Source organism: Callospermophilus lateralis, chromosome 7 (assembly GCF_048772815.1).
Source record: "Callospermophilus lateralis isolate mCalLat2 chromosome 7, mCalLat2.hap1, whole genome shotgun sequence".
Taxonomy (NCBI): Eukaryota; Metazoa; Chordata; class Mammalia; order Rodentia; family Sciuridae; genus Callospermophilus; species Callospermophilus lateralis.
This window is the reverse complement of record NC_135311.1, coordinates 21,933,300-22,077,478: the sequence shown is the minus strand read 5'-3', so window position 1 is coordinate 22,077,478 and position 144,179 is coordinate 21,933,300. Positions and strand designations below refer to the sequence as shown.

Below are 144,179 nucleotides of genomic sequence, written 5' to 3'. Positions count from 1 at the left end.
CTAATCATGTTTTAGAGTTGTTATTTGATTTTCCTGTGGTGTGTGATGATTTCCTAAGAGATGCTATGATGTATGTGGGGTCCCTGCCTTCTCCAGATAATGTATAAAACTGCTGCAAACCCTGGCCTCGGGGCCTCTCAGGGTCACCAGTTGCTGTGTGTGCTCACAGAGGACCAAGCTAGCTGGCAATAAACACCTCTTTGCTGTTTAAATCGATCTTGGTCTCTGGTGGTCTTCTGGGGGTCCCGAATTCGCGCATAACAAAGGCCCTTGACAAAGGAGACCCTGTCTATAAATAAAATACAAAAAAAGAGTTGGGGTTTTGGCTCAATGGTAGAGCACTCGCCTGGCATGTGTGAGGCACTGGTTTCAATTCTCAGCACACATATAAATAATTAAAATAAAGGTCCATTGACAACTTAAAAATATATTTTAAAAACATGGGAGTTGAGGAGACTGAGGTTGTGGCTCAGCAGTAGAGCGCTCGCCTAGCATGTGGGAGGCCCTGGGTTCGATCCTTAGCACCACATAAAGTAAAATAAAGACATCGTGTCCACCTATAACTAAAAAATAAATATTAAAAAAATTGGGGCTGGGGATATATATAGCTCAGTTGGTAGAGCGCTTGCCTAGCATGCCCAAGGCCCTGGGTTCAATCCTCAGCACCACCAAAAAAAAAAAAAAAGACCAGTATTTCATGAGGCTCATAGAAAATCGAACTTGAGTGTGAAAGAATCAGTGTCAGGTCTGAGCTGCAAAGTGAGCCCAAGGTCCTCCGTCTTTATAATCTTCAAAGTTAGGATACATTATCGAGAATGTGGGGTCCAGAAACCCCCATTTGAAGGTCTATACCTGGGCTGCAAATCAAGGCCCCTTGTCTGTGTCCAAACAAGAGGGGGGTGTTTCATTCTTACTGATGAAATTTCTGATTCCATGACTTTAGAGAACAAAGCTCCTCAGTGAGGAGAGAACAATACTCACTCAAAGGAGGAACTGTGATAGTTACATACAGTGGCAGCGTGTCCTTAGGGAAAATGGTGCTTCCTATAAACTTCACAGCTCACTTTATGTGTGTTGTGTTCCAGCATGATCCATGCCTGCCTCACACCCAAGAAGCAACCTCAGGTCTGCCCAGGCCATCTTTACAGGCAGGGTCCCAACTCCAGCACCAGGTGTCCTTGAATTGTGCTTCTCTAAGGAGCTCCTTGGGGCCTCCCTTCTGCAAGGTCCATTTTACATGGAAATGGGAGGCCCAGCTCCAGAGCTTCCGAAAGTCCTTCTTACATTCTGCCCTGCTCAGGTTGAGAACATTACACCTTCTCCATCACTGGCTCCCTGTTTCCTTCTACCTTTCCATGTTGAAGTCCATGTCCAAGAATATAGGATAAGGGCTGGGGATGTGGCTCAAGTGGTAGCGCGCTTGCCTGGCATGCATGCGGCCCGGGTTCGATTCTCAGCACCACGTACAAAGATGTTGTGTCCACTGATAACTAAAAAATAAATATCAAAAAATTCTCTCTCTCTCTCTCCTCTCTCACTCTCTCTTTAAAAAAAAAAAAAAAAAAGAAAAAAGAATATAGGATAAGTGCGATGACCAAAAAAAAAAAAAAATCTAAAACCACAGGGTTAAAAGAAACAGAAGTTTCTTGTCTCTCAGGTAACAGCCCAGAGGTGGACGGGCGAGCCAGGGCTGGTGTGTGGATCTCAGCACGTGATCTTCAGTTTCAAATCCAAATAGTCAATGCAATTCCTGCAGTGTCCCAGCCAGCGGACAGGAAGCCCACACTCTGTCCTTTTAATCACAGGAATAGGAACTAGATGTCTTATTTCAGCTTACATCTTGTTGCCAGGATTGGCTCTCAGACAAGAGAGGCTGGGGAAGGTCCTAGGCTCATTGGTCACACGACCGCGAGTAGACAACTGCCTACCTCCCATCCCACCACTTAGAGACACTGTCCTTCCTGTTGTCTAGCCTCTTCCTCCAGCAGGTGAACTTTCCCTTTTTATCTTGTCTTAGTCTCCAGAGGAACCAGGGATTTTAACACTCAAGCCTCCCTGCACCCAGACAAATGGAGAGGGTCTGCAGCTCCCAGGCAGGGGTCTTGCCCACCTGTGTCACTGGTACTTGATTTCAGATGCCTGCCCACCTCTTCTTCTCTCCAAAGGGACCCCAGGAGCACTGGAGCATCCTGAGGTCACTTGAACCTCCGGGGTTTTTTCCAGTCTCCTCCAAACCGGTTGTTCTCTTCTGCTTCCCACAGGACCAGGTGGGTGTGGAGGACACTGAGGATGTATGGGCCATCGTGCCCAGACCTCTTCCTGGCCACCCACCTGAGGAGATGTCTTGGCTCAGTGACAGACAGGGTGGGTGACTTTCCTCAGTGCAGAGCAGAGTAGCAGAAGACAGGGGAGAGTCCCAGGCTCTGCAAGCACAAGCCCACGTGTCCTAGCCACCACAAACCTCAGGCATACACTACCCCAGGCAATCCCCAAGGCTGCAGCCACAGGCTGACCGGCTGAGGCACAGGGCATAGAGTCTCTGGCCCCCAACAGACGATGGGGCCTTGATGGGATAGACACTATCCTTAACTCATGTCAGATCCAGAGAAGTGGAAACTGATGACCCAGATGATTGGATCACCCCCACCCACACACCCACACAAGATTGTACCCCCTCACCCGGATACATGTTCTTAAATTGCTGTGGAGGATGTCCAGAGAAATGAATCCGTGCCAGAGTAATAGTGACATGGTGTGCCAACAGGCAGGGTGGTAGAGCAGTTAAGCACATAGACTGGAAGCCAGGTTAACTGAATTTAAATCCAAGATTGGTTACTTACCCAGCAACTGGAGCCTTAAGCGAATTATTATTATCGTTTTGTTTTGTTTTTGGTACCAGGGATTGAACTCAGGGGCACTCAACCACTGAGCCACATCCCCAACCCTATTTTGTATTTTATTTAGAGACAGGGTCTCACTGAGTTGCTTAGTGCTTCACTCTTGCTGAGGCTGGCTTTGAATTTCAAATCCTCCTGCCTCAGCCTCCAGAGCAGCTGGGATTACAGGCCTGTGCCACTGCATCAGGCTGTAAATGTTTTAAAATTCTAATTTGTTATATTATGACAGCAGAATGCATTACTATTCATATTATATAGAAAGAGTACAATTTTTCATATCTCTGGTTGTACACAAAGTATGTAAATTATTATTTTTTTAAATATGTTTTAGTTGTAGATGGACACAATACCCTTTATTTTATTTTTTTATTGTTATGTGGTGCTGAGAATCCAACCCAGGCCTCATAAGTTCCAGGCAAGCACTCTAGTACTGAGCCACAACCCCAGGCCTTAAGTAAATTATTTAACCCCTTGGTAGGTCGGTTCCTTTAATTTGCAAAATGGTGTTAATAACCCATTTCAGGGCTGGGGATATAGCTCAGCTGGTAGAGAACTTGCCTCACATGTATAATGCCCTGAGTTCAATCCCCAGCACCTCAAAATAAATAAATAAATAAAGAGCCCATTGCATACTTGTCAGAGAGGATTGGAAGAATTGCTCTGCTGAAAGTGCTTAAAATAATACCTCGCACAAAGTAAGCACTGAATAAATGTCAGCTATTGTCATCCTTCTAGAATGGAGGATGTCATTTTAGGAGGCTAGGAAAGCGGGGGCTGCCCGTAAAGGACTGTCCCAGGGAGATTGTGAAGTCAGGGAAACTAGGTCACAATCAGTCTGACTGTTCCTAACACATCAGGTGCAGGCAAGCTGCAGACCCGAGGCACCTGGGCCTCCTGTGGAAAGTCCAGGTCACTCCCTTAGCACTACTCCACAGCAACAGGAGGGGTTGTAAATCTTAGATTAGGGAAAATGAGACAGATTCATTGAATAAGTATGCAAGGACATTCAACACCTCGCCATGCATGAGGTCAGGAAAATCAGAATCAATCGTTTCTTCTTATAGCAGTGACCCCAAATTCATTCCATAGCAGCAGCTGTTCTTGGGAAGAGCCCTGGGGTGGGAGTCCCAGTAAGATCACGAGCTTCTTGAGGTGGCAGTGGCTCTGACTCACTGTGTGGCACATAGGTGACACCCAGCAAATGTTCACTGGATGCAGTCAAGAAACCATGTTCCAGGCTCCAGAAGTTAACTAACCAGTACAGTCATCTGGTCCATGATATCTCTCACAGGGCTCCGTTTACCTCTCTACCTCTGGACTTCATGTGTGACATTCCAGTGAGGAACAAGATTCTGTCTGTTCCCCACCTGGAGGCTTGCAAACCACCAAAATAGATCTGTCTTGGGGGAAGACCCTCTGGTCTCACTCTCCTTGACAGTGAGGAGAATAAGGAGTTGGAGTGGCGTGCATGTAAAAAAGCAGAGTTCCGTGCTTGTTTCCTTTTGACTGCCTTGCAGGAGGAATGAGTGGGGACAGGGGCTGGTTAAGGAATTGAGATAACACCTGCAGGAGGCTGGGCAGATAGCTCAGTTGGTAGAGTGCTTGCCTTACATGCACAAGGCCCTGGGTTCAATCCCCAGCACCACACACACACACACACACACACACACACACACACACACACCACACAATTCTGGCAGGAGAGGAGATGCAAAGAAAGTTTGGGCAGCAGCTCCCCAGGGAGAAGCTGAGAGGTGGTAGGGTTTGCAGGGAACCAGAAGTGATGGGAGAGGGTCCCAGCAGCAGTGGCAGGGTGGTCTGGGAAGAGCAGATGGGACTGGCAGTTGGGAGCTGAGAGGCCAGCCTGGGCAGGCAAGTGGACAGCTTTTCTCAAGAGGCAACTCTGCTGAGCAGCCAAAGGGAGAGGGGCAAGGCTAAGCTACCAACCCCCACCATAAGCCCTTCCCTAGAGCCTTTCTAGGAGACCTGGTGGGTAGGGGGAGTCTAGGACTGGGAAGTTGGGGTTACATCCCACAATTAATGATAGAATTTTAATTAGAGATCGGTAACTTAATTAGATGAGATTTCTTCTCATCTGAGTTGGGAAGAATACATTAAGTAGCTTCTTCTTCTTTTTTTTTTTTTTGATGTTTATAGCAGCTTTATTCATAACTGCCAAAACTTGGAAGCAACCAAGGTGTCTTTCGGTAGCTGAATAAATACATGAAAAAAAAGGGGGGGGGCTGGGGATGTGGCTCAAGCGGCAGCGCGCTCACCTGGCATGCGTGCGGCCCGGGTTCGATCCTCAGCACCACATACAAGCAAAGATGTTCTGTCCGCGAAATACTAAAAAATAAATATTAAAATTCTCTAAAAAAAAAAAAATGAATACATGAACTGTGGTATATCTTGAGAATGGATATACTCAGCACTAAAAAAATAATCCATGAAGACATAAAGAGACCTTAAGTACATATTTCAGACTATTTTAAAATACATGTGTATGATTCTAAATATAAAGCATCCTAAAAAGGGCAAAGTTACAATATCAGTAAAGAGATCTGATTTATAGAGGCTTGGCGGGAGGAAAAAACAGGTAGAACTGAGGAATGGAGCATTAGGGCCTAGATAATTATGAATTATCATGCAGAATGTTGGATACACGTCAAACCTTAGTCAGTGGCCATAAAATACAAAAATAGGGCTGGGGATGTGGCTTAGTGGTTGAGTGCCCCCGAGTTCAATCCCTGGTACCCCACCCACCACCAAAATTAATAATATACCAATATTGACTCATCAATTAAGGAAATGTACAACACTAATAGGACATGTTAATATTAAAGCCAGGTGAGATAATGCACACCTATATCTCAACTACTTAGGAGGCTGAGACAGGATTGCAAGATCAAGGGCAGTCTCAGCAATTTAGTGAGACCCTTAGCGACCTTGGAAGAACTTGTCTCAAGTTAAAAGGGCTGGGGATGTGATTCAGTGGTTAAATTCCCAGTACCAAAAAATAAACAAACAAAAAAAAAGAGGCAGGGGGTTAGGGTTATAGCCCCGTGGTAGAGTGTCCCTGGGTTCAATCTTAGTACACACAAAAAAATTAACATTAAAGAGAAGCATAAAAGAACTCTTTTGCTCAGTTTCCCCATAAACCTAGCAGCTCTGCTTAAGTCTGACACAAATGATCAGGAGACACTGAAAATGAAAGAGGGTCAGAAACCAGCCCAGCATTCATCAGGCTGTGTGATGATCTACCTATGGGCTCTCCACCACTTGTCCTGGGAGGGAAGAAGAATATTTGAAAATTTATGTCCTGTTTTGGGGCCAATAGTGGGAAAGCAGAAAACTTTTTGTCTGTTTCTTCTCAATTGCCTTCAGATCAAAATAGTACTTCAACATTGCTTAAGGTGGCACCTTTTGGTCTCCTACAGTGCATTGCTTTTTTTCTCTTGTTATCATTAATCCTTTCATCATCTTCTTATTCCTTTTTACACATTCAGGGCATAACATATTATTCTCTAGTCCCGAGGGTGGAAAAATACAGGCAGGTAACAGGAAGAGGGAAATCATCCTCCTGGGAGTGGCAGGGACCCAAGTCTGACCGGCATGGAACTGCAGGCGAACCCAGCCTGCTGTTTCTGCAGAAAGAAATTGGCCATGGACCACACACCACCTGACACCAGAGGTTTGCAGCAAAAAGGCCTCCACAGAAGTAGGGATGGGACACGAATTCACAGCCTTGCGCTGATTGGCTCTGGCAGCGATCCTTGCCCAAGATGCCAATATGGACTCCTGAGCTGAATTTACCACTTCAATCATGTTAGTCTCTTCCTCTCTTTTAACCTTATTATGACTTTCCTGAAGCCCTGCTGCATTGGCCGCTGCCTTCCATTTCCTGGAAACTGGCTTCAATCTGGCCTCCTGAGATGTTTCAGGAATATCATATTTTTGTTTGGGGTATGCATGCTTCTGTAGCCTCAAATAAACCTCTATTGTCTGGCCATCAGTACTCAAATTAAATTGTTGGCACCAGTTTCGCAAAGTATCCCGAGAAACCTTATTAATTGGAGGCAAAATGGTCGGCAAGGGAAGGGATCGTATTTTACAATTAGGTTTTGTTTCAGGAAAGCAGACTTCCTGTTTGATGTCTGCAGTTGAAGAAACACTTGTTTCTATTGGATATTCTTGTTCCTCTGTAACTGGGACCAGAGCTAAAATCACATTTTCCTCATCGAATTGCTCCTCAAGGGAAGTTCTTCTCAGTGACCCTGTCATTTGCGCCTGACATTTCCAGGAACACCGGGAGACAGCAAAGGCAGCAGGGCTCAGGACAGCTATGCTGTGTGCTCCTCATCATTAAGTAGCTTCTGAGCGAAGGCCCTCACTGGGATGGTGAGATCTGCTCTGGCCTGGACGGGAAGCTCAGGCTAGGAGGAAAGCAGGCAGGGCCTCAGTTTCCCCACAGTCACAGGAGGGAAAGCTTCCCACCACGTGAGCCAGTGTGTATGAAGCCAGCTTGACTTATAGATCCCTACCCGCAAGCCCTTCTTCTGTCTCCTCCTCTTTATCCTAAATGATAGGACACAGATCACCATGTCTGCCCTACAGACGGTTCCTCTGCTGCCTTAGTGCTACTGGAGGGTGGGAGCAGAAGGTGCAGGTCCTGGATGGCCAGGAAGGTGGTTAGTCACCAAGTCACGGCCACAGAGAGCTTTGCTTTTCCCTGCTGGCATCACAGACCTCAACAGAGCCAATCCCTGCAAGATTCAGTGCCAACTTGGGAGGCTGAGGATCGAAAGTTCAAGGCCAGTCTGGACAAGTTACTGAGACCCTGTCTCAAAATAAAAAATAACAAGGATTAGGGATGTAGCACAGTGGTACAGTGCCCCTGGGCAAGGCACACGTGGCCCCGTGGGCAGGTGAGGCCTAGTGCTTCCGTGCCCTTCACAGCACCTACAACTCTTGAATCCGTGAGTAGACTAAGCTTCTCTGGGTAGGTAACTTGCTGCAGTGTGGACTAAGGTACCCCAGCACCTAGTAGGTCTCAGTCGTCATCGCTGAATGAGGCAGGCTGGTAGGAGGGCGTGGGGGTGGGGACTGAACATTCTTGCTTCTTGAGTCATTCAGCAAATCTAGAGACTTGTCCTGGGTATGGGGGCCCTGCCATCTAAGGACAAATGAGTTCCTGTAGAGACTGGGTTGCAGAAAGGCTGTAGCCACTCCAGCCCACTAGGAAATCCTCCCGAGGGTGGGTATCTTTTGTCCTAAGCTTAGTGGAATTTGGTGAGAAGAAATGAGAAGGGTGCTCCAGACTGAAGTAGCCATTGTGAGCAAGGCATGGTGGAGAAGGGTGTCCTGTGGGACTGAAAGAAACAAAGCCTTGTGAGGGGAACAGGGCAAGGGATGTAGCTGGGGGGTAGGGGTGTTTGGTGTTTAGAATTTACTTTCAGGCAGGTATCTAGCATCATAGAGTGGCATGTGCTAAGTAATCTAAGATTTAGACTTCATGCTTCAACATTCAGCCAAGGAAAAAGCTGCTAGGGGATTAGGCAAGGTTTCTTGGAGAAAAGCCTTTATCTGGATAGGAAGAAGTCAGACATGCAGATGTAGCAAGGGACGGGGGTTGTGATGTTAATTTCAGGTTTGAAATCTTTATGCTCTCCTCCCCCATTTCTAGTGGGCAGCCAGGTTTTCTAAATTCTTGTTAAATATTTAATTAAATTTATTTATCTTGGTACATTTGGTACAGAGGACTTACCAGGCACACTTTACCACTGAGCTACATCCCCAGCCCTTTTAATTTTTTTTTTTTTTTTTTTTAATTTTTAAATTTTGAGACATGGTCTCACTAAGTTGCTTAGGGCCTTGCTAAATTGCTGAGGCTGATCTCAAACTCTTGATTCTCTGGAGTCACTGGGATTACAAGCATGTGCCACAGTGTCTGGTCCTAATGTGTTCTCTTTTATCAATTTTCTTCACTCATCATTTCAATTTGTCCTATATTCCTGGCAATTAAAAGTGCCTCAAAATTTTTCCCCAGTTACAATTGTTTTATTAGTAGCATCTGTTTTCATTGTCAATTTCAGTACTTTTCAAATTACTTGTTTGGACCCTGTTTAGTTCTTTAAATTTCTATCAATAAAAGACTGATATGTTGTAAAACAAAATTATGAATTTTTTTTAAGTGGCCCAGGTATGATATTATTCAATAACCATCCTCCAGAGAGAGAGAGAGAGAGAGAGAGAGAGAGAGAGAGAGAGAGAAAGAAACTGTTCATCAAGAAGCCAATACTCACAGCCCCTGGGCTAAATTCAGTGGATACACCAGAGCTGATATTTGGCCAGTACATACCACATTCACGACGTGTGTGTGTGTGTCTGTGTCTGTGTGTATTCTTCCAGCTACAAGGAAGTTTATTGCAATATAACAAAAAAGCTTTTTTAAAAAGTTTTTCTTTTTTTAATATTTTATTTTTTATTTGTTCTAATTAGTTATACATGACAGTAGAATGCATTTTGACACATTGTACACAAATGGAGCACAACTTCATGGTTAAAATATTGAAATATTTCCATGGTAATTTCAGGAAATGTTAGCGAATAATGTAAAAATAAAAAATATATAAAACCAATTTAATGCCAGAAAAATTCCAGACTGTCAAGCTCCTGGATGGATCACACACTGTATACCACTGTCAAGGCTTATTTAATGATCTTGAGAACCACAACCAGCTTTCATCACTCAAGGCTTTACCTAATTGCCAAGCAAGATCTTTCTTTGGAAGACAATGGAGAAGAAGGTGTCACTTTTTAATTAAGCAGCCACTTCAACAGGAACAGGAATTTCAGTTAGCCAAGCAGTAACAGGGTTCTCCTACTACCAAAAATCAGCATACAGACTTCATGCAAGACTGGCTCCTGTTGCAGTCTCATGCCCAGGGATGTGCCTGTCATCCACGAGGGTCCTGGTACCCAAAAGAATGGAAAATGCCAAGAGGCAAGAAATTAACTTCAAAGGCAAGATTCTACTGTTTATTTAAATGTAGGCAGAAGTTTATTCAGTAGATTGAAAAAAAAAAAAAATCTTCCAGAGACTCCACAGTTAGGAAATCTCTTGTACAAATTAGCACACAAATAGTCATGTATTGACAGACACCATGTAGTCAGGAAGATTATGCATATGGAAGCAGAAGGAGGGCAACACATCTGTGATGAAGGACTGAAGGATAAGGGATGGAGACAGGATGAAAAGGTCATGAGCATAGGGAGATCATCAAAGAATGAAAAATCTAACCCCAACCCTTTGGTTGGGTTTTCTAATCTTGGGGAGGAAAATTGAATAGAAAAGAAGTTGGTAAGCATTTCCTTTTTTAGTTTCTTTAAAAGGGATTTCATAAAGTAAGCATTATTTCTTCTTCATATGATTAGTAGAATTAGTAGAATGGGCGTGGTAGTGTGCCTGTGGTCCCATCTACCGTGGAGGATAACACAGGAAGATCACTTAAGCCCACGGGTTTGACGCCAGCCTGGATAACATAGGGAGACCCATCTTAAAAAAAAAAAGTAAAATAAAAAAACCCCGAAGACATTTATCCTCAGAGTTTTCTCCAGTGGATGATTAATTATGGATCTAATTTCTTTAAATTCACATCAGTTTGATTTTGATTTTTTTTTTTTTTTTTTTGGTGGTGCTGGGGTTTGAACCCAGGGCCTTCTTCATGCAAGACAAGCACTCTCCCAATTGAGCTATATCCCCAGCCCCAGTTTGATTTTTGTTTTTAGGAATTTGTTAATTTCATCTAAATTTTCAAGTTTATTGGCATAAAGTTGTTCAAATCTGTTTTTATAACTCATTTAAATCTTTTAATTGTGGGCTGGGGCTGTAGCTCAGTGGCAGAGCACTTGCCTAGCTTGCGTGAGGCACTGGGTTCAATCCTTAGCACCACATAAAAATAAACAAATAAAATTTTCTGTCCATCTACAACTACAAAAAATATTTTAAAAATCTTTTTAATTGTAAAAATAAGACATATACAGAAAAATAATACAAATGTATAATTTAGCATATTTTTATAGGGTTGACATCCCTTGTAACTACAAATCAGATCAAGAGATCAAACTCCGATAGCCATCCCAGAAAGCACACGGGATGCCACATTCCCATCAGCCCACTGCCTCCCTCTGAAAGTAACCAGCATCCTAACCTATACTCATGATTTCTTTAAGGATTTTTTTTGGGTGCGGTAGGGTGGGGAGAGTTGTTTATTTGCTTGGTACTGGGGATTGAACCTAGGGTGCTTTACCACTATTATATCCCCAGTTCTAAAAATGTCACTAAAATGGTGAAATTTTTCACTTCATTTTATAGTTCTATCAGTCCTTCTCTGTTTTGAATTTATGTTTTTAGGTGGTTACAGTTTATTATAGTTATATATTCCTGGCAAAATGACCCTTTTATCATCATGTAGTGAATTTATTAGGATGCTTAGTATTTTTCTTTTGGGGTGGCCTTACTGAGGATTGAACCCAGGGGCACTTTATCACTGAGCCACAAGCTTGGCCTTTTTAAAAAAAATTTTATTTTGAAACAGGGTCTCCCTAAATTGCTGAGGCTGACCTTAAATTTGCACTCCTCCTGCCTCAGCCCCTAGAGTTAATGGAATTATAGGTGTGCACCACCACGTCCGGTAGCTATATGGATTTTTAAATGCAGTTCTTTTTTACATTTCTATTCATTAACATTTGAACCTATTTTTATATTATTGTTGCTTTCTTTTTTTGTTAAAAAACAGGAGAGTGAGAGAGGGAGAAAGAGAGAACTTTTTTAATATTTATTTTTTTTTTAGTTCTGGGCAGACACAACATCTTTGTTTGTATGTGGTGCTGAGGATCGAATCCGGGCCAAACGCATGCCAGGTGAGCGTGCTACCGCTTGAGCCACATCCCCAGCCCTGTTGTTGCTTTCTATTCATCATGTTTACTGCACCACTACTCCTTCCTTCGTTCAGATTTTCTCATTTTTCCTTTTATGTATATTACACACTCTATTTCTATTATTTTTTTAAGAGTTACATTTTTTTTTGTTTGTTTGTTTTTAATTTCTTTTAGTTGTTGATGGAACTTTATTTTTATTTATTTATATGTGGTGCTGAGGATCCAACCCAGTGCCCCACACTTCTAGGCAAATGTTCTACCACTGAGCCACAACCCCAATTTTTTGATGGTAACATCTTACCATCAAAAAATTCAAGAGTCAAAATGTTTTGATTTTGAGTTCCCCTTTCCAACTTATATGCTGTTATTGTTCAGTATTTTTATTCTCTTATTGTTTATAAGGGTTTCCTCTCAGATTGAGATATTTCACACATTATACAATTTGCCCACATGCAGTATAAAAATCCAATATTTTTAGTATATTTAACATATTAAACGATCTTTTTCAGTTTTAGACCATTTCAATCACTTCCCCCCAATACATACCTTTTAGCTATCAACCCCACCAATCCATCAGTGCCCAGCTGTAAGTAAACACTAGTTTATTTTCTATCCCTATGAAGTTTCTCTTGCTGAATATTTTGTATGGATTATGAATTGAGTGTGCAGTGTGTGCATGATTTACTTCTTAGATTTAGAAAGTTTTCAAGGTTCATTCATATTGTTCCTTTTTTTCTGGCTAATATTCCATTCTATGGATAAAATATATTTTGTTTATACAGTAGTTTGATAGGTTGAACAATTGCTAGACTGTTTTCTGAAGTGGGTGTGCCAGTTTACATTCCCACCAGCAAATTTTTTGTTTTATTTCAGTATTAGGAATTTAACTCAGGGTTGCTCTATCACTGAGCTACAGCCACAGTCGATATTATTCTGTATTGTGAGACAGAGTCTCACTAAGTTAATGAGGCTGGCCTCCTGAGTCTCTGAGCACCACCATGCCTGGTTAGCGAAATCGCTTTATTTCATTTTTGGATTGCTCATTGAAAGTGTGTAGAAATACAATAGCTTTTGTACACTGACTTTAGATCCTGTGACTTTGTTGAACTTGTTTATTAGTTTTCAAAGTTTTTTTATTCAATTCCTTAGAATTTTCTATGCATAATTGTATGTGTATGAATAGAGATAGCTTTACTTCTTCCTTTCCAATCTTCTTTTTTCCCTTGCCTAATTGCCTTGGCCAGAACTTCCAGCACAATGTTGAATAGAAGTAGTAACAGTAGTAAAAGCAGTCATCCTGACATTTAAGAAAAAGCATTCAGCTTTCACCATGATATCACAGTGTGATATTTCACCATATTTTTTTTGCGGGGGCTATGGGAGGTAGTGGGGATTGAACTCAGGGGCACTTGACACTGGGTCACATCCACAGCCCTATTTTTTGTATTTTATTTAGTGACAGGGTCTCACTGAGTTGTTTGGCGCCTCCCTTTTGACAAGGCTGACTTTGAACTTGTGATCCTCCTGTCTCAGCCTCCATGCGCACCGCCCCTGGATCTCATGATGATATTTTCATATGAGTTATGACATTAATGTGTGTTTTTCACAGACACTCTTATCAGGTCGAGGACGTTCCCTTTTGTACCTAGTTTGTTGAGTAGTTTTGTAATGAAAGGACATTGGATTTTTGTTAAATACTTCCTCTGTAATTATTGGAACATTATGTACCTTTTGTATTTTATTACATTAACATATTACATTTACTTTCAGATGTTTAACAACTTGACTTTACATCCCAGGCATAAATTCTGCCTGATTGCAAGGTGCAAAAGAAAAAATCTCCATCCGCCCTCCTCCAATTTCCCTCTGAGCAGGGCTCTAGCCTAATTTCCTAAGTTCGGTTATATTTTACCTTCATTTCTCATTCCAAAGTATTTTCTTATTTTATTCTTTGACCCATTAATATTTAGAAGTGTTGTTTAATAATTCTACATATTTATAAGTTTCCCAATTTTTTCCTTGCCCTCAATCTCTGATTTCATTCCACTGTAATTGAAAAATGTTTTCTATTATTTCTATTCTTTTAGATGTCCATTAGATGAGTTGGTTTACAGCATAGTTCAAGTCTTCTTCTATTCCTTATTGATTTTTGGAGTTATTGTATCCATTATTGCAAGTAGGGTATTGAAGTCTAGCCACATTCCCAGCCTTTTTTCATATTTTATTTATAGACAGAATGTTGTCGAGTTGCTTAGGGCCTCACTAATTTGCTGAGGCTGGCTTTGAACTCGAGATCCTCCTGCCTCAGCCTCCTGAGCCACTGGCACGTGCCACCAGTCCTGGCTTGCTGTCAGCATTTGCTTCATATATTTTGGTGTTCCATCAGAAGGTTTATTAATTTATGTTTACCTGTTTTATCCCCCTGGTAAATTAACCCTTTTATATAAAAAAATCCTTCCATATAATTTTGTCTTAATTTCTATTTTCTCTTTAAGTCATTCTGTCTTTCTGATGATTACTGTTTGCATGACATCCTTTAAATTATTTCACTTGCTGGGGATCATACCCAGGAACTTGTGCATGCTAGGCAAGCTGAGCTACACTCCCAATCCCATCCTTTTACTTGAATCATATTTAGCTTTAAATCTAAAGTGTCTCCTGTATATACTTGTGTCACGTTTTATGAATCTATAATGCCTTTTGTTTAATCCAATTATATTTAATGTGATTATTGGTACTGTTAGATTTATATATCTTCTTGGTTTTACATATATTATCTTTATTTCTCTATTAATGCTTCTTTTGAATTAAGTGAATATTTCCTAATTGTAACAGTTTAATTTCTTTAATGTTTTCTCACAGCGTATTCTGAGGATATTTTTAGCTAATCTGGTCTTTGCCATTTACATCTCATCAGAGTATGCTTCAAATTTATACTAAGCAAATTCCATATAGAAGCACTGCTCCTATGTATTAACACGTGTTTAATTTGCTTATTTACCCCATTAATGTCACAAATCCAAAACCTTGTTATTTTTACCAATTGTAATGTCCCTGTTCCTGTACAATTTTGCTCCTGGCCCACCTCCTTTGTTCTATTAGGAAACACACACATTTATTAAAATTTTATATTTATAGGGCAAATAGTATGTATATAATTGTATTTAATGACTTTAAAATCAATCAAGAGGAAATACAGATGGTCTCTTATAAGAATTTGACTTGAAATTTAAGGGATCTGTATTCATTTATATTGGCCCATGTGGTAATTACATAAAAATCACTTGTTTCCCCTGAATCCTCCTTTAATATTTCTCGTAGACAAGTCTGCCACAAATTCTTTTTATCTGAGTGTATTTCACCTTTATTTCTGAAGGGTTTTGCTGAATTCTTTTTGCAAGGGGTAGGGTACTAGGGGTTGAACTCAGGGGCAATTGGCCACTGAGCCACATCCTCAGCCCTATTCTGTAAATTTTATTTAGAGACAGGGTCCCACTGAGTTGCTCAGTGCCTCCCTTTTGAAAAGGCTGTCTTTGAACTCATGATCCTCCTGCCTCAGTCTCTGGAGCTGTTGGGCTTACAGGCATGGGCCACTATGCCCTGCTGAACATTTTTTTTTTTTTCCTTTCAGCATTTTGATAGTTATCCATTACCTTCTAGCTGCATTCACTGTGCAAACACAGCTGTTATCTCCATGAAAATAAGATGTTTTTCTCCTGCTACCTTTCTTGTCTCTGTCACCATTTGTTGTTTTTATATCTGTTGAAGTCTTTGTGTGTACGCAACTTAGGGTTCATACAGGTTTCTGGATATGCAAGTAATTTTTTTTTTTAGTTAATTTGGGGAGTTTGGGGCTGCTATTTGGTTATTGTTTTCCTTTCTCTCCTTTTGATGCTTCTGATGCCTGTGTTGGTGTGCTTCGAGTGGTCACTGAGTTGTTTCTGAAGAAATGTTCATTTTTCTTAAGTCTGTCCTCTTGGTCCACCATTACTTCTGCCAGTTAAAGTCTACCATTGGGGCTGGGGATGTGGCTCAAGCGGTAGCGCGCTTCCCTGGAATGCGTGCGCCCAGGGTTCGATCCTCAGCACCACATACAAACAAAAGATGTTGTGTCCGCTGAGAACTAAAAAATAAATATTTAAAAAATTCTCTCTCTTTAATAAATAAATAAATAAAATCTACCATTGAGTCTCTCTAGTGAATGTTATTTTTCTTTGCACTTTAGAATTCCTATTTTCTTCTCTTAAATGTCTTTTATTTATTGTGGTACTGGGAATTGAACACAGGATCTCACATATGGTAGTCCAGCGCACGATCAGCCCTATATCCCTAGCCACTATTTTGTGTTTTGAAACAGGATCTTAAGTTGTCCAGGTTGGCCACAAGCACACAGGCATGCATCACCATTCCCAGCTGCACTACTTCTTTAATCAGTTTTCTTTAATTCTGGAAACAATTTTTTATTTATTTTGAGATGTGAGTCTATGTTGCCCAGTATGACCTTGAACTCTGGGGTTCTAGAGACCCTCCTGTCTCAGTCTCCTGAGTAGCCTAGACTACAAGGTACACCAGTGTGCACAGCTTGTTCTGGAACATATTTTAATGGCAATTTTCAAGTCTTTTTCTTATAACACGACATCTAGTCACTCTGTTGCCTGCTTGTGTTTTCAGTATATGAGTTGCATACTTGGTATGTTAGGGACTGGATATTTTAGATCATATGTTGTAGCAACAGTGGGTTCCAGTCCTTCCTTTCCCACATCCTGGGATTTGTTATTGCTTAGTGACTATCTCAGTGATGAAGTCTATTCCCTCCCCTCCATCACTATTAAGCTTCTGCTGTGATCCACAGATGGTTACAGCTTTGGCCATGCCCAATTTCTTTGGAATGAAAGAAGTTTTAGGGATGTTTCACTTTCCTTGAACAAGCCCAGATGTTAAGCCACCACTGATTGCTCTACTACTTTCAACAATACTCTGGGGCACCAATTGCTCTATAAACTAATCTGACCACCTTCTGGCTTCTTTGAAGGAATTCTGAGGTCTGTGTTTTATACTTGTCTAATACCAGGAGATCTTCTATGAACTTACTCCCCAATCCTTCCCTATAGACTAAGAGGACCCACAGTTTAGACAGTACTTTCAATCTCAGCTGCTTTAAGTTTGAACTTCTCTTCACTTTTACAAGTATATTTTTCTGGAAAAATTAAATTCGTAGTCTGACAAGGAGCCTGTTGTTCTTGGCTAAAGTAGTCTGGAGTCTCCATGCTGCTAAACAAAGAAGGAGGAGGAACATATGGGATTAGATATCACACACATTTCCTACAGAATTTTAATGGGTTTTCTTGAATAGATTTTTTTTTTATCCAAAGGGCCATTTACAGAAGATTTACATGTCTGAAGGCCTGTTTCTTTTTTTTTAATATTTATTTTTTTAGTTGTAGCTGGGCACAATACCTTTTATTTATTTTTATGTGGTGCTGAGGATTGAACCTAGGGCCTTACATACATTAGGCAAGCAATCTACCACTAAGCCACAACCCCAGCCCTCTGAGGGCCTTTACAGAAGCTTTACATGTAAAGAGAGAGAGAGAGAGAGAGAGAGAGAGAGAGAGAGAGAGAGAGAGAGGGGGAGGGAGGGAGGGAGGGAGAGAATTTTAATATTTATTTTTAGTTTTCGGCGGACACAACATCTTTGTATGTATGTGGTGCTGAGGATCTAACCTGGGCTGCACGCATGCCAGGCTAGTACACTACCACTTGAGCCACATCCCCAGCCCTGGTTTGTTTTATAAGGGATTTTTTTTTTGGGGGGGAGGTATGTGATGCTGGAGATCGAACCCAGGGCTTCATGCGTGCAAGGCAAACACTCTACCAACTGAGCTATATCCCCAGCCCTACAGGTCTGTTTTTAATAATTTTCATGTTTCCCTTGGGAGTCAATAAGCAGTACTTTGTCATGCTGAAAGTCATTCAGTTCTCTTTTTTTATTTTTTGGTACTGGGGATTGAATTCAGGGGCACTCAACCCTGAGCCACATCAAATGCCTTTTTGCATTTGATTTAGAGACCAGGTCACCCTGAATTGCTTAGAGCCTCACTAAATTGCTGAGGCTGGCTTTGAATTTATAATGCTCCTGTCTTAGCCTCCTGAGCCACTGGGATTTTAGGCATGTGCCACCACATTCAGCTTGTTTCCTTTTTCTTGGAGCACTCAAAAATGAGGTTGATAGTAAGCTCTCAATTTTTGTTCTAAGTATTTTAACTGGTGCATCTCAATTACACAGAATGGTGGGCTTCACTGTGGCACATTTCCACACGAACACACATATATAAACAATTTAATTAATTCAATTCCCAAACACCCTCCTTCCCCAACTGCCTCTCTTCCTAATGATCACCCTTTTACCTTCATAGTGTTCCCTTTTCCCATTTTTTCCCTCCAGCTCCCATATGAGGGAAAATAACGGAAACTTAGATTCTGAGTTTGGCATATTTTGCTCAAAATTATGATCTCTAATTCTATCCATTTTCCTGCAAGTACCATAATTTTGTTGTTGTTTGTGGCTGAATAAAACTCCACACCTAGGCTGGTTCTTTAACCAAGCAATTGTGTATCTCTAAAGTATGCTGACTTTAATTCTGTTGGAGAAATACCAAGGAGAAGCATTTAGGAGGGATTAAAAAGCTTTCACTAATCTTTGTCCACAATGTCAGTCCTTGCCCCATTTTCTTTATCATTTTTCAGGTACAGAATTCTAGTTTGCAACTTTTCCTCTGTACTTACGTGTGTCACTCTGATTTACTTCTCTACTCCTAGACATTATCTACCTTGTAGAATTTAGCTCAGTGTGTCTAGATGTTATTTTTTAGACACCTCGAATATAAGAATGTACCTTTAATCAAATTTGGAAAATCTTAGCTAAAATACCTCCAAACATCATCCCTAACTGCCCTCTACAATCTCCTTCTGGTACTCTATTAAATGTTCATTTATCTTTTAAAAATGTTCTTTCATATATTCTGTAGCTATAATACGTACTATTTAGTTTCTTTTCATTTTGGTCTTCACATTTTCTTTTGCTTTATGTGTTTTGCTTTTCATGTCTAGATACTTCATAGTTTTCAAATACGACTGATTCGTCATTTTATTTCCGATATATTATTGCTTATTCTCTATCTCCATCAATTACATTTTTATGTTTTGTTACTGGAGATTTAACTCAGGATCACTTTACCACTGAACTACATCCCCAGCCCTTTTAATTTTAAGACAGGGTTTCACTAGTTCCTGAGGGGGGGCCTTGAACTTGAGATTCTCCTCCTTCAGCCTCCTGAGTTGCTGGGATTGCTGGTGTGGGCTACTGCACCCAGCTCCATCAATTCTAAACATATTATTCCTTATTGACAATTCTTTTCTATTCCTCACGTATTTCAAATTGCACAGAATTTAAGCAATTGCGTATCAAAAGACACACTTTTTTTTTTTTTTTGGTACCATCAACAATGCCAGGAGCTGGTTAGATTCATAGCTCAATGGAGTGCTTGCCTAGCATACACATGGGATCAATCCCCAGTCCCCTGCCACCCAAAAGTCAAATTAGTACTATAATATCATTTGCTTTTAGAGATGCTTTAAAAAAAAAAAAAAAAAAAATGTACCTTTGAATTCATTCAGCCAATACTTTCAATATCTGCAGTTTTTGCAGGATAGATTGTTTCTCATTTTTTTTTTTAAGAGAGAGTGAGGGGGGGGAGAGAGAGAATTTTTTTTTTAATATTTATTTTTTAGTTATCGGCAGACACAACATCTTTGTTTGTATGTAGTGCTGGGCCACACTCATGCCAGGCGAGCGTGCTTCTGCTTGAGCCACATCCCCAGCCCCAGATTGTTTCTCATTTATTCATAATCATTATTTTTTGACTTTTTTGGACTCTGACAAGGAGTCAAAGATAACTAGAATGCTATCTATGAAAATTCTTTGAGGGCTGAGGTTGTGGGTAGAGTGCTGCCTTGCATGCGTTAAGACACTGGATTTGATCCCCAGCACCATATCAAAAAAAAAAAAAAACAAAAAAAACCCACTAAATAAACAAAATAAAGATATTGTGTCCACCTACAACTACAAAATATATAAAAAAGAAAGAAAATTAACTTTGAGATTGATTTTAAAGTGCTTTCCTTACAAAAGTATAACACTGATTTCTGTTAAGTGCCCAGAAATCGCTTCAAACCTCTTAGCTTAAGTTTTTAACTACATGAGTTTAAGTTCTAAATTGGCTTGTCAGCCTGAAATACAAATTTTCAGGGGGATTTCCCCCACCACACACATTTTTTTCCCATCCAGTTTCCTCACTCATCTGAGGTAGCATATTTTGGCCTATTTTTTCACTGACTATATCATCTTTTGAAGTTCCAGGTTTGAAAGTCTCTCACTTTGACTCCATACTTATATTGGCCAAAAGGGTTTGTCTTCTTTCTGGAGCTTAGCCCATTCTAAAGTCATTTAAATAAAAGGATTGTCACAGCCTTCAGAGCAATTATCATTTTTTAATACTGCTACTTCTCTATATTTGTGATTTTTGTTCAATCCCACACTAAATTTTTATTTTTTAAAAAATTTCAAGCATACAAAGAAGTTGATACAATACTCATCTACTTTTCACTAAGACTCACTGGATATTATTCTGCTGCTGATATTTGAAGTATCTCATACATATTTTATAAATACACATTACACTTTTACCTAATGATTGAAATGTAACAAATAGAAGGACATTTCATTTCTAGCAATCTCAGCATGCATGTCCAAAGAAAAAGGATATTTTTCTACAAAAGCACAGAACCACTGTCTTACCTAAGAAAACTTAACATTATTCCATATTATGTAAAAGTTCATATACAAATTTTTTGAGGTGTCCTTGAAGCATCTCTAATGACTGAGGTTATGTAATTCAAAAATCAAATCCAAATTCACTTATTCCACTCGATTTATGTGTCTCCTTACCTGCTTTAGACATTTACCTTTTTTTTATAACTTTTTTTTTTTTAAAGAGAGAGAGAGGAGAGAGAGAGGAGAGAGAGAAGAGAGAGAGAGAGAGAGAATTTTTTGATATTTATCTTTTAGTTATCGGCGGACACAACATCTTTGTTTGTACGTGGTGCTGAGAATCGAACCCAGGCCACACACATGCCAGGCAAGCGCGCTACCACTTGAGCCACATTCCCAGCCCCCCACCTTTTTTTTTAAAGAATACAAATCAGAGGTCTTATAAATGTCCTACATTCCACTTTTGTTTATTCCAGAAGACACATTCAGTGTCAATGTTTTTGGCAATAATGCTATATAGACAGTGGGGTGAAGTTTTGAATATCTTTATAACTAAAGATTTTTAAAAAATGAATCTTATCCAGCTTTCCAAGTATTTTATGTCATTAGGGACATGAAGCCTGCATAATGTTAGAAACAAATGTCCCTATGTACCACTGTTTTTCAGATAGCGATTTTCAAATGAAAGAACAATGGTACATTTACTACCACCTGAGACTAGATAACATGAAGAGGAAGCCTGAGATAAACTCCAAAGCCTGTTATGGGTGTTTGTTGGAATTTAGAAATCTAATCAATTAATGTAGAATTACATTAATTTGGGGGAGGGGGCGTACAAGGGATTGAACTCAGGGGCACCACTGAGCCAAATTCCCAGCCCTATTTTGTATTTTATTTAGAGACAGGGTCTTGCTAAGTTGCTTAGCTCCTTGCTTTTGCTAAGGCTGGCTTTGAACTCCTCATCCTTCTGAGCCACTGAGATTACAGGTGCGTGCCACTGGGCCCGGCTAGAATTACATTAATTTTTAAGAGCTGAGGACAAATTTAAAGGATGCCTTTTCTCTCATCATTAAAACGGGAGAAATGATTTTCTAATTTGCCCCTTTTCATGGTGATAGAAGACATGAAAAAGAAACCAAATGTTTGTGAAGAACTCACTATGTGTCAACCACATGCTATGACTTAAATTCATCTTTATATGAATTTCATGAACCGGATATGACTATCCTCATTTTCACAACAAGCCAAGTGAAACCCTGATCATAAGAGAACTGGAAAAACTAGGGTTAAAATTAAAACTTCATGGGTAGTTAAAACCCAGGGATTTCGGGCTATACAAAATACCCCAGATTAGAAATTTGCACTTGAATGTTTTACTTGGCTATTCATGGCTGTGTAAATTCTGTTTAACCTAATGAAAACTTAAAGCCAGAATTGCTGGAAAACCAACATATGCTCACTCAGTTGTTCCCTCCATGCCTCACTTCATTTAATTAACAGACCCCTTGTTGCTGCTCTATTGGAATAGCTCTTAACAAGGTCATCTATGGTTTTGTCACAGCTAAACTCAATAGCCACTTTATTTATTCATTTGGTGCTCAGAGGCACTCAACCACTGAGCCTCATCCCCAGCCCTATTTTGTATTTTATTTAGAGACAGGGTCTCACTGAATTGCTTAGCGCCTAGCCATTGCTGAGGGTGGCTTTGAACTCCTCTCAGTCTTCTCAGCTGCTGGGATTACATGCGTGCACCACTGCACCTGGCAGTCACTGTATCTTTTGCCAACACTTAATATCACTAATAATTACACCACCCCTTCTTGAAACCCCTTTAGCTTAGATTCCATTATTACTCTCCTTTCTTCCTACCTAACATAGGTCTTTATAGTGCTTTCCTTTTCTACTTCTTTTGTTTCCTCTGCTCTTTCAATAATTCTCTTCTCATTATATAAATTTTGTAGAAAATATACTTTAAATTGCTTGAGTTACCAGCTATTATGTTCTTAGCTCAACTTCAGACACTTACTAAATGCCTACCATGAGCATATTCACCAGAGAATAAAAATAGGCACGATTCCCAACAGATGGATCTTACAGCTTTCTTCAGTCCAGGGATCTCTCATAAGTGCCAGGACCATGAACACCTGCACCTTATCTTCCCTTCAGTACCTCAAACTCAACATATCCCAAAATTCAACTGTTATCTTCTCCATTCCACTGCCAGATTGCTAGTTTTAAGGCTCACATGGATTATTTATAGCCTACAAGTTTGTCTTTAGCTCCATGCTTCCCCATAACCCATTCTTCACAGTTAAAGTGGACTCCTTGTTTAGTTTAAGACCAAAACATTTAAAAAAAATATTTCATTGAAAATATTTTACTGGCCTTTTGACTAGAAATGAGAATTTATTTGCCAGGAAGGATGAACCCCATCATACTTCTGAGGCCAAAACACTTTCACATCTCTTGCAGACTACTTGATGAGGATTCTGCTCAGTTATTCAGTTTATTTTACTACTCCAAGTTACACTAAATTGGACTTTACAGTTCTTGACATATATACAGCCCCCTGCCCCACCACAGGCTTCTGTATTACATCTTTTTTCACTCCCTCTGCTAGTTCACTGACCTATCTTATGAATGAAAGAGATTACTTCCCTGACATCAAAGTTTGGATTAGATCCTTCCCTGTGCATTCCAACTATTTCTGTATTAATCTCTATCACAACATTCTTTATTCTAACAGAGTCTAAATACTATAAGGCAAGGTTTATATTTTATCTTGTTGACAAATCTATCTCCAGAGCCTGGCACACATTTTTAAAATGAATTGGAATTATGAAGTCCCAACTCACAGAAGAGGGGAGGAAAAAAAAAAAAAAAAAGAAATTCATTTGAAAATGTTTTCAATTTTCTAATTTAATAGAAATAACCAAAACAATGTGGTTTTTCAAACAAGGCTTTAAACTAATCTAATACAACTTCTACAACACATTCCAGAGCATTATAACAAGAATTATTTACAGGCAGCTAATGTATTAAATAACCATGAAAAGAAAAAACTTGCTCTTATTACACACCAGCAAAAAACACAGGAACAGAACAATTAGAAACTGCAACCTTGTTTAAAAAAATTAAATATGATCATTTAGAGAATACAATACCACAGAAACAGCACTTTTTCTTTAAGAATCATATTGAAGGGTAGTTAACTATGTGCAAAAATAATAGTAATAATAATAAAGAGGGGAGGAGACCAGTTGAAATACTGGACGCAAGGAACTAGAGTAAGGCTGTGAATTTAACCCTTTTGTGTGTAGGTATGTCTACATAGAAAAATCACAGGCTTTCCAATTGCACAATCTTTGTTTTATAGGTTAATATACATGTTTTGCTGTTGTTTTTTTTTTAATGGATCTATTATTTATTTATTTATTTACTTTAGTTATCGGCAGACACAACATCTTTGTTGGTATGTGGTGCTGAGGATCGAACCTGGGCCGCACGCATGCCAGACGAGAGCGCTACCGCTTGAGCCATATCCCCCGCCCCTGTTCTGCTGTTTTAAAACATAGTAAATGCCTACATTTTTCAGACCAGGAGCAGACATGCATTTGATTCTCAAGAATGAAATTTAGGCCACAATTGAATGGGAATATTGCAATGGCACTTGCAAAATCATTTTGGTGCCTTCCCACATGTGAATTTGGTGAATTTAAAATAGAATTTTCAATTTTTAAAGATCACTGCTACAAAGGGCTAGACTTAATTTTATACATCCTATAGTTTAATATGACAAATGTGCCCAAATTAACTAAGCTTTAAGATAATTTTGTTTCTAAGATACAATAAAAATATATAAAAAACCATGTAAGCAAACATAAAGAAACCATGATGGAAGAAATGCATTTTGACCAAGTAAGACATGCTTTTGGCCAAGTAAAAGAAGTCATTATATTCAAGAGTACATGTTGAAATCTGAAATGTCTATGTAAACTGTGGCATATAAATTTTTTCCTTAAAAAAGTACCTTCAATTTTTTTTTTTACTCAAACACCTACTTTTAAAAAAATATGCAACTTTCCCCAATTTTTAAAATAAAATGCCACAATATATTGTTATTACCTCCAGCATACATTTAAATTTCTTAATTTTTTTAAAAGATAGATTGGGTGATATGCATACAAACTTTCCTATAAAATCACCATCCAGGAGAGAATTATGACATGCTATTAGCCAACAGACTTAAAGCAGTGTTATTGCTTTATCAAGGAGAAGATAACTGGGAGAGAGAAAAAAATTAACATCCACATCTGATACATGATCCAACTATAATACACCTTCAAAATCTTGAATCACCTTCAACAGATAATATAGGTGCACTAATTAAGAGTTCATGATGCAAATTTAAAACGATTGCTTTAACTGAGGGATTTAGGATGGGCAGATTTTATAAAACTACTCAATGATCCAGTGTTGAGCAGGCAAATAAGCAGTGCTGGTTCTGACAAGAAATGAGATCTTTCTTTTACGGGGTAGGGTGGGCAGTACTGGAGAGTGAACCCAGGAGCACTTCTACCACTGAGCTACCTCCTCAGTCCAAAGAATGATATCTTTGTTTCATGTGTTATATGTGAATTGGTGTAGAGTATAAAGGCTAAGGGCGAAGGGAGCAACAGCATCTAGTTCCATTTTGGATAGTAAGAGACAATCCAAGGGCATAGTCGGAAGACTTGAATCTACTGGCTTATCAACACTAATCACTAACAATTAAACGGCAGGATACCTGCTGAGGTAATTGATAAATCTACAATTTGCACACTTTAAAGCATTATTTCTTTGGATTAACTAAAAATTTCAAAATCTTTTACCAGAAAACAAATGAGAATTTAAATGACTTTTAAAATTATCTAAAATTCCCTTATGTAAGAAATAGAAGTTAGAAAAAACCAACTTGTTGATTCCCAAAAGAAGAATTTCAATAGTATATCTAATGCCTTCTCATTTCAGTGATGGTTTGATGTATAGAGTATAATCTACAATCTAATCATACTTTGGAACTTTCACACACTGCACCTTATACAGCAATTCCTTAGGCCAGTGAATCAGTGGAGCCAAGTGCTAAAAAAAAAAAAAAAAAAAAAAAAAAAAAAAAAAAAAATGGGGGTCAGCAGAACAGACTGAGGAACACTTTGTTCTCATTTCTCTGATGGGAGAAATAAACTGAACTGTGGCCAAAACTTTGAAAGCTTTTAAGGAAACATTGTTAGGTGGACTTTTCTCCAAATCTAAAATACTAGCTATAATAAATAAAATACTAGAATAAATTCTTAAAAAAGAATAGAAATGTGAGGATAACAACTGCCTTCAGGAGTTCAGTATTATTTTTAAACATAAATTAATAGGAAAAACATTTAACTGAACATTAATACTTTGTAACCACAGTTATGTTAGAACTGGACAAATAAAGTTAGAAACACAATGATCGGCGTGCAAGAAAAAAAATTTTAATAAAATTTAAACTGAATATCTCCAAAAAGTGGCTTATTGACAGCTATTAATTTAATACTACTTCCTCAGCAGTAAAAATAATCTTTGTTAATAGAAATGGAGCCTACTAAATGCTGACATTTATTATTTTATATGGCTTTTTAACTGACTGACTTAACCACTCCAAAATTAAAAGAAACAAAGACGGGAGGAGAATCTACCTAACATGAAAATGTTTTCATGGGAACACATTATCTTTTAGGGTTCCAATTATTAAAAGTATTTAATTAAAATTTGCTTTTACCTTCATTTGACAGAATCTACACAGGAATAAGTATTCATATGAAAAGCAAAAACAAAACATCAGAACTCAAATATCAGAACTTCATAAAATGAAGTTATACTTTCCAAAAAGTACCATTAGATATATTTTTACTTATTAAAATCATGGATATTGTGGCAAAAGGGGAGTAGGCAGAGATAAAAAGCATTTTAAAATTATTTTTCCACTTACAAAAAAAATAAATTCAAAAAATTTAAAAACCCTCTTCTTAGGAATTTGAAATTTGAGTGAAATAATAAAATAGTTTAGTCTATATTTTTTAAAAGCCCAATATACAATGAAAAGAAAAAGGAGAAGCTAAAAAGAAGTTAGAGATGAAAGAAGCAATAATAAAATTAATACTGTTTAAATATACCATTAGAAGGTCTGAATCATATTCCTGTTTACCCCCACCCCTTCCTTGTTAAGAAAGAAAAACAACCCAAAGAAATCTGTATAATAATTTCTTTAGAGCACTTTATTTGATTCAATACGCACTAAAAATATTTGCTTCTTAGACAATTATGTCAAATAATCTTAATCTATGGTCTGAATTGCTTAAACTGAATTTTTAAAAAGGTGAGTGATTTGCCACAAATCTGCTGACGTCTGAAAAATATTTAATGGCAAATTCTTCTATTTTGGTCACTTTATATTCTAATGTGTCCATACAAAAGTAGGACTAAAGTTTTTTAATCCAACAAAAGAGAAGCCTGTATACAGTCTAGAACACACATTTTGAATCTGAGCATCACAGATGAAGAGAAGAAAAATGAACCAGAGCCATGTTGGTTATCTGCCTCAAGTACTATAATCAGGGTAGCAAAGGTGGGTTTACTCCAGTAACCATTCAAGTGGGGATTGGCTCATTTTTAGGATTTACTTACAAGTCTCTTCTAAGTCCTTTAAGCCCCCAAGTCCATGCAAATGTCCCACTTGGTGGACGGATGAGTAATCTAACCCCACCGGGTTTATTTCAATATTTTGATATTTCAATAATAAGCTGCTTCTGAAGAGTTTGAGAAGTCTGTTCTCTATTAAAATAAGATAGAACCTCAAAATATGAATGTGAACATTAGAAATAGACAGCATATATTACAAATCCATTCTTGATAGGAACATTAGTAAGAATACACATTAGCTTAAAAAACAGGCTCAGCAAATGTTGCTGATCTGCCAGAAGTTTTAGTTCACTATTTACAAATAAGACAAAGTGAAATACAGAAAATTTTACACATTTGGTAGTTGACAGATTACTGTTTGCCAATAGTGGTCTATCAGAAAACTGATATGAAGGAAGACTGGATAAGAGCCAGTTGTCACCTTCTCAAATTCAAATGTACAGAAAACTAGATTTATTTTGAAACAAACATTCTGCCTTTCATGGGAATAATTGTATGATCAGATGATGTGACTGGGAAGTACAACTGTGTGGAAATGTTTTCTAGAAATGACTACTATAACTCTATATGATCCACTACTGAAAAGTTACCATAATTTCAGTAGACCACTGAAATTGATTAAATGATGATCAATGGTCATGTTTCCTAGACCCTAATTATCAATAGAAAATAAAATTGCTGTTTAGTTCTTTAAACCAATTGAAAAAACTAAGGCCCAACATCATCAAAATGAGAAAAAATATATATTGGCATGATGATTCAATTTATACCTGGTTGACATTAAAGTGGAATCTGAGTTACACTGATTTTTCACTAGAAAACAACAAAGTATGTTAATGTATGTGTAGGGGGGAGGCTTAAAAGTTGTCTAAATAACTGCGCTCTAATTCAAAAAACAATTCATCAAGCAACATGAGCCTTACATGTTTACTTGTACACCCAGTATCCTGCACCAATCAATACCACATGATCATAAACATTTGCAATTTCTAATAATCAGAGAATCATCCTCGTTAGTAACAAATCTTCAAGTCATTTCACTTTTACTTTTTGTTTTTACTTTAAAGTTGCAAATCGAGTTCTCTCCCCTTTTCTTGACAAGAATGTTTTCTGTCCATTATTTCAATCTAATACTGTATAAACGCTATCAGTTTCTTCAAGGAGGTGCCCACTGTAGGCAGGATATTCCAGCAACACTTAAATAAAAGGCTTTTTTTTTTTTCCTTTCCTTTCTTTCTTTTTTTAAAACAACTGATTTAAGTTCATGCCATTTTATTTTATATGTACTGGTCTCTCGTCTGACTTTAGGCGTTTTCTGCGGGGCTGTATAAAGTCTTCATCAGAGTCCTCAGTTACCTCACCATCATCCTCTTCCTGCTCAAATTCTGGCAAAGGTGCGAAGGTCCTGTCTGAGTAGATCTCTGTGAGTTTATCTTCAAAGAACAATGCAACTGCTTTCCCTGCCTGAGCTACTTCTGAATCAGCCTGCAAGCAAAAGATAGGAATATTCACCTATTGGTAATGCATATTCCTTCACCAAGTTTGCATGGTCTGAAAAGCTTACCTTCAAATTAATCTCTTGTGTGTCTGCATAAACTTGAACAACTTTCATCATCTAAAAAGGACACCAGAGTCAAAAAAAAAAAAGGGAAATTATAATCCTTTCTAAAGTTATGAGACTGCACAGGATTGGTGACGAAAGTCAGCCATACTAGGGAGAACAAATTGCTATAACCAGATTAAGTGCCTTCTAAAATTCTATAGAACAAGAAACCACTTTCTTTACAAAGTTCTGTTACTAAAGCTACTGTGAAACCTCAATAATTGCCTCATTCTAAATTAGTGAGGTTAATCTTAGCAGGAATTGGTCAGAACACATCAATCTATTCAAGAGAAAAACAACCAGATTCTATCTTTAAGGTAATATGTTAATAAAATTAAGTAGGTAAACTGGGTCTTTCTGTCAACTATAGTTCCTAAAAGCACATTTATCTGAAAGCAATAAAACTAATTAAAACTAAGACAAAAAACTTGGGACTGTATTTTTAAAATTTATATCAGTGAGATTTTAATAATTTACTCTGTGGCATATTGCTATAAAGATGACTAGACTTTTAAACTAATAAAGATTTTTTATGTTTTTAATATTAAAATGCCATCTGGATGCCCCCAGAAACTATCAGTAGACTTTGACTCAATGTAATTTATTTTACTAAGTCATATGGCACCCAAATTTCATCAGCAATAAAAAGATTTCAGTATTAATCTTTATAAAGATTTTACGGATTCTTATCCAATTCCATTTTCTTTTCCTATAATGAAAACTTCTACAGCAGCCTTGATTTTATCCCAAAGATAAATACAAAATGTTATGTAACACATTTTTTCTTGAGGTGTATATAACTCATTCTTATCCTCAAAAACAACAAAATCCTAAAGTTAATAAAGGTAACATTGTTGAAATCAGTAACTCATCATTACACATTGTGCAAGGTATTATTCAAGATGAGTCAACAAAGATACGTTCATGATTTTAAGGTTCTACATTTCTGTGGTTAAAAATAAAATCCAAGAACATAAGTACATATATATTTTCTATAAGTATCCAAAATACAGGTTATTCATAACCATACCCTACAAAATCTACTTAAACTGTGGGCTACTTTTCTGTACCCAACCCTCAAAGAAGGGATATTCAATAACATTCTTAATATTATTTATATACTCCAAATTATACACAGTAAACTTTCTTCTTTGGAGCTGTAAATAAAATCATTTTTTACTTTTGATGGGACTGAAGCAGGAAAAATGTCTTAATCAAATTAGAAAACTCCTTCAGGTAAAACAAAATCCAAAAACCAAATAAGCAAACAAAAACTAAAAAATTAATATTCTATAGGTTGGAAGCTAACATACTTCATTAAACCTTTCACAGTTCTTGAAGATCAAACGAACATCAGCCACAAAGTCATCTGGGATTTGGTAATGTTGGGAATGTTTTTTCTGAAGCTTCTTTTTCACGGTGGATAAATCCATTGGTTTCTTTATAATTTTATAGTAGTTTGGTATCTAAAATAAATAAATAAGGGCAGATAAGAATTTTCTAAAATGCCAAACTGATTTAGTTTTAAAATGCATAGCATATTCATCACATTAATAGTGGATATATTGGAGAACAGTGAATATACTTTAAATCTTCTGCCAATTATATAATAAAACCCAAATCTTATTGCAAAATATATGCCAATCTCCACGGCTATGGAATTCAAAGACAAATATTTAATAATAAGTAGACATAGAAAGTAAGCAACCAGCAGGGGCAGCCTTTACCAGTATTCTCTCTCTCTCTCTGTTGATGGACCTTTTTTATTTTATTTATTTATATGTGGTGCTAAGAATCAAACGCAGTGCCTCACACATGCTAAGCAAGCATTCTACAACTGAGCCACAACCCCAGCCCTATACCAGTATTCTTCTTGGGGGAACAGGGTGGGGTGGGGTGGAGTTGGGGAGGGACTCTAGGATTGAACTCAGGGGAGCTATTAGCCACACCCCAGCCCTATTTTATATTTTATTTAGAGACAGGGTCTCACTGAGTTGCTTAGTGTCTCCCTCTTGCTGAAGCTGGCTTTAAACTTGCAATCCTCCTGCCTCAGCCTACCGAGCTGCTGGGATTACAGGTATGTGCCATCGTGCCCACCTATACCAGTATTCTTAAGGCCATACTTGGCTCATTAGCAGTTTATGACTCCTGAAGAGTTTGTTTTTTCTAAAGGAGAAAAGTTACAAAATAGATTAATGTTATGATTAGAATATGATGTCTTATAGAAGATATCCTAGAAATTATTACTTATAAGTTTTAGCTCAGCAACTCCGAAAGAAAAATTGTTAAAACATAAAAGAATGTATTAACCATTTAGTATTCTTCTGACTTTGTCCATGGCCAAATATATTTGTACCCTTGTAAAATAAGTGAACAGAGAGCAACTATTTAAATACTCCATGAAAAGATTAAAAAAAAAATGAAAGCCATTTGCTACCTTGAAATCCCTAAACTGAAAAGAAACACTTTCTAGAATCAGATGACTACTACTTGTATAAAACACCATCTTTATGTCTAGACCTTTTGTGCTTTAAAATTAATTTCAGTCTATCCTATAAACTATCACTTAATATTCTTGACTGATTGAAGGCTCATGATGGCAGAGCCAGTGTGAAAGACTGAACTGTATATTTTTATTCAATTAGTATTTACATGGTTTGTTTTTTACCCAAGGTAAAGAATAGAACTGGAATCTTAGAAATAATTTAGCCTAATAATCCCACTTTACAGTTAAAAAGGAAAGGGGTATAGTTTCACCTAATTATAGAGTTACAGAGTTGTTTGTTGCCAGAACCATGAGAACAAATTTTTTTAACTGTAAATAATAAATACCCACTATGTTATCCGGTACTATGCTAAACACTTTATAATGATTATAATCCTTAGAATAACCTAATTAGGTAAGAAATACTATATATGTATTAAATTACCACACCACAACCCCATAAATTTTATGAAAGAGAGGGTTGGGGAGGAAGACGGAAGGGGAGAGAGGAAAAGGAGAAAGGAAGGAAAGGAATTAAAAAAATGAGATCAAGTGAAAAAGTAAATAGTATCAGAATATACTGTGTCTTAGATAAGCTGAAGAGCTTATTGAAGAAGCCTGAGTTTCAATACAGGTCCAGACTAAGATAAGAGAGCCCACAGTCCTATTCAATGAGACATTTTTCATTAGGCAGGTAGTATTAAGGTGCACAACTCACCGAAGCAGGAACAGGCTCCTGGAATTCAATACTTAATTCATGGCAATAGAGGTAAAGCAGAAGACGTTCACATTTCTGGCCCCCAAAAGAAAAGGAAAACACGTGAAGTATTTGTCTCACCTAATAAGACATTCTTGAGAATGAGAACAATATCACTACAAAATATTATTGGGGGGGGGGAAAAAAACAAACAAACCCTGAACATCAACCTCCTACAAAATAGCTATCCAAGTCAACTGAATCACACAACAAAGAAAACCACCTTGCTTCCAATTTAACTGAGATTACGTTTGTCTCTACTTTAAGGAAGTGTCTTTATTCTAATATAAGATTTTCTCAACTCATATTACTTATACAAATGGAAAGTGAGTCATAAAAGCAAAATGTATTGCTCTGTACAAAAACATATATTACCTGGTAATAAAAAAGTAAATAACCGATTATTATTGCACCCAATTATAATTCTCTGAGGCAGGAAACAAACATTATCTCCTTTCTTCAAATGACTCTATTCAGATTCAAAATAAATAAAACCTGTCTGTCTTCTCAATCTAATTACAAACTCTTTTTTTTCATAGTTAGGACACTGACACACATTTTATATTTATAGTTTTCTATTTATTTCAACTTCTTTAATTTATACATTTTAAACACATACTTCCTCCTCAGATAATGGAGAAAGGATTTTGTGTGTGTGTGTGTGTGTGTGTGTGTGTGTGTGTGTGTGCGCACTCGCATGTGTGTATCAGATTAGAAACCAACTTGATCAGAGAACTATGTGACAGATATTTTGCCTCTGGAAATAAGACTACAGATTAGATCACCAGAAGTCTGAAGTGAGGACAGAGCTCTAGATTTATTTTTTAAATGATAAAAAACTGTTTTGAGGAATTTAAGCAAGGAAAGGAAGTAACAGACTTGTTTATTTATTTTTTTAAAAGAACACTATGCAGTGTAGAAAAATGGAATTTAGTTACAAAGTTATAATAAAAGCCCAGATAAGAAATTATGATAGGGGGCTGGGGATGTGGCTCAAGCGGTAGTGCGCTCGCCTGGCATGGGTGCGGCCCAGGTTCGATCCTCAGCACCACATACAAAGATGTTGTGTCTGCCAATAACTAAAAAATAAATATTAAAAAATTTCTCTCTCAAAAAAAAATATTAAAAAAAAAAAAAAGAAATTATGATAGGGTGAGTACCGTGACACACATTTATAATCCCAGTGTCTTGGGAGGCTAAGGCAGGAGGATCATAATTTTGAGGTCAACTTCAGCAACTTAGCGGGATTCTGTCTTAAAATAAAAAAATAAAAATATAAACAACTGGGACTGTAGCTCAGTGGTAAAGTGCCCTTGGATTTGATCCTCAGTACCAAAAACAAGAGAGACCAAGAAAGAGATTATGATAGATGTCTAGGGTGGCAATAGTGACGGAAGTAGGAAAAGTCATGTTTGAGTATTTTTTCATTTCTAATAGGATTTTAGTCTGAGCAAGAGATGAGTGGTGGTGCCGTTAAATAATGGAAAACATGCTGGGTGCAGTGGCGCACAACTGTAATCCCAGCAGCTCAGGAGGATGAGGCAGGAGGATGGGGAGTTCAAAGCCAGCCTTAGCAAAAGTGGGGTGCTAAGCAACTCCTTGAGACCCTGTAAAATATAAAAATAAGGGTGGGGATGTGGCTCAGTGGTTGTGTGCCGCTGAGTTCACTCTCCAATACCCCCCATCCCCCTCCAGTTTTTAATGTTATTTACTTTTGTTTTTTGAGGTAGGGATTAGAAATCAAGATTTTTGTTGGGGATTGTAGATGTGGCTCAGTAGTAGAAGAACATTTGCCTGTATGGGTGAGGACCTGGGTTTGATGCCCAGGACTACAAGGGGAAAAAAAAAAAAAAAAAGATTTTCACTGAGACACGATAAGTTTGAAGAAGCTGAATATAGAGGGCTGGGAATATAGCTCAGTTGGTAGAATGCTTGCCTAGCATGCAAAGGCCCTGGGTTAAATCCCCAATACCACCAAAGGAAAAGGGAAAAAAAAAAAAAAAAGTTGAATGTAAGAGTCTGAAGCACAAGGTTTAGTAACAAAGATTTCAGAAGTTATAAATGATGAAATCAGATGACAATAAGATTATAAAGTAATAGGTTATGAGCCTATCTGTACATTATACAGAAAAAAAAAAAAGAGGATGTATCAACAAGTAACTACAGAATCCTCAGTAACAAATCAACTTATTTGACACTTACCCTTTGGTCCACCGGGCTTAATCCCTGTGCTGTTTTCCCCTTCTTACTGTGTTGCAAATTATCACAATCATATTCAACTTCTGGCTTCCCAATATCTCTGCAAAATGTGCATATCCAGTCCCCACTAAACAGGGAAACAGGCAATCAGTCCAAGTAATTACATCAAAGTCTGCTTTAGAAACCCTAGTTCTCTGGATGCAGGTCTCTAGTTTTCTTTAGTTTCCAATTTTGAAAACTGTGTGAAACCCTCCTACTCCCAAACTATTCCAACTCATCCTTCAAGTGATTACCTTCAGGGAAAATGTAAGTGGCAACTGCAGTAAACGGGCCTATGTAGTCATAGCACAAAAATGATAAGTATTTGCTGTATAAGACCAAAGACCAATTCTCTCAGGTCCCCACAGTACCATAACATGGACCTAGTCCCTGAATAAAAAAAAAAAAAGAGTAGAAGACATAGAATTCCTCAGGTATATTATACTGTTTTGGCATGCACTAAACATGCCAACAATAAATCAAGTTTTTTTCATGGCCAATCAAAAGACAGAAAATACAAACACATATCTGTAAGTACAAGCATGTAGACACACACTGTGTATCTTTTCTTGTTTGTTTTTGTTTTTTTGGTACTGGGGATTGAACCTGGTTCAATTTTACCAGACTGAACTTAACCACTGAAGCATATCCCCAACCCTTTTCTCACTGAGTTGTTTAGGGCCTCACTAAGTTGCTGAGGCTGGCGTTGAACTTGTGCTCCTCCTGCCTCAGACTCCTCAGCCAGTGGGATTAGGTCTATACTTTGTTTTGTTTTTTAAATATTTTTTTTAATTGTAGATGGACACAATATCTGTATTTTATGTTTTATTTTTATGTGGTACCAGGGATCAAACCCAGTACTTCACGCATGCTAGGAAAGAGATCCACCACCGAGCCACAACCCTGAGCCTTATACTTTGTTTTTATCAGGATTTCTATCAAGCTATAAATTCCAAAATGATTCATTCACATCTCTATTCTCTTCTTCTCTCTTTATAGATTCAGAGATATACTGATACATACATCTAGTATATATCTATCTATTTGGTACTTTTACCACGGAGCTACATCCTCAGCCCTTTTGTTTTGAGGCAGGGTCTCACTAAATTGATGAGGCTAGCCTTAAAATTTACCATCCTCCTACCTCAACCTCCCAAGTTGCTGAGATTAAAGGCAAGCACCTCTGTTCCTGACTTAACTATTATTTAAAAAGAAATTGGGGCTGGGGTTGTGGCTCAGTGGTAGAATACTTTTAGAACTTCTAGCATGTGTGAGGCACTGGGTTGGAACCTCAGCACCACATAAAAATAAAGGTCCATTAATAATTAATACAAATTTTTAAAAAATTGTTGGGTGGGGACTGGACATACATTACCACTCAGTGGTAAAGTGTTTGCCTAACATGCATGTTAAAAGTGCTTGTCAGCAGATACAAGGCCCTGGGTGAGATAGATCCCCACAGTGCGAACAATAAATAAAATGTAAAATTAAATTAAATTTGACTTTGGGAGAGGGGCTAGGTAATCAAACCCAGGACCTATGCATAATAGGTAAGTCCTCTACCACTGAGCTATAGCCCGAGCCCCAAAAATTAAACTTACAAGTCACCTTCAGAGGCAAACAGACTTTCTCTAGCTCACCGATTCCCTTGCTCTTCTCCATCTTAGGAGTTTTACCAAATTTGCTTACAATGAGTATAAATTGAAGGCCAGGAGATGACATCTACTCTTTAAGTTAATACTAAAGGAATAATAGGTTCTCTGTTTTATAGAAATGGTATGTTTTGGTTAAGAAGGCCATTTGTAGCCAGGTGTGGTAACATTCACCAGTAATTCCAGCTACTCAGGATGCTGAGGAAGGAGGTACTCAAGTTGAGGGATGGCCTTGGCAATTTAGAGAGACACTGTTAAAATAAAAAATAAAAAGGAGTGGTAATGTAGCTCAGTGATAGACAGTTCCTGGGTTCAAACCCAATTATTGCAAAAACAAACAAAAAAGGGCTTTTTGCCCTGAATAACTTTTTGCTATATTTTTAACTTATGACAATGTAAAACAAAAATGATTTATATCACCAGTACCTTGGAAAGCTTAGAAGTGTTGGAACATGACAAGTTAGGTGAAAGACCTTTGGACACTTTTCACAGCACAAGAGATCCCCTCCATTTTGGCAGACAGCACACCAGTCTTCATTTGGGTCATCATCTTTGCTGTTGCCATCTCCTCCGATCCTTGCTGACCTGTGAATCAGGCTTCGAATTGGAGACTTTCCATTAACTAGACTGCTGAGCCCCGACTGTTTGCAGCTTTCATTCGTATCTGTAGGTTCAGTTTTCACATGGTTTTCCAGGCTCGCTAATGCATCCAACTCACTTTCTAGATGCAAGTTGGTTGAAAGAGGTGGTGTCAAGCTGCTCTCAGGACTGCTCAACTGAAAGAAAACAAAGACAAATTCTTGGGAAAAAAAAAAATCATTTAATCCTTATTGCATGCAGTGTGTGTGTTATTTAAAAGCTACATCGATATACATACTGACATAACTTAAAATTATTTTATAAATGATATTATTAACTTTGATTAATGGTCTCAAAAGAACTCTAAGATTACTTATGTGATTCTGGGATACCTGTCCCTCTATTACTGGTTCACAAAGATAACAAGGAAATTAATTATACCATTAAATACACTGAGGTGTGCCCAGAGTTATAGAGAAATGATAACAGCACGTTTTTTCCACAACCAGAAGCATTCTATCCTATCCTTCTGCTCTCCTATCATTCTATTAATATAGGAAGATTATGACATTGTAAAATCTTTCACCAATTTTTTTTGTGTCCATTTTTATGGGGTACTTTGCAAATTAAGTTTTGAAGGGAGGTGTGACACTGCTTTAAATCCAAGACTAAATCTGTTGCTCTCTAAATCTATGTGTATACTATGTTGAGTATACTAATACCCTGAGATAAAAATTTCTATGTTCCATGATATGAGAGCCTGCAGAATGGGAGAAAATCTTTGTCAACTATACTTCAGATAGAGCATTAATCTCCAGGATATATAAAGAACTAAAAAACCCAAATAACCCAATCAATAAATGGACAAAGGAACTGAAGAAACACTTCACAGAGAAATATGGTCAATAAAATAAATAAAATCAGCATACTGTAGTGATGTAGTCATACAAATGTTCACAGCTCAATTCGCAACAGCTAAGCTAGGTGCCCTTCAATAGATGAATGGATAAAGAAAACGTGGTACATATATACAACAGAATATTACTCAGTCATAAAGAAGAATGAAATCCTAGCATTTGCCAGTAAATGACTGGAACTGGAGACTAACACACTAAGCAAAACAAACCAATCCCCCCAAAGCAAAGGACAAATGTTCCCTTTGATATGCGCCTGCTGACTCACAATAGGTGGGGGATAAGGGGGGAGGGGAGGGCCAGAGAGGGGAATGGGAAAGACTGTAGAATGAACCACACACAACTTTCCTTTGTTTATATATGAATATGACCAGTATTAACATCACATCATGTACAGCCACAAGAATGGGAAGTTATACTCCATATTTGTACAATGTCAAAACACATTCTATTGTCATGTATAAAGACAAATTTGTATAAAGACAATGTGTTCTAAAAAGAACAAATCTTTAAAAAGTTTTAAAAAATTCTCTATGTTCCAATCATGTAGAAAGTAAGATAGAAACCTGGGTAGAAAAACAAAAAAATCAAAATTTTTAAAATAAAGAGGGACTTGTGCTTTCTTCATTCTGAATTATAAATTTTATAAAATATTCCATCCTAGAAACTCTAGAATGGTCAGTAATTCATAAGCCAAAAAGGCAATCTTCCCATCCCAAGTATTTGATCAATTAACTTCTTTCATATCAGCAATCTTTCTTTTTTTGGGGGGGGATACCAGGGATTGAACCCAGGTGCACTTAACCACTGAGCCACAGCCTCATCCTTTTTTTAAAATTTTGAGACAGCGTCTTTGCTAAATTACCTAAGGCCTTGTTAAGTCACTGAGGCTGGCTCTGAACTCATCTCAGCTTCCCAGCCCACTGGGATTACAGGCATGTGCCATTGCGCCCAGTCCTGGTCCCATATACCAGCAATCTTAATGCTGAGCTCATAGGTCATGGACAACACATAAAGACATTTTGTTGCCTGACACTCATTTCAAATATCAAGATGATCAATACATTCAGAACAAGATAAAACTCAATTCAGCATCATGTCAAAAATACTAACCAAATACAAATTCAAAGATAATTTCAAATGAGTACTTAACACAATCAGTCAGATTTATAAGATTAATTGTAGCTGACTCTTAGACATACCCTGCTGCTCCCCTAAAACCACACAAAATAAAACAAAACTTGTTAGAAAAAGAGACACTTGTATCTATCAGGCACAAAAATTCAAAGACAAATGAATATACCTAGAACCCCTATTCAGTCTGATACACTCAGGGAATCAGTGAAGTGACCTCCTTAACCCAATGTCAGACCCTGGTAGGAGCTTACCATGCATGCACTCCTCCTGCCATCTTCAGTCTTTTCTTGTTTCACAGCTCCTGAAAAGCTACATATTTCATCTTCAGTCCCAGGTTCTTGCTTGACCTTCACTGGATCAGATTTGAAACTAAGGCCAGTCTTCTCAGCTGTTCTTCCTGATGATCCACAACTAATAAAAATAAACAAATAAACAAATAAATAAATAAAACAAATAAAGGTCACATGTTTATATGGTGTAAATTATCTTTTTTTTTTTAATTTTTAATATTTATTTTTCAGTTCTCGGTGGACACAACATCTTTGTTTGTATGTGGTGCTGAGGATCGAACCCGGGCCGCACACATGCCAGGCAAGCGCGCTACCGCTTGAGCCACATCCCCAGCCCCTGTATGGTGTAAATTTAAAAAAGAAAGAAAGATAGATAGATAGATAACATTAAAGTTAAAGCAACACACAATCATTTCACAGAAAATAAGGACAACTTACAAAGCAGTTAAGCCTAGCTACAAATCTCTTTAAGAATGTAAAGCAAACATTCAGAAGACCCTAAAAATACACTTTATTATTTTTATAGTAAATCATTTAAGGAGTCTAGAAAAAAAAAATCACTTTTCCATGAGTCTCCCATATCTGAAATGCTTGGTTTCAGAAGTGCCTGAAATTTCAGATTTTTAGATATCTGTATATACATAATATCTGAGGGATGGGATCTAAATCTAAAAATAAAATTCATTTATGATTCTTATATACATTATTTGCATAGCCTGAGGGTAAATTTTATGCAACATTTTTAGTGCACACTGCATTATGACTATGACTAACCATGTGAGGTAGAATAGGAATTTTCCATTTGTGGAATTAATGTTAACACTGAAAAAATTTGATTTTAGAGCATTTTGGATTTCAGATTTTCACATAGGGGTGCTTGACCCTTAGTATAAAAGGATTGCTTCTCTTTCTACTTTCAATTAAACAATACAAATAGTGGTTCATGGGGGTGGGGATGTGGCTCTGTGGTTGCCTATTATTCACAGGTTCAATCCCCAGCACAACAAAAACAACAATAAAAAGGCTGAGGCTGTATCTCAGCAGTAAAATGCCCCTGGGGTTCTATCCCCAGTACCAAAACAAAACAAAAACAGCAGTTCAGCAAGACTCATCTAAGGAGAGATTATTTGGGCTTGTGAGAAAAGGAGACTGAAAGGTAAGAAGCAAACAACCTGGAACATCCTTATATATGATTCAAAATCATCAAATGAGTGGCAAAAGGAGAGGTATAAAACTAATTACTTTTACCTAAAACACAAAAACAAAATCACTATTAAGTAAATAACTGGTAAGACTAATGTTATATAAACCCACTCAGTTTGTATGTTCTTTCAAAAACTAACAAAGATTGTGAGTTCAAAGCCAGACTCAGCAAAAGCAAAGTGCTAAGCAACTCAGTGAGGCCCTATCTCTAAATAAAATACAAAACAGGGCTGGGGATAAAGCTCAGTGATGGAGTGCAATCTCATGTGCACAAAAACAAACAAACAAACAAACAAACAAAATAAACAAAGAAAAAACACCCCATTCATGTAATATCTTAAATAAAACTGTAAACTACTCCAAGTACAAAAGAATAAAAAACAGTCAATGTTTATTATATTTTATCTTAAATATACACACACATACACATTCCTATATCTTAGCTCTACCCACTGAAAAGACTTAAGAAACAATGTACAATTTAGTAGTAACATATGCCTACTAACATGACTAGGATTTCTTAGAAAAAGGGCTGATTTCAGGACAGAGGCAAGAAACATGCAAGATGAACCTGTCACATTGTTTCATAGGAAACAAGTAGGCTAGGATTATAGAAAAAGTAAGAAGCAAACCCGAAAAACCTCTGACAAGCCAATTGAATAGCTTAAGCTTCAACAAAAATAACATTTATAGTGGATTAAAACAAAAATATGGGTAAATATATGAGTTCATTAAAGGTAATAATAAAACTAGTTGCTTAGTCTTGGAGGATGCTGGGAATCAACTCATTATCATGAAAGAAAGTTAATAATAAAAATTTGTCTTGCTTTCCGAATTAAGCTGATAAATGATAACAGAGTCTATCTCTTTATAAAAATATCCTAAACTAATAAAGAAACATGAGAATCAGAATAATGTTTTTCAATGATCATTAATGGTTGCCACCATATACACACACAAATGAATATTGTGTCCCTGATGGACACACAGTACTAACATGAAGTGAAAGTATTCTTGTCCTCACTTCTCCCAAAGCAAACATGAAATATGATCAAACCTCATCGGAATGTCAACATACACAAAAAACATATTTAAAACATTTAAATGACAAGATGGGGAAACAGGGAAAGCTCTGTAGGAGAAACTTTATCTACAAGGAATAAATTGATACAATTGGCTACCAATTTTTCTAAATGTGATAATGGTTCTATGCAAAATTTTAAAAAATTCTTAGTTTTAAGGGATACTAAAATGGTCACAAGTGACATGATATCCGAGATTTATTTCAAAATAATACAGCCCAGGAAAGAATGGGCAAAGGATCAGTAATAACTTAATCAATGTTGAAACTATGTGACAAGTATATAGGGACTATATAGTCTACTTTTATTAAATGCTTGAATTTTTTCATAAAATGAAAAAAGTTATTAATACCATAATACTCACCTGCCTCGACTGCCAGTACTAGAGGTACTAGGGGGTCTCACTGGTGTGTGAGAATTGGATAAACCTAAAAAATAATAAGTCAAACTGAGTACCAATGCATATAAGAATGTTCAGAATTCAAGGCTACTATAATCCAATTCAGAAACTCCTGGAAATAAGAGCAAAATCAGTGATGGCATGTATAACCATTGGCAGACATCAACCAGTTTCTCTTAGCAGAGCCCAGACATCGCCTTAGAATCCTCTTCAGAATACTACTCAATCAACAAAACTACCATATCAAGAGAAAGCTATCTTTCATCCCTCCCCCAGTCACTTGACAAAATATTCTACTTACATACCCTTCATTTGTTTTAGAAGTCCTACAATAATTCTTATTATACCTTAAAAATTTTGTGATTCAAAAAATGTTAATGATGTACTTCATGTAAAATCTACATTTATATTTGAACTCTCCTTGCAGAAATAATGAAGTGGTCTACCTCAGTAAGAAAAAAGTAGGGTTATATCAGAAAAATGTATTCCATAACCACTTCTGGATTGTTAACCTATCTAGTAGTGCTTTAATCACGTATTCCTGAGTATTCAGCTGAATAACCTTGTAGTAGGATCAAAAAAAAAAAAAAAAAAACAACCGAAATTTTGAAAGAGAGCTACACCTAATGGGTTTCCAGTGATTTTTAAAAAATTATACTTGGAAAATTCACTTGTCATTCTTCAGTTTTTAAACAAATCTTAAAATTTTAAACTCTTCAATCTGTATTGTAAATATATAAGATGGTACTTAGCTGTTTGGCCAAACACTATTCTAGCTATTACTGTGAAGATGTATTTGTAATTAGCATTTAAGTAACAGACCTTGAGAAAAGCAGATTATCCTTCACAATGTAGGTAGGCCTCATTTAACCTGCTGAGACTTTGAGAAGCTATTTCTCTCCACTCCCCTAAAGGAATTTTGCCTACAGATTCTGGAATCAAGACTGTAACATAACTTCCCTGAGTCTCTAAGCAAGTCAACTTCTACCTGTACATTTTGGACTTGACAATACCCACAGTCACATCATCATGGGAGTTAATTCCTTAAGGTCAATCATTCAATCTCTTTGTGTGTGTGTGTGTGTGTCTTCTGCATCCACCTCTCTCGTTTCTGCTTTTCTTAAAAAAACCTTTCTGATACAGATACTAAGAGAGTTTTTTAAAGGTGTTAAAGAAAATGAGGCAATATCCCTGTTTGCTTTACCTGATGATCCTGGAGATAGGGCAGAGGGTCCTGGGGAAGGATTCATGGTGCTTGTAGGCTGTGGGGGTAGGTGACTGCCTGAGATGTATCTACTTAGTAGATTATCTAAACTACTTGAGCCAGCATCTTCCAACTAAAGGGAAAGAAGATAAAGATAAATTTGCTTTGATTAAAGCAGAGCAGAGAAGTAATCAATTTCATTACTGTCACTACTTATATTTAGTCTACTAATAAACTAATAGATTTTCTAATATCAAGCTCAACTTAATTGTTGCTTCTTTATGCTTCTCTGAGAATTCACACAGTACAAAATTTACGTGAGTTGAGATTATAATTTATATTAATCACTCAAGACAAAAACCTAATGATCCATTAAATCCTGTATGTTCTATTATGAAAAAAGTTTGGACACTTTAATGTTTTCTCAAAATTGCTACAGGACTGTACTTATCAGTATTCTTGTCCCTAGTTTCCTTCTCTCTATTTCAATGTCCATAGCCTTGCCATAATTATTCACCCAAGTAGAAATGCAATTGCCCAAAAAAGGCAATAAAAAGTTATTATAGTCCACAGAAAGCCTGGCATACAAGGCCTCTTATTATACACATGAAACAGAGTCCACAGGACATCTGAAACTGTTTGTACTTAAGAGACAGTAGAATAAGAACAGAGGACCCAACACTGTGATTTTGGTCAGGTTCCCAAAAAGTTTCTGATCTTTAAAATATCCCATCTACAGTGCTGAACTGTGATGACTGAATGAGAAAATATATAAGCAAGAGTAAAAAGGTATTAGTAAAGCATGAACTCTACCTTAAATTTGTACCATTTCATACAAGATATGGTAAAATTGTTCTTGCTACTCTTCTTGCTTATAGGTCTGTTTGTATCTATACTTGCCGGCTTTTCTATCTCCTCTCCGAGTAGGTCAAACTTTCCAACCCTTTGCCCCCGTGCAGGGCAAATGCTCTACTACCTAACCACATTCCCGGTCTCCAGATTATTTCTTATACAACTCTATTTCTGATTCAAGAGAAAAGCGAACACATCTTGCTCTTTTTTTCCCAAGGGGCATTGGTTTTTCACAACTACAACAAAAAAGGAAAATGATAACATCCAAGTACAGGCTCTGGAGGAAACTATACATATAAACCAAAGTAGAGTTGGGACTGATAGCAATTTACAACATACCACAGGCACAGAAGATCCTCCTAAGTAAATAGGACAATTTTCTCAAAGTCCATAAAAAGTCTCATGACAGAGACATGAAAGACTAAAGGTGAGAGGAGGCTGTGGATTAGATGGAAGGACAATTAAAGGATAATAATAGTTGTGTCAATTTATCCTGAGGCCATGACTATTGGCTAAGGAATCACTTGTAAGCTCATAACTATCCCTAGCTGTACCTCAAATTAACTGAAGGTTTGGGAAGAGGGAGGATGCTAAAGGTAGGCCACAGATAGATGTAGGGCTACATAGCACCTAAAAACAAATGAGAAGACACGAATATCCCATATTATCTGCCTCTACTTCCACTTCATTTATATTTTCCACTTACAACGTGAGTCTCTGACTGGACATACAATCCTAAGGCTACAGGAGTGAAGGTTAGAAAAGGTGAACAAAGCTATATATAAAATGGCCTGATAACATTATAGTGCCCAACAAGGAAATGCCACCAAAAACATTCATTCACCTCTAGTTTTCATTAGACATGAGTCAATAAAGTTAAAGTCTTAATTTAAAAAATATCAGCTCATTTATTAAACCAATGTTTTTATTTTTAGCATCCTTGAACTGCATACAACATATATATGTAAGTGTTACATAAATAACTTCTATGATACAAAAAGGAAAAAGAATTCAATAGAAAAATGAGCCAAGACATGACAAAAGACAAAAGATAATTCACAGAATAAAAATAACTCATGAACATTAAGACAGCCAAACCACACTAAGGAGATGAAAATAAAATCAACAATATCATTTTGCCTATCAGAAAAGATGGACAAGAAGAATGCGTAATTTAACCCTGTGTTGGGAAAACAGGGCAGAAATAGGTATTTTCAAAATGCTGGCACAATGTTTTTGAAAATGTCAATAGCAAAATTTAAATGTGTAATCACTTTTGACCCAGAAATTATACTTGTACCAAGCTATCTTACAGAAGTATTTGTATGAAAGTGTTTTCAATTACATGCTTACTGTGCCGAAATGCAACTTTTTATAAATAGCACTAAAGCATAAACAATATACAATAAAATAAACGTATTTAAAGAAACTGGAAAACCAAACTGAAGAACAGTGAAAAAAATCATTATATCATCACTCTCCTGCCCTCTCTCAACCTGTCTGCAATCACTGATCTGCTTTTTGTCAGTTTAAGTTAGTTAGCTTATAAAAACCCCTAGAGGTTTTTTGCTGTTGTTGTTGTTGTTTGTTTTTCTTGGTACTGGGGACTGAACTCAGGGGCACTTGACCACTGAGCCACATCCCTAGCCCAATTTTATATTTTAATTTAGAGACAGAGTCTCACTGAGTTGCTTAGCGCCTCACTTGTGCTGAGGCTGGCTTTGAACTTGCCATCCTCCTGCCTCAGCCTCCAGAGCTGCTGTGATTATAGGCATGCACAATTGTGCCCAGTCCCCCTAGGGTTTTATGTAAATGGAATTGTACAGAATGTACTTTGTTTTTTTCTCATTTCTCTCTCTCTCACATTGGGGATGAACCCAGGGGCACTTTACCACTGATCTACATCCCCAGTCTTTTTTTTTTTTTTTGAGATTAAGTTGCTAAGGCTGGCCTCAATTTTGTGATCCTCCTGATTCTTGAGTTACTGGGATTATAGGCATGTACTACTGCAATCAGCTCTCTGACGTTTATGCAACCTGTTGTTTGTATCAAGTTCATTTCTTTTTATTATTAATATTTCAATGTATGCATAATTAAAAGTCTAACTAGAAAAATATTTATTCACTTATCTGAAGGGGGACATTTGGATTGATACCAGGGACTTATTGCAAAATAAAGCTGCTATGAATTGCTGTGTAAATCTTTACATGGCATATATTTCCTTTTCTCTTCAGCAAATACATAAGTAGAATGGTTGGATCACTGTGGTACATGTATGTTTAACTTCTAGGAAACAAAGAAGCTATTTTTCTAAGTAGTTATTCTATTTCACATTTTCACCAATGATGTATGAGGCCTCTAGTTTGTCCACTTTCCCCAATATTTGTTATGAGTCTTCTAAAACTGTAGTCATCTTAATAGGTGTGTGATGTTATCACTTACTGGGTTTAACTTTCATTTACCTAATGACTAATCATGTTAGCATTTTTTCAAAAATGCTGCTTAACTTCTGATAGTGAGATATGAGAAACAAACCAAAGGTTCACCAACAGAGGGCTTAATAAAAAATGTGTGTGTGTGTGTGTGTGTGTATATATCTCCCTATCCCTCCAACAAATCAAGAAAATTGTATGAACTAATATGAAAAAAGTACAAAAACATAAAACTTTCAAGACAATATTTATACTACATACCAGGCAAGTATGTATAGTACAATCTCATTTTCTGTTACTTTTTATTTGTATATATTTTTGGAAAAATATCTGAAAGATTGTACACCAATTAGTAAAAGTGCACTTGGTTGGGTGAAAAAAAAATTGGGGTTAGGGTTAGGGTTAGGGTTAGGGTTAGGGTTTTTTTTTTTAAACTACAATGTTACTTTTATAAGGTCTAGAGGTCTTTTAAAAATTGAGTACATCAACTAATAGGTTTCAGGGCTAGAGTTGTAGCTCAGAGGTAGAGAGTGCTCGCCTACCATGCGTGAGGCACTGGGTTCAATCCTCAGCACAACATAAAAAATAAATAGCTCTAATTTCAGGGAAAAAAAATAAATTACGTTCTACTCTACAAGAATAGCTCTAATGATCAGTACTAAGATAAATCAGCAAATATTCAAAGTTTGGCTTTTGTATATATTTTATTTGCTTTGCATAATTAATGCTACCTCATCTGCTCTCTATGTAGCCTCCCACGAGTTTCTTTTTACTACACCATTCTATAGAAGGTTAATGGGGAAAGTAGGTGACTTCAAGAGACAGAGATTTCTTCTCTATTTTTAATTTACATTAACTACTTTGTTGGTGCTTTTGTTGTAACCACATCTAACTGCTTGTTTTTGCCCGACAGGGTGGCACATGTCTTCAATCTCAGTGACTTGGGAGGCTGAGGCAGGAGGATCAAAAGTTCAAAACCAGCCTCAGCAAAAGCAAGGTGCTAAGCTAAGCAGCTCAGTGGCTGAGTGCTCCGGGGTTCAAACCCCAATACCCCTCAAAACAAAACAAAGAACAGATGACTAAAACAAGTATTAGTGAGTATACAAAGAAACTGGAACCTTCACATACTGTGGATGAGAATGTAAAATGATGCAACCATTGTGGAAAACAGCTTGACAGTTCCTCAATTAGTTAAAGATGCTCACAGTATGACCCCACAATTACACTCCTAGATGTTTACCGTAGAAAGCTGATAAACTATATATATAAAAACTTAAAGAGAAAAATTTACAGCAACATTTTCCTATTAGTCTAAGAGTAGAAACCCAAATGTCCACCAGCTGACAAAATGTAACATATCTTTACAATGGAATATCATTTAATCATAAGAAGGAATTATGTACTGACACCTGCAACAACACAGAATTGGAAAATACTCTTTCAGAAAGAAAAACCAGCCAGCCACAAAAGGCCACACAGTGTATAATCCCATTCACATAAAACGCCCTGAAAAAGCAAGTATATACAAATGGAAGGCAGATTAGTGGTTTCTAGGGACTCGAAGAGAAGAAAATACAGAGTGGCAGTTCTTAAGGAACCATAAAAATATTCTGAAATATGGGTGATGGTTAAACAATCATATAACATACTAAAAAACACTGAATTATATGTTTTGAGTGAATTTCATGGTATATGAAACATGACTCAACTAAAACACCCTAATAAAACAGAACACATCTGCAATTAAAGAAAAGAGAAAGGTTTATAGGAAAAGGCATGGAATCTGCTCCTCCTACCCCACTCTAAAAAATTAAAGATAGGAAGTTTCTTGTCTTGATCTTAAAGTTCTTCTGAGTAGAACAGGGTTAGGTCTAATACAGGTTATGATATTCAGCTTTTCAAAGATGTAGAGCATCTACACTTACTCCATCTGGTTTCTGTAGGAAGACTGAATTCTAGGAAATTAGGTTAAATGTGACACTTATAATCAGCCTTCTCCCTTTGTTAACTTTCTTATCAACTGAAACCAAGCCTTATTTGTCTTCTTGTCCTCAATACCCAAGGACTTAATCATAAATCATAATCATAAAGTCCTTAGTAAAATGTGAATTACTCACTTAACAATATGCATGCCTCTGGTTGCCCAAAGACTCTCCATACACTTTTCCAGGCCTACAATTCCAAACTGTCTCCTTGTTATTGCTGTGGATAGTGGAGAGAGACTGGGCTTTAAATTTCAACCTTTCCATTTACTGTGTGACTCTGGGAAAATCATTAACCTGTCTTATTCACATCATAAAATAGGGATATTACATATCAAATTAGGTGAATTCAATTATTAAACTAATATAATACCTGTGAAAGCACTTTGCTTTTAACTTAGAAGTGTGACTTAATTTATATTTATATTTTTCCAATTTCCCATTCTACATGGCCCAGGCCTCCTCCACTGCCATTCCCTTAGCCAAAAAAGCTCTATTAGTATCAGAGAAGAAATGAACTAAGAAAACTCACAAGTCAGTGGTTTTCAAACAATTCTGAAATAGTAAGAACATCATTTAAGACTCCTACATATACTGATAAGTACACAAAAATATTAAATGACAGCCACAGGAAGAGTGTTAAGGGCCCTGCTGTTTCAGCTGTTGCACTGCTCCTTGCTACCATGGTGACCTCTGACACCAAGTAAGTAATATAATGCAGGACATTAATTCAGTATAATCCTTAAAGGTTATACTTACGTTTAAAAAGAAAATGTTTTGGCTGTCTCTCTCTCTCTCTCTGGAGATAGCCTGTATTCTACCTTGAATGCACAGTCCTTGCTGTACACCAAAGACATCTCTCTCTGGAGATTCCCCCATGCTCCCTTGCACATGTGTTTATTTGGCTTAATAAACCCATCTATGCCTTTGAAAAATAAAAAATATTTTAAATTCAAATTAATTAGAAATTCCAGAAGGCAGTGGAGATATCTGTCTTCAGAGATATGCCAGAGTTGAAAGGGACAAGAAACTTTAGAGGCCCTTCATAATCTAGCAATTATTCCTCACCATTATTTTCTTTTTACTGTATGCCTCATAGTGCCTGATATCTATAACTTCCATTCTTAGCCCAACAAGACTGCAAGAGGAGTTAACTATCCTTCCTTATCAATCTAAAAGAAGAATAACAGGGGCTGGGGTTGTGGCTCAGCGGTAGAGCGCTTGCCTAGCACATGCCGGGCCCTGGGCTCGATCCTTAGCACCGCATATAAATCAATAAAATAAAGGTATTGTGTCCAATTACAACTAAAAAATAAACATAAGAAAAAAAAAAAAAGAATGACAAAAGATTTGACCACATTTTCATCCTGGTTTACCTCGCTGGCTACAAACTCACAGTAGGAGTACAACATCTGATACAAAGTCTGCTTGTTGGCAGGTGGAAAAACAGGAAGAAGGCTGATATTAATCTGTTATTTTATTAGATAGTCTCATAACAGAGAATATTCAAATTCCTCTAAATTAAAACTACTGAGGAATGCCAGCTCTAGCAAAAGAACTTTTCATAATTCAAATATCTATTCTTTCTGGAAATTTCAAATTGTTGGAATTTGAAAAAATTAAAAAACAAAACAACAACAACAAAAAAGAACCACTCTGGAATAAATACTCAACTCTTGAATCAGTATGAGATCAATATGAGGTTTCAAATGACTCATTTAACTCAAATACAAACCTGTATGGGTGGAATATCTGGCAATGATGGAAGGTTTTCTGGATTGGTAACTGAGGGGATAAGCTCTATTGCTGTAACAGATGGGCTGGTGGGACCTCGGTTTGCATTGGCCATAGTTGCTGTAGTAGGACTTGTTGGGTTGATTGTGGTGTTGTGTACCGATACAACAGGAAAGGGTCCAGCATGCCCTGGGTTTGAGTGCTGTTAAGAAAGAAGACATTATTATTTGATCTGCCAGGATATCTGAACTGTACCTTCATGGCGATTCTTTGTTTAGAAAAGATTCTGATGTGTTTGGGGCCCGTGGCTGAGCAACATGGCCCCTCTCAAACTTACGCAGAAGAGTTCAAACTTAGCCGATTCATTTTCTATTCATTTCTGTGTAGTATCTATAGAAAAGTAATTGCCGATACTTTTTCTACCTGTCAGCCTGGTGATATGATCCTATTTCAGGACGAACAAGAATATACTTAAGAAGGTGATCTGGAAGCCCCCAAGTTGTCACTTACCAGGCCAAGAAAGTCACCATTCTCTCCATATACTTCCTTGATCCTTTAGACTCTTATTCTAATAAAAATAATTACGTAATGCAGCTTGACATGGCAGAAAGGACAATTAATTTATAGAAACTAAATATGACATTGACTCTTGGCTCTAACGACCTGAGCCAAGTCACACAATCACAGCAATTTAGAAATAAGGATAAATGATACCTCACCTGTTTTATTGTGACATCTGTTACGAGGATGACTGAAAGTCATGTACATAAAGATGTTTGGGAAAAGTTACTATACACATATAATCATCTGAAATATTTAAAATTAATACCTAGATCCTCAATCATCTTATTTACTAATCTTTACAAAGAAAAAAAAAAAAGAACTTTTTGTGTAAGAATGTGTAGGGCTGGGGTTGTGGCTCAGTAGCAGAACATGTATGAGGCAATGAGTTTGATTCTCAGCACCACATAGAAATAGATAAAATAAAGGTCCATTTACAACTAAAAAATATTTTTTTAAAAAAATGTGCCACACTCTACTGTCTTTTCACCACTTCTTTGGCTCTTGCCCTTCTTCCACTTAATTAATAGTAGTGTTGGGTGGGTAATAAGTGACTAACTCTGAAACTTAACAAATCTTTATAAAATTTGATGAACAACAAAACTGAAGACCTGATGAACCTATCACTGATTAAAACAATTTTCAAACAGTTCTGGTAGATCACTGTTCTTTTTCGGGATTGGACTGGGTGTGGGGGTAGAGGAGTGGGAGGGTATCAGAGATTAAACCCAGGGGCACTCAACCAGTGAGTAAAATCCTCAACCCTTTTATATTTTATTTAGAGACAGGGTCTCACTGAGTTGCTCAGGCCGTTGCTAACTTGCTGAGGCTGGCTTTAAACTCTGATCCTCCTGCCTCAGCCTCCTGAGCTGTTGGGATTACAGGCATGTACCACCACACCTAGTTAGATCACTGGTTCTGATTTATAATCTAGAAAATCTGAAGAACCAAAGAACTTTTCTGTAATAAAATATTTTTAATTGCTAAATACATATTTTTTAGAATAAGCTTCCAGAGCAACTCATGAAAACATAAACCAAAACTATTAATAAAATTCAAAGTTAATTTTGGTGACTAAAAAAAGAAAAACTAATGTTGAGCTGGGTGGTGGAGCACAGGAGTAATCCTGGTGCAATCCTCCCAGAGGATTCAAGTTCAAAGCAAGTCTTGGTAACTTAGGTTATCTCAAAATGAGAAAAAAAAAGGGTTGGGGATGGAACTCAGTGGTAGAGTGCTTTTGGGTTCAATTCCCAGTACTACCCACCCCCTCAAAAAAAAAAAAAAATTCAGTGTTGAATTCTTATTCTAACAACATGCTATAGCATACAAACATATATAAATAAAAAGAAAGGGGTAAAAAGACTCCATCTATCTCACAGAGATGGTTATAACCAAAGGAATTTTTTTTCCTCTTTTTGTAGTCCTAGAAATTGAACCCAGTATTTTCATTTCTTCTCTTTTTTAATATTTTATTAGTTGCGAAGAACCTTTATTTATTTACATGTGGTGTTGAGAACCCAGTGCCTCACACATGCTAGGCAAGCACTCTGCCATTGAGCCACAACCCCAGCCCTCAACCCACTATTTTCTTTATTGTTAATAGACATTTATTTTATTTATTTATATGCGGTGCTGAGAATTGAACCCAGTGCCTCACACATACCTGGTAAGTGTGCTACCATTGAGCCACAGCCACAGTCATATGAACCCACTATTTTCTAATATTCTTATACCAGATTAAAAAATATGCGGAGCATGATAGCAAATGCTTGTAATCCCAGCAGCTCAGGAGGCTAAGGCAGGAAAACTGAAAGTTCAAAGCCAGCCTTAGCAACACAGCAAGGACCTTATCATCAACAATGTATCATTAAATAAAATACAAAAGGGGGCTAGCAATGTGGCTTATTATAAATTAAGTATCCCTGGGTTCAATCCCAGGAACAACAACAACAACAAAAAATCTATTTCAACAATTATGTAAAAGTAATTTAATGATAATTTGTATCCACAGGAAAAATTTTGAAATTTATTGTCAGCCTTATTGTCACTTAAAATTTAACAAAGCATCATGAAGTAATTGCTTTTCCTGCAAAAAATTACAAAAACTGATAAATGTCTACCAAGAAATACATTAAGCATAAATACATTAAGGCACTGTGACACACATCTGTAATACCAGCGGCTCTGAAGGCTGAGGCAGGAAGATCGAGTTCAAAGACAGCCTTAGTGAAAATAAGGTACTAAGCAACTCAGTGAGACCCTGTCACTAAATATAATATAAAACAGGGCTAGGGATGTGGCTCAGGGGACAAGTGCCGCAGAGTTCAAAGCCCAGTACCAAAACAAAAACAAATAAAAAAAATTAAGAGTAAGATAAAATTCTGCAGTAAAATTCAAGTTCAATACAAAAGTATGTAAAACTTTAACTTTCAAAAGAGCTTGCTATGGTATTTGAGATTCCAATAGTCATTTAAAGAATGATAAGCCAGGTTTGGTGGTACATACCTGTAACCACTGTGATTACAGGAAGACTAAGTTGGAAGGATTATAAATTTGAGGCTAGCCCCAGCAATTTAGCAAGACCCTGCCTCTCACAAAACAAAACAATCAAACAAACAAAAGAATGATGTCAAGGTTTCATTTTATAATGCTAAATTTATTATGCTAGGAAGTATGTCTTTTGCAACTATTCATAAGCTTACAATGAAAAATTGAAATGAAACATGCCAAATGTGAGGGAGGATATATTTTTCAAAAGTCGTTCTGGAAGTACTTGGACCAAAAAGCTGAAATCTCAGCTTTAGAATAGAGTTTTCTCAACTTTTAGCATGCAAGCTGATCCGAGAGACTTAGTAAAAGTTTACTAAGTAATAGTTTATTTATATATTCATTTATTTTTAAAAGTTTTAACTCAGTAAAAGTTTACTAGGTACTCTCCTGCTGGAAATTCTGATTTAGTGGCTCAGAATTTAACAAGGGCCCCGCATTCTACGTCAAGCTGACCAGTGATTCTGATGGCTTTTGAAACATGTTTTGAGAAACACTACTACAAATTAAAATATGAACTTTATCATTTTGTGCACCACCGTGCCTGGCTTAATGTATTTTTCAACATTTATTAGTCTTTTTTGCAGGAAAAGCAATTACTTTAAAATCCCATGTAAAACTTTCCTCATTTTATAATCATATCTCCTATACAAATATAATATACTATTCAGGCAAAGATCATACATTTGTCTCTAAATATATTTGGGGGATTACTGTGGATTGTTCCTAAGGCTTGTGCATGCTTCACAACTGAGCTAGATCCGCATCCTACCCTTATTTTTAAGGTTAAACATATACTCTACACTCTAAACAAAATAATACTTCAGAAAAGAAAAAGTTATATATAGCTATCTGTATTACTTTTCAAAGTCCTGGTTAATATTCGGATTAAAAAGTCATATTAAAAGAGTAAAGGAACAATATCAGAAAATTGAAATTCTAGGATTGACTTTATCATTATTCTCTTGTGATTATATGTACATCAAAAGTTCTTGAGATTATTTTTCACTTTGTCAGTAAATAGGCTGGACTATATCAGGGATCCTTAACCCAAATTGTACGCGATGGGATTAAAAGGTCAAAGCAATTCTTAAAATTGAAGTCAAAATTTCATGTGTATGTGTACTTTTCTGGGACAAGAGGACATACAGAATTAATCACATTTCCAAACATATCAAAGAACTGCTCCCACCAAATAATTAGGAAAAAAAATTATGTCTTTTTAGTTTTAAAATTGTATGATTCTTACAAATGTAACTCTAGGCATACTTGTCTTTGGAGATGTGGCTGCATCATGGAATATTGAGGGCCGCTGTGCCTGGGTATCCCTGGTATTCTGGCAGCATTCTGAGCCAGTCTCATTTGATGGGCTTGAAAAGCTCCACAGTTCATGTTGCCTCTTTGCATGGTTTGCACACTGATTAATCTTGGAGGCTATAAAAAGTAGAAATTGCAATTTATATAATACTTTTTAATAAATATCTTTACATTACAAAATGTTATGCTAAATAATAATTCAATCAGGATAGAAGGGATAAAGCAAAATATCAAAGTCATTGTTCTCAGAGAAGTATTAATAATCAAAAGTGTGTGTATCACTCCAAAATTTTTCTTTTCCTTGTCTCATGTGTGTGTGTGTGTGTGTGTGTGTGTGTGTGTGTGTGTGTGTAATTAAAGCACACTAACTTATCTCACCCAGAAGTAACAGTTTTGAGTGTGAGGGGCAGAGACAGCAAGAAAGACAAAGAGATGGGAATGATTTGAAAAAAAAAATGCATAAGGAACATATCAGAGCTTAGACAATGTGGTTCTTTGTCCCACACCTTGTGAAAAACAAAAAAGATCCTGTGTGGAAGACAAGAGCATCGAGGCGCCCAGCCAGACCGGAGGAGGAAGTCCGGCCCCACCCCAAGTGCAAGTCCAGAGGAAGCCCATCAACCCTTAAAACCCATCAAAGGGGGTGTGGCTACCAGCACGGTTCTGCAGCTGATCCAGGTACCCAGTTTCCAACTCCCCCACCCATAGTTGCGATAACTCAAAATATTTCCCACAAGCTTTTGGGGGTTGTAGCTATCAACGCAAAACAACAACTGTACAGGCACCTGGTTTCTACCTCACAGACTAGAATAGGGAAGATACAGGTGGAAGTTCATTTCCTTTCACACTGGCTATACGTACCACCTTGAATACAGAGGCTAAAGCTAGGAATAGATGACGCCACCTACTGGAAGCAAGGAAAACAGTGTTCTGAGAGACTTTTTCTTTTTTCTCTTTGTTTCTCTCTTTTCTTCTCTCTCTTCCACAACTTCAGCATATGTGAAACCAAGAACTGTGCATGAACAACTGAATTACCAAAGTAATATAATATAGAGGAATTGCATATACCCCACCTTCCCCCCATTTTTTTTCATTATTTCTATTTTACTTTCCTTTTCCTTCTCTTATTTCTCTTTTCTTCCTTGTTATTTTTTTTCTTTTCTTTTTCATTCATATTCTTTCTATACCACTTTCAATCTCCTAACTTATGCTATCTATACATAGGTTAACTATCTAAATAGATACGAAGTTGAGTCTATACTTTCTTCCATAAATTACCAGTCTAGTGGTTAGAGTTCTCCAAAGGTGCTAAGTTAGTTTAACCTCATACCCTCACTCCTTTCCCTCTAAGTATAACATCCTTCGTCTGAAATTAAGTTTTCTATATGCGACCAGATATGGTACGCCTTTTATGAAACTAATGAATATATTCTTAAGTAATAATTAAAACCAATATCTATAGTCTTAGAATCTAACTATAAATGTATTAATAATGAAAACTTGTACTTAGATACTGTACTGTTGATATTGGGAACTGTTAACATTATCATTCTCCGCAAAAGAGGGATTTTGGAGCTATACAAGAACAATACTAATATATAAGGGGAACCACATTAGCACAACAGTTTCACAAAGCTAGAAAGAATCATGAGCAGTATGAAAAGACAAGGAAAGAAAGGACCACAAACAATACAGGTCAATTCAACATTAGATGAGGTAATATCTACAGCTGATGGAATGTCAGACAAAGAGTTCAGGATATACATGCTTCAGATGATCTGGAGTCTCAAGGAAGACATTATACAGCAAATTCAGACAATGAAAAATCACTTTGACAATGAATTACATAAACAAATCCAAGAAGCAAAAGATCAACTCTATAGGGAGATAGAGGATATAAAAAACAAACAAACAGAAATCCTGGAAATGCAGGAAATAATAAACCAAATTAAAAACTCAAATGAGAGTATTACCAGCAGAGTAGAACACTTGGAAGATAGAACTTCAGACAACGAAGACAAAGTTTTTCAACTTGAAAAGAACATAGACAGCTCAGCGAGAATGTTAAGCAATCATGAACAGAACATCCAAGAATTATGGGATAACATCAAGAAACCAAACCTAAGAGTTATTGGGATACAAGAGGGTACAGAGGTCCAAACCAAGGGAATGAGCAATCTATTCAATGAAATAATACTAGAAAACTTCCCAGACTTAAAGAATGAAAAAGAAATCCAAATACTAAAAGCCTACAGGACACCGAATATACAAAATCATAAGAGATCCACACCAAGACACATAATAATGAAGATGCCTAACATACAGAATAAGGAGAGAATCTTAAAAGCCACAAGAGAGAGGAAGCAGATTACATTTAGGGGTAAACCAATCAGGATAACTGCTGATCTTTCAACACAGACTCTGAAAGCTAGAAGATCCTGGAACAACATATTTCAAACGCTGAAAGAAAAAGGGTTCCAACCAAGAATCATGTATCCAGCGAAATTAAGCTTCAGAATTGAAGATAAAATAAAAATCTTCCATGATAAACAAAAGTTAAAAGAATTTGCAGCTAGAAAACCAGCTCTTCAAAACATCCTTGGCAAAACATTACAGGAAGTGGAAATGGAAAATAACAATGAAAACCAACAGCGGGAGGTAGTACAGTAAAGGAAAAACTAAGCATAGAGGAAAAACAAATCATGTTAAGTAACATACATAACCAAATATGGATGGAAATACAAACCATATCTCAATAGTAAACCTAAATATTAATGGCTTAAATGTACCAATCAAAAGACACAGGCTAGTAGAATGGATTTAAAAAAAAGATCCAACAATATGCTGCCTACAGGAGACTCATCTGATAGGAAAAGACATACACAGACTGAAGGTGAAAGTTTGGGAAAAATCATATCACTCATATGGACTCCGGAAGCAAGCAGGGGTGTCCATACTTGTATCAAATAAAATAGACTTCAAGCCAAAGTTAATCAAAAGGGATAAACAAGGACACTACACACTGCTCAAGGGAACCATACACCAATAAGACTTGATGATCATTAATATATATGCCCCAAACAATGGTGCAGCTACATTCATCAAACAAACTCTTCTCAAGTTCAAGAGTCTAGTAGACCACAACACAATAATCATGGGAGATTTTAACACACCTCTCTCACCACTGGACAGATCTTCCAAACAAACGTTGAATAAAGAAACCATAGAGCTCAATAATACAATTAATAATTTAGACTTAATTGATATATACAGAATATACCACCCAACATCAAGCGGATACACTTTCTTCTCTCTCAGCAGCACATGGATCCTTCTCAAAAATAGACCATATATTATGTCACAGGACAAATCTTAGCAATTACAAAGGAGTTGAGATACTACCATGCATTTTATCTGATCATAATGGAATGAAATTGGAAATCAGTAATAAAATGAGAAAGGAAAAATCCTACATCACATGGAGATTAAACAATATGCTACTGAATGAACAAAGGGTTACAGAAGACATCAAAGAGGAAATTAAAAATTCTTAGAGGTAAACGAAAACTCAGACACAACATATCGAAATCTCTGGGACACTATGAAAGCAGTACTAAGAGGAAAATTCATTTCATGGAGTTCATTCCTTAAAAGAAGGAAAAGCCAACAAATAAATGACCTCATACTACACCTCGAAGCTTTAGAAAAAGAAGAACAAATCAGCAGTAAATACAGTAGAAGGCAAGAAATAATTGAAATTAGAGCCGAAATCAATGAAATTGAAACAAAAGAAACAATAGAAAAAATTGAAAAAACTAAAAGTTGGTTCTTTGAAAAAATAAATAAGATTGATAGACCACTAGCCACGCTAACAAAGAGAAGAAGAGAGAGAACCCAAATTACTAGCTTACGGGATGAAAAAGGCAACATCACAGACTATTCAGAAATACAGAAGATAATTAGAAATTATTTTGAAACCCTATACTCTAATAAAATAGAAAACAGTGAAGGCATCAATAAATTCCTTGAGACATGAACTACCCAGATTGAGTCAGGAAGATATAAACAACCTAAACAGACCAATATCAAGTGAGGAAATAGAAGAAGCCATCAAAAGACTACCAACCAAGAAAAGCCCAGGACCGGATGGATATACAGCAGAGCTTTATAAGAACTTTAAAGAAGAACTAATACCAATACTCCATAATCTATTTCAGGAGACAGAAAAAGAGGGAGAACTTCCAAATTCATTCTATGAGGCCAATATCACCCTGATTCCCAATCCAGATAAGGACACCTCAAAGAAAGAAAACTACAGACCAATATCCCTAATGAATTTAGATGCAAAAATCCTCAATAAAATTCTGGCAAATCGTATACAAAAACATATCAAAAAGATCGTGCAACATGATCAAGTAGGATTCATCCCTGGGATGCAAGGCTGGTTCAATATACGGAAATTAATAAATGTTATTCACCACATCAATAGACTTAAAGATAATAACCATATGATCATCTCAAGAGACGCAGAAAAAGCATTCGACAAAGTACAGCATCCCTTTATGTTCAAAACTCTAGAAAAACTAGGGATAACAGGAACTTACCTCAAAATTGTAAAAAGCTATATATGCAAAGCCTCAGGCTAGCATTATTCTAAATGGAAAAAAACTGAAGGCATTCCCTCTAAAATCTGGAACAAGACAGGGATGCCCTCTCTCACCACTTCTATTCAATGTAGTTCTCGAAATACTGGCCAGAGCAATTAGACAGACAAAAGAAATTAAAGGCATTAAGATAGGAAAAGAAGAACTTAAATTATCACTATTTGCGGATGATATGATCCTATACCTAGAAGACACAAAAGGGTCTACAAAGAAACTACTAGAGCTAATAAATGAATTCAACAAAGTGGCAGGATATAAAACCAACATGCATAAATCAAAGGCATTCCTGTATATCAGCAACAAATCTTCTGAACTGGAAATGAGGAAAACCACCCCATTCACAATATCCTCAAAAAAAATAAAATACTTGGGAATCAACCTAACAAAAGAGGTGAAAGATTTATACAATGAAAACTACAGAACCCTAAAGAGAGAACTAGAAGAAGATCTTAGAAGATGGAAAAATATACCCTGTTCATGGATAGGCAGAACTAACATCATCAAAATGGCGATATTATCAAAAGTTCTCTATAGGTTCAATGCAATGCCAATCAAACTCCTAATGGCATTTCTTGTAGAAATAGATAAAGCAATCATGAAATTCATATGGAAAAATAAAAGACCCAGAATAGCAAAAGCAATTCTAGGCAGGAAGTGTCAATCAGGAGGTGTAGCGATACCAGATTTCAAACTGTACTACAGAGCAATAGTAACAAAAACAGCATGGTACTGGTACCAAAACAGGCGGGTGGACCAATGGTATAGAATAGAGGACACAGAAACCAATCCACAAAATTACAACTATCTTATATTCGATAAAGGGGCTAAAAGCATGCAATGGAGGAAGGATAGCATCTTCAACAAATGGTACTGGGAAAACTGGAAATCCATATGCAACAAAATGAAACTGAATCCCTTTCTCTCGCCATGCACAAAAGTTAACTCAAAATGGATCAAGGACCTTGATATCAAATCAGATACACGGCGTCTGATAGAAGAAAAAGTTGGCTACGATCTATATACTGTGGGGTCTGGCTCCAAATTCCTCAATAGGACACCCATAGCACAAGAGTTAATAACTAGAATCAACAAATGGGACTTACTTAAACTAAAAAGTTTTTTCTCAGCAAGAGAAACAATAAGAGAGGTAAACAGGCAGCCTACATCATGGGAACAAATTTTTACTCCTCCTCATACTTCAGATAGAGCCCTAATATCCAGAGTATACAAAGAACTCAAAAAATTAAACAATAAGAAAACAAATAACCCAATCAACAAATGGGCCAAAGACCTGAACAGACACTTCTCAGAGGAGGACATAAAATCAATCAACAAGTACATGAAAAAATGCTCACCATCTCTAGCAGTCAGAGAAATGCAAATCAAAACCACCCTAAGAAACCATCTCACTCCAGTAAGATTGGCAGTCATTATGAAGTCAAACAACAACAAGTGCTGGCGAGGATGTGGGGAACAGGGTACTCTTGTACATTGCTGGTGGGACTGCAAATTGGTGCAGCCAATATGGAAAGCAGTATGGAGATTAGAATAGCTAGACTGTGGAACCAAGCCCGATGCCCCTCAATAGATGAATGGATTAAAAAATGTGGCATTTATACATAATGGAGTACTACGCAGCACTAAGAAATGAGAAAATCATGGAATTTGCAGGGAAATGGATGGCATTAGAGCAGAGTATGCTAAGTGAAGCTAGCCAATCCCTAAAAAACAAATGCAAATGTCTTCTTTGATATAATGAGAGCAACTAAGAACAGAGCAGGGAGGAAGAGCAGGAGGAAAAGATTAACATTAAACAGAGTCATGAGGTGGGAGGGAAAGGGAGAGAAAAGGGAAATTGCATGGAAATGGAAAGAGACCCTCATTGTTATACAAAATTGCATATAAGAGGTTGTGAGGGGAATGGGAAAAAAATAAGGAGAGAAATGAATTACAGTAGATGGGGTAGAGAGAGAAGATGGGAGAGGGAATAGTAGAGGATACAAAAGGTAGCAGAATACAACAGTTACTATTATGGCATTATGTAAAAATGTGGATGTGTATCCGATGTGATTCTGCAATCTTTGTAATGTTTTGAATAACCAATTAAAAAAAAAGAAAAAAAAAAGAAGACAAGAGCCTCAGCACTTTTGGAGTAATAAGAATATCATTTTGTTTACCATGGTAAGTTATTTATCTATAGTTTTTCTTCTTCACACTTCCCCTACAGTCCTATCACAACCAGAGCAAATAATCTGACCTTTGGACTCTATTCCTGCTAGTAACTTTGAATGTATGACTCATTTATATAAGATAAAGAATAGTCTTGATTTGTTCATTATGTGTACCAATAATGTAGTGATACAATACTCACCTGTTGTTGTAACATCTGAGGAGCAGCTTGTCTAGGATGCTGTTGTGTTGTTGTTGTTGTTGTTGGTACAGGAGCTGGTGGTTGCTGCATCCTCATCTGTTGCAACTGCTGATGTTTCTGAGCATACACTTGTTGTTGCATGTGCTGGAGTCGAAGCTGTGCTAAATTAATCTGTCCAGGGGTTTTACTAATGTGGTTTGTCCCTGGAGGAACTTGCCCAACTACAACATTAGGAGTATAACCAGGAGCTGGTTTACTCTCTATTACTAGATTACCTGAGGATTAAAAAAAAAAAGAATTTGCATATAATAAACTAAATCAACTACTTCGCAGATTATTCACTATATTCTCTTCCTTTTCTGACAATTCTCAGCACTGCAAAGCTTCTAGTACGTGGTATAGCAGGGATGGGAGCTGGAGAAGGGGGGAGGAGAGGAGGTGGATGGGAAAGAAGATGATCAGAAACCTAACATTGCGAAACCCTCCTCCCAAACAATTTTTAAGTAATCAGAATATATAATCTGCTCTTATTCTTTGTTTATACAGGTTGTATAGAAAATTAAAGAGCTGAGAGACATGCCTATATAGACTGTCTAATTCATATTTATCTCTCTCTCTCTCTCTGATACTAGAGATTGAACCATGGTATCGTAACCACTGAGCCACATCCTCAACGTGTTTTATGTTGAATCTCACTAAGTTGCTGAGGTTGGTCTTGAAATTGCAATCCTCCTGCCTCAGCCTTCTGAGTTGCTGGGATTACAAGAGTACATCACTGTGCCAAGCTTAAATATCTCTTCATGATAAGACTCAAAAGATACTAATTCCAGGGCCGGGGTTGTGGCTCAGTTGTAGAGTGCTTGCCTAGCATGCATGGGACATCCCTTACACCACATAAATATAAACAATTAAAATAAAGGTATTGTGTCCATCTACAATTAAAAATAGTTTTTTAAAAAAGATACTAATTCCTTAAGTTTTTGAATTGCTGATATATGAAGGACAAAGTACTATATTGCTACAAAACTGTGTTCTATGGAAATATTGCACGGTTTGAACCATTTTTAACCTTAGAAGTGACCATTTTCCTGGCTTTTCCCAGAGCTATTACTTTCTAGAGTTAGAAGGCAAATTTTAGCTTCGTGTGATTTAGGGCAGTAGTTGTCAGGCCACATAGAAACCTGCCAAACAGATTCTGATTTTGCTTGTATTTAACAAAAAATTATAGACAAATTTGTATATAATTTTTAACCCAAAGATTACTATTTTAAAAAACAATTATAGACAAATTTGAATATATATTTTTTTAACCCAAAGATTACTATTTTTAAACAGAAACCCATGAAAACTCTACTTTAACCATTCCCAATGTTAAGGACTTGTCTATTCTGAAAGTGTATTTATTCGTTCAGTTAGACATTTCTAACTGATGGACAACTTTTTATTTAAGACAGGGTCTCACTATGCTGCCGTAGTCTCTGAGAAATTCTCTGGGTAGAATTGCTACCTGCCACATCTGTAACCCTCTTCCACCCACCACCATTTTTAAATTAGAGCTGTTTTTCTCTTTCTCTGTAATTTTTCACTCATGGTCTTTAGATCCACAGTGTGGAGTAACAAAAGCAAAGTCCATTTTTCATCTGTGTGAAAAGAGCTGCTTTTGTCTTTCAGACATTCCTCAGGACATGACTATTGGATATAGAAGCTTTTTGAAGGTCCTTCTATAGTGCATTATTTAATTACTAAGTATCTACAAAATTCTTGCAGAGAATGAATAATCATTTTCTAAGATTTCTACATAAATCAATCAATATTAACTTTAAAAGATGTAAAATGAAACACTAGAAGTAGTACACATTAAAAAACACCACTACAGGGACTGGGGTGTAGTTCAGTGGTAGAACTCAAGGATCAGCATTTAATCCTCATCATCAAAACATAACAAACAAAAAACCCCCATATTGACAAACTCTTAAGTATTAAGATGAAATGAAATAGCAATACAAACCATAAGTAGAGTTTCCAATGAATAAATATATTCCAAGTCTTTCACATTTTAAGGTTAAGAACTTCATCTAAAACTTGCTTGACATGTTTTCTTCTCTCAATTTGGTATTTCAAAGTTATACTCATAAAACGATTTCTCACCTAAATTGACTACATTCTTTGCCCAGAAGGTAGGATCACAATGGAAACGTATTGCTCCATTAGCAGCAGGAACAGGATCACATCGTGCTTTCAAAATATGACGCAATTGAAAAGTAATCTTAGAGGGAAAAAATTCACATTAGTCTTATACATACAAGACAGAAACATAAAAAAAGGACCAATTATGTCAAATCTCAGATGAGACAGTGTCAATATTTAAATTAGCTCTCAAATAAAATGTATATACTTCTTCTGCCATCTCTGACAATAAACTATATTAAGGTACTAGGTTTCTAAAAAGAATAAATACAGTCTGATTTCATTTATATCAAATTCTAGAAAAGGACAGCAATCAGATTAGTGATTGCCTAGGGTCAGGGGTAGAAGGGACAAGGATACAATGAAAACTTTTTGTATCTTGATGTGGGGGAGTTACACTTGCCAAAATTCAAGCTGATACTTTTAAACAGTTGTAGTTAGTTCTCCCATTGTAAATGATACCTTAATGAAGTTGATTAAAGAGAAATAAAGATATTTTATGTCTTACCAGTCGCTTGCTGTACAGTAGTGCTGTGCTGCTGCCACTAGCAATTGCCCAGTTAGTAAAGTTCATAACATGCTTCACCTGCCGGGAGAGGCCTGTGATGTCATTCTGCTGCTGTAGTAGCTTCATCTGTCTTTCTTTTGTAACATTCTGAAACAAAACAAGAGCTTTACTGAAGAATAAAAATCATATATAAAATCATAAGTACACAATATCTACGTTTACTTTAAAAATAATATAACTGGACAAGCTCATGCTTATTTAATGAGCCTATGATTCATAAGAGGAAAGATCAGTAACAAAAGTGGGACTATAACTTGAGTTTACTAAGCTAAAACAATCTATAAATAGAAATTAATGTTAGTTGATGTCTTTTATTTTTCTTACAGGATATAAAATGTCTGTTAAAATAGTGTCTTCCTATTAGGTTAATCCAATATACAATATGAAATTATAAGCTGACCTTTAGAAATACTTTAGAAACTTTCTTTTTTTTTTTTTTTTTCTTTTTAATGAATCTTTTTTGTAGATGGACACAACACAATGCCTTTATTTTTATATGGTGCTGAGAATCGAACCTGGGTCCCACCCGTACTAGGCGAGCACTCTACCACTAAGCCACAATCCCAGCCCTAGAATTGACTTTCTAAACTACCAAAAATATTTTTACTGGTGTGGCATGAGGCTGAAGTTAAAATTTCTTCAGCTCAAATTAAATTAGTTAAAATTTTATATTAACTTAATCTAAAACAAAAAGATAAATTCCAGAGCTCTAAGGGTTGAATTAGGAAAACTTAAAAAAGTGTTTTTTAAATTTTAATATACTTTTTTTAGTTGTAGATGGACACAATCTTTATTTTATTTATTTATTTTTCTGTGATGCTGAGATCGAACCTAGTGCCTCACACTTGTTAGGCAAGCGCTCTACCACTGAGCCACAACACCAACTCAGGAAAACTTTTGACATGACAAATTTGAAAAGAACAAAGAGGAGCTAGGGATGTGGCTCAAGCGGGAGCACACACTCGCAAGCGGCCCAGGTTTGATCCTCAGCACAACAAACAAACAAAGATGTTGTGTCCACCGGAAACTAAAAAGTAAATACTAAAAACTACTTAACAGAAACTGAAACCCCTTGAAGGAATGGGCAACATCTGATATATTCTGACATTCAGCCTTTCAAACAATCTACCTACATATTTCTTAATCTTTTCTCCCACCAAAATTATTCAACTTAATTTATTGCATAATATTTTTGATTAAGGAAATAAGTGTCTCATTTTATAATGAAAATCAATGATTAAAAGTATCCAATTGACAAATTTGATTTACAACCTCACTAGAAATCATTACTTTCATAAAGCTTAGGAAAACCTCTCTTTTACAAAGTGTAGGAACATATTACACTAGAAATTTTAAAATTATTATCATGTTAGGAGTATATGGCATATTCATTATTAGGTATTTACATACATACACTTTATCCTTAAGAGGCATCTTTTAATTCTGAAGCCCTTGAAATGGTTTTTAAAATGTCTTCTTGGATGTATAGCTAAAATTTATTTATAATACATTAACCTATATCAAAAATAGTTACTGCTAAATGCTCTCCATTCACACGATCCTCTGCAGGAAGGTAAGAACCATCTGTTAGGGTTGAAAGCAACTAACCAGATGTACAACAGGAAAGAGACCCCCAACTTCAATGATATGGGCAAGAATACTTTTAATTTCACAATTCTGTTTCAATGGAAAGAAGTATTTAAAAGACAGAAATTCAGAGATAATATTTTGTTTACATAATTTCTTTTATTTGCATGTAACTAATGTTTGTAATTTCTTAAGAGTTCTATGCAGAAATTGAATGGAAAAAATTTAAGGGCAATCTGAGATAAATGAAAGTTACTTAATCAATACATGGCTTAAATTCAAAGGTATAAAGAACATAACCCCATATTATTTGAGCCTACTTAATTAAGAGCACAAAATTTCAAACAGGAAATTTCAAGGTGAGAAGTTTCTTTTCTGAGAAATTCAACTGCTCAGAAAATTCACATTTGAAATGTTGAGACCTGTAGGCAAAGTCACTGATTTAAAATTAATTTGAATTTAACAAAAATAACTAGATACACCTCTAGAAATTAACATCTACATAATCATCTAAAAATATGTAACACAAAAACCTAACGACATAAAAATATCAATATTGAAAATTTATAAATTTCAACATAAGCAGCATGTTTGGCCAAACTATGGAAATATTTTAATATAAGATGAAATACACAAATGGCACAAGCAGAAGCCCAACCTGCATTTAAATGAAAAAAAATTAAACTGAGGCCCCTTGTTAGGGGGAAAGAAAAGAAATGTGACAGGCCTGCTTTGTCTTCACTTACATCACATTTCAATAATTTTTTTTTTTCATTTCCAGGGAGGATATCACTATCTCTATGTATACAGCTAAAACTAATGTTATCAAATTGGGCCACAAGTAGTTAACTAGAAAAAAGGTCTCTTTCCCAATAGAAAATTTAAAAAAAAAAAATTTAAATTTTACTTTACTTCCATATCCCCAACCATTTAAGAGTTTTCAATAAACATTTAAAAACAGCTGAAGAGCAAGAGAAGCAGTTTTTGTTTTATTTTGGCTTTGAACCATACCTCTAGCTGCTGTAAGAGAGATTTTCCTTTCTTATTAATTTCATTGATAAGGGTGAAAATGGCCACTTTAATTTCCTGTTCTACTCGTTTGTTAGTCTCATTTACTTCTTTTATCCTGAATAAGAGAAATGCATCATTAGGTTATCAACTTATCCTATGTCTTTGAGTCATCAACTGTTACAGAAATTCAACTGGGCACTTAATCAAGAAATTAAAGTCAAAACTTTGTCAAAGTGTACAACTTATGTTTCAGCAGATCTACCACTTAAATTTGGTCCAAACAAGCTATGTATAGAGACAAAGAATGAATTTAATATTTAGGAAATTTAAATCAAGCTTATAAAAGGTCAGTTCATTAAGCTGGAGAAAAATCTCCATTAATCACTAGGACATGAATGAGATATACAAACATCTAATACACCAAGGACTAATGGCTAGTGTCAAATTAGTACTATTTAATATTAATACTTTCCTTGAACAATGTGCAAAGATGGGAATCTATTATCACCCTTTGAAAGGGCAGGAATCAAACTTGAAAGCATTTGTTTGTTTTCACTTAAAACTTAAAACACTTCAAATGTGGGTTCTGTAATTCTCCCTCCTTCCATAAATTCCTCTCATAACAGTTTCTTAGTGTATACAGTAAGAACATTAAAATATTTTCAATCTTGTTTCTTTTCTCTTTTTTTCTTTTTTTTGCAGGGGGCGGGGGGGGGGGGAAGACAGGTGCCGCTGGGAATTGAACCCAAGGCTTCTCACAATTTAAGCATGTGTTCTACCACTGAGCAACACCCCAAATATCTCCAGTCCCTAGATCCAATTTTTAAAATACCCATTGAATAGCCATTAGAAATAGGTATGAGCACCCATAATGGTTGTGGAAGTTTTGATAACTTACAAAATGGGACAAAAGCAATCCCAACAATATAAACAAATAAAATGCCAACATAAAACCATAATAGGCAGTCTTTACTTTTTATATATTCTACTTCGGTACAAACTGCCTTTCATTTGGCTAAATTCATATCTGAGTAATTTTAATATACTCTAAGCAATAGTTTCATAGTTTTTTTTTTTTCCTCCGTTGCCTGTATATCACAGCTTGTTTGGGCACTTATTTGTTAATTTTATTGAATTCTGTCCTTATTAAAGTGAGTGGAATACATTTTTAAAAAATAAAGGAATCAATTACTAGGGATAAGAAATATAAGTCCTCCACATAAAATGACTGAGCCAAAGATGAAAATCATTAAGCATGGTGAAAGCAGAAGAGTTAGCCTGAGTCTTATTGGACTTAAGCAAGAAAGAAGAAAATATGTACATTTAAAAATAACAGGCCATCTAAAAGCAGGATTTCGGGGGACATAAAGGAAGCAGTGTTAACCTGTCAGCTCCTGCCTGGCTATCCGTACTCACCTGCTGCTGCCATGCTTCCTGCCATTTGAATAAACAATATTTCTATACAGCAAAAATAAATAAACAAATAACAGGTTGTATATGGTAGTGTATACCTGTAACCCCAGTTTATTGGGAGGCTGAGGCAGTATGCTGAACTTGGTAAGACCCTGTCTCAAAATAAAATTAAAAAGTGCTGGAGATGCAGCTCAGTTGTGAGCCTATGCTTATCCCGGTCTTCACGTGTGTGTGTGTGTGTGTGTGTGTGTGTGTGTGTGTGTGTGTGAGAGAGAGAGAGAGAGAGAGACAGACAGACACGGCGGGGGGGTGGGGGGGAGCATGGATGTAGCTTTGTGTGGAACACTTTCTTAATATGCATGAGGCAAATAAAACAAACAAAAAGGAAAGTACATTTCTCTTTCCTGTGAAAAGAACAGCTTTTATTTTTCAAACGTTGTTCAGGATGTGACTACTAGATACATTAGCTTTTTGAAACTCCCCAAAAACAAAAAAGGAGAGAAGGGAGATTATTAGAATTGTAAGAGTTTTTTTTAAAGCTTTCTGATGAAATCATTAATTTACCCAAAGCTATATAATATAAAATATAAACATTTTGTTCTATTTCTGAATACAAATCCAGGGACATATGTAAAAAATACATACAAAGCATACATTTAAAAATTTGGGATTGCCATATGAATCAACTATCTTCCTCTGAAAGGGTCGTCTATCAATAACTTCAGAGAAGACACATTTATCTTTTCCAACATAAACCACAACTTATCAGCAATTTAATCTAAAACATCCTGACATTTCTTTAAAAAAAAAAAAACAATCAAGCATCATTCAACAATAAGCCTCTCCACCCCCCAAAAGAGACAACCATCAATGGATAGTATGTGCATTTACATTTATTATCTATAGGAGCCTTTCATTTTCTTTTGGTATTACTTAGGATGAAAAGTTCTACCTTGTTTAAAGCACTATTTTCATTCATTCAACTATTTGATATTTGAGTATCTGTTTGTGTGTTGTATTTTGTTTTGTTTTGCAGAACCAGGTATTGAACACAGGAGCACTTAACCATTGGGCCACATCCCCAACCCCACCTCCACAGCCTTGCCACCACTTTTCTTTAATATAGGGTCTCACTAAGTTACCTAGGGCCTTCCTAAATTGCTCAAACTGGCTTTGAACTTGTGAACCTCCAGCTGTAGTCTTTGGTCTCTGGGATTACAGGTATGTACCATCATGCCCAGCTTGTTATGTGCCATTTTAATCATAACAAATTAATAAAATTTAATAGGAGAAAATTCCAATATTTGTGAGCTTATGCAATAATTATATTGTGACCCTATTCATACTTTTAAGAATTTTCATGTTTTAATTATGCCAGCTCCAAGTGTTTGTCTTTCTAGTGTAAGAGTCCTAACTTTGTTAACCTATTTGCCCATGGAACTTATTCCTATTTTCCCCTATAAATTAATTTAGTTTTTTAAGAAATGTATGAAAATACGTATAAGTTCTTCTCTTGATAAAAATAACAGCAGCAGCTAAAATCTGGTTGCTTACAATATGTGAAAAACTATATTATATATTCATGTTATAATGCTATTAATAAGATAAAATACTGTTTTTAATGCTTGTTTTAGAGACGGGAGAATAAATTTGTTCACTATACTTGTTCTTGCTCCTCTATACTGTACCTCCCACACAATCTTTACTTTAAATTCTATAATTCAATTCTCTACATATTAAATTCTTTTTCCAAGTTTAAAACCTATACAGACTAATCTTTTTAATTATAAAATAGTCAAACATATATGCTAAGAGTATAAAAATTTTCTAGTCAATTAAATTTTGCTTAACAAATACTATAAACCCAAACTCAAATTACATCATCATTATTTAAAAATTAGGTTTTCTGTATATGTTTAATAAGTAAACAAACATTTTTAAGTGGATTTACTCCTCTTTAATAATTCTTAATATAAAATTATGGTTTTAAGGCAATACACTTACCTATTCTGCACCTGAGTAGCTGCAAAATGAACATAATTCTTCTTCTCAAGAAGCTTAGCCAATAAGTTTTCAATTGCACCTTTCTGATTTTGAAAAGCTTCTTCTAAAAACTGATACCTTTAAACAAAAACAAAAAACACATTTAAAATGTAAAATTTAAAATTGAGATCGGGATATAAAGAAGAATAACTTGAGTCAACCTTGAAACCTTACATAAATAATCAACTCCATATGCTAGCCACTTGTGTATTACTTCAAAGGCAACTTTTAAATAGAAATTCCTTTTCTTCTAATCATGGACAGCTTTTATTAAAGAAAAAAAAAAGACTGAAATAATGTTTTCTGTTAAAATTTTGATTGATGATCATACTTTAAAAAAAATCCAAATGTTGGATTAAGTTATAAACATTTTAAATCATAAAACACAAGCATACCATACAAATATACTATCAAAAGAAGGGGGGGAAAAATCACTCTGTTCCAATTTCACAAAACCCACTATTAGCACTGTAATATACAGTTCCTTGTTTGTCTGTGCTGGGGATTGCCAGAAAAAGTATTCTACCACTTAACTACATCTAATTATGCATTTTCACATGTACGTGTGATCATACTATATATGCAATTTTGAGTCTGAATTTTATTCTTTATCTTGTCTTTATAATCATACTTGAAATAATTTTTGAATTCGAGATGCCTTGTCAAACTTTACAAAATGATTATATCAATTAAAAATATTGGGCTGCGGTTGTAGCTTAGGAGTAGATTGCTTGCCTCACATATGTGAGGCACTGGGTTTTGATTCTCAGCACCTCAGATAAATAAAATAAAAAGGCCCATCAACAACTAAAAATGAATTTTTTAAAAATATAACCAATACCAGTTTAATTTCAACTCTGTCAACTTGATTTAGTATATGTTAGAATTTTCTAGTGAAGGAAGTATAGACTTTACCGGTTAGTCATTACTAGAAAGCTAAAATAATAGTTTTCTTTCCTTTTTGTAATTTATCTATGTGATTTCTACATGAGTAAAAAAGATTCATCTGGCTCATAGTATAGTTTATATATAGGCACAAATATGAGCTGATACCACACTGTGACAAGAGCTATAATGGTGGTGTATATTATAATCTAAAACAAGAATCTACTAACTAAATCAGCCTCAACAGCAAGGAAAACTTCACAGAGATGTCAGAATAGAAACCTCTGTTGGCACAGTTAATATATTATAAAGACATTAAGATGGTCAAAGGAATATGCAAAGGACAGAAGATAAAGCAGTAACTGATTTTAAAAAAAATCCAGAGGCAGCTAAGCATGGTTATGCAAACATCTAATCCAGTGACTTGGGAGGCTGAGGCAGGAGAATTGCAAGTTTCAGGCTAGCCTCTGCAACTTAGTGAGGCCCTAAGCGGCTCAACAAGACCCTGTCTCAAAACAAAAAATAAAAAGGGCTGAAGTCTTAACTTGATGGCAAAGTGCTCTTGAGTTCAATAAGGAAGGAACAAATGAACAGAGGGATGGGATGGGGGCGGGGTACAAAATAATGAAGAAAGAAAGGAAGGTAGATTATTCCAGAGGCAGACTGTAAACGACCTGGTATACCATGGTACTTCTGCATTTAGTCTCTTAAATAACGGGAAACCCTTGAATATTTCTAAGCAGAATGTAAATATCAGATTTACATTCTAGGTAAATAATCAGACAGAAATAGAAAAATATCTAAAGAATAGAGTAGAAGTGAAAGACCAGTTAAAACTCCAAGACAGGTGATAGACCATTCAGATGATGGAAAGGAGTACTATTACTGGTTGATATAACCAAACAAGCAGGAACAAATGACTCTGTAAGAGATCAAAAGCAATGCAGATCTGGGAGGTGGTTATGGCAAGGTCCATAGTTAGAATTGAAAAATTCAATGCCTAGTTAAAGCAAAGTCAAGGAAAAGTCACAAGGAATGAGGCATCTAAGATACTGACAAAAATGTAAACATCCTTTAAGACACTGGTATCACGAAAGTAAAGGCAGGAATAGATATGCAAATAAAAAGCCTAGGAACACTTAGATGTCTTTATCTCAGGTAGATGTGGGGAAACCGCTATAAAATTAACATAAAGCGAAGTTTACTAGGTTAAGAATGGAGGGCAGTAAGAAAAAGTGTAGAGCAATATGCAGATCTGTGTTATAGAAAATTGTTGATCAGGTTTTTATTTTGTGTGCTGATTTAAAGAAATATTTTACTGTGGTAAAATACATATATTAAAATTTGCCAGGGGCTAAGGATGTGACTCAGTGGTAGAGAGCTTACCTGATATGAATAAGGCCCTGGTTTAACCCAGAGCACAGCCAGTTTAACTATTTATCTATTTAGTAATTAACTATTTATCTTTTATTTATACAGGTACCACAGATAAAAACCTAGGGGTGCTTAACCACTGAACTACATTCCCAATCACTTTTATTTTTTTTATTTTGAGACAGGGCCTCACTAAATTGCTGAGGTTGGCCTCAAACTTGGGATCCTCCTGTCTTATCCTCCCAAGTCTCTTGAATTGTAGGTATGTACCACCACATCTGGACAGTATGACTATTTTTAAGCAATCAAACTGTTTGTAAGATTGTGCATATTAAAATTATCTAAGATGTTAATTAAACAGCCCCCATTATACATGTGGTTTTTTAATTTAGAAGACTTTTAGCAGGGCATGGTGATACATGCTTGTAAGCTCACCAGCTCAGGAGGCTAAAGCAGGAGGATCACAAGTTCAGCCTGGACAACTTAGCAAGACCCTATCTCACAAAGTGGGTATACTTCAGTGGTTAAGGGGCTTGCCTAGCATGCTAAAGATTCTAGGTTCAATCCCCAGCACCCCAAACACATGCGCACACATCCCACTTCTAAAGCTGTCCTATTTTTGGATAGGGTACCCATGAGAATTGGTTCTTTCATTGAGAAACAGCATTTGATTTATTCCATATACAACAATTTTTTTATGGCCAATAAGAAATGTTTTACTATTGCTAAATCTATACAAATAAAGTACAAGTATCAAAATTCCATGCTAATCCTTTTGACTTAAAAAACACTATCACGGGCTGGGGATGTGGTTCAAGCGGTAGTGCGCTCGCCTGGCATGCGTGCGGCCCGGGTTTGATCCTCAGCACCACATACAAAGATGTTGTGTCTGCTGAAAACTAAAAAATAAATAAATAAATATTAAAATTCTCTCTCTCTCTCTTAAAAAAAACAAAACACTATCACTGTGAAGAAGAAAGACCTTTTGAAGCTGAGTGTGGTAGCACATACCTATAATCCTAGTGATTCAGGAGGCTGAGGCAGAAAGATCACAAGTTCAAAGGCAGCCTCAGCAACCTAGGGAGACCCTAAGCAACTTAGTGAGAACCTGTTTTTAAATATTAAAAAAAATAAAAAGGGGTTTGGGATGTGGCTTGGTGGTTAAACATCCCTTGGTTTAATTCTTGGTACCAAAAAAATAAATGAAATAAAAGTTTAAAAATAAAAAGGACTGGGGATGTGGCTCAGTGACTAAGTGCCCCTGCATTCAAATACCCTGTAACCTTCACCCCCAAAAGAAAATCTTTTGAAGGAAGGCTTCATTATGTCTGCAAATAAGAAGACATTTGGTAGAAAACTCAATTACTATTATCAAAATTTACAAAATCCTAATTCATAAATTTAACCCTAACCCAAAATAAGCATTCAAGTGAACAAGAAACAAGGAAGTATGATATTTGCCTAAACATGTATACCTAAGTGAAAATATGTATACCTCCCTTTCCTTATATAGGGATTGACACTTGAGTTGAATGCAGAAGGATAAATAAATGATAGCTTTCTAGGGAGACCAACTTAGAAGAATGGAATAACTGCACTGAAAACAAACAAAAACCCTAAAAGTACAGAGTTTTAAAACCACCTGTTATTTTCAGGTTGACGTAATAGAAGGCAAAGGTAGAAGACTGAAGAAGTACCAGAGCTAAGGAGCCTGTACATTTTGCTGAAGATAGGTTCAGATAATAAATAAGGGTAAAACGATAAATGCTGGCGAGGATGCAGGGGAAATTATACACACATTGCTGGTGGGAATACAAATTGGTACGACCAGTCTGGAAAGCAGTACAGAGATTCCTCAGAAAACTTGGAATAGAACCACCATTTGATTAAGTTAACCTACTACTTGGAATGTACCAAAAGGACTTAAAATCAGCTTACCATAGTGACACTGCGTCATAAATGTTTATAGCAGCTAAGCTATGGAACCAACCTAGGTTCCTTTCAAAAAATGAATGGATAAAGAAAATGAACTATAACTCAGTGATAAAGGATGGCATTTGCTGATAAACAGAAGGAACTGGAAACTATCATGCTAAGAGAAAAAAGCCAGTCCCAGAATACCAAAGGCCTAATGTTCTCTCTGATACATGGACACAATGGGAGGCAGAAAGGGGGAGGTCGAAGTTCATTGGATTAGACAAAGAGAAATGAAGGAGGGTGATGGAAATAGGAACGACAGTAGAATGAATCAGACATAACTTTCCTATGTTCACACATGAATACACAACCAGTGTAATGAATCCGATATAACTTTCCTATGTTCATACACGAATAAACAAGCACAAGAATGAAAAATTATACTATGTCAGATACTCTCTACTGTCAATGTATATTTAAAAAGGGCATATAAAAGCTGGGCATGGTGATGCACGCCTGTAATCCCAGCAACTGGGGAGGCTGAGGCAGGTGGATTGCAAGTTCACAGCCAGCCTCAGCAGCAGCGAGGTGCTAAGCAACTCAGTGAGACCCTGTCTCTAAATAAAATACAAAATAGGGCTGGGGATGTGTCTCAGTGGTTGTGCGCCCCTGAGTTTAATCCTCAGTACCAAAAACAAACAAATAAATAAATGAAATATAAAATACATAATGGTGAATTATCAGGGATTTATTTAAAAGTGATGATCAAATTGTCTGTGTTCACTTAAATAAATTTCAATTGTATGGTCAGAACAAGAGAACTCTAGAATTTTTCAAACAGGTGAAATAAAACAAAAAAGGGAAAATATAAAGGTAGTTTTGATTATAAATTATCTCCCATAGTTTATAGATTTAACGTAGCACAAATATTTTTCTAATTCATCAAAAGTCTAACTGAAATACTTTAGAAACAGGAAAAAGGAAGAATAAATGAATGAAATAAGTATAAATTTGATTAATAAGAACATTTGAAAGTATTTTTTAATTTTAATCTTGCATTGTGAATTAACAATTATTAATGTGCTTTCTCAGACACAATGTTTTCACTAGTATTTCAAAACATCTAAGTAAAAATTATATATGCCAGGATTTAATTTAGGATGAAAATCTAAGAAAATTTCCTAAGCTTTAGGCTAAAATTATAGAAACTCAGTATAATAAATATACAACTGGTAATCTGGTTTTTATCAGAATGAATCATCATGCCCATGCTATTTTATTATTAGAACCCATTTTTAATGCAGTTTGTTCAGCTATTTTTGAAATTATAGTGCTCATGAATAAAGGATGGGAGATGGGTGAATAATAAGGTGTTATCTTAATAGGTTGAGAACCACCTCAGCTAATAACTTCAAACTTTTGAATGCACACCTTGTGTTTTAGTAAATCCTGAACATTACTACCTGACTTGCCAAATAAGTACTTAGTGACTGTTAATGATTTAATTCTGAAGCATCTGGGAAAAGATTTATGCTAGTTTGTATTCAAATCAAATTAGCCCGGGAAACTTGATTGGGAATTTGAACCCCAGATTTTTTATTTTTTTGTACTGGGGATTGAATTTAGGGGCGCTTTAACATTGAGCCACATCTGCAGCCCTTTTTATTTTGAGACAGGATCTTACTTAAGTTGCTGAGGTTAGGATCAAACTTGTGATCTTTAAGCACGTCTCAATCTACAGATAACATCAGCTAGACTTTTTTGAGATTTATTTTGAGAATTTGAGAATTTAATAAAATGTCATATGGATTCTCTCACTAAATCCCCCAATCCCCACCCAGTCCTGGGGATCTAACCCAGGTCTTGTGCATGTCCAGTAAGCCCTGGACAACTGAATTATATGCTTATACCATCAATACCACCAGACCTTACATCTTTAGAAAAACTTAATGATTCAGATACTATTCTTTTGTAGGGAAGGGGGCACTGGGGATTGAATTCAGGGGCACTCAACCCCTGAAACACATCCCCAGCCCTATTTTGTACTTTATTTAGAGACAGGAACTCACTGCATTGCTTAGTGCCTCGCTTTTGCCAAGGTAGGCTTGATACTCCTACCTCAACCTCCTGAACTGCTGAGATTACAGGTATGCGCCACCTCGCCCACCTCTAGATGCTATCTAATTAGTTGAGTGCTATGGACAACTCAATATTTACCTTTATAGAACTATACTAAGAATAAACTGGACAAAACACATAAAGCACCTAAGGCTTTAGTAAGAGTCATAAGAGTTTAAAGCCTGATATCACTGATATCACGGATTTCGAATGGAGTAAACTAGGCAGCAGTGTCTCCAAAACCAGCAGCACTTATAGCAAGAGTGACCAACTGTTGGAATTGCAGATTACAGAATTCAAAGAAGTTTATTTGTTATTGTTGTTTCCATTATTTGACAAGGATGGTGATAGAAGTGCAACAACAAAGAAACTGGGAACTAAAATGAAGTCTCCTGGGCAGATTTCCACAGAAGAGGAGTACAGGACATAATTAATGATGTAGATGCTGATAATGGCATAGCTGATGATATTAAACTTCTGACAATCGTGGAAGAAAAATTAAAGACACAGACAGTGAAGAAGAATTCTCTGTGATTCAGACTGGCAATGCCTCTAACAGTACAGCAGAGCTTCACCAGGTGATGACTAATCTTGAGAAGTTAAGGGATGGAGAATCTGATAAAATGATCAGGGAAGCAGATACTGATGACAATGGACAAGTAAACCATGAAGTAATGGCAACAAAGGAAAGACATTGTACCCAATTGTTAAATTTCTTGCAAAAAACTATTTGACTTTTGTTTGTAACTGATATAATAGGTTTCCCCTACTGTCCAAAAATAAATAAGATTGACAGACCCTTAGCCATGCTAAAGAAGAGAAGAAGAGAGAGAACTCAAATTACTAGCATACGGGATGAAAAAGGCAATGTCACAACAGACACTTCAGAAATACAGAAGATTATCAGAAATTATTTTGAATCCTTATACTCCAATAAAATAGAAGATAGTGAAGGCATCAATAAATTTCTTAAGTCATATGATTTGCCCAGATTGAGTCAGGAGGATATTGACAACCTAAACAGACCAATATCAATTGAGGAAATAGAAGAAACCATCAAAAGATTACCAACTAAGAAAAGCCCAGGACCGGATGGGTATACAGCAGAGTTTTACAAAACCTTTAAAGAGGAACTAATACCAATACTTTTCAAGCTATTTCAGGAAATAGAAAAAGAGGGAGAACTTCCAAATTCATTCTATGAGGCGAACATCACCCTGATTCCTAAACCAGACAAAGACACTTCAAAGAAAGAAAACTGCAGACCAATATCTCTAATGAATCTAGATGCAAAAATCCTCAATAAACTTCTGGCGAACCGGATACAAAAACATATCAAAAAAATTGTGCACCATGATCAAGTAGGATTTATCCCTGGGATGCAAGGTTGGTTCAATATACGGAAATCAATAAATGTTATTCACCACATCAATAGGCTTAAAAATAAGAACCATATGATCATCTCGATAGATGCGGAAAAAGCATTCGACAAAGTACAGCATCCCTTTATGTTCAAAACTCTAGAAAAACTAGGGATAACAGGAACATACCTCAATATTGTAAAAGCAATCTATGCTAAGCGTTAGGCTAGCATCATTCTGAATGGAGAAAAACTGAAGGCATTTCCTCTAAAATCTGGAACAAGACAGGGATGCCCTCTCTCACCACTTCTGTTCAACATAGTTCTCGAATCACTGGCCAGAGCAATTAGACAGACGAAAGAAATTAAAGGCATAAAAACAGGAAAAGAAGAACTCAAATTATCACTATTTGCAGATGACATGATGCTATACCTAGCAGACCCAAAAGGGTCTACAAAGAAACTACTAGAGCTAATAAATGAATTCAGCAAAGTGGCAGGATATAAAATCAATATGCATAAATCAAAGGCATTCCTGTATATCAGCGACAAATCCTCTGAAATGGAAATGAGGACAACCACCCCATTCACAATATCCTCAAAAAAAAATAAAATACTTGGGAATCAACCTAACAAAAGAGGTGAAAGACTTATACAATGAAAACTAGAGAACCCTAAAGAGAGAAATAGAAGAAGATCTTAGAAGATGGAAAAATATACCCTGTTCATGGATAGGTAGAACTAACATCAAAATGGCGATATTACCAAAAGTTTTCTATAGGTTTAATGCAATGCCAATCAAAATCCCAACGGCATTTCTTATAAAAATAGAGAAAGCAATCATGAAATTCATATGGAAAAATAAAAGACCAAGAATAGCAAAAACAATGCTAAGCAGGAAGTGTGAATCAGGCGGTATAGCTATACCAGACTTCAAACTATACTACAGAGCAATAGTAACAAAAACAGCATGGTACTGGTACCAAAACAGGCGGGTGGACCAATGGTACAGAATAGAGGACACAGAAACCAATCCACAAAACTACAACTATCTTATATTCGATAAAGGGGCTAAAAGCATGCAATGGAAGAAGGACAGCATCTTCAACAAATGGTGTTGGGAAAACTGGAAATCCATATGCAACAAAATGAAACTGAATCCCTTTCTCTCGCCATGCACAAAAGTTAACTCAAAGTGGATCAAGGAACTTGATATCAAATCAGAGACATGGTGTCTGATAGAAGAAAAAGTTGGCTATGATCTACATACTGTGGGGTCAGGCTCCAAATTCCTCAATAGGACACCAATAGCACAAGTGTTAATAACTAGAATCAACAAATGGGACTTACTCAAACTAAAAAGTTTTTTCTCAGCAAGAGAAACAATAAGAGAGGTAAATAGGGAGCCTACGTCCTGGGAACAAATCTTTACTCCTCACACTTCAGACAGAGCCCTAATATCCAGAATATACAAAGAACTAAAAAAATTAGACAATAAGATAACAAATAACCCAATCAACAAATGGGCCAAGGACCTGAACAGAAATTTCTCAGAGGAGGACATACAATCAATCAACAAGTATATGAAAAAATGCTCACCATCTCTAGCAGTCAGAGAAATGCAAATCAAAACCACCCTAAGATACCATCTCACTCCAGTAAGATTGGCAGCCATTAGGAAGTCAAACAACAACAAGTGCTGGCGAGGATGTGGGGAAAAGGGTACTCTTGTACATTGCTGGTGGGACTGCAAATTGGTGCGGCCAATTTGGAAAGCAGTATGGAGATTTCTTGGAAAGCTCGGAATGGAACCAGCATTTGATCCAGCTATTCCCCTACTCGGTCTATTCCCTAAAGACCTAAAAAGAGCACACTACAGGGACACTTCTACATCCATGTTCATAGCAGCACAATTCACAACAGCAAGACTGTGGAACCAACCTAGATGCCCTTCAATAGACGAATGTGATAAAAAAAATGTGGCATTTATACACAATGGAGTATTACTCTGCATTAAAAAATGACAAAATCATAGAATTTGCAGGGAAATGGATGGCATTAGAGCAGATTATGCTAAGTGAAGATAGCCAATCCCTTAAAAACAAATTCCAAATGTCTTCTTTGATATAAGGAGAGTAACTAAGAACAGAGTAGGGACGAAGAGCATGAGAAGAAGATTAACATTAAACAGGGATGAGAGGTGGGAGGGAAAGGGAGAGAGAAGGGAAATTGCATGTAAATGGAAGGAGACCCTCAGGGGTATACAAAATTACATACAAGAGGAAGTGAGGGGAAAGGGGGAGAAATGAATTACAGTAGAGGGGATAGAGAGAGAAGAGGGGAGGGGAGGGTGGAGGGGGGATAGTAGAGGATAGGAAAGGCAGCAGAATACAACAGACACCAGAATGGCAATATGTAAATCAATGGTTGTGCAACTGATGTGATTCCGCAATCTGTATATGGGCTAAAAACGGGAGTTCATATCCCACTTGAATCAAAGTGTGAAATATGATATATCAAGAACTATGTAATGTTCTGAACAACCTCCAATAAAAATTAATTTAAAAAAAATTAAAAATAAAGTCTATCTCTTGTAAACCAAAAAAAAAAAAAAAAAATTGCCAGATATTAAGATCATAGTAGTATTCCAGAGTTTACCACTGAGATAGAAGCAACAATCTTCAAGAGTAAAAGGGAATGGAGTTTTTTTTTTTTTTGTCTTGGGTTTTGTTTTGTTTTTTTTTTTTTAATTTTAGTCGTAGATGGACACAATACCTTTATTTATTTTTTATGTGGTGCTAGGGTTGGAACCCAGTGCCTTACACATGCTATGCAAGGGCTCTACCCACTGAGCCACAACCCCAGCCCAGGAATGGAGTTTTTAGAGGACAGCTAGAAGGAGTTGTGGATGGTGGCATAAATTAAAATCTGGATATTCCAAAGGAAGAAGGAGAAAGAATGACCTACAAATAGCAAACACCTATCTCACCTCTACAACCAGTGATACACAGGACATGAAAGAAAAAAAAAAATTCACCAGTTAAAAAGGCTGCAGAGGAAATAGTATATTATAGCAAAATGCCCCAGTATAAGATCAAAGTTGAGGATCTTTCTCTTAACAACAAACCAAGAAGTCCAGAGAACAAGTAGAAGAAGGGTCAGAATTGAGTCTGTATTGAGTATTGAGTCTTATAGGAATTAAAGGATGACAGATGGAAAGATATCTCAGAGTACAGAACTTTCTTGGTAAAAAATCAGGATAAAGGAGTTGGTAAATTCAAGGCTGGTAATAATGGAGAAGCTGCAAAGGTTGGTGGTAAAGAGGGTTGGAATCTGGAGCTATAATCTGTGAGATGGACAAGAAATTCCACTTCCAGTAAATCAACCCCATCTTTACCCCAGTTAAGGACTGAAGAATGAAAGTGATCTTACAGTGATCATCATCATCAGTAGAAACAGACTTACTTCAAGAGACAAGTTCTCTCTTATCCCATTCTGACAATCTCTTAACGTTTCTTATGATCTATCATATATCTCAAATTTCTGTCAACATTGTTTTTCAATTAACCCAATAACAAACATAGTAGATATGGTTCCATTTTTACTTTCATTTCTTTAGTCTAAAAATTGCAGAGCTGTTGTTTGAGGTATTCCTTTTACTTTCTTTGGTTTAATAAATTATTATGGAAGATCATATCTCCTGATCTTTCCATAAAGAGGTACATGGGAGACAAAGTTTCTGAACTTTTGAATGCTAAAAAGGTATAATACATTTTACACTCACACCAGTTTACAGTTTAATTGTAGTATTCTAGGTTGAAAAATTTTTTCCCTTCACCTTTCAATTTCTGAGGTCACTATTCCAGCATCTTCTAGCTCCTCATATTGCGATTTTTTTTTAAGAGAGAGAATTTTTTTAATATTTATTTTTTAGTTTTCGGCGGAAACAACATCTTTGTTTGTTTGTGGTGCTGAGGACTGAACCTGGGCCACACGCATGCCAGGCCAACGCGCTACCGCTTGAGCCACATCCCTACCCCTGCTAATTTTTTTATGGTCCCATTTATGATTCCTATCTCATTGGCTGGCAACATTTTAATATTCTTTGGAAACTTATGATCTTAATTTTAATCCATTGTATACTGTAATTTTTTGATAGTATACAATTCAATATAGGTCTTTTTGTTTGTTTACAATCATTCTAGAAACTAAAGACATTTCATTTTGATGACTTTGGGTTCTTCAAAGAATTTCTTGCCTTAGTTATCTGATAATTTTCCAAAATTTTGTTTTTTCATATTGTATGTCTGTCAGAACTCATAATCTAAACATTTTTATTTTCCCTTCTTTGTTCTGGTTTCTAGGGGACTACCTAGAGTTTATTGACCAAACCTATTAATTTTTCATTTTAACCATTATACTTCTAGGAGTGCTTTCTACTTTGATTATGACTTTTACAGAGATCCTGTCCTTATACAAAGAAGCTGTGACCAACAGCTTCTTAAATCTTTGAGGATGTTGTAATTTCTAGTAATTTGACATCTCCTTTGGTTCCTACATCATGCTATTTCATGCTTCTTCTTTTTTCTCTAGTGCATCTTGGTCATTTTTCATGTGCATCCAACTGTAGTGACTAACAGTGGCTCATATAACAAGACACTAGCCAAGCACAGTGGTGCATGCCCATAATCCCAGCGACTCAGGAGGCTGAGGAAGGATCGCAAGTTCAAACCAAGTCTCAGCAAAAGCTAGGTGTTAGGCAATTCAGTGAAACCCTGTCTCTAAATAAAATTCAAAATAGGGCTGGGGATATATGGTTCAGTGGTCAAGTGCTCTGAGTTCAATCCCCAGTACTCCCCCTCCAAAAAAAAAAAGACAGGAAATAGGTAGTTGATGTGTTAGTTAAACAGTTCAACATCAAATCTAGAACCCTTGAGAGTATTTTCACTTTCCCTCACCAGCAGATAATAGTATCATATTTCCCAACATCACATCCAAATTCAAGAAGCCAGAAAAAAGGGTGACACCAACATTTATTCCTTTTTATCAAGAACAAAACATCTGCAAAATCTCTCACTAAGCAGAATTCTGCCTGTATTTAAGTGAGCCTAAACTATGAATTTACAGTTATCCTGATACCACAAATGTTTCAAGAATAGATTTACAAAAGATAGAAACTGAAATTTGGCAGGGTAGGACAGGGTTGGGGGTGGATAGTGGGGATTGAACTCAGGGACACTCAACCACAGAGCCACATCCCAGCCCTATTTTGTATTTTATTCAGAGGCAGGGTCTCACTGAGTTGCTTAATGCCTCGCTAAATTGCTGAGGCTGGCTATGAACTTCCTGCCTCAGCCTTTTGAGCCACTGGGATTATAGCCACCACGCCCAGCAGAGACTGGAAATTTTTAACATATCCCACAACATAAGCCACAGTAGCTCCCCTCCAATGTCATAATCCTCAAACATCCATTCATACTTAATATACTTAAAACACTCTTGGATTCCTGTGAGAGAACAAGATTTATGGACTGGAGTAGGAAATCTGGAAAAGACCCAACTTTTAAACTAGAAATGAACCTCAAGTGCCAAATTTTAGCAACCTCTTTTTATCATTGACTTTCTCCACATGATGAAAAGTTTAGTGCCTAAGAGGGATATAGGAAGGGATTATAAAATGGGAAAGTCTCACTACTGGAAATTCAGAAACAAGTGGGTAGAGGGTGCTCCTACAGTTTAGTCACCAAATTTATAATCTTTTCTATTTTAGCCTAGTATCTTATCCCAATCCTTCATATTCCCAAATCCAAAGTGTCTCTGATTTTATTTCTCTCTAGAGAAAGAGCTCAACTTTTACGCTATTTATCATCTCAAGATCCTGAGATACTGTGCGTTTCTGAAAAATAAACTTATTGGCTTCTTTTATATTTCCTTAGCATACCCTGAGTTCATTCAACTCTACCAGATCAATTATCAGATCTTCCACATCTATTTTTCCTAGCTTCTATATACACTTTAAAGAAATATAAAATTATTTTCAACCTGCATAGTTTATAACCAACATAAGTGGGCACTAAAATGCAAAACAATATCAGTTGATAAAAACAATGGCAATTCAAAGCCTATATCATATATGATGATATAAATGCAAAAATCTTTAAAACATAATTACTTCAACCACAATTTGAAGATATATTGAAGGTATCCTTAATCTCATGATGCCTAGGTCTCAAAACACCAATTCTCGGGCTGGGAGTGTGGCTCAGAGGAAGAGTGCTTGCCTTGCACGTACAAGGCACTGGGTTTGATTCTCAGCACCACATAAATGTAAAATAAAGATATCCACCTAAAACTAAAAAATAAATTAAAAAAAAAAAAAAAAGGAATCTCTCTGTAATCCCTATCTCCTAAGTATTCAAAATCACAGTCAGGTTCCTTTTTTCCCATGCATTTGGTATGGCTATTTGTTTTTACTTCATCCCAACATTTGCCCATTTAAAAACTGCTCTTTTTATATTGTAAACTTTAATCTTGGAAATTCTTTTTTCACCTTTATCTGTTCATAATCATTTGCAACTGAAGAGCAAACCCTGATTCTTTGAATCCAAGTTGAAGCCTTATGGAGAATTACATGTATTTTATTCAACTGCCCTCACTGGTTAGTACTTAGTAGAAGGGTGAGCTGGGGAATTGTCCAAAAGTAAAATGCTGTGACATCCTCTTCATAAAGTCTTAGAATATTAGGTTGAAAATGCTGGACTTCAAGAACAAAGTTTTGAAAGAATCATTCTGAAAATAATTCTCTGATGAACCAAGCATCTTTACTGGGTTTATACATCACAAGTAATATACCCATGACCTCTATCACATTGGAGACAGTTTGGATTTGCCAATAAGAAGTGATTTTTATGAATTCCCTCTATATTTGCACATAAAAGGGCAGACAGCCACTCTTTATTTTCCTTCCTGGCAGGGAGATTTTTCTACTTTCCTGAATGCCTTCTGGCATTGACTTTCAGAAGAGGTCAGTCTCATCCCCATTATCATAGACAATTTTTATCTAAATGGCACAACATTTTCTGAAGCTGAACTTAGGACTTGTTCCATACATACTTTTTGGTTCCTGATTGTATGCCCATTTGGAAATCTAAAAAGCCAAGCAAACAGACCTTTCAAGGCTGTTCACCCAAAACATTGTATAAATCTCTGTGCAGCAGCCTAAAGCTTCACAGGTCCAGCTAAGTGTTTCTATTGGTACCACGTGTAGATGGCATCATCTATATCACTGTATTTTGCTCCTGTTGTCTTCTTTTCTTCTCAGCCCCTACTAATGGCATGTCTTACTTAAGTACGAAGTCTAAAATAAATTTCTTAATTCTTTTTAATGTCAAAAAATGTTGACTTCCTGATTCCAAATTTATCCATTACAATTTTAAGAAATCATTCAGCTTCAATCCTAGAAAGTTTATTTTTAACTCCAAACTCAATGTTTCCCTTACTTATTCATACTGAAGTTGATTTGTAACAACCAACAGATGAAAAGAAAAGGGAAAGTATTATTCAATTTGGAAAAACATTTTAAAACACAAAAAGGAAACAGAAGGTTTAGGCATTTGTATTAGAAAGTAATACAAAGTAATGGATTGAAAGGCATAAGGGCTCATGACTGAAGGGCTAGTCTCCTGTACTAGAAAGCTCCCAATGCCAAAGTCTTGTCTCGCTATTGCTATTACAAGACACGGGAAATCAGTTTTTGGAACACCCCGTCTTTTCTCTCCCTTGACAGATATAACTGATCCCATCAGGAATAACAGGAATACCTGCATATTTTCCCTAACTGAACAGAGGGAAAAAGACAAAATGAAGAGGGAAGGCACTGAGAGATGTGTGTTAACAAGAACAGAACCAGGAGGCTAAATCAATACAACACGATAATTGAGAAGAATATGAAAAAGACTAAAAGGCAATGACAAAGTAATCTTATACAGCAGAAATGCAGTGTGGCTTCTCCTTAAATAACTTGATTTTACTTCATCGCCAGAAAAGAAAACAATGCTTGTGTTGGTCTGTATTAGCAGCACTCACTGGGCAAAAGTTCATCTACCTGTATAAATGCCAAATCTCAAGGGCGCTGACATTAAAACATCTGGAGAGCTGGAACTTGGGAACAGTTGTGTAGAATCTTTAAGTGAAGGAAAGCAGGTCAGTTCTGTGGCACATATGAATGAAATCCAACACTGATTCAATGTAGCAGTCTGAAAGACCAAGCCTAATGTCTGTTATGCTGCCAAGATCATCCGTAAATAATTTGTTAGAAACACCTTTCCATTCTGAGATCTTCTTCCTTGGGTACACTTCTTAAGTATCCTTTTTTCAATGAAATGTTTCATATTTGGAATATATCAAGTTTCAGAATCATGTAAATTCTTAGAGACGGGTCTGAAACATTTTTTTTTGAATTTTTTTAATATTTATTTTTTAGTTTTTGGCGGACACAACATCTTTGTTTGTATGTGGTGCTGAGGCTCGAACCCGGGCCGCACGCATGCCAGGCAAGCACGCTACGGCTTGAGCCACATCCCCAGCCTCGGGTCTGAAACTTTGAAAAATATTTTACCATAGTTAAAAATAAATAAGGTCTACTATTTCATTTGTTTCCCAAATTTACATTAGAATGCTAAATAACATGCTTTTCTTTTTTAAGTTATCAGAGGACACAACATCTTTGTATGTGGTGCTGAGGATCAAACCTGGGCAACGCGCACACCAGGCGAGCGCGCTACCGCTTGAGCCACATCCCCAGCCCTGCTTTTCATATTTGAAACTTTGTTTCCTCCTCAGTGTAGATTTTACTTAATTTGAACCAAGAATCAGCTGTCTGAAGAATTCAAAATTTTCCCTAATGGTGTTTCTGATCAATTGTTTGCCATAAGTCCTTCTGCTGGTAAACTCTTCTGTAGCCCTGTGCTTCTCAAACAGGCCTTCCAAGGTCTCCTCATGCTGCCCAAAGTCATTCCAGGTCTTGAGAAATTTCCTACTCTAGATTAATTTCATGGGTTTCATTCCAGATATAAATTCAGTGGTTGGGGGGAGGGGGACGGGGGATGTAACTGACACTTTTATCCATTCCAGGTACACACAAGAAAAATGTTACCAGCTGGTCCAGTGGCACATGCCGGTAATCCCAGTGACTTGGAAAGCGGAGGCAGGAGAACACCGTTGAAAGCCAGCCTCAGCAACTTACCCAGGCCCTAAGCAACTCAGTGAGGCCCTTGGCTGGAGGCCCTAGGAAACTCATCGAGACCCTGACTCTAAATATTTAAAAGGAAGGGGGTGTGGCTCAGTAGTCAAGCACCAGGGATATAATCCTGGTGCCAAAAAAAAAGAAAAGAAAAAAGAATTAACAGCTATGATGAAAACACCATGCCCGCAGAAAGCTTATAGGCCTCTTGGGAGCCATCCCTGATCCAGGACACAACTGACAGGCACCAAATCCCCTCTTTCTCAAGGAGGGTGCCATGAACCCCACACACTGTGGCAGGCAAGGGAGGACATAAGCACAGGCTTGTAGTAGGGCTGGGCTTGTGGCCCCTGTATTCGGGCACTGAGCTTTTGAAAACTAACTGAAATTTCCACTATAGTTTCTTTCCCATCCTCTCTGTCCCCCATTAGGAATTGAACCCAGGGGCATTTTTTTAAATATTTTTTGTTGTAGATGGACATAATACCTTTATTTTATTTATTTATTTTTATGTGGTTCTGAGGGTCAAACAGAGTGCCTCATACTTGCGAGGCAAGCGCTCTGCCACTGAGCCACAATCCCAGCCAGAACTGAGGGGCACTTTACCACTGAGTTACATCTTATTAAGTTACTTGCTAAATTACTGAGGTCTAGCTAGTCTGCTGTGAGTGGTCTTGAACTTTACACTCCTCCTGCCTTAGTCTCCCAAATAGCTGAAATTAAGGGTGTGGGCTACCATGCTAAGCTCTATACCTCTTTCAATCCTTTACTGTGAATAAAACTTTTATAGAGAGAGAGGAGGAATAACCCCATTGTTGGATGGTACAAAATTTCATATAGTTTCATAGCTGCTTTCCTTTGTGAGAACAATATCCAAGGTCATGAAGTATCCCAAAAACCTCAAGAAAGTGATTTTAAAGATAAAAGAAAATTTGTAGGTCAATATGTTAGTAACAGTCAATCAAAACTACATTATTAAGGAGCACTTACAATGTTAAATACTTTGTAGGTACAATTCTCAATCTTCACAACAAACTTTAAAGTTGGTAATATATTTTCTCCATTTAAAGATACATATAACCAATTCCAATTTTAAGTATATTAAAAGTAACTGTCTCCCATGTTGCCTGAATATGGCACTGTGTATATGCAATAGTTTAGTTTACATGTTTTTCTTATTGTAGTTTTAGTTTTACTAACCTTGTTATTATTAATAAAGTTGAACAGTTTGCCTGTTGTTTAAAAAAAAAATACACGTAGCCAAGTGCAGTGATGCATAGCTGTAATTCTAGCTACTCTGATGACTGAGACAGGAAAATCCCAAGTTCAAGAACAGCGTAGGCAACTCAGCAAGACTCCATCTCAAATTTTAAAATAAAGAGCTGGTAGTATAGCTCAGGGGTAGAATACCCCTGGGTTCAATACTCAACATCAGGGAAAAAAAAAAAAAAAAAGATGTGCATAGACACACAGTTCACCAGGGCTGGGGTTATGGCTCAGTGGTAGGACACCTGCCTAGCATGTGTGAGGCACTGGGTTCGATCCTCAGCACCATATAAAAATAAATAAATAAAACAATGTCCATCTACAACTAAATAAATATTTTTTTAAAAAGTTCACTATCTTTATCACTATATTATGTATCAATTTTTCAACAAGCTGAAAAGGGGGAGGAAAACATAATCAAAACTAAATTACTGACTATAGAAGTCAATGATGTTTGAAAGAAGTTCAATTTGTACTCAGAGGACAAAATTCATATCTTTCTGATAAAGCAGGAATTCAACATAAAGATCTAAAAGAGTAATATAAAATCAAACTAAGGGGAAAATGAATAAGGATAAAAGAGAACTGTGAGAATTACAAAATAATAGGTAAGTCACTAAATGGCCTATAAAAGCCGCAAACTAATCTAATAAAGAATAAGGGGAAAAACTCAGCTAATTTCATAAAAGACAGAGCCACAGGTCTTAAAAAAAAAAAAAAAAAACTTAATGTTTTCATTCAAAAAGAAATGGGAAGCATGTCTACAAACCCACCTTACTTGAGAGGCTAATACAGGAGAACCACAAGTTCATGGTCAGCCTCAGCAATTCAGGCAAACCCCTGTTTCAACATAAAAATAAAAAAGGGCTGGGGATGTAGCTCAGCAGTAGAGTGCCCTTGGATATACCTGGGGTGGAGGGGAAGGCAAGTTGGGGGGGCATTGAGAGGACCTGACTTCACTGATAAGAAATTTAAAATCCAACAGGCCCTACAAAGGATGAAGTCCAGATAGAGAAAGAGGGACAAAGGAAAAAAAAATGAAACAGAACATGTTAGTTAAGATAACACATAGAAGTGAACTAGTTTTAAGGTCATATCAACTCTACTAACAGACAAGGAGGGTGAATCTATAAGTCTAAGAAATTACATGTGCAAAGGCAGAGAAGTTTGGAACAGCACTGTTTTACTTGAGTACAAGTGGAAGATAGCAAACTATTTTGTGAAAGATTTAACCTTGCCCAAAGAGAGGTTTGCCTTTTGTCTTCAGTTCCTGGAAGGTAATCTCTAAGCTGAAATGTCCCATCAAGTATCTTTGTTACCTGGGGATCTTGAACCAAGCTGGATAACTAAATGTCAATAATATGAATATAAGTACCAGATCAACCTCAAGATGGGCTGTCCTGCAAAGTTTGCCATGTGGACAGTGAACCATGTCCTTATGATGAACCTTGACAAAAATTCTGGACACCAAGACTCAAATGAGGTTCCTTGATTGGCAATATTCTTGCACACCGTCACACATCATTGGCAGGGGGAGTTAACAATAACTATGACTACACTAAGAGAAAAAAACTGGAAGCTCCACATTTGTAACTCTACTAGACTCTGCCCCATGATTGCTTCTTTTTTTCTTTCTTATTTTGTTAGTTCCTGGGGATTGAACCACTAAGGCATATCCCCAGCCCTTTTTATTTTCAGACAGGGTCTTACTAAGTTGCTGAGGATTTCAACTCAACTTTGAGCAACTCTGACTCATTGAAACACATTGTTTGGGAAGAGTTAGGATAAGAGGCCAGAAATTAATAAACCTTAGATTCCTATGCTGCTGGAACTGCAGCTGCAGTTACTAGAAGTAAAAGTTGACAATGAATTAAAAACCCTATACCTAAGGAGCTGACTCACCAAATAAATATATCAGCCAGTCTAAGATATCTCAACCAGTCTCAGTGTCACTTCTAAAGGAAAATTTATCCTGGGGCATTGTACCTGGTAACAAGGTAGTCCAAACAAGAAAAAGACAAAATCAGAAAGCTACTAAACCAAAGAGTTATAATAAGAGAAACTGTCACATTTTGTAGATCAACAGCATCAGCTTCCTAAAGAAAAACCTTTACCAAACTGGATTATGAGAGTGATTAATACAGAGGCAGTATCTTTGGTTTTGAATGCTGTGAAATGTAATAGCATATTTGAGTTGATTTAGGTCACACAGCTCACTACTAAACACCCATTAATTGTTATATATGATCCAGATATACAGTAGGTTATTTCTTAGAAGACAGGTAGTTTGCTGGACTCAATAAAAGCCACTATTTCTGCCCTCAGAAGGGAAAATGTCCTCCTATAAATGCTCAATGGAACTCCCCAAAATAAGCAGCTGAAACACTTCTCACACAGCCATGCTAGACTGTCACTATTGTTAAGAATAGTCATCTAGGAGCTGGGAGCACTGTAATACCAACAACTTGGGAGGCTGAGGCAAAAGGGCTACAATTTCAAAGCCAGCCTCAGAAACTCATCAAGTCCCTAAGCAACTTAGTGAGATTCTGTCTAAAATAAAAAATAAAAAGGGGCTTGGAATGTGGTTCAGTAGTTAAGTGCCCCTGGGTTCAATTCCTGGTACCAAAGGGGGAGGGGGAGGGATGAATAGTAGCCTAGTGAGTATGCAGCATAGTTGTGCAAAATCTAAGAAGTCTTATAAGATTTTAGTATCTCAGCTTCTCTTTGTGGGTCTTAGAGATCTACGGAAAATCAATGACTCCTAAGAAAGCAGGAAAAGATAAAGGGAAGGGATCAATAGATTTACCTCACATTTGGTTATGTAAAAATATGATGAATAAAGCAGACATTAATGGGTTTGAAAGGAAGGTCTTAATGCACCATTAACCCGGTGGACCAACAGGAACCCCATCTAGTCCCTAATATTTAAAGAGCCTTAAGTTAGCTTTACCCAGTTTGAAGAAATTTTAAAATTTTAAGGAATTTTTTAAAAAACTGAAATGCCTAGAAGAGGCAAAGTCTTCTAACTCAACCCCTAATTGGGGAACCAAAGCAATAATCCGATGGTGTAAAATCTATGTATAACATGTGACTCCCCCCAAACTTAACTACTAATAGTCTGCTGCTGACCAGAGGCCTTCCCAATAACATAAACAATTGGTTAGTGCATATTTTTATCATATATATATTATACACAATAAAATATACTACAGAACATGGAGAGATCACGTTTTACTGTAATACAAAATATACTGACAAGATGAATTGCTCATATAGATTAATATCACAAGGCATTTTAAACAGATACTCCCAATACCCAATACCACAATTTAACAGGGGGTGACCACAAAATTATTGCCATAGTACAGTATGCACTACAGTTAATTTCTTGAAGTCATAAGTTGATACTACATCTTTCTGTTTACATTTTTCTTAACTGAAAATGGGTTGTTATTTAAGTTTTGATAAATTTTTTTAAATATTTAATTTTTAGTTGGAGTTGGACACAATATATTTTTTATTTCTTTATTTTTATGTGGTGAGAATCAACCCCAGGGCCTCGCACATGTTAGGCAACGTTTGACTCTATCAGTTAGTCAAACATCAGCCCAAGTTTTGCTAAATTTAAAAATTTTTCATAATAGTTATATTATGTATATTTTATGGTGGTAAAATTTTTGAGAATATCTTATTACCTACATATTATGCATTAATAACATTTCTAATTTCTTTCTGTTTAACTCCCTGACAGGGAAACCCGATGCACTTTAAGTCCAAAATCTTACTGTTCTAATAATTATTGAAGTTAAGTTCTAACAAATGTTAAGGTTAGACCGGGAGGTGGTAATGCTGCTGGGATTGAAGTGATTGTTCACATTAAAATCAGAATATTTTCCCAGCTACTAGGAAGGTTAGGAGGAAAACTGCAAGCTCAAGGCCAGCCTGGTCAACTTAGCAAGACTCCATCTCAAAATAAAATTTAAAAGGATACTGGAGTAAAACTCCATAGTAAAGGGTACTTGGGTTTTAATTTCCAATAACAAAAAATAAAATAAAATTAGAATATTTTAACAAACTTTCTGTGAATATGTCACTGATACGGATATTATGTCTAGTATGCTTCACCCACCTAGTATTGGAAAACAGAAGGCTTAGAGTTCACAGAAAAGCCAGTCTAATTAGACATGCTAAATGGGAACCTCTAGAACTTCTCAAGTACATAGAGGTTGTTAATTTGAAATAGCACAGGATACATGGTAGACAAAAAGAGATTATCATTTTAATAAAAAATAGAAGGTGGTACCAATGAATTCTCTATACAACATCCCCTGCATGGCCTGTGGAAAATCGTGAATACCTCATTGAGACTCACTCACAGTTGACTATTAAGATTAGAATAAAGTAGTGTCACCACTGTATCAGCAGTCCCTGATATGTATGTCTTAATATAAAAATAAATAACTGCCTAAGGAAGACTGGTACTCAGTGGCTGAACTTATGGAAAAAAAAAAAAATTCTTCTGTCTCCATCTCTAAAAAGGGCCAGCTGGGTACACTGGTGAATGCCTGTAATCCTAGTGACTTGGGAGGCTAAGGCAGAAGGATTGTGAATTCAAAGCCAGCCTCAGAAAATTCGAGGTGCTGAGAAACTTGGTGAGACCCTGTCTCTAAATAAAATATAAAAAAGGGCTGGGGATGTGGCTCTGTGGCTGACTGCCCCCGAGCTCAATTCCCAGCAACCCAAAAAAAAAAAAAAAAAAAAGCCAACCACTACCTACTTTCACATGGGAGGGATCCAATTTATACTTGTCATATTGCCACAAGGTTACTTCCATTCACCAGTTTAATTGTCATAACTTAATTAAGAGATATTTAGACTAAATACAGGTCTCAATGTTATATGGATAACATTATGATAATATCAGAAACCTAAGAACAAGGTAACACAAACTTAAATGCAATGGTTGTATGACCAACAGGGTTTGGTTAAAAAATCCAGAAAAGGTTCAGACTATTCAAATGGTTGTAATTTTTAAAAATAACCTAGATCATGACATTCCACAAATCAAGAAAATCTGCTGTTATCACCTACCTTAGAACTAAGCTTAGTGTTTGTTGATATCTTTGAATTTTAAAGGACATATACTCCAAATATGGGAATATCACTATCTACTGTGATTAAATACCCAAAAGAACAGCATGTTGCCATTGCCTAGCATACTGCATATTGCTAGTCTGGGAAAAGATCAAAATTCCAAGTATAATTTCTACTGAACACATATTACCTTTGTGATATTTTAAGTCAAACCATCTTTAGAACCATCTATATACAGTATTATTTAGAAAACAACAAAACACAACCTGCTGTACATTTTAAGTACATTGTAGGCCACAACTAAATGTTGACCTTCCTCATGTCTGGAATAATCTTCATAATTTCCAGGGCAAAGGAAGAGGGAGAGAAGAACGTATGTGGGGTACATAAGGGAAAAAAAATGGTTGAAGTTATGTGCTGGGAAAATCAGGGATTTTTTACTATTATACTTTTATGTATGTCTGAAATTTCCCACAATAAAGACACAAAAAATAAAAAGTATAAAACCAAACAAAACTAAAAGGGGGAATAAAACATCCATATTTGAATGAGGCCTGAACAGGTCATATCCAAATTATAGAAAGCAGTCTCTTCTCTCAATACTTTTGGGCCACTATGATCCACATTCAAATATGATTTTAGAAGTGACAGCAAAATATACTTATGCCAACTAGAGCTTAACAAAAGACTGTAAGTGCCATCTACAGGCAACCATGAGAATTCTAGAACAGAAAATTTCTGGATATTATGATACAATATACATCATCTGAGAAAATATTACCTGCTTTTGGGCATTTGTTGAGAACGTATGACTGGGCTGTGGTAGACACCTATAATCCCAGCTACTTGGCAGTCTCAGACTAGATTGCAAGTTAAAGGCTATCCTGGGCAACTAAGTCCCTGTCTCAAATTTTTAAAAAAGGTTGAGGGATGTAGCTCAGTGGTAGAGCATATTCAAGGCCCTGGGTTTAATCTCCAGTACAGGGAGAGGGTGAAAGATGACTTTAGGATATAAAATAATCCTCAAGCCTGAAATACCCATGTCTTCGATGATGTAAAACAACACTCTATTAAGGAAGGCAGTATCAGAACAGTTCCCTGTAAAATGGAAACAGTTTACACAGGAACACACAACCAAGAAAATGCAAATAGGTACTCTTCACATTTACAAATAGGTATCCTCTTCCCCTCCTCCCCCTAAGGCTAGCTTTGGAACCAACTAAGGATCTACTATACACTAATAAACAGCTCTCTATTAATCAACAGTTACATCATTTATGGACAGCAGTTCCAAGGTAAATAGACAGCATCCTTAAAAAGCTTCCACCCTTGGGCTTGGGTTTTGGCTCAGGTGTAGGGCCTCTCACATGTGAGGTACTGGGTTCAATCCTCAACACCACATAAAAAATAAATAATCAAAAAACCACCACTCTTGCTAAAGAAGGTAAAAACTAATCAGTTCAAAAGGCATGTTATTTCCCCTTAAATGTGGGTTTTCAGTGAATGTCAACAGTGAAGATGGTCTTATTATATATAATTGTAATGTACCAATCAAAATAAAGAAAGGAGAAGTAGTAGTAAAGAGAAGGAGGAGGAAAAGGAGAAGAAGAAGAGGAGGAAATAGAATGATGGTGGTAGTAGAGAAGGTATTTGCAAACAGATGATAAAGATGCTGGTAGCAGGGAGGGGTGAGGCTAAGGTCAGCCTAGGCAACACAGCAAAGCCCCATATTAAAAAAAATACTTAAAGGAGAAAGATGCTAGTTAAATTAATAATGTATGCTATGCTGAAAACTTGGAACTACGACTGTGAGGGGAATGCTGCAGTGTTTTGTTGTTGCTGCTTTTTGGGGACACTATACTTCAGCACAATAATCCTGAGAGCAATACTGACAAAATGCCTCAAACCAGAGAGATCAGTTATAAATCTGTTGATAGTAATAAGAACCTGAGCTATTTAAGTCAAATGACATGAGTTCTGCCAATAATATATCCAAGAAAAATATGATAGAAATACACACAAAAAGAAAAGTATAATTTTATGATACAACACATAGTAATACAACCCTTAATAATGGGACAGGTTCTGAGAACTGTGTCATTAGAGACAATTTCTTCACTGTGAACATCAGAGAGCATACTTGCAAAAACTTATATGGCAAAGATAATCTTAAGGAACCAAGATGTATCTCTGTGTATGTATATACAAACATATATATACATATGTATACACACACACACAATATAAAAAAATTATAGGGGCTAGGGATGTGGCTCAAGCGGTAGCGCGCTCGCATGCGACCCGGGTTCGATCCTCAGCACCACATACAAACAAAGATGTTGTGTCCGCCGAAAACAGAAAAATAAATATTAAAGAATTCATATTCTCTTTCTCTCTCTCTCTCTCTCTTAAAAAAAAAATGCAGTACCTCCTTGACTATGTTTGGAACATAACTAGGAAATGATCTAGCAAACCCAAGTCACCAGTTTATAAATAATTGTTGTCTTCACTTTCTGCAGTTTCCACAAACCCTGGAATCTCTGAAGTGGTAAGAGTTTTTAATATGCTGATTTTTTTAATGACTGATTGCTTGGGGTCCAGGATAGCCAAGGAAACCAATAAGAAACCAGCCACATGATTAGAGGGTTAGACCTCCGTCTTACCCTCTAAGCTTAAAGGAAGAAAAGAGGGTCTGAAGGTTGAGTTGATTACAAATGGTCGATGTCTTTGTCCATAACACAGTGAAGCTACCTAAAAACTTAAAAGACAGGACTTTGAAAACTTCCAGGTTGCTGAATGTGTACACAGTAACAAGCCTAGAACAGAAAGAGACTGGAAGCTCTTCCCTATGTAACTCATTATTGGGGTGTTCATGTGTATTATTTAAAATATCCTTTATAATAAATCAGCAGAAGTAGGTTAAGGATGTCCCTGGGTTCTGCAAGTCACTCTAGCAAATGATCTAGCAAACCCAAGTCATCAGTTTACAAATGGCATCTGAAGTGGGTAGTCTGTGGGACTAGACCCTTAACCAATGGGATCTGATTCTTAATTCCAGACAGACTCCTAATTCCAGCTGGTGTCAGAGAACTGGTCAATGTGAAAGAAAAAAAATCCACACAAATGGTTGGGGTCCTGTATTAAGCATAAAAGGAGAAAAAGGTTACTTTTTCCTATATTCAGGTAGACACATCAATAGATTACTACTCATATCTAAGTTCAAATTAAGAAATATAGTGAAGGAAAGGGAAGGATCAGAGTAAACTTTGAGGTGGAGGTAGTTGAAGCTCCTCTTTCTTTTCCTTTTTTATTCCCCTTGGGTTTAGGCCATGCCCAACAAAGCTATTTTTCATGGGAAAAAGTATAACATCTTCCTTTTCTTCTTGCCTGTCACCATCAATTTAGAACATTATATAAGAAAACCGGAGAAGAGGCCCGCCTGCCACACAGTAGCCCAAAGACCCAAAGGAGAGGTACATATAAGCTTGAGGCTGCCACCACCACAAAACTGGGTATCACCGCTTTTATCAAGGGACAACAATAAGTACCTGATAAGACATCATCAAGGTCCCTGTGTGCTGGCTGCACCAAAGGTATCACTACTAGGGGAGCTAACAGTTATCCTGTTGCTGAGGTAACAGGGAGTCTTGCATGGGGTTGCCTATCTCTTGTTTCTCCTACTAACAGCCAACTTCTTATGATTATCCCTCTCACTTGTCATATAATCTAATACCTCCATATTCTCACATTCTACTTCATAAACATCTCAGCCAGTCCCCCAAATCCCCCTTCTACGATTAGAAACTGTAAACCATTATACAAAACTATTGACTATAAAGTAGAAGATATCCAAGCTCATCATTTCTGATTAGCAACAAAAAACTGTATATGTAAAAATAGAAGCTAACTGATATATGCCTACATGTTGGGTACATTGAGTGCTATAATATTGATCTACCCATTAAAAGTGAGGTATTGGTAACCTATAGGGACACTAAAAGACAATAGGACAGAAGCTAAAATATCTCAGATCTACACTGAAAGAGAGGAAGACTCATAGACATCATGAAAAAACAAGGGAGGAAAGTGCCTCAAACAAACCAATATACTACAACAATAGAATCCACAGATAGTGAAATGTCAGAGGAGAGGAGTTCAGGATATTCATAACTAAAATGATTTGGGAATTAAAAAAATGACCTAAGTGAGTAGATACAGGCAAAAATTGATCACTCCAACAAAGAGATGAGAGAGCAAATACAAATTGCAAGAGATTACTTCAAGAAAGAGATAAAGATACTGGGGGAAAAAAATAGTAATACTTGAAATGAAAGAAACAATAAGCCAATTAAAAAACTCAATACTTAGCATCACCAACAGACTAGATCACTTGGAAGTCAGGACCTCAGACAATGAAGACAAAATATACAATCTTGAAAATAAAGTTGACCTCACAGTGAAGATAGTAAGAAACCATGAATAGAATATCCAAGAATTATGGGATACCATCAAAAGACCAAACTTAAGATTTACTGGGATAGAGGAAGGTTCTGAGATTTAAACCAAAGGAATGCACAATCTCTTCAAAGATATAATAGCAGAAAATTTCCTAAGCATGAAGGATGAACTGGAAAATTAAATACAAGAGGCCTAAAGAACACCAAATGTACAAAATTACAACAGATCTACACCAAGACACATTAAAATGAAATGCCTTGCATCCAGAATAAGAAAAGACCAATTCGGATCTCAGCAGATTTTTCAACCCAGACTCTCAAAGCTAAGAGATCCTGGAACAACATATACCAAGCTCTAAAAGATAATGATGCCAACCAAGAATCTTATATCCAGCAAAATTAAGCTTCACACTTTTGACAATAAGATAAAAACCTTCCATGATAAACAAAAGCTAAAAGAATTTACAACAAGAAAGCCTGCTTTACAGAACATTCTTGGCAAAATATCCCAAGAGAAGGAAATAAAAAACAACAATGAAAATCTGCAATGGGAATAACTACAATAAAGGAAAAGCCAACCAAAAGAGAAAAGGTCAAGCTAAATATCAAAAACAAACAAAAATAACCTGTAATACAATTCATGTCTCTTTCAACTTAATAAATTTTACACAAAAAAAATTTAACAACATCATCTAATTTTTCAGATTTTTGTTTATTTCATATTTTTTGTTTTCCATTTCTCTTCACAGAGTTATACATATATGTTCTTTAAAAGTTTTAGGATTTTATGTTATATTTTAATATATAATTAATCTGGTATGTGTATCTACATTGCCTATGATAGGAGATGAGGTATATTTTACTCTCTTATAATTTAAAATCCATTATTCAAGATTCAAGAATGAAAAAAATCAGAGTAAAAATTGTTTAATAAGGTAATTATAAAGGTAAGGGCAAGGTTGAGGGTATCTAACAAATTTTGTGAAGCACCTTTCCTCCTGTAAACTTGGAGAGGTAAGAGGTGAAATAAGAGAGAGTCATTATAAAAAATTTGTAGGAGAAGGTGACCTAACTGAAGTTATTCCCACCAAAAGCATGTAGAAACCAACTCACAGTATTAAAACACCTCGCTCTACTCTTGAATATTCTAAGTTCATCTCTTTGGTGTCCCTTTCTGATGGAACTCAACAAGAAACCACATAACAAGGGGACTTATCAGGCAGCCTACAGCATATGTCTCACCAAAAGGTGAAAGATGGAGAAAAGAGCCAATATGGCAGCCACTGGTTACATGAGGCCACTGAATATTTAAAATATGTATATGTATAGTGTGCTATGTGTTAAATAGATATTAGATTCCAAAGAATTACTAGTACAAAGAAAATTAACATAAAATCTTACTAACAATTATTTTATTTTTTTACAAATTATGTTGGCAATCCATTGGGTTAAATGGAAATATATTAAAATTAATTTCTATTTCAAAAAATAAGTAAAGAACAAAGTAACATATTCTGTATCTTGACAACAGTACTATATATCCATATATGCCGTCTTTTTTATACTTGGGTTATCAAAATTCATATAACTATAAAACTAAATGGAGTAAACTGCCCCGCATATAAATTATAATCTCAATAAATATGACTGTAAAAAAAATCTAGTTCATGGTGTTTTAACAATATTGGGCATATACTAACCACCTAATAAATAATGGTTATTATGATTCTTGAAAACAACCAGCCTCAAACTGTTTCAAAGTGAGGTAGGGAGGGGGAGCATGGGAGGAATAGATAAACTCTAGATAGGGCAGAGAGGTGGGAGGGGAAGGGAGGAGGCATGGGGTTAGAAATGATAGTGGAATGAGATGGATATCATATCCAAAGTACATGTATGAAGACACGAATGGTGTGAATATACTTTCTATACAAAGAGATATGAAAAATTGTGCTCTATAAGTGTAATATGAATTGTAATGCATTCTGTTGTCATATAACAAACCAGAATTTAAAAAAAAAAAAAAAAAAGGAACGTAAGTGCTCAAAAAAATACCTCACTACATCTCTTAGAAAGGTAATCTAATGTCTTAATGAGACCATTTCAAAATAATCAATGATAAGATTTGTCCCTAGGGGATGTGATTATGGCTCAGTGGTAGAGCAATTGTCTAGCAGGTGCAAGGGCCTGGGTTCAATCCTCAGCACCACACATAAACAAGGGTATTGTGTGCAACTACAACTAAATAAATAGACAGATAGATAGATAGGATTTGTCCCTAAAGGTGAAGGCACCCATAAGATTAGTCACTTCAAGTAAAATATTAGCCACATTCCAGGTAAAATAAGACATTTCTGAACAGAACAAACTAAGGCTAATATAGGATTAGAAAGTGTTCTTTTAGAGTAGTGAAAGTTGCCATTAAAAAAAGAACAAAAAGCATTTCCTTTTACAATCAAATTTGAGATATTCTATCTACTGTACTTTATATACCACATGGGGGGAAATGAGCACAGAGATTAAGAAGAGATTTGAAACCTGAATGTGAGTGCTTAAATCCTGATTCTAGCACTTACTATGGGACCCTATACAGACCACTAAAGCTTTCTGTGGGGAGATGGTCTCCCTTTAAAACAGTCATAATGCCAGTACTTATAACTCATGAATAGCTGCTATGAATTAAAGGAGCATTCAACATTCAGAAAAGTGTCTGGCACAAACTGGGCGTGGTGTTGAATGTCTATAACAATCTCAGTGACTCAAGAGGCTGAGGCAGGAGGATCTCAAGTTTAAGGCCAGCCTCAACATCTTAGTGTGACCCTGTTTCAAAATTAAAAAAATAAAAAAGATTGGGGGGGAGGTGCCTGACACAAAGTAAAGATGCAATAATTATTAGCAATTAGGACTATCAGATCCAATTAACATGAATGAATTCATTAAAGAAATCATACAGTTGCACACACCTACAATCCCAGCTACTCAAGAGGCTGCTGCAGGAGAATTGCAAATTCAAGGCCAGCCTACACAAGCAACACAGTGAGGCCTGGGACATATACATACACACACACACACACACACACACACACACAACCTAAGTATGGTTAAACTAATTTCTCCTGACCTTTCTTGACAATAGATTCATAAAACTTATTTCCATCCAATCGTTTTTTAAAATAGTTTTTAAACTAAACATAATAAAAACATGTTCAAAAATTCTAGACTATGGATAGACTAAATAATCTTTTTTACTTCTAATACACAGGTGCTATGGAAGGTGTGAAAATTTATAAGAATTTTCTTATATACCTGACTTAAGACTTTCAAGTACAGTTTCAAACAGTTCAGATGAAAGGGACTTATGAAGAGTGAATAAATATTACTAATTCTCAAGACAAAATATGGTTAAAATACAAAGTTGTGTATTAAAAGAATAACTAAGCTTAGTGCTTATATTTATTTAGCTGTTTATAAATCCCTACGTTTCCTGCAAATAACACATCTAATTTGAAATCTATATTTATGCTTTGATGTTAGATATCAATTAGCTGTATTTATGAGAATGTCAGTTAACCATTCATGAGGACATTGCTTTACAGATTATAATCCATAATCTAAGTACATTACAGTTGGAAATAGCTTACTTGAACCACAGGAACGACAAATAAATAATATAATTCCATTCTTGCAAACCCAACCCTATTATAATGATACATTTTGACAAATATTCATAAGACAGTCAAATAGACATGAACATGAAAACAAATAATTCATCAATCAACACACACTACTTTAAGAAATAAAACACACAAAAGTTAGATTTAAAATGCTAAGGGACAAAATTGGGGGTCAATATTTGCTTTAAGAAGAATAATTTTTAAGCACTCAATAATTGAGTATGACTTCTGTACCTATGTTCTTTGTGTTCCAAAAGTTGACAGTCTCTACATGTCAATCTATCGCATGTTTCACAGAAGAGTTTCAACTGTTCTTGCTTATGTACAGGACAGAAAACAGGGCGCTGACCAGATGCTCCAACAGACTCTGTAGCAAAATTTTAAAAAAAAAAAAAATAGTTTTTTAACTAAACATAATAAAAATTTTGACTAATTTTCTAAATTCTTATTGATGCTAGTATCCAAAACTTATAAAAAAGTAGAAAAATTGTATAGGATCAAAAGAAAAAGGTTAAAAACACATGTATCTTACCTGAAACATCTTCTTTTTTCCTGATCAAGTGATCTTTAGTGAATTTTACTCTTTGATGTGCTTCAATACATGTCTTACACAGCCACTCTCCACATTCTACACAAAAGCCAACGGCACTTGCATTGTCTTCACAACTAGTACATACCTGAAAGAATATTGACCTATATTAAATTTACCAAATAGAGATCTACAAAATAAAATAAGGAAAACTTTCTAACTGGGTCTCAAATACACTGGTTAATTCACTATGCAAAGAATAAAATTATTCTGTTATCTATTTATCTTCAACAAAATCCTTTTCCTTATATATCAAACATTTAAGTAATAAAAAAATCTAAGGCTTAGAACACAAAGTCTATGCAAAACTTGACTTTTAATGTAATCACTTCAGTTTTATTTAATGTTTGAGAGTAGAGAGCCATCCTTTATTTTCAATTTGAAACAGACCTATCTATAGTAGTACTATCCTAAACTACTTAACTATCCAAACACATTTTTCTTATAATTTACATTTTCATATCAAGACATTACTATAAAGAAAACTTGAGAAGCATACCTGTTCTGATTTCTCATCAGAACTGCTAGGAGCTTCTGATGTGTCCTTCACAAAATAGTTATCCACAAGGTCTATCTGTCTGCATTCTTGGCGGCATACTGGGCACCGTATTACACCAACTACAACACAAAATGGCAACATTAAATAATATTCTTCAAAAGAAATCAAAGGAAATTGTGAATGATCAAAACCATTCATTTATCACACACAAGATCAAAGTAATGAGTAACAAGAGAACTATGTAATATAACCCAGAGTTATTTCAGGTGCAGGGGATACCCTAGAGGAAAGAGAAAACAAGTGTTAATATGCCCTCAAAACAGTGTTTTGTTTTGTTTTGTTTTTATTATTGTAAGATGCAGTTGGCAGAATGGCCCAAAAAAAATCCGTATCTTTGAAACCTATAAATGTTACTTTACCTGGCAAAAGGAACTTTGCAGATGAGACTAGATTAAGGTCCTTGAGATTAGAAATATTTCTGGAATGCCCAAAAGGCCCTAAATGTAATGAATTGATTCTATAAGAGGAAGGTACATGCAGATTAGAATACAGATAAACAGAAGGCAATTGGTAATGGATACAGAGATTAAAGTGTTGTACTTTGAAGATGAAGGAAAGATGGACCACTAGAAGCTGGAACAGACAAAGAAATAGATTTTCTCCTACCAGAAACTGTGGAAGGAATCAATCCTTCCAAAACTTTGGCTTTAGGCAAACCTAAAACTGATTTCAAACTTTCAGCCTCCAGAACTATAAGTAAGATATGTGTTGTTCTAAGACATCGAGTTTATGGTTATTTTGTTTATAGCAGCTACAGAAAACTAAAATACAATCTTATAACCTCAAATTATGACGTGGATTAGAGATACTTTAGTTTATGCTACTGTGGGAAGATCATTTATACTACCAAAACTGCTGAGGTAACATAACATTTTTTAAAGTTTAAAGAACTTTAAAAAAACACCAAAGTCAATACAACAATCTACTATGTATCAATAAAATTGAAGATAAGAATGAAAATGACATAGTCCTTGGCTTTACGAAAGAGCTAAAGAGGGCTGGGATTGTGGCTCAGTGGTACAGTGCTTGCCTAGCATGTGTGAGGCACTGGGTTCGAGTCTCAACACCACATATAAATACATAAATAAAATAAAAATGTATCAACAACTAAAACTTTTAAATTAATTAATTAATTACAGATACTGTGTCCATCTACAACTATAAAAAATTTTTAATAAAAATAAATAGAATGATTATAAAGGAAATAAATATAATTAACTGCAGGGGCAAAGATATGGGAGCAACTATTTTTATTTGTGGGTGGGGGGTGGGAGGTTTTACTGGAGATTGAACCCAGGGGCATTCTACCACTGAACTATATCCCTAGCCCTTTTTATTTTGAGACAGGGTCTTACTAAATAACCCTGGTGGCCTGGAACTTGGAATCCTACTGTCTCAGCCACCTAAATAGGTGGGATTGTGGGCCTAAACCACCACACCCAGCTGTAACTAACTCTTAGAAGGTAGCTTTTTGCTGAAGAGATTATGCTCACCTGTAGTCTTATAGAATAAACATGAATTTATAGTGTGCAAGAAAGTATTTGCTTGGCAGGCCTGAGTTAGTCAAATTTTGCACATTCTTAAGGCCTGTCTCAGAACTGGAGATGACATTTGAACGAATGGGATGGTCTGCCTGAATAAGAGTTTTTATTTTTTATTATTTTTGTTGTAGTTGGACACAATACCTTTATCTTAATGTAGTGCTGAGAATTGAACCCAGGGCCTCTCATGTGCTAGGCAAGAGCTCTACTGCTGAGCCACAACTCCAGCCCAGTAAGAGTGTTTTTAGTGTGTTGGAGGTTACAGGCATCCAAGTACTTTTAGACAGACGGTTTATGCCAATATTATGACTTACGGAGAATGCCTGTTTTAGTATACCAGAGAACTACTGCATTCATATTGACTTCTGGGTGGATTGGCATCCATAGTTGCTGTTGTCAGCTATACAGAGGCTGCATCCCTTAAAGATCGATCCCCTGATAAAAACCCTCAATCCCAAGGCTCAGGTGAGATTCCCTGCTTGACAATATGCTGTGTACTGTCCCACATTTTTTCCTAGGATAGTTAAGTACCTCACAGTTTAACTACACTAGAAGGGAACATCTGAAAGTTTGCATCTTCTTTCTCTAGGACACCTTTTGTCTTTGCCAATTTTAATACGTATCCTTTCACTATGACAAAACAGGAGTCGAGCAGTTTTTCTGAGTCCTGAGAATCCTTCTATTAGATTATCATTTTCCAAGTTGACAGGACAACCCAACTCAACTAAGAATGGAAAAACAGATGCAAAAGGGATAGCGTAAATAAAGTTCACTAAAGATAAGGGGCTACAAAAGATAGCATAATATATGTATACATACACACATATAATTGCATATAAAAATATTTTAAAAGTTAATGTAGGGGGCTGGGGTTGTAGCTTGGTGGTAGAGCACTCGCCTAGCACATGTGAGGCACTGGGTTTGATTCTCAGCACCAAATAAATAAATGAATAAATGTGTTGTGTTCATATACAACTATTTTATTAAAAAGTTAACATAAACCTTGCAACACCTAACTAAAGGAATATTTTTGTTAAAGAACACAAACTATGGAGCAACAGTCTATGCTCACAGTAAGACAGACGCAAATTGGTATTGGGTATGTTGCTCAATGGTAGAATGTCTGCTTAGCATTCACAAGCCCTGGGTTCAATCCTCAGCATCCAAAAAAACAAAAAAAGATACTGGGCACAGTGGTGCACACCTGTAATGCCAGCAACTCAGATGGTTTAGGCAGGAAGTTCAAGGCCAGCATGGTCAATTTAGCAAAACCCTGTCTCAAACTAAAGAACAGGGCTGGGGATATGGCTCAGTAGTAAAGTACCCCTGGGTTCAAATCCTAATACAGGGGTAGGGGGAATGTCAATATGATCAAAGTACTCATTATTCCTGTGTAAATGGATGATTCAATGTTATCCCAGTTATTCTATTTCTTTTGTAGCTCAACAAGCTCTCAGGTTCTTCAAAATTTTCAATTTAATCTAGCAGGCTGACAACACAAATTCACCTTTTTCTCATTCGAAATCCCCATTAAAATATTAAGAAATTTAGAAGATTAACTCACTAACCCTGGAAAAAAACTTGAAGGTGGACAAAGGGGCAAGGCACACAAATCAACAAGTGGCAATTTTAAGAGAATTTAAATGGAAAAGGATAACTGAATAGTGAAGAAGAAACCCCTCCAAGTGTACATCAGAAACACAAGGATACACCTAAGAAAGACTCGTTTGCTGAAAAGTTTTTCAGAGAAGACTGGAATTCAGAAACATGAGATTAAGGAAGTCCCAGTGAGACATAAGGTAATAAATGCAAGTCTAAAGACATCAGCAAACCCCACTAATTAATCTATAAGAACAAATTTCACAAAATGACTGATCCCCAAGACAAAACAGTTGAAATTTGCTTAGGGATCATTTTGTTATATGCTTCTTTAATTATCAACAAATCTTAAAATTATATAAATGTCTGCATTTAAAATAAGAGCTATTTTACACTTTTCAAGTGAATTCGTGAATGAGTAATTACTGTATAGAAAATGAGCATGCTCCTGGCTTAATCATTCAGTGCTAATTGCCATGGTGAGTTCTGATCATTATACAAAACTGACATTCAAGCTTCAAAGCCAAACCTAGTGGCCAAAATATCCCTTAAGCTGATTTCATCATTTCAAAGACTAAGTTCTGAGAGACCCACTTGTGCTTTCTAAATTGGTGTCTTTTAAATGCCAATTTGCTAAAAAGTTTCATTTGGGGATGAGGGGAGAGATGCACCTCTTTTTAAAAGGCAAAAACAGAATTGGACTCAGTGGTAGCACACTTGCCTGACATGCCCAAAGAGTTGGGTTTAATCCCCAGCGCTATAAAAAATGAGAGGCCAAAATATATTATTAGTCTACAAAGTAATTTGTCTTCACAGTGTTAAGTGGAATTACTTTCAGTAAATCAACTGGTATACTTAAATGACTGCAGTATAACTGAAGAGACGTGGAAAGGTGGAATGACACCCTCTCAAACATATAAAATGGCTAAAATTAATAAATTTAAAAAGTGGGCTGGGGTTGTGGCACAACGGTAGAGCACTCACCTAGCACCACATTAAAAAAATAAACAAAATAAAGGTATTCTGTCCAACTACAAAAAAAAAAATATATATATATATATATATATATATGTGTGTGTGTGTGTGTGTGTGTGTGTGTGTGTGTGTGTGTATTTTTCAAAATAAATACACAATTAAGTCTGGAAGCAAGAAGAAATTTTGAAGTGCCAAAACAGGAAACTCAAAGCCCAAGCAATGCAGCACTGATTCAAGTAGGCCACACAGAATCATTCTGTACAACTGCTGAGAACAAGGCAACAAAGTTTAAAAGTTGAAATAACTTCCTTTTATAAAGCTATGGAGTAGGATTTAGGTGTCCTACACATTAAAATCCTCACCAGACTTAAGAGTTAACCACAATAGTCATGTGACAAACAGAAAATTCAATGGCTTATTTTCAAAATACAGTTATTTAGCCTTAATTGGGATGTAAGATCCAAATGTAGGAATTTTAGCTAGCCAGGTGCAGTAGCATGCCCTTCTAAGCAGAAGTAGTTCACATTGCCAAGCTATTTCTGAGCATGTGTTTGATTCCTTGGTGTTTCTACCAATGTTGTAAAACTCCTGGTATTTCTAACAATTGTTTATTTAGAAATTGATATTTAGAAATTGTTAACTTCTAACAATTTTGGAAAAATTCCTGGTATTTCTAACAATTTTGGAAAAATTCCTGGTATTTCTAACAATTTTGGTGCCCAACATGGGGCTCCATAAGTCAACTAGCGGGTTGTGAGGACTCCCTCCTTACAGGAGACACAACCCAACTGCCTTGACACAGTGGCTTCAGAGTGGGGAAGGAAACCGTAATCCCTGAGGCCAAAAAATGAACCCAAAAAAACATCAAAGTGACAAGGTAACTCCGTGCATAGACCAAGGTAGGTAAAATCTATTCTCAAGAAAGAGTACTTCCTTGGTGGTCAGGATATACCAGAGGCTGTTTGAGTGTTACTAAGACATGAGTGCAAGAAATCCCTATGAAGGGAGGAATTGAGACTATATTCAGAAACATGAAACCATACCTAAGAAAGGGGAATGGGGAATGTGCTAGAAATCCCCAGTAAGATGGATCGAGCACACAGAGTACCTGGAGTATACAAGAAACCTCCAATAAGGTGTAGGGATTGAGGACATGGGGAAAACTTAATTACAGCAACAGGAACTTCAAAAAAAAAAAAAAGAAAGAAAGAAAGAAAAAAAAAAAAAAGAAGAAAGAAATAGGGAATAAAAATTCTAGGTTTAGGGACAGAGAAGGACAATGGAAAGATCCAATATGTAAAAGTCTTCTTTTCCTCTGAAGAGTACTAAGCATGGAAACAGTGGTGATGATGGAAGTAAATCTGCCCCCATTGAGGATGAGTGGCCACCTGAACCTTTGATTTCAGTGCCTATCATAACTGACAGACACTATTCCTATAAACTGCACAAGCCCCTTTCATGTCTGGGTCATACTGTAAAAATCTGTGACAGGCTCTATTTTAATTTCTAAAGGGTTAAATATAATAGTTCTTTTACCTACCTATAAGGATTTAAGTTACCAAATCTTTGTTTCCTGTTTTATGTATAATTGTGCACACCTGTGTATTATATCATGTCTATATACATTCTGGAGTCTATATCATGTACATGATATCAAAATTTGCATATAGATATTTATATAAATAAATATCATGATTTAATGAATGGATCCAAATGCCCTTCTGTTCACGGGACTTATAGAGTCTAAATCCAAAATTCTAAAAGCTAAATGCTCCAAAACTCAAAACTTTCTGATAGCCAAAATAAGATCATAAGTGGAAAATTCCATTCATAACCTCATGTGACAGACAACAGTCAAAACAGAGGTACACTAAAAATATAGTATAAAATTACCTCTAGGCTTACTGTTTATTATACAACCGTGGGGGGCGGGGTGGAGCTTGGGAGGCTAAAGCTGGAGAATCTCAAGTTTAAGGCTAATATGGGTAACTTAACCAGACCCTGTCTCAAAATTAAAAGGCATGGGAACATAGCTTGGTGGTAGTGTTCTTGCCCAGTATGCATAAAACACTAGGTTCAACCCCTAGTACTAAGAGATGGAGGGTTGAGCTGGAGATGAAGATATAATTCAGTGGTACAGCATTTGCCTAACAAAGTTATGGGTTCAATCCCCAGCACCTCCAAAAGAAAAACAAGAAGAAAACTACAATAAACAAATTCCTTAACACAATATCTGAGGGCCTGGAAATTGGGTCATATAAAATAGTCAAGTTGTTGGAAAGTGAATATAGTCTGTGGAAGCCTTACTAAGTAGCCAATAACAAATTTCAAGATTAAGACAACAACTAGGTGCCACGCTGAAGCTACAGCTTTGAGAATAGTACTTTAAGAATAACTGTTCTAAAGCACAGGCGATGAATTCCACAGATCGCCAGGTGCAATGGTGCATACCTGTAATCCCAGCAATTTGGAAGGCTGAGACAGGATAATCACAAACTCAAGGGCAACCTCAACAATTTAGCAAGACCCTGTCCCAAAACAAAAAAAGGAGGCTGGAATATAGCTCGGTTGGTAGAGTGTTTGCCTCGCATGCACAAGGCCCTGGGTTCAATCCCCAGCACCAAAAAAAAAAAAAAAAAAAAAAAATTAAATTAAAAATAACTTTGAAAAAAAAAATAAAAAACAAAAAGGACTGGGGATGTAGTTCAGCTGTAAAGTGCCCATGGGTTCAACCCCAAGAACAAAAAAAAAAAAAAAAAAGAAATCTCTGCTGGTTGGTACAAATTTTTTCAGCCCCATTCACAAAAATTGACTTATAAAAACTACTGCAGGGACTGAGATTGTAGCTCAGCTGTAGAGCACTCACCTAGTACGTGCAAGGCCCTGGGTTCAATCCTCATCACCACATAAAAATAAATAAATAAAATAAAGGTATGTGTCCAACTACAACTAAAAAATATCTAAAAAAAAAAAAAAAAAAAAAAAACTGCAGACATGTGAACTTTACTTTCCGCTGCCTATGCACCTTGTCTGATGTTTTCCAGCTCAACCTTGCTATATCCTGCACTTCTGTCCTCACTCAAGAATTCTAGTTTCCACTTGAGAATGAAGGCTTTGCTGAAGAAAGGAGCCAATCATGGTCAAATTACATTTACATTAATATAAGATTTTACTATAAAATTAATATGTATTAGTTCATTTAGACCTGTTAAAGTAGGTTCAGTGACTCTCGGTGACTCTCCATCCTGATAAGGAGAAAGAGGTTCAGTGAGACCAGGAAACTTTCTCAAGGACATATGGTGATATAAATGGTGGAGGGGGCCCGGCAGGGCAGGCAACATCTGAAACCAAGATGTGAGGGACTACAACATGAGTCCTTTTTTTAATTTTTTTTTTTTTTTAGTTATACATAACATTAGGATTGTTTTGACATAATTATAAAAGCATGGAATACAATTTGCTCTAATTCAGTCACCAGTACTTCCCCTTTCTCTCCCCTCTTCTCTACTGACTTTTCTCCAATTTATTTAAAAGGTTTTTTTTAAATTAGTGTCTTGTGGATATTCACATATGTACATAGGAAAGTTAGGTCAGATTCATTCCACTGTTCTTCCCTTATTCCATCCCTCCACCTTCTTACCTCAACCCTTTCCTCTGCTCCACTGATTTTTCTTCTATTTTAATGGAATTCTCCTACCCCGCTTTATTTTGGACTAGCTTCCACATATCAGAGAAAACATTTAGTCTTTGACTTTCTGGATCTGGCTTATTTCACTTAGCATGATAGTCTTCAGTGGCATCTGTTTACCAACAAATGCCATAATTTCATTCTTCTTTATGGCTGAATAATACTCCATTGCATATATAAACCACATTTTCTTCATTACAGAATGAGCTCTTAAAAACTATGCTAACCTACCTTTCTAATTAAAAAGTTGGTCTATTGTCTATTAATAACAAAATAAGATTAAACTAAGACTCCATAGTAATATAGATGATTATAATTAGAGATGAGGAAAAATCAACTGGCACAATAAATGACTGCATGATGATGGGAGTAGTATTAGTTACAGTAAGGAAGAAATTCAAAATTGTAGATGATTCTCAAGCTTCTGGTGTGGGTCATCCATGAAAAATTACACAATTACTCCAATGAAAAAAATGTATTTTCACCAAAATGTAATGAGTAGGCTTTAAGTACATACTACTTAACTAGCACAGTTGCGAATCTGAGGAGTCTGTATAAAACCCACCAGTACATAAGTAATTCAAATCTGATAAGGAGTTATGATTACTAAGGAAAAACCATATCAAGGACAATACCTCGGACTGAGATGTAGCTAACTACAGAGCCTAACGCGCACAAAGTTCTGGGTTTAATCCTGAACATCATCAAAAGAAATTTAAAAAGACAGTACCAATATTTATTAGTCTATCAGAAGAAAAGGAAGTTTCAGATTTAGAAGATGGCTTTCAGACACTGTCAACTGCAAATCCTATGATGTTAACATCAAAATAAAGTATACAAACATATATGTATAACTGAAACAAGAATCAAACTACTTTTCCATTTATGGTCAACTTGTCATTACTCAGAATTGCAAACTTTTTTTTTTTTTTTGCGCTTTTTGTTTTTTGGTACCTGGAATTGAACCCAGGGGCACTTAACCGCTGAACCACATCCTCAGCCCTTTTTGTATTTTATTTAGAAGCAGGGTCTAGCTGAGTTCCTTAGGGACTCACTGGGTTGCTGAGGCTGGTTTTGAACCTGCTATCCTCCTGTCTCTGCCTCCCGAGTGACCAGGATTACAGGCATGCGCCACCGCACCAGCGCACGCTATGTTTAAATGTTAGCAGATTCTTGGCCTTGAACCTAACAATCTTTTTATTTAGTCAACCCTAGCCTCTCTTGCTGATACCCTCCAGCAGCCACTTCAATCAACCTTCAATCAACAACTCTCTCCTTTCTCTTAGAAAATAATTATGAATGAAAAAGATACATTTTCAGGTGGAAAAAGAAGTTGAGGGGATTTATCACTTATGGCCGCTACTTAAGTAGGAGGCTAGTACAAGTAAGTAGGAGGCTAGTACAAGTAATGAGAAATCCTTGTGGGTTGAGTTTTTGAAAGTCTGAATTAAATAACCCAGGGAATGGAAAGCTGGAGAGAATAAGATTGTCAAGAGGTGCCAACAGCCCTGAATTTGAGAGGTATAATCATCCTTAAGCAAATTCTTCTCTCCACCATACACTATGTCCATTCATCTCTATTTCCACCCTATGTGTACCCAACAATAGGCAACAATAGGCAGCTAAGAAGAAATATGTATTAACTAAGGGGCATGAAGGCAAAAAAAAGAAAATAACTAGATTCTAAAACAACAGGTTCATTGATCTTTTAGAGATTTTATAGCAAAGGAGGTAACAGCAGACAGCTGTTAGCATGAGGAGCTGGAGATGTGAAATTTTCCTTGCCCTGTGATAAGAGCTGATAATAAACAGAAGCAAAGAGAATGACTGCAAATTAAAACCTAGCATGTGTAATTCAGCAAGATTCTGTCTCAAAATAAAAAGGGTTGAGGATATAACACAGTAGTTGAGCTCTTGCTAAAATGAGTGAGGCCCTGGGGTTCAATCCCCAGCATGTCAAAAGGTGTGTGTGTGGGGGGGTGACTTTTATATTTTTAAGGGAAAAGAGAAAAGTCTATAAACATTGTATGCAGTTCACAAAGTCTAAAATATTTACTATCTAGTCCTACAAAGAGTTTAATGAACATTACATAAAATTGATTTTTCACTAAACCAAACAGAAATAATTCTTCATAATGATATATGTTCACAGAAGGCAAGGCTTTGGTCTGCATGTGCACATGTGTGCTTTAAACTTGCATACAACTAGGTTTTCTTTTCTCTTGTGCCAGAAGGAGGCAGAGAATTATAATGGCCCAGTGGAGTCTCAGCTCATAACCATGAAGACCCAAATTCCATGGCTGCCTAGATCCAGTAAACTGCTTATTTACTGTTTTCTTTAGGAGGTCATTTGAATTCTGCACTAACAGACTTATCAGTTATGAAAGGTCATTTTCTCTAACTCCAGCTGTACTAGCTGAGCAGGGAACAGTGGAGGCACTGTAACTCTTTGGAAAAGACATTAAATTTCAAAAAGTATCAGTACAGAGCAGATGAAACAAAATGTATCATGTCTACCCTAGTCTAATGGTTCACCAATGACCACTAACCACATAATCATGGCCAAACTTGACCCTGTAAAAGAAGCCATACTCACGAATAGGCAAAGAACAAGTATATCCCATTTAAGGAGGTTACATAACTTGAGGGCAACCAAGCTGAACAACCAGAAAATGGGACCTGTGTCTCATATTCTCTCCTATTAAGGCAAGACTAATTGAGGAGGCAGCAGAGGAAGAGGTGGCTGTGGCAGAGGCTACAGCAATGAAGCAGAGGTGAATATTTAGTTTAAAAAAAAAAAAAAAAACAAGAGAGAGAATGGGATCCTAATTAGAATAAGTTATACTCCATGTAAGTATAATATGTCAAAATACACCTCTACTGTCATGTATATATAAAAAGAACACATTTTTTAAAAAAGGACTCAGAACTCTTATAAAAATGCAATTACAAATAAACATAATTTCTATAGTATAAAAATTAAAAGACCTGGAAAAAGGAATAACTCTTCAGAAGAAAATTAGTAGCCAGGAAAATCCAATTTTAAGACGTAACCATTGAAGACTCTAAAGCACAGGGAACAAAAATTGACAAATGATATTATATCAAACAAAGAAGCTTCTGCACTAAGAACAGAGCAGGGAGGAAGAACATGAGAAGAAGATTACCATTAAACAGGGATGAGAGGTGGGAGGGAAAGGTAGAGAGAAGGGAAATTGCATGGAAATGGAAAGAGACCTTTATTGTTATACAAAATTACATATAAGAGGAAGTGAGGGGAAAGGGAAAAGAGAAATTAATTACAGTAGATAGGGTAGAAAGAGAAGATGGGGGGAGGGGAGGGGGGATAGTAGAGGATAGGAAGGGCAGCAGAATACAACAGACACAAGTATGGCAGTGTGTAAAAACGTGGATGTGTAACCGATATGATTCTGCAATCTGTATATGGGGTAAAAATAGAAGTTCATAATCCATTTGAATCAAATATATGAAATATGATGTCAAGAGCTTTGTAATGTTTTGAACAACAATAATAAAAAAATTTTAAAAAGAAGAAGCTTCTGCACAGCAAAGTAAACAAAAGGGTGAACAGTCCTCATAGTGAATAAAGTATATGCAAACCAACAATCTGACAAGGAAATAATATTCAGAATAAATGAGGAACTCAACAGTTAAGAATAACAACAACAACAATCATCCAATTTTAAAAGGGGCAAATAAGGGCTGAGGATGCAGCTTTGTGGTATAATGCTCTTCCAGCAAGAACAAGGCCCCAAATTATCTAAAGGAAATTAGCATATGAAATAAGGTTCAATATATCAATCAACCAGGAAATACAAATCAAAGCCACAATGAGTCACCTCACTCCAGTTGAGAATGGCAATTATCAAAAATACAAAAAATACCAATGCTTGTAAGGTAAAACAGAAAGGGGAACACTTTCATACACATGAGTGGGAATGTAGCTTAGTATAGTCATTATAGAAAACAGAATGGAGGTTCCTCAAAAGCCACAAATAACTACCTTACCATCTACTTATCCAATTCTGGAAATATCCCACTAAGGAAATGAAATCATTAGTAAAAGAGATACCTGTACTCCCATATTTATTGTGGCACTATTCACAATACCCAACATACAAGATCAAAATGACCCTCAAGGACTTGGGTTGTGGCTCAGTGGTAGAGTGCTTGCCTGGCATGTGTGAGGCCCTGGGTTCGATCCTTAGCACCACATACAAATAAACAAGTAAAAAAATCCACTGGTAGCCCCCCCTCCCAAAGAAAGTCCCTCAATAGATGAATGGGTAAAATTGTAGCGACATGGATGAAACTGGGGGATCTATGTCAAGTGAAATAAGAAATAAGGCAGGCACTCATTTGTGAAAGCTGCAAAAATCATTCTCTTCTTAGGAATAGTGATCACTACAAACTAGATAGGGAAGAGGGTAGAACCAATAATGGAGACTGAAATACACTTAGTAGGAGAAATGAGTTCTGGTGTTCTACAGCACATTAGAATGAGTATAGTCAACAACAATATATAATATCAAAATACCAAGAAGAAACTGAAAGTTCCCAGTAAACAGAAATGATAAATCTTTTGAGGAAATGGAAACACTAATTACCCTGTTTTGATCATTACACACTGTACAAAATATACCAAATTATAGTACTGTACCCCACAAATATGAACAAGGGTAATGCATCAACTAAAAACATATGTAAGTCAGTGGTAAAGTGCTTGCCTGGCATGGGCCCTGGGTTCAATCCCCAGACACACCACACAGACAAACACACACATAAAACTGGCCAAAAAGGATCTGACCCCAAAGCTGAATCAATAAATGAAAATTTTTAAACATAGAAAAAGAATCTGCTTTACTATGTCCACAAAACTATAATGATGCGCCTTCACCATAGTATTATGGTTTGAATATGAGGTATTCCCCCAAAGCTCCTATGTTAATGCAGGAACATTTAGGTGAAGTAATTAAATTACTAGAGCTGTGATCTAATCCATGGATTGACCCATTTGCTGGGTTAATAATTTGAATGGACTAACTGGGTAGTAACTGCAGGCAGGTGGGGCTTTCCTGGAGAAAGTAGGTCACTGGGGCATGTCTTTGGAGTCTATATTTTGTACCTGTTGTCTCATATTCTCTCTGCTTTCTGGCTACCATGAGGTAAGCAGCATTCCTTCTCCATGCCCTTCTGTTAGTCAGCAAAGAAAATCTGACTAACAAGGGAAAAATTCTAAATATTGAAGATTTTACTACATGGGTACTATGGCACACACTTGTAGTTTTAGTACTCAGGAAGCTATAAGCTAAAGGAAGAATCATTAGAGACCACCAGTTCAAGATTAGTCTAGTTAACAAAGTGAGACCCTTTGTCCAAAACAAGATTTTTCTGACTGCATACATATGGACATAATTCAATAACTCTTTTTTTTTCTTTCTTTCTTTTTTGGGTACCAGGGCTTGAACTCAGGGGACCTCAACCACTGAGCCACATTGTCAGCTCTATCTTGTATTTTATTTAAAGACAGGGTCTCACTAAGTTGCTTAGTGCCTTCCCGTTGCTGAGGCTGACTTTGAACTTTCCATCCTCCTATCTCAGTCTCTCCAGTCACTGGGATTACAGGCATGCGCCACTGTGCCCAGCAATTCAATAACAAAAAATGATGAGCTAAGAAACTGAACAGATACTTCAAAGAAAAACAATTGATCAACAAACATAAAAAAAATGTTCATCATCTCTAGCAATTAGAGAAATGCAAATCAAAACTAAGATTTTATCTCACTCCACTCAGAATGGCAATCATCAAGAATACAAACAGGGGCTGGGGATGTGGCTCAAGTGGTAGCGCGCTTGCCTGGCATGCATGCAGCCCGGGTTTGATCCTCAGCACAACATACAAACAAAAATGTTGTGTCCGCCGAAAACTAGAAAATGAATATTGAAAAAATTCTCTCTCTCTCTAACTCTCTCTTAAAAAAAAAAAAAAAGAATTACAAAAAGGGGCTGGGGTTGTGACTCAGTGGTAGAGTGCTCGCCTAGCATTCATGAGGCACTGGGTTCAATCCTTAGCACCACACAGAAATAAAGATACTGTATCTACCTAAAACTAAAAAATAAATATTAAAAAAATACAAGCAAGTGTTGGTGAAGATGTGGAGAAAAAGTTACACTCATACATTGCTGGTGGGACTGCAAATTGGTGAAACCACTATGGAAAGCAGCATGGAGATTCCTCAGAAAACTCTGAATGGAACCACAATTTGACCCAGCTATCCCACTTCTCTGTTTATACCCAAAGGACTTAAAAAAATCAACATATAACAGTGACACAGCCACATCAATGTTTACATTGATGCAACTCAATTCACAAAAGCTAAACTATGGAACCAACCTAGCTAGATGGCTTTCAATAAATGAGTGGAAAAATATACACAATAGAATATTATTCAGCTTTAAAGAAGAAAGAAATTATGGATTTGTAGGCAAATAGACAGAACTAGAGAAAATCATGCTAAGAGAAATAAGCCAATAACACAAAACCAAAGGCCAAATGTTTTCTCTTTATAAGCGGACTGCTGATCCATAGTGGGGCGGGGGATAGGGAAGAATGAAGGAACTTTGGTTTTAGAGGGGGGAGTGAGGAGAGGGGTGGGGCTCTGGGGATGAGAAGGATAATAGAATAAGACAGACATTATTACCCTATCTATACTCTATCTATATACATGTATGATTACACTACTGTTGTGTTTCTGCACCATGTACAGCCAGAGGAAAGAGAAGTTGTGCTCCATTTGTGTACAATATGTCAAAATGCATTCTACTGTCATGTATAACTAATTAGAACAAATTAAAAAAAAAAATAAGATGACCTGCTGGGTTGAGATATATCTCATAAGTCTAGTGCCTGCCCACCACTACCACAACAACAACAACAAAAAAAGTACCTTCACTGAAAAGAAAACTGTCAATTCAATGAAGTAAAATAATTGACAATTAGGAAAAAAAATATTATGGTTCAAACATGAAATATTTTCTTTTAAATTTTAAGGACTACCAAAACAGAAAACATTTTCTAACATGGTATATATTATCTTATTTCACAATAAAATAGTTCAAAACAGCCAGACACCATAGTGCATGCCTGTAATCCCAGCTTCTTAGGAGGCTGAGACACAAGAATGGCAAATTCGAGGCCAGCCTGGGTAATTTAGTGAGGCCCTGTCTCAAAACAAAAAAATACAGGACTAGGGATATAGCTCAGTAGTAGAGCAACCCTCAGCTCAATCCCCAATATGTGGGGTAGAGAGGGGGAAGTAGTTCAAAACAAATTATATAAGAATATATTTGGTCTCTGTCGTTCAAATGAAAATTAATTAGAGTCTGGGCATAGTGGCACACACATAATCTCAGCTACTCAGAAGGCTGAGGCTGGAGGATTGTGAGTTAACATAGCAAGACCCTATGTCATAAAAGTTCTGGGGATATAATGTAGCTTAGTAGCAGAGTATTTGCCTAGCAAGCTGTACACAAAAATAACAAAAATTTTTATAATGATAAAAATATCAATTATGAGGAAGATATGATTAAAACCATATGTGCACCTAATAATTCACCTTCAAACCTATGTAAGGAAAAATCTGGTGAAATAAAGGGGAACCAGAAAAACAAAACAGCATGGAGATAAACAAAATAAAACAGAAAAGCAGAGACTCATCACCTGTAGGAAAATTAAATGGTCTAATAAATGTGTACATATAATCTTGTTTTATTGCACTCACGGTGAATTAAAGGTTTGTGGCAACCCTGTATCAAGAAAGTCTATCAATGCCATCTTTCCAACACATGTACTTAACTTCATGTCTGTCACATTTTCCTAAATTTTCACAGTATGTCAACTTTTTCATCAGTATTACATCTTTTATGATGACCTGTGACCAGTGATTTTTAAATAACACTATTATAATTGCTTTTGGGGCACCACAAACCACACTCATAAGATGGTGACTTTTCAATCAATCAATTTTGTGTGATCGGATCATTGCAGCCCCAGTCTCGATTTCTCCTTGGGCGTCCTTATTCCTTGAGACACAATAATATTGAAATTAGAGCAAATAAAAATCCTACAATGGCCTTGAAGTGTTCAAATGAAATGAAGAGTTACCCTTTAAGTCCCACTTAAAAGATCAAGCCTATGAAGGCATTTTGAAAGCTGAGATAGATCAAAAGCTGGGGCTTCTTGTGCCAAACAGTTAGCCAAGTTGTGGAGACATATGAAAAGTTCATAAAGGAAATGAAAGTGCTACTCCGGTGAACACCCAAATGATAGGAAAGCAAAAGAGCCTTGTTTTATCACTGATACAGAGAAAGGTTTAGCAATCTGCATAGAAGATCAAACGAGACACAACATTCTCTTAAGTCAGGCCTAATCCAGAGCAAAGCCCTAAATCTCTTCAATTTTATGAGGGCTGAGAGAGGTGATGAAACTGCAAAAGAAAAGTTGAAAATAGCACAGGTTGGTTAATGAGACGTAAGAAAAAAAGCTGTCTCTGTAACATAAAAGTACAAGGTGAAACAGCACCAAGTGCTGATTTAGAATTTACAGTAAGTTATCCAGAAGATCTGGCTATGATAATTGATGAAAGTGGATATGCTAAACAAAAGATTTTCAATTTAGGCACAATTCTACAGAAAGAAGACACTATCTAGGACTTTCATAGCTAGAGGAAAAGTCAATAGAACAGGCTGACTCTCTTATTATGGGCTAATGGCACTGGTAAGTTTAAAGTGAAGCCAAACATCACTTACCACCGCAAAAATCCTAGGGCATTTAAAACTCATATTAAATCTACACTACCTGTACTCTGAACTGAACAACAAAATCTGGATAACAATACATCTCTTTAAAACATGATTTACTAAATAATAAATCCACTGTTGAAACTATTGAGTGGGGCTGGGGATGTGGCTCAAGCGGTAGCGCGCTCGTCTGGCATGCGTGCGGCCCGGGTTTGATCCTCAGCACCACATACAAAGATGTTGTGTCTGCCGAGAACTAAAAACTAAATATTAAAAAATTCTCTCTCTCTCTCTCTCTCTCTCTCTCTCTCTCTCTCACTCACTGTCTCTTAAAAAAAAAGAAAAAAAGAAAAAGAAAAACTATTGAGTAAAAAAGATTCTTCTCACAGTATTACTGCTCAATGACAAAGTGCCTGATTACTAAAGACCTTCAATGGAGATATGCAATTAAGGTTAGTTTCATGCCTACTAACACAACATCCATTCTGCAGTTCATGGATAAAGAAGTAACTTTTACTTTAAAGTTTTGCTTTTTTTTTAAAGAGGATATTTTGAAAGGTTATAGCTTCCACAGGTAATAATTCCTTTGAACTAACAGGGCAACGTATATCAAAACCTTTCTGAGGGAGCTGGGGTTGTGGCTCAGTGGTTAAGCGCTTGCCCAGCATGTGCAAGACCCTGGGTTCGATCCTCAGCACCACATAAAAATAAATAAATAAAATAAAGGTATTGTGTCCATCTACAACTAAAAAATAAAAAAAGAAACATTAAAAAACAAAACAGAACAAAACAAAAAACCTCTGGAAAGGACTCATCATTCTGATGCCACTAAGAATATCTGTGATTCATGTGGGGAGGTCAAAATAAAATTATCAAGAGTCTGGAAGGTGATAATGCATGCCTGTGATCCCAAAAGCTTGGGAGGCTGAGACAGGAGGATCATGAGTTCAAAGCCAACATCAGCAAGGTGCTAAGCAAATCAGTGAGACCCTGTCTCTAAATAAAATACAAAACAGGGCTGGGGATGTGGCTCAGTGGTCAAGGGCTGGAGTTCAATGCCTAGTACCAAAAAAAAAAAAAAAAAAGAGTTTGGAAAAAGTTGTTTCTGACACTCATAGATGTCTTTGGTTCAGGACTTCAGCAGAAGATGTAACATTAGATGTGGTAGACATACCAAGAAAAGTAGAATTAGAAGTGGAATCTGAAAATGTACCTCAAATGCTGCAAATTCTTCTTTTTTTTTTTTTAAAGAGGGAGAGAGAGAGAGAATTTTAATATTTATTTTTTAGTATTTGGCGGACACATCTTTGTCTGTATGTGGTGCTGAGGATCGAACCCGGGCCGCACGCACGCCAGGCGGGCGCGCTACTGCTTGAGCCACATCCCCAGCCCTGCAAATTCTTGATAAAACCTGAATGGATGAGGAACTGCTTCTCATGGGTGAACAAAGAAAGTGGTTTCTTGAGCTGGACGAAGTGGCACACAAAGTAATCCCAGCATCTCGGGAGGCTGAGGTAAGAAAATCACAAGTTCAAAGCCAGCCTCACCAAATTAGTGAGACCCTGTCTCAAAATAAAAAATAAAAAGGGCTGGGAATGTAGCTCAGCAGTTAAGCACCCCTGGGTTCAAGCCCCAGTACCAAAAGAAAAAAGAAAAAAGGAAAATCAGTTTCTTGAGACAGAACATAGCCCTCATAAAGATGCTATGAATATTATTGGAATGACAACAACAGATTTTGAATATTATTCAACTTAATAAAGTAGCAACAAGGATTGAGAGGACTAACTACTTTTTTGTTTTTTTAAGGTGGTATCTTGTCAAGTGTGGTGGCACATGCCTATATGAGGCAGGAGGATCACAAATTCAAGGCCACAATAGGCAACACAGCATACTCAAAAAAAGGGGACTAGAGATATAGCTCAGTGGTAAAGAACCCCTGGATCCAGTCCCCAGAACCACAAAAAGATGGCATATCACTATGTTGCCCATGCTGATCTCAAATTCATGGGCTCAAATAATCCTCCTGTCTCCAATTTATTTACTATTTTTACAGTGCAGGGGACTGAACCCATGGCCTCTCACATGCTAGGTAAGCCTCTATAACTGAGCTACACTTCTAGCCCCTGACTCTGATTTTAAAAGAAGTTGCATTGTGGGTAAAATACTATCAAAAAATACCACATTATCAAAAATTTTTCATGAAAAAGTCAAATGAAGTGACAAACTTCATTGTATAAGAAAATACTACAGCCACTCAATTCACCAATTCAGCAATCGCCACCAGAAGACTCAGCAAGCATCAACATTGAGGAAAAAGACTTTACCAGGAAAGAGATTACAATTTGTTGAAGTTTCAAATAGTCATTTGTACTTTTACTAACAATAAATGGTGTGTAGGGGGAGGGGTGTCCATGAGTATTTTGTTTTTGTCTTTTGGGGTGGTGCTGAGGATTGAACCGAAGGCTCCATACATACACTGTGGGGTTTTTTGTTGTTTTTAATTTTTTAGGCATAATACTATCACAAACTTAAGACCACAGTATAATGTAAACTTATTTGCACTGGGAAACAAACAAACAAAAAAAAACTGTCTGACCCAGTTTATTGCAACATTTGCTTCACCACAGTGGTCCAGAATAAAACTAACACTCTCTGAGGTATGCCTGCAATGAATTATTAAATAAGACGAAAAAGGATCAGAAAAATATTTTTAGAACTAATGGCCAATTTCCCCAAACAATAAAAACTATAACCCAAGAATGTAAGAATCTCAATAATCCCTGAAGATAACATCTCTACATAAAAGCATGCAAAAGCACATCATAATCAAATTGCTAAAAAACCAATAACAAAACGTCTTAAAAGCAGAAGGAAAAAATAGATGTGTGACATACTTAAACATAAAGAACAGTAACAGCAGAACTTTCATAAGAAACTACAAGAGCCAGAAGTTAATGCAATGACATCTTTTTAAAAGTAAAAGCATCTGGGTACTTTGATACATGTCCATAATCCCAACTACTCAGGAGGTTTAGGCAGAAGGATCACAAGTTTAAGGCCACTCTGTGCAAGTTAGTGAGACTCTAACTCAAAAAACAAAAAGGGTTAATAATGCACCTCAGTGGTGAACTACCCCTAGATTCAATCTCCTATACCCTGCCCTCAGACCCAAAAAAGAAACAGTGAAAGCAGACAGACACAGGAAAAAATATCAACCAAAAGTAAAAATGAGTGAAAATTAAATAAAAAGAGATTGCAAGTATAGAACTAATACATTAAACAGAAAGAAACAATACATTTAACTATGACAAAGAAAAAATATAAAAATAGTTACCTAGAAATAAACAGAAATCTAGAAATAAAAATAGCTAAATAGTAACAGGAAAATCATTCAAATGAAGGGAAGCTATGACAAAATTAAAATGACTTCTCAGTATACTTTTCAAATGAGGTAAAAAAGAAAATGCAACAGGTATGGATAACTTAAAGAGTTATTTATATATTCCTAGAATAGAAAACATACATTCTTTGGTATGTCTGTGAACATTTAGCAAAATGTGTCCTTGTCTTTAGCTACCAAAAACAAGCAAGAAAAACTTCTCCCAGGGGCTGGGGTTGTGGCTCAGTGGTAGAGTGCTCACCTAGCATGCATGAGGCCCTGGGTTTGATCCTCAGCATAACATAAAAGTAAAAATAAAAATATTGTGTCCACCTAAAAATAAAAAAATAAATATTTAAAAAAAGAAAAACTTCTCCCAATTCAAAGGGTACCAAATTTTATAGTGCATGTATTGGTTATATATATAAACAATTTAAATTTTACAAAATAAGAAAAAAGTTTATTACATATTGTTATGGTTTAGATGTGAGGTGTCCCCCAAAAGCTTATGTGTGACAATACAAGAAGGTTTAGAGACAAAATGATGGGGTTAAGAGAACCTTAACCCATTCAGCCCAGTGGCACACACCTGTAATCCCAACGGTTCAGGAGGCTGGGACAGGAAAATCCAGAATGGAGAATTCAAAACCAACCTCAGCAATGGTTAGGCACTAATCAACTGAGTGAGACCCTGTCTATAAATAAAATTCAAAATAGGGCGGGGGGTGTCCAATCCCTGGTACCCACTAAAAAAAACAGAGAGAACTTTAACCAAATCAGTGGATTAATGCCCTAATAGGGATTAACTGAGTGGTAACTGTAGGCAAGTAGTACATGGCTGGAGGGAGGTTCCTAGGGGTATGCCTTTGGGGTTTATATTTTGTTCTTTTTGAACAGAGATATATCTATCTATCTATCTATCTCTCTCTCTAAAACATAACAAAAGAAAAATCAATTTTAATTTGTAAATCCAAATTAAAATAACAACCTATCTTGAAAAAAATGGAGCAAAAACAGCTGGGCATGGTGGCACTTGCCTACAGTTCCAATAGGAGGATCACAAAGTTCGAGGCCAGTCTGGGCACCTTAGCAAAATCCTGTCTCTAATAAAATTAAACCAGGTGCAGGGGCACACACCTGTAATCCCAGTGGCTGAGACAGGAGGATAGCATGTTCAAAGCCAGCCTCAGCAAAAGCAAGGTACTAAGCAACTCAGTGAGAAAATTTTACCAAACTGAAGTTTCTTTAGTTACTCCAAGTAGTAAAACGTCAATACAAACTAAAAGTTACAAATGAAAGTTATAATTACATCTAAACCAACCACTAAGAAACTATTCAAAACACTAGATTAAAACTATACAAAAACTAAAGATGGACTCTTAAAAAAAGAGTTTAGATAATTCACATAAAGAAAAGAGAAATAGAAATAAAGGCATCCTTAAGCTATAACACAATCATAACTTTAAATATACCTACATACCTTAAATATCTCTAAATACACAAATTAAAAGACTGACACAGTGGAAAAAATAAAAACATGCCCCCAAATCTTCTATCTACAAGAAACTCATTTCAAACATGAAATCAGTTCACTGAAAGTAAAAGGATGGGGCTGGGGATGTGGCTCAAGCGGTAGCGCGCTCGCCTGTCATGCGTGCGGCCCGGGTTCGATCCTCAGCACCACATACAAAGATGTTGTGTCCGCCAAAAAAAAAACTGAAAAATATTAAAATTCTCTCTCTCTCTCCCTCTCTCTCACTCTTTCTTTAAAAAAAAAAAAAGGAAAGAAAGAAAGTAAAAGGATGGAAAAAGACATATCATGACCATTAATCCCACTCCCCCACCACCTCCCTTTTGAAACAGTCTTTTACTATGCTGCTCAGACCAGGTTTCAACTCCTGGGCTCAAGCAATCTTCCTGCCTCAACCTACTGAGTAGTTGGGACTACAGTCGTTTACCACAAAACCCAGGGCTTGTTATTTTTTAAAAAGGACAAATTCTGGAAAGGTAGTAGCAGTTGTTCTGTATACCCTTCCCTAAGGAGATGATAAAAAGTGATTAAAAATATTTTTTAAAAAAACTATAACAAATAGACTGGGGATGTGGCTCAAGCAGTAACGCGCTCGCCTGGCATGCACGGGGTCCTGGGTTCGATCCTCAGCACCACATAAAATAAAAATAAAGATAAAAAATAACAACTATTTAAAATATGTAGAAATTGACCTAAGGACACACAGCAAATTGTGAACTACTTAGGGAAAAACTACTAAATCTTGGTAAACACAAGTAAGGTCTATGGCACTTGAGCTAAGACCCACGCTCTCTCCCTCCCCATCAACTCAGCACAGTGACAGCAACTCCAGTCAAAAAGATTTCCCCCACCAGCTTCAAGTCAAGGGCTAAGGCACCTTCTCTAAGGAGATATGGACTACAGGCATTTCTTATCCCACCTAGCTCTGGACTGCAAATGCTAAATTCAAAGCAGTGTATACCCAGAAATCACAAGCTCTCTTCTTCTAACCAATACCAACTCCTAAAGCAAAGATAGCCAAAAAATGTTGGAACAGTTCACCTGGATCCATGCCAGGAGAGGCAAGTCAATGAGACCAAATACTACTGAACCCAACAAATTGCTCAAGTCACCCCCCAAAAGTAGATCATTGTTTCCAGCAACAACTTTGAAGCAGAGGCTCAAAGACTAAATTTTCCAGGAGAAAATGAGGACTATAAGAATAAAGAGCTGGAACAGAATGATGGATAAATTCAAGCCTAAGGGCACTCTTAAAAACAGGAAATTTGGGTGGCAAATAATTAAAAGGAAGATGATAGCTCCATAAGAATAGCAAGCTAAACAATGGGGCAAACTACTTTACAAGAGAGAACCAAAAAGATCTCTAAAGAGTTCTGCTAGTTGGGCTGGGGATGTGGCTCAAGCGGTAGCGTGCTCGCCTGGCATGCGTGCGGCCCGGGTTCGATCCTCAGCACCACATACAAACAAAACATGTTGTGTCCGCCGAGAATTAAAAAATAAATATTAAAAATAAATTCTTAAAAAAAAAAAAAAAAGAGTTCTGCTAGGGTCAGAAGAAACCTAAAACTAACCTCAAAACCTATGGGGGGGTGGAGGAAGGATCAATCACAACAGTCTGTGGAAAAACTTCTGTCCCAATGAACTGTTAAAAACAGAGTAATCAAAACAATTAATAGGGCCTAACAGCTAGGTATGATACCAACAGGGAGAGTTTAATAGAGATAAGAGAATCAGTCAAGGAGAACCCTGACAAAAACCATTATATCTCAGGTAATTATATCATTTTTCATTATAGCTCGTGCTCAAGACAATGCCCTCTGTGGAGACATGAGACTTCCACACTGTAGTGGACAACAGCTTCACAGGTATATGGGGGGAGGAGGAAGCAATAAATATGAAATAATCAATAATGGGAACCATTTCTATGGGAAATAATGAAAATGTTCTAAAACTGACTGTGGCAATAGTACACAATTCGGTGAACATACAACTACCAAAACATATACTTCAAATGTCTGATATATGGTTTGTGAATTATGTCAATTAAGAGGGGGAATGGGGTGAGTTGGTTGTAGTTCTGGAACTCAAACTCAGGGCTTTGCGGATGCTATGCAGGCACTATACCACAGAGCTACTACATACCTACCTTCCAGCTGTTTTTTTGTAGGTGGTTTTTTGGTAGGTTTTTGTTTGTTTGATACTGGGAATTAGAACCCAAGGGCACTTTACAACTGATCTATATCCCCAGTGTGCCTATCTACCTAGACAGGGTCTCACTATGCCACCAAGGCTGGCCTCAAACTTGCAACACACCGGACTCTTAATTCCCAAAGGTTTTTTCAGCTGCTTGCTTGCTTGTTTTGTTTTTGCAGTGCTAGAGATCAAACCCAGAGACTTATGTGTAGTAGGTTAAGTGTTCAATCATTGAGCTATATATACCCACAATTCTAAGCATTTTTTTCTTTTTAGAAGTGGCTGGGGGGTGGGGGCTGGGGTTGTGGCTCAGTGGTGGAGCGCTCACCTAGCACATGCATGGCCCTGGGTTCAATCCTCAGCACCACATAAATATAAATAAAGAAAATAAAGGTATTGTGTCCAACTACAATCAAAAAGCAAATATTAAAAAAAAGTGGCTATATTAGGGCTGGGGTAGAGTGGTAGAGTGCTTGTCTAGCATGTGTGAGGCACTGGGTTCGATCCCCAGCGCCACATATAAATAAGCGAATAAAACAAACATCCATCAACAACTAAAAAAAATATTTTAAGAAAAAAGAAGTGGCTATATTAATATCAGATTAAATAGGCTTCAAAGTAGTATTTCCATTTACATAAAAAAATGACTTTAGGAGCTGGAGGTATAGTTCAGTGGGAGAGTGCTCACCTAATATGCACAAGGCCCTGGATTTTATCTCTAGTACACATACCCTCCCCAAGAAAAAGACTTTATTTGCTCTGACATTGGGTCAATTCTCATTATTCAGAGTAGTTAGGTAGTATAAAGTTAATGCAAACAATAAATTTGTAAATTCTAAATAATGCTCCTGGGGAAATATAGGATTAGGTTTCTACAAGCCTCTGGTCACAATATTTTCGTTCATCAATATTGCTAGTTCATTAACGTGGAATTCACAGCCTAAGTACTGGAACTTAAAGTCTGAATGAAACTTCTCCAAGTTATTTTCTCCATAAAAGCACACATTTGGTGCTTTTAAGGACACAAGAGGGCATTTAGGGCATTTAGGTGTTTCAATTGGGGGTCATTTTAAATAGTGAAATCACCAACAAAAGGCACTAAAGAGGATACTTGTTTACAATGAAAGAGTTGAAAACAGGCAGAGCAGTGCCTTGTTCAACCTCAGCTGGAAATACAGGAACTGCCAGGCAAGTCAAATTTTTTGCCACTCTGCCCAAGTTTATGAATGACTCTAAAAGTAAAGCAATTATTTATACTACAGTTACAAATGAATTTTATTCAGTGAATTCTACAATAAAAAATCCACAGTCAAAACTGATTTTTAAATATATGATAAAAAATCTCAAATACATGATTTTAAAATCACTTTTTTAGAGCATTTCTTACTGTGTTATAATATATATAAAACAATATTTGCCTTTTTAAGATGGGATCTTGCTAAGTCGTTTATGTTAGCCTCGAACTCCTGAACTCAAAGCAATCCTCCTGCCTCAGCCTCTAACTGAGCCTCTGCCACCAAATCCAGGTGGTAATGATTAGATGCTTGCAAAACATTGTGGCTCTTTTAAGGCCACATAGTCGTATACATAAAAATTAAAATGGCTATGTGGCCTTAAAAGAGCCACAATGTTTTGCAAGCATCTAATCATCACCACCTTTTCCAAAACTTTTCATCATCCCAAACAGAAATGCAACAATTCAACATTCCTTCCAACCTCCTGGCACTGTAATCTAAAATCAACTTTCCATCTCTATGAATGTGCCTATTGTGAATGTTTCATTATCAGTGTAGACACTAAAATATTTGCCCACTTGTGTCTGGCTTAATTTACTTATATTTCCAAGGTTCATTCATGTTGCAGCATGTTTCAGAATTTCATTTCATTTTATGGGCAAATAATATTCCATTTTAGGTACATAACATTATTTTATCACTTCATCTGCTGATGGACACTTAGGCTATATACACCTTTTGGTTAGTAAGTAATGCTGCAATTAACACTGATTGGTATCACTGAATCAATGTTTTCAACTTTTGGAAATAAAAGAATACAGGAATGAAATTAATAAGCTACATATTAGTACTACATTTAACTTTCTGAAGAATCACTATTCCTACCAGCAATATATAAAGGTTCTAATTTCCCTACATCCTTTCCAACATTTGCCACTTTTTAAAATTAATTGCTTATTTACAAACATTTATTTCCACAAATATGGAACACTTTGTGAATTTGCATGTCATCCCTGTGCAGGGGCCATGCTAATTTTCTCTGTATCATTCCAATTTTAGTGTATTTGCTGCCTAAGCAAGCACTACCAGTTTTGTTTTGTTACTGAGAATTGAACTCAGAGAGCCCTCAACTACGAAGCCACATCCCCAGTCCTTTTTTGTATTTATTTAGAGACAGGGTCTCACTGAATTGCCTTTGAAATCATGATCCTCCTGCCTCAGCCATCACACTGGGTGCCAGTTTTATCCTACTTGGCATAAAATGGTATCTGTCTTCCTTTCCCCATCCTTCCCTCCCTCCTTCTCCTCCCTTTCTTCTCCTTCCACCCCTCCCTTTTCACTTTCCCCTCCAGTGCTGGAAATCAAACCCAGGGCTCTGCACTCTATCACTGAGCTATATTCCCACCCAGGGCTACATTTCTCTTCATGACAAAGAATCTTGGGCATCTTTTCATGAGCTTTTTTGGGGAATGGGGGTACTGAGTATTGAACTCAGAGGCAGTCGACTACTGAGCGACATCTCCAGTCCTATTTTGTATTTTATTTAGAGGCAGGATCTCACTGAGTTGCTTAGCACCTCGCCTTTGCTAAGGCTGACTCTCAAACTCCTCCTGCCTCAGCCTCCCAAGCTACTGGGATTACAGGCCTACGCCACCATGCCGCCTTCATGTGCACTTTTTTGGTCATGTATATATCTTCTTTACAGAACTGTCTATTCAGATATTTGGCCAACATTTTAATTTGGTTATCTGTCTTTATTATTAGTTTGTTAAGAGTTTTTTAAACATTCTAGATACTAGATCCTTATCCAATATAGGACTTACAAATATTTCCTCACACTTCATAGGTTATCTTTTTACTTTTCTTTAATGCACCAAAGTTTTTTATTTTGATGAAATTCAATTTATCTATTTTTTTTCCTTTTGTTGCTCATATTTAAGAATGCATCTCCAATCTCAAGTTCATGAAGATATACTATTTTTTTCTGAGTTTTGATTTCAGTTTTTTTTTTTTTTTAAAGAGAGAGAGAGAATTTTAATATTTCTTTTTTTTCGTTTTTGGCGGACACAACATCTTTGTATGTGGTGCTGAGGATCGAACCCGGACCGCACGCATGCCAGGCAAGCGCACTACCGCTTGAGCCACATCCCCAGCCCTGATTTCAGTTTTTATTTTTAGGTTGTTGATCCATCCTTTTCGGGGGGGGGGGGGGGGGGGGGCTACCGAGAATTCAACTAAAGGGTACTCAACCACTGAACCACAGTCCCAACCCTATTTTGTATTTTATTTTTAGAGATAGGGTCTCACAGACTTGCTTAGCACCTCGCCATTGCTGAAGCTGGCTTTGAACTCATGATCCTCAAGAGCCATTGGGATTACAGGGGTGCACACCACCACTGGCTTATTGATCCATCTTAAATTAATTCATTTGCATGGGAAAGGCCCAACTTCATTGTTTTGTACTTGAATATTCAATTGTTCCAACACCATTTCTTTGAAGAGACTATTCTTTCCAACAATGAATGGATTTAACATTCTTGTAGAAAACCATTTAGATATACTAAAAGACAAAATGAACTATTAACACGTGCTACCTATTGGGGAGACAGGAGCTAGATGAGAACAAGGAGTGGGAAGGAGGATTTTCACTATGTAATTTTGTGGACTTAATTAATTTTTGAGCCAATATAAAAGTACTACTTACTCAAAAGCGAAAATAAATGTAAAATTCTAAAATATAATTACTAGGCAAGGCCAGGTGTCATTGGGCACACTTGTAATCGGAGCTATTCGGGAGGCTATAGGTAGGAAGATTTGTCTAAGTTCATGGCCAGCCTTGGCAACTTTGCAAGACTCTGTCTCAAAATAAAAAGAGGCAGGGGCACAGTTCAGTGGCAAAGCCCACCTGGGCTCAATCCCCAGTACCAGCAGAGGGAAGGGGGACAATTACTGGTATATATCTGACAACATATCTGACAAGGGATTCATGCTTGGAATATGAAAAGAATCCTACACACACCCAGTGGAAGGGAAAAAAATGTAAAAGGGCAGACAATCCATTAAGAAAAAATATAAACCAGGAGCAGAGGCACACACTTGTAATCCCTGTGGCTCAGGAGGCTAAGGCAGGAGAATTACAAGTTCAAAGCCAGCCTCAGCAATGGCAAGTGAGACCCTGTCTCTAAATGAAATACAAAAAAAGGGCTGGAGATGTGACTCGGTAGTTAAGTTTCCCTGAGTTCAATCCCCGGTTCTCAAGAAAAGAAAAAGAAAAAAAATGTAGGCACCCAGAGCTGATGGTAGAGCACAAGTTCAATGGTAGAATATTTGCCAGGCATAAGTGAGGGCTGGGTTTGATACCCAGCACCACTCCCACCCCCAAAAAAAGGAGGGGGAGGAAAAGGCCATAAATACACAGAAACATGCTGAACTTTACTAGTTGTCAGGAAAACACAAATTAAACTACTCCCACAAAAATGGTTCAACACAGAATTAGTAAAATTCTGAGGGTACCTGTAACACAGGATAGAAAAACTTATGAATTTACTTTGAGACCTAAGCATCATTTATTTATGCAGCATTATAATCAATTTTCCAAATTTCACTGTAAGATTTATGTACACAATTTGAAAAAGCTCTTGCATTTGTTTCTCCAACTAGATAAAAAAAAAAACAATACTGACCAGTACAGTGATGCTTACTAATGAACATATTATGCTATAGCTTACTGAATGGAAACACTCCAAAGAAAAAAAGTTCACTTAAGTACTTAAGCTTTTAAAATTAAGAAGTCAAAAAAAAGAAAATTAAGAAGTCGAATTATAATTAATTATATCCAATACAAACAAAGAGACTAATAATAAGATTCTACTAAGTTAGAACAAAGGCAGAAAACTAGCAGCCTACCTGGTATTATTTGGCCCAAACAGAGTACTTTTTAAATTCAAATTTCAATTCAAATCAACTGATTTTTTTTTTTTTTAAGTTCAGTTTTAGGCTAGTTAACCTCCACTACACCTTATGTCTTACAATGGTTTCTAAAGGTATCTGAGGCTTATCCTGCTATCTTCACATGGAAGAACTACGTTTAGGTATGATTTCCCCACTCTGCTTCAAGAGAAACAGAGACAGAAAGAGAGACAGGGAAAGGGAAAGGAAAGAGGGTTGATGCAGTGGCACACACTGGTAATCTAGGGAGGCTGAGGCAGGAAGATCACAAGTTCTAGGATAGTCTGGGTAACCTGATGAGACCCAGTCTCAAAACAAAAAATAAAAAGAGCTAGGGATGTAGCTCAGTGGTAGAGCACTTGCATGCCCGAGACCCTGGTTTCAATCCCTATATTACTAAATAAAAGAAAAACACAATGACACACACATTTAGTTCCAATTACTCAGGAGTCCATGGCAGGAGGATCACTTCAAGATTAACCTGGACAGTAAAACAAGACCTCTTAGAAGGGAAAGAAATTATTGAAGGTTTGGAGTATAACTCACTGGCAGAGCATATGCTAAGCAGGTTCAAGGCCCTGGGTTTAATCCCCAGCACCAAAAGAAAAAGAGGATAATATTACCCCTTTGAGAGAATTTTTTTAAATATTTTATTTATTTATTTTTAGGTGTAGATGGATACAACACAATGCTTTTATTTTTTATGTGGTGCTGAGAATCGAATCCGGGTCCCGCTCGTGCTAGGCGAGCGCTTTACCACTGAGCCACAATCTCAGCCCCGAGAAATTTTTATGAACAAATAAAGTAACATGAAAGGGTTAGGGCTGTACCTCAGTGGTAGAGTGGTAGAGTGAGGCACTGGGTGAGGCATACGCGTGAGGTACTGGGTTTGATCCTCAGCACCACATAAAAATAAAGATGCTGTGTTCATCTACAACTAAAAAAAAATTTTTTTAAAGTAACAAGAAAAAGTTTTACCTTGAAACTGATGTTATTTTATAAAAAGGAAGTTGTTGAATTAGTCAAATAATTCAGCAACTATCCACATAATTCTTTCCACACTATCCAAGCTAATTCTTGTAATTCAAACAACCTATCTTGAAAGTATCCAACATAAAATGAAGAAGGAAAACAGAAAAAGGGAAAATTAGAAAAAGGGAAAAACAGAAAAAGGGAAAATCAACAATTAGAGGAGAAGCAGCGAAATTCAGCCATAACTAATCAGAATCTTCTACTGAACAATATTTCAATGAACACTTGATTAGTTTACTGTTACAGTATGTCTTACGCTATTTAATACTCTGAGTATTAGCTCTTCAGTAAGGTTTAAGGAGTTCAAGGTTCATTACATGTATCTCTTTAACATTTCTCAAAACATAAAGGTAAGACTCAACACAAAGCAGGAAAAAAAAATTTTTTTAAGGTGGCTTAAATGTCAGTCTTTACCCCAGTGTTATCTGCTATTTCTGTGGTGCTGGGGATTGAACCCAAGTCCTTGTACAGGTTAAGCAAGCATTCTACAGATTAACTACATCCCAGAACAAAGCAGAAAATTTAATATAATGAAGGAGATCTAAAATTCAGTGCTTAAAATGATTATTTCCAATTTTTCAGAAGTACTCAACTCTTATATTTTCTCTATTGAAGATGAAAAACCGATAGGTAATCATTTCAGTGACAATTGTTGTGAACGTACTTAGAACATGAGATTTACTTTTTAAGCCAGTCCCAGTAATGGAAAAAAAAAAGTTATATAATTTGGATATTGGCGTTCTGTTAGTAAACCACATAGTAATTTATACTTTTTATTCTACAGTCATTTGTAATATTAGAAGTAGAAATTTAGACATTTTTACTCTTCCAAATCCTGGACAATAAGGTAGGTTATATACATCACACTTCTTGAAATCTGACTCATAACCAATGTCTAATCCTTCCCACTCAATTCAAGTGTGGGATATGGCATCAGAAGTCACAGTAAATATTTTAGGCTTTGTGGGCCAACAGATAATATTAAAAGATATTATGTAAGTACTTAAATAAGAAAACAAATTTCTAAAATTTTTATCAACAAAATTCAAAATATATTAATCTAGTAAAAAAAAAATTGGGGGGGGGGGGCAGGGTACCAAGGATTGAACTCAGGGGCTAGCAACCACTGAGCCACATCTCCAGCCCTATGTTTTATTTTATTTAGAAACAGTGTTTCACTGACTTGCTTAGCACCTCACTTTTGCTGAGGCTAGCTCTAAACCCCCAATCCTCCTGCCTCAACCTCTTGAGCCTCTGGGATTACAGGCATGTTCTGCCGCACATGGCATAAAATATCTGTAATAAATCAACTAATAAGAATGAAATTCTTTTTGAAAAATAACATTTTGCTGTTTAACTGAGGAGGATTTATAGGTTTTTGTTGTTGCTTTTGTTTTATTTTTATTTTGACATGGAGGCCTTGCTATGCTGTCTACACTGGTCTGGAACTTATGATCTCAAATGATCCTCCTGGCTCAGCCTCTTAAGTAGCTGGACTGTAGGTCCTCATCTAGCCCTGAGGATGATTTAAATTAATTCACCATAGGTAAAGGGCTTTCTCTGCTTGGCTAATAAAGGTGTCACTCGGAATTGTACCTTGGTCTTAGCCTCATTTTCACTTTTATCTTTAAAAAAATCCCGCTGTGATTAAATATGCATTTTAAACTTTACTTATGTTGCTCTCCTGTGAGTTGGGAATATGACTAGCACTTAGTCTGGTTCCATGTATGCTGCATGCTGTATCTTTTAACATAACTATAAATCAAAGTATAAAAACACTATGCTTGGCCAACACCATGAAAATAATTCACTGTTCCTTTAGAGCAAAATATATGAAATCCACTCTCCTCTTTTGTTTGAAATGATAGTATGCAATGGTATTTTTATTAATGTTGTTTAAATAGACTACAGGACTGGGGAACTAGCTCAGTGGTACAACACTTGCCTACCATGCAGAAGTCCCTGGTTGATCCCCAGCACTGAGGGAAAAAAGAAGGGGGAGGTAGAGAAGAAAAAAATAAATAGTGAGAAATAGAAAAATATCTAGGGACGTTAAACTTAATTAGTATCCCCAGAGAAAGAAGATATTAAATACACGGTGCGGGGGGTGGGGAGTATTCTATGAAACTAAACCAAATAAAGCTCATAGAAATGTGAAATGTAAATGATTTTTTAAATCCAACAAAAAAATCTTTTGGAGCCAGGAGCACTAGCACATGCCTGTAATCCTAGCTGAGGCTGAGGCAGGAGTGTGGAGAGTTCAAGAGGCTGAGGCAGGAGTGTGGAGAGTTCAAAGCTAGCCTCAACAAAAGCAAGGTACTAAGCAAATCTGCAAGACCCTGTCTCTAAATAAAATACAAAATAGGGCTGGGGTTGTGGCTCAGTAGTCTCATGTCCCTGAGTTCAATCCCTGGTACCAAAAAAAGGATTTTTCAGAATGTCGGTTGAGCCAGGCATGGTGAACAAGATATATGTGAAGAGCATATTAAATAGCTATAGAACAACATGGGGGTAGGGGGAGTTTAGCAACTTGGGAGGCTAAGGCAGGATCAAGTTCAAGGCCAACCTGGGCTACTTGATAAGATTCTGTCTCAAAATAAAAAAAAGAAGCCAGGCACAGAGGTGTGCACCTATGATCCCAGCAACTTAGGATGCCAAGGGAAAAGGATCCAAGTTCAAAGCCAGTCACAGTAACCAAGGGGGCTCCTGTCTTGAAATAAAAAATAAAAAGGGCTGAGGATATAGCTCAGTAGTAGAGTGCCCCTGGGTTCAATTCCCAGTACCACAAATAAAAAGCAAGGCATGAAGGATGGGATGGACTGATTAAACGTTTTTAAAACACTCAAACATGAAAAGTCAGCTCTCTATAAAGTAAAAATCAAGTGTATCAGTTATCTATTGTGTAACAAATTATTTGAAAACAGTGGCTAAATCAAGTGTACAATTATCCATTGTGTAACAAATTATTCCAAAACCCAGTGGCTTATAACAATAATTATTTCTAAAAGTTTCCTTTAAACAGGTATTTGCAGGGCCATGGCTAGCAGCTCTGACTCAGTACCTCTGATAAGGCTGCATCAGACATGAGCCAAGGCTACTCATTCATATGGCTGTCGGTGCTGGGTATTGGCAGAAAACCCCAGTTCTGGCACTTTTAAAGGACTACTATAGTAATCTCACAAATGGCAACTTTTTTGCCCAAGAACAAGGGATCCAAAGAGCAGGGAAATAGCTATATTCTTTTAATGACCAAGCCTGAGAAGCCACTGTTGATTCTGTTATACTCTCTTGGTCACAGAGACCAGCCCTGAGAAACTGTATGTAGAAATCATAGAAGCAAGTAAATAACCAGGAGATAGGAATATGGGGCCACCTTGGAGGCTGACTACCACACCAAGCTATAAGCTCAGAAAAAAATCTTCAACTTCCATAACCAACAAAAAAAAATTATATGAACTCTATAAAGAATGTTTATAAAACAAATAAAAATGTAATTTAAAGAAAAATAAAAACACATGGACAAATAATTGATAGATGAAACATAAATCATACATTATAAGCATTCAAAAAGTATTGCTGGGGCTGGAGATATAACTCAGCAGGAAAGCACTTGCCTAACACGCATGAGCCCTACATTTAATCCCTACCACCATATACACACCCATACTCACAAAGTACTGCTCATTATTACTGTATAGTGCATATTATTTACATTACTAGAACACAAGCTTTACATATTTTTCTGAAAATGGTGTATCTGACTGGGCACAGTAGCACACGCCTGGAATCCCAGCAGCTCAGGAAGCTGAGACAAGAGAAGCTCAAGTTCAAAGCTAGCCTTAGCAATGGCGAAGCACTAAGCAACTGAGTGAGACCCTGTCTCTAAATAATATACAAAATAGAGCTGGGGGTGTGGCTCAGTGGTTGAGTACCGTGAGTTCAATCCCCAGTACCAAAAAAATTTTTATCTGCGTTCATTCATTCTTACTTTTTTCTCACTTCCCCTTGGATCCAAAGACTAGGAATACAGAGGCAGTTAACTACCTCCTTGATCCCAGTCTCTGAACTTGGCCTCAGCAAAGTACAGTGAGGGAACTTTAAGTCATAAATATGGGGGAGGGGGATGAATCAGATCTACAGTAAGCTATTTATGAAAGCCAAGCTTCAGTTACTAAATACTTACTTCATTTTTACTCTATTGGGGGTAGGCTGTATATTGAACTGTGATGGGTACCAAAATTAAAGACAATAAATGTATAAATTTGCCACCTCCTACTGTTCTATAATTTAATATTCTTCCTTCTGGCCTGATGAATCTAAATTATCACTTTCTTATTGTCCTTTAAGGGAGCAGGTCTCAAACATTTTAGTCTCAGGATCCCTTTTTTACTAATTTCACTGAGCCACATCCCCACGCCTACTTTGTATTTTATTTAGAGACAGGGTCTCACTGAGTTGCATAGTGCCTGACGGTTGCTGAGGCTGGCTTTGAACTCTCCATCCTCCTGTCTCAGCCTTCCGAGCTGCTGGCATTACAGGTATGCACCACTGCACCCAGCATAATTACATTCTTAATTACTGAGAACTCAGAGCTTTTGCTTAGGTGATTATAGCCATCAATATGTACAGCATCAGAAACTAAAGCAGAAATTTTAGTATTAATTTATTTTAAAATGAGTTATTACTGGGCATCATGATGCACATCTATAATCCCAGCTACTCAAATGACATGTCCTGAGCATCCCAAAGCTCAAGGCCAGCCCTGGCAACTTAGCAAGACCCTGTCTCAATATAAAATAACAAGGGCTGGGGGTATAGCTCTGTGGTTGAGGGCTTGCTTACCATGTACAAGGCCTTGGGTTCAACCTCCATTACTACACATAAACAGAATAATAATCATTAGCAGCAACATCTCTTTACACGTTTATTATGGTTTGGATATGAGGTGTCCCCAAAAGCTCCTGTTAATGCAGGAATATTCAGAGGTTAAATGATTGTATTATGAGAGCTATAACATAATCAGTCCATCCTAGCCTGAATGTACTGACTGGGTGGTAACAGTCAGCAGGTAGGATGTAGCTGGAGTTGGTATATCGCTAGGGGCATGCCCTGGAAGAACCCTTCCCTGTGGCCTCTTCCTCCCCTCTCTCTCTCCTGACCCTGCCATGAAGGGAACAGTTTTCCTCCACTGGGCCCTTCCTCTGTGGTGTAATACCTCACCTTGTCCCAGAGCAATGTAGCCAGTTGTCTATGGACTGAGACCTCTGAAACTGAGAGGCCCAAATAAACTTTTCCTCTTCTAAGTTGTTGTTCTTTTTTAAAATTTGTTCTAATTAGTTATACATGACAGTAGAATACATTTTGACACACTGTATACAAATGGAGCAAACTTCTCCCTCCTCTTCCTATGCATGGTGCAAAGTCACATTGATATGCAACCATACATTTATATTGTCCATCTCATTCTACTGTCCTTCCCATCCCCCCACCCTCGCCCCTCCCTCACACCCCACTGCACAACTGAACATTCCTCTATTCTTCCCTTATCCCCTGGCCCCCAATTATGGAGCAGCATCTACTTCTAAGTGGTTGTTCTATGGTACTTCAGTCACAGTGATGAAAAGCTGACTAGATAATGCTCAAGTAACTGTTTTTAATCAAAAATAACTTATTTTCCAAATAAAAAAATTTATGGGGCTGGAAATGTAGCTCAGTGGTGGAGTATATGCTAGTGCTAGGCCCTAGGTTCAATCCCCAGAATCATAAAAAGTATTTACACATATAATTGAATAGCACTGTCCTACATTTTCTCAATCTCTGCAATGTGTGTTTTAGTACAGGACATCTAGATACATACTTCTGCATTTCATCTGGGGGCTTTTGTTTATTAGGACAGGTGTCACTATGTAGCCCAGGCTGACCTTAAACTCATATATATGGACTTAAGGGAGCTGCCTGCATCTGCCTTTCAAGTAGCAGAGAATCGGGCTGGAGATATAGCTCAGCTGGTAGAATGCTTGCCTGGCATGCACAAGGCCTTGGGTTCAATACCCACCACTACAAGAAGAAGAAGAAGAAGAAGAAGAAAGCACTGTGAAGTAGCAGGAACTATGGGTGTGAACCACCAAACTCAGCTCACTTAATCTGTTTTGACAAGTTGTTTTCTTTGAATAACATAAAGAATATAAATTTTGAAGAAAATCTAACCTCATATAGCTATGTCTACATGCTTAAGAAAAGGGAAGAATACATTTCAATAGCCTCTTCAAATAATTATGTAGTCAGATAACTATGTCATCATATTAAAAAAAAAAAAAAAGACTTAAAAAGTATGCTTAGCCAGGCACAGTGGTACATGCCTGTAATCCCAGTGGCTCAGGAGGCGGACAGGAGGATTGCAAGTTCAAAGCCAGCCTCAGCAAATTAACAAGGCCCTAAGCAACTTGGCGAAACCCTGTCTCTAAATATTTTAAAAAGGTTTGAGAATGTGGCTCAATGGTTAAGTGCCCTGGGTTCAATCCCCAGTACCAAAAAAAAAAAAAAAAAATAGAAAGAAAGTACATTACTTAAATGTCAGCTGTAACATGTAACAATTCTCTAATTTTAAAATCTATTTATTGATCTACTTTGCATTTTGAAACTTTCCTATGCATAATTTTTCATCATTACACATAGGTTGTTTAGAAAATACTGATTGAGTAGTTATATAGACCTTCCAAATACTGACACTGTTCCCACCCCCCAAAAAAACAAAAATACACATTCATTATCATTACCAACCTCATCAGAAAACAATTTAAACATTGAAAAACTGTCAATCAACTCACAGAAGCAAACATAAATTTTCCAAAATTCTAATTTCCATTTCAAAGCTCAACTTTTATCATTAGCAACATATCAGCTGTTTTTCTGAAAATGACAGGCTCAATTCATTCATTTTTGAGAAAAAAGCTGCCAAATACTCATGCTGAAAAACCAGTTTGTCATTCAAATAAAAATTACTTTTCATGGAAAAAAAAAGAAAGCATATAATTTGCTGGGCATGGTAAAGCATAACTATAATCCCAGCATCTAAGGAGGCTGAGACAGGAGAACAAGTTCAAGGCCAGCCTCAGGAACTGGTGAGGCCCTAAACAAATTAGCCAGACCCAGTCTCTAAATTAAAAAAATAAAAGGATTGGGGGTGTGGCTCAGTGATTAAGCACCTGAAGGTTCAATCCCCAGTACTCCTCCCCACCTGCCACAGTCTGGCTGGGCAAAAATAACCGAGCCACCACAAAGCCCTGTAGATTCAAACAGCAACTCTTTATTCCCCAACTCTCACCAACACTCTACCCACACTTCCAGTGAACACACTGCCTTCACCCGACTCCACGCGCCAGTTCTCTCAGAACCCCAGAACTCAACAGGAACTCCAAAGGAGGGGGCGCCTGAGGCAGCAGGATCCGCCCTAATCCTGGAGCCACCCTAATCCCAGCAGGATCCACCCTAATCCTGGAGCCACCTAATCCCAGCAGGATCCACCCTAAACCGGGACCCACCCTAATCCCTGAGCTGGGTCACCTTTCAACCCAAAGTGCCATGCGTCATTCCTACTTGGCTATGGCTCTCAGCATCTCCCCCCTTCTGTTTAATTAAACAACAAACAATGTGGCTTAGGTTGTCCAATACAACATATGTCCTTACCCGTCATCGGGTGAGCTGACCTCTAGGCGTCAGCCTCCTGTCTTAGGTTGGTACCACTGCAATTGGATCATACCCATCACTGACTACCGGTCCAGCATACAGCCATACTTGTGGATAGGCCTATGCAACAGTGCGGGGGGTTGAGGTTCTTTGCCTCACCTCTGTTGGCCCCCAAATTTTAGACCATCACTAGCAGAAGGGAGGAGGGTACAGAAATGCCACGACACCAAGCCAATTGACGGCTCCTTTGGAAAAAATTGTATCACCGGTGACACCATCAGCAAAGATACGCCAGCACTACCACAATTCGCTGTACCAATAGGTAGTTCACAATGTTTACAAGTGATACATAGTCCAGGCAAGTTCTGAGAGCAGATCAAAGTGGAGGAGTCTATCAATATAAATATATTACCTTATGTAACTTAATAAGTGAGAGTACTTGATTTTATATTTAGTGGTTGATATTTTAACACTTTAGCTTTGTAAATTAATCAGATGTCTGTAAAAACTAAGATCTTAGACAAATGTAGTAAACAGAACTAGCCATTTCTTTCTTGTTGAAGAAAAATCCTTCTACAGGATACCATGATGGTCCCATTGATATACTTAATAACTCGTCTTTAAAAAGCCATGGGCTACATTTTTATATTGTATCAACATACGTCCTAACTGTTCTTGGTCTTACTGGGGAGCCTCCTTCCTCTAACAATTTCTCTTCCTCGGGGGTGAACAACTTCAAACCTTGAGTCAACCATTTTCCCGAGTTTGCCTGAGAAAGTTCTAGGAACAGGCAACTTGAAATAAAAACAAAATAAATCAAAACAAGAACACATTGTTTTTTGAAATGGTCACCCATTTTTTTTTTTTTTTGCTCTCCTTCAGGGGCAAGCAATTTCACTTACCCCCAAGCTTCAGGCGTTCCCCGTATGGGTCACCAAATGCCGCAGTCTGGCTGGGCACAAAATAACCGAGCCACCACAAAGCCTTGTAGATTCACACAGCAACTCTTTATTCCCGAACTCTCACCGACACTCTACCCATACTCCCCGTGAGGCCTTCACCCAGCTCCGGGCGCCAATTCTCTCAGAACCATAGAACTCAACGGGAACTCCAAAGGAGTGGGAGGCCTGAGGCAGCAGGATACGCCCTAATCCCAGCAGGATAGGCCCTAATCCTGGAGCCACCCTATTCCCAGCAGGGTCCACCCTAAACCTGGAGCCACCCTAATCCCTGAGCAGGGTCACCTTTCAACCCAAAATGCCATGCATCATTCCTACTTGGCTATGGCTCTCAGCACCCACCCTCCCAAATTTTTTTTTATTGGTTCCAAGTAATTCAACTTGAAACCAATGTGGCAATAAAGATACAATGAATAGTTTAAAGCAACTATATTAACTTATGCAAAGGTGTTAGCAGTTTCATCCATTATTGCTATTTCACCATTAACATGTCAGCATAGTAAATAGGTAACTAATGGACTACTAAAGTTATGAAATCAGTCGTAAACTTGCAGAACTTAATAGGGACTAAGAGACACCATGATACCTACATTCTGGGGACCAAACTAAAGATTACTGCTTAGTAGGCCTGGCTGCACTTACCTATATTCCCAGCTATTCAGGAGGCTGAACCAGATTGATCATTTGCTATTATTACAAGTTAAAGATGGCTAGAGAGGTCTGACCGTTAGCCCCCTTTGACACATCTTTTAATGACTGGTTGCTGATATGATAACATATTACCATCCAAAAATTCAAGGGATTGGGAATACAGCTCAATTTACAGCCCTTCCCTAGCATGTGTGAGGCCCAAATGTCTTTCACCTACCTCCATTTAAGCTGTAGTTCTTTCTCCTAACCAAGAACAGGTCCATTTCCCTCCCTGAAGAGCAATCCATCCTCACTGCCGTTATCTCCTACCCACTCTTTCAGCAACCCTTCTCCAGGTACGGGCCTTTCCCCAAAAAACCCTACTCACAACCCCCTCTTTTCTGCCGGTCAGGGTCCACACGCTGCAGAACCTGGCTCGACTAGTATCCGCACCTCAAACCTCCCTCGCAGCCAGAGTCCCTTCCCCCAGTGTCTCGCAACCGGCACCCCTCCCTTCACTCTCCCCATATCTCTGGCGGTCCAGCCGCTCTGGAACTGTCCCAGGGGCCATGTCTTTAGCGTCTTAGACTCCCCCTACCCCACCCCCGCCACAGGATCGCGCCGGTCCGCGCAGCCTCGGTCCCTAGCACCTGGTTCCCAGATCCTCCTGGGCTTTACAAATCCCCTGCGGCCCGACGTAGGACAGGGCCTCCGGCTCACCTTGCTGGATGTCGCCGTTGCTGCCCCCCGGAATGGGCACGTTGAGCTGGCGCTCCGGCTCCGGCAGGCAGCGCAGGCAGAAGGAGTGAAGGCAGGGCAGCAGCTTGGGCTCCGCCTCACGCCGGCTCTGCAAGCTCTGCTGACACACCGCGCAGGTGTCCAGGAGCGAGGCTGGCGGCCCAAGCGGCGGCCCCGACGAGGGACCCGGAGCGGGAGCCGACGCTGGAGCTGGGGCCGGCGTCGATACGGCTCCCCCGGGCACTCCAGGGCCCACTGAGGCCGCCGGGGCAGAGGCAGCAGGGGCCGATCCCGAGGAGGCCGCGGCCACCCCCCCGTCGTCGGGCCCGGCCGCGCCGCCCTCCGCGCCAGCCCTGCTGCCTTCCTCCTCCTCCTCCTCCACCAGCACCGCGGCGAGAGGCGGCTCCGCCTCCTGCGCCGCGGGCCCGGCAGTCCCGGCAGTTACCGGCGCGCTGCCGTTGCCCCCGCCGCCGCTCTCAGCCTCGCCGCCGCCTTTGTTTTCCGCCATGTTTTCCTCTTTGAACCCGCCGGACCGCCCCGCGCCGCCCGCCGCCCGCGTCGCCGCCGCCGCCCCCAGCCCCAGCCGCAGCCGCAGCGAGAGCGGCCGCCGAGAGCGAGCAAGCGAGCGAACCAACGAGAGCGTGCGCGCACGGGGTGCCCCCGCCCTCGCGTCGCGCGGTTAAGGGAGAGAGGACGCGGCGCGCGCACGTACGCCCGGACGTCCTCCGGAGGGAGGCGGGAATTCGGTGCGCGGGCGCGGGGCCGTCCTCGACTCCTGTTCGGCCTTCAGGGGCCGGTACGTTGCGTCAGCGCGACGGCCTTTTAGCTCCGAAGGAGCTTTTAAAGCTAGAGGCCATTGGCACTGGATGGCCTTTGCCTGGAGGTGGTTATGAGCTCGGACGCAGGGGGTGGTGCGATGGGGAGAAGAGTGGAAGGACTGGAGTCTGGGCCGGATTCCTTCCCGAACGAATGTCTCCCTGGCGGCACCATCCCTCGCGACGGGCGCGTCTCCGGGGAAGCTTCACCTGCGGCTCAGTCGGACGCTGAGTCCTCTTGGCTCCGCTGTGGCCACCTCCTGGGTCTCTGCGGTGCTTTGACGCCTGTTCAATTGAGAGGTTGTGACCCAGGGGAGCGGTAAAGCGGGCTTTTTTTTTTATATGGGTATATATATAGTGGTCACCAGAATAGCCTGAAAAGACCCACTAAGGAAGCAACTCCTTAGGCTCTTTATAGCTTCTTAAGGTGCATCTCAAACGTTGCTACGAAGCAGTCAACTGAGGAGCTTTTTAAAACCGAGATGCCACGGCCACACCCCAGACCTGAATCAGGAAGTGGGAGAGAGAGCTGATGGATGCTAAAAAGTCACTTAAGCAGATTCTGATGTGTGACAGTGTGGGATGTCACCGCTCTACCCAATATTATTACGTCCTGGGAGTCCCTCTTCGAGTCCCGGGATCAGTAGGGTGGCAATGCCCTAAGAATATAGATAATACAAGCTTT

The 144,179-nt window shown here is 37.1% G+C and overlaps 2 protein-coding genes, 1 non-coding gene and 1 pseudogene across 4 annotated transcripts; 1 reads left to right on the top strand and 3 right to left on the bottom strand.

The window, feature by feature from the left end:
- Positions 1–6,305: 6,305 nt before the first annotated feature.
- On the bottom strand, positions 6,306–7,191 carry LOC143404089 (developmental pluripotency-associated protein 2-like). Its single transcript, XM_076862423.1, is given in 2 exon segments — positions 6,306–7,137; positions 7,139–7,191. Coding segments are annotated over 2 exon segments (885 nt in total).
- A 19,748-nt stretch (positions 7,192–26,939) lies between these two features.
- Positions 26,940–143,187, bottom strand: Trim33 (tripartite motif containing 33). Of its 2 annotated transcripts, XM_076862901.1 has the most exons (20): positions 142,662–143,187; positions 102,666–102,784; positions 102,110–102,254; positions 101,812–101,944; positions 70,156–70,272; positions 66,739–66,853; positions 64,081–64,227; positions 63,534–63,651; positions 61,386–61,660; positions 54,303–54,467; positions 49,927–50,127; positions 42,926–43,058; positions 41,686–41,749; positions 38,998–39,157; positions 36,543–36,892; positions 34,429–34,552; positions 32,188–32,262; positions 30,298–30,450; positions 28,946–28,996; positions 26,940–28,866 (listed from the first exon to the last, which is right to left on the bottom strand). In XM_076862901.1, the coding sequence occupies exons 1-20, from the start codon at positions 143,185–143,187 to the stop codon at positions 28,654–28,656; spliced, it is 3,384 nt and encodes a 1,127-aa protein (XP_076719016.1). In that variant the 3' UTR covers positions 26,940–28,653. The 2 variants fall into 2 exon arrangements, with proteins under 2 accessions (XP_076719016.1, XP_076719017.1); XM_076862902.1 differs by lacking the exon at positions 28,946–28,996.
- On the top strand, positions 76,240–77,222 carry LOC143403378 (neo-calmodulin pseudogene; annotated as a pseudogene).
- On the bottom strand, positions 128,663–128,765 carry LOC143405411 (U6 spliceosomal RNA). The gene has a single exon (XR_013092108.1). It is a non-coding gene; the product is annotated as a U6 spliceosomal RNA (small nuclear RNA).
- Positions 143,188–144,179: the final 992 nt, after the last annotated feature.

Excerpts from the sequence above, each read along its gene's own strand:
- Trim33 (XM_076862901.1), bottom strand. The coding sequence starts at position 143,187 with ATGGCGGAAAACAAAGGCGGCGGCGAGGCTGAGAGCGGCGGCGGGGGC. Across the intron at positions 64,228-66,738 it reads CTCTCTTACAGCAGCTAGAG|AATGTTACAAAAGAAAGACA; the intron begins GTATGGTTCAAA and ends GTTTTGTTTCAG. Across the intron at positions 28,867-28,945 it reads CACAAGAGATTAATTTGAAG|GCTGATTCAGAAGTAGCTCA; the intron begins GTAAGCTTTTCA and ends TTTTGCTTGCAG.